This window comes from Mercenaria mercenaria, chromosome 11 (genome assembly GCF_021730395.1).
Source record: "Mercenaria mercenaria strain notata chromosome 11, MADL_Memer_1, whole genome shotgun sequence".
NCBI classification, from domain to species: domain Eukaryota; kingdom Metazoa; phylum Mollusca; class Bivalvia; order Venerida; family Veneridae; genus Mercenaria; species Mercenaria mercenaria.
This window is the reverse complement of record NC_069371.1, coordinates 82123409-82267587: the sequence shown is the minus strand read 5'-3', so window position 1 is coordinate 82267587 and position 144179 is coordinate 82123409. Positions and strand designations below refer to the sequence as shown.

General features: G+C 34.4%; 3 protein-coding genes and 1 long non-coding RNA gene across 5 annotated transcripts; 2 read left to right on the top strand and 2 right to left on the bottom strand.

Moving 5' to 3' along the window:
- The first annotated feature begins 43727 nt into the window (after positions 1 to 43727).
- Positions 43728 to 76697, top strand: LOC128546844 (speckle targeted PIP5K1A-regulated poly(A) polymerase-like). Its single transcript, XM_053518242.1, has 13 exons — positions 43728 to 44022; positions 58083 to 58273; positions 60414 to 60527; positions 60888 to 61011; positions 62503 to 62690; positions 64610 to 64724; positions 65370 to 65482; positions 67579 to 67820; positions 70462 to 70555; positions 71857 to 71992; positions 73049 to 73141; positions 75550 to 75695; positions 76473 to 76697. The coding sequence occupies exons 1-13, from the start codon at positions 43968 to 43970 to the stop codon at positions 76695 to 76697; spliced, it is 1836 nt and encodes a 611-aa protein (XP_053374217.1). The 5' UTR covers positions 43728 to 43967.
- A 2468-nt stretch (positions 76698 to 79165) lies between these two features.
- On the bottom strand, positions 79166 to 107745 carry LOC123532687 (speckle targeted PIP5K1A-regulated poly(A) polymerase-like). 2 transcript variants are annotated; one of them, XM_053517931.1, is made up of 13 exons: positions 107636 to 107745; positions 106044 to 106285; positions 103478 to 103571; positions 102043 to 102178; positions 99378 to 99470; positions 95262 to 95407; positions 94317 to 94478; positions 91181 to 91312; positions 88188 to 88307; positions 86378 to 86490; positions 83958 to 84161; positions 81421 to 81649; positions 79166 to 80104 (listed from the first exon to the last, which is right to left on the bottom strand). In XM_053517931.1, exons 1-13 carry the CDS (start codon positions 107687 to 107689, stop codon positions 79835 to 79837), a joined length of 1995 nt encoding a protein of 664 aa, XP_053373906.1. In that variant the 5' UTR covers positions 107690 to 107745; the 3' UTR covers positions 79166 to 79834. The 2 variants fall into 2 exon arrangements, with proteins under 2 accessions (XP_053373906.1, XP_053373907.1); XM_053517932.1 differs by lacking the exons at positions 103478 to 103571; positions 107636 to 107745 and having other exon boundaries at positions 106044 to 106182.
- An 11924-nt stretch (positions 107746 to 119669) lies between these two features.
- LOC123531123 (uncharacterized) lies at positions 119670 to 124256 on the top strand. Its single transcript, XM_053517930.1, has one exon. It carries the CDS (start codon positions 122245 to 122247, stop codon positions 124240 to 124242), a length of 1998 nt encoding a protein of 665 aa, XP_053373905.1. The 5' UTR covers positions 119670 to 122244; the 3' UTR covers positions 124243 to 124256.
- Positions 124257 to 138528: 14272 nt separating this feature from the next.
- Positions 138529 to 140215, bottom strand: LOC123532536 (uncharacterized). The gene is made up of 3 exons (XR_008366161.1): positions 139923 to 140215; positions 139149 to 139260; positions 138529 to 138739 (listed from the first exon to the last, which is right to left on the bottom strand). It is a non-coding gene; the product is annotated as an uncharacterized LOC123532536 (long non-coding RNA).
- Between the last annotated feature and the right edge of the window lie 3964 nt (positions 140216 to 144179).

Genomic DNA, 144179 nt, shown 5'->3' with positions numbered 1-144179 from the left:
ATGCCATTTTTCATTGTGCTGAATGTAAGCGTATTCAGTGAATACAGATTCTCGTATGGAATTTATGTAATTGCTAATTGGCTGGGATATTTAAACTCGACAATTAATCCATTTTTATACCTTCTTCTCGAAGGGAGATCCTGTATTGGGAGACATTAGGTAGTAGTTAAAATACATGAAGTTTCAGCCTTCTTTGTTAAATAAAAATATAAATCATGTCGTCATGGGAGTACTTTTTTACCTTTAGTGTATATATAGAGGATATTAAATGAGTGTCTTTTCATATTTATTTTATTAAAGGAGTTGAATAAAATAATAAAATGCGAGGCTCTGTCGAGCATTTTATCAATTTTTCTCAACGAGTTTGATAAATTCAATGTGGAAAGTCACACATACGTGATATTCTTTTGATCACATGTTAGTCCCTGTCGAAACATCAAACACTCTACTTTCTTTTACTATATAAACAAGCCAATTTGACCAACGTCTCCTATTACTATAAACGACATCGACGTCAAAGTTTTATTACACTTGTGTATTATCATGGCTTTATTACACTTCCGCGACGTCAAACATGTGATAATCATATTTATTTCATTTAATAAAACGCAGGCAGCCAGCCGTCTAAAGAACTTCCGTACAATCATTTTGGTTATGGTGTAATCAACAGCAGTAAGATTTATAAAGATGACTGTTTTAGTTTTTTTCTAATTATCTATAAAGTAGGGACTTTTCGTGAAACATTAGACATAATTTTTGTCAGCTCATTGTTTAGTCTGACAATATACACACATTCTTCATATTGTTATTAGACAGCAGTTTTATGACAAAACCACATGAAAATAGTATTCTCTACCCTGGGAATCACTGACAGTTTCAATCATAAACAAATCAAAAAGTCAATATACATTAGATGGAAACGTGACACCTAACAAGTGACTGTAATGGCAAAATATGTCTCTGCATTATAAAATAACTACTCTAGTGTTACATTAAACGCTGGACCTTGGTATTAAATGGCAAGTGCAAAAACCATAAGTCTTTGTTAGTATAAATTTAGCTATCGTACGTTTTGTTGTCTAAATTACAATGTTAAATGTGATAATCTTGCATTTGATTAAATGCAATATTGTACGTCGATAGTGCCAAAAGCATACTATAACATTCGTTATATCGCTGAATTGCTTTAAATCTACTTCAAATGATTTATATGATATTGTTGGCAGTTCTTCAAATGATTAATATAAATTCCCAGTATATATTAGTATATGTTAATTTGCTTTCTGTTTCCATTATATCAAATATTATATTAAAGATCGAGAACCATTTATTATCAAGGTGAAGTTATTTAATTCAACAAATTTGAAATTAATTCAGACAGTTGTGGATTTTCAGACTGACACATTTGTCCACTTTATGTCTCCGGGACACGGTAATAAAATATATACAGTCATGTCTAGTTCCGCCATATGGCTTGACGAAAGCTCGAAGGAATGCTCTTCCTATATCTATAATTATATATCTCCTTTTAGATACGCTACACTGAGTCTTAAAGCACTTTTGCAAATATGAAAAAATGTAAAGGAGATAAGTATGGCATCGTTTAGTTTAGAGATAAGGTTTTGTCATTGCCATATTTAAGCAATTAAACGTAACTTGCTGGTTCAATGCGGCTGAAATCCAATATTGCTTCTCGGCAGAATTTGTTGATGATTTTTGTCGTACATGTACTTGATTTCAATGCTTGATGCACATTCAACGTGTATACTTGTTTATCGTATGTGTTCTTCCAATGAGACAATCATTTTTCTTTGTGTTCACTTAAACATGTATTATGTCCAAATTTTATAATATTTTGTTAATTGGTGCGTCTGATAAAAGACTGATAGTATAGTAATTATACCGTTCAGCTGGTATCCATTTAAACAGGTATGATATTTTATTTATTTATTTTCTATCAACTAGAATACATATAGTAATGATAAATAGAATCAGTTCGCCATGACTGATTGTGATCAAAGTAGTTAGATACATGGGGTTTTTGGCATTTTAACCCCACTTAACCTTTTGACCACTTCTAAAAAACCGACCAATGCCGGACAATTTAAAATCCACAGGTTTTAAACCCAGTAAAAACCTCTGATTTAACTAAAGATGATTTAATTAAAGATGATTTAAAATGAAGAAAACATATATCTTTATTTAAAAATAGTTTCCACTTAAAAACTTTAAACACACCCGAAGAAAAATGTAAAAAGTTTGGCCTAATTAACATACAGGAAAAAAATATAATGTGGTTAATTTAGCCACTTTTTTCTGTTTAATTTTCCCTTTTATTTCCCTTTTTTGTAATCCTTCAATAATAAACAACTTTTTAAAGAATTAGAAAAACACAAAATGAAAAAATTACCAATAAATACATTAAATAATTATCCTAAAAACAAAAAAATTCAAACTAAAATAACCAGAGGGGAAACCAAATGCAAAATATAACAACTAAAAATAATTAGACCGGGAAAAAACCCAATGCAAAATTAAAACAAATAAAAAAGTCAGGTTTTTTTAAAAATTTTTATCCCTCTTTTTATTAAAAACAAGTAATACCCCCCCAAATTTAAATTTCCTACAAATTTTTTTAATTAATATGGAAGAAAAAAATTACTTTAGGAGTTGTTATTTTTAAAAACAAAAAAAATTGAAAAAATTTTAAACCATAAAAATAAATTATATAATTTAAAAAACCATAACACTATTATAATAAAAATAACCTAATAAAACCCGGTTTAAAAATTTTATATCTTTGAGTCTGTTGTGTTAGTTTATTTCCGGAAGTCGACCCCGACTTTTCCCTTGTTTTTTTTAAAAGGCCCTTTGCAGTATGGTTTGTGTACGGATCCCCCTTGTCTTTTTAACGGTTACAGCCGCGTTAGACTTGACGGTTTGACATAAAAAATTTCTTCCGCAAGTTTAATAACCAAATTTTCCTTACTTCTTTTCTTGTCTCTGTTCGGGGTTTTTCCGGGAGGAAAACGACAATGGGGTTGAAGGTGATTTGGCTGAAAAACCGGTCGGTTTTATGTTTGGAAAAACCCTTAGGGGACCTACAAAGGTCCTAGGAAAACTAATGGTTCACCCCCCGGCGGGGTGTCACAAATAAATTCTCCTGGCTGGGGGTTAAAAAAATGTCCAACACGGCTTTTGCATTTTTTAAAAAGTAAAAAAAGTATTACAAGTTTTTTAATACAAAAAACGAAATCATAAACCCTTTTGAGTATGCCATAGCATATCATGTTGAACATACGCTTTTGAGAGTATTGGAAAATTCCCATTTATTAATTATTCTATTTAAAAAAAAACACGAAATTAATTAAACTTAACCCAAAAAGTCGTTTTATCATGGGGATCGGGTTCATCGATATTAAATCTGATTTAACTCCCCATCAAAAGCTAAATGTTAATTCTTAGATGCTAAATCTTTATAAGGAGAATATCAAACTTGCCCCTTGTTTTGATAAATTTTAATTTTTTCTTATACATAATTTAAATTTTCTGTAAAAGCCCCTCAGCTGCCTCACTGTTTATTTATTTTATAAAAAAATTCAAAAAAAAAACCCACATCCTGACCCTTAATCCGCCACCTAAATATAAAATGTGAATTTTGGGCTTTTAGTCGTTTAACGTTCCTTATAGAGCTCACACCCTTTAATAAAAATTTAATATCTATTAATAATTCCGGTTTTTTCTATAAAACACCCACTAAAAAGTATCTAGTCATTTTTTTATTTTTTTGGTCTATGAGTAAAAAATCTTCATAATCTACGAAAATTCCAGTCTTATTTAAATTTTTTTAAATATTAAAACCCACCAATTTTTTATGTTGAATGTACCAGGCCCCACGACGGTCAAAATATTTTTTAAAAGTTATGTAATCAAAATCATGATTTAATAGTATTCAAAAGAAAAACACTCATGTTCACTTCCTCTCCCTTTTTCTTTTTTCCCTGCTTTTTTTTAAATTTTAAGAATTATTTCAGCAAATCATCAAGTCGTTTTGTTGTGGAAAACTTCAAAGCATAAATTGTAAACAACGCCTTTTTTTCAGTAATTGTGTTTCTTTTTTTAAGAAAACTTTTTACTTTTGTAATTTCTTCAGCATTAGTGTAATTCTTCGACATTAGCGGTTATTGTTTTAGTATTAGCAAAATTACTGGGTTTTAGCAGGGATTGATTCCCCTTGTTTACTGATTTTCAACACAGAGTCCAAATCATTTATTTTTTTTTTTTAATTTGATCATTAATTATCTTAATGCTTCAGTATTAGCAGAAATTAACTTCCTTTTAAACGATTTTTAAACTACAAAGCCAGTTCATTTTTATGTCTTAACTTTACTTAAATTCTTAATATCTTCTTGAAATTTTTTTTTGAAATTTTACTTAATTCGCATATTTAAATTGTCACGGTTGCCCAACAATCTAACCAATTTTCGAATTTTTTTTTTAAAAGTCATCTATTTTAAATTGAGCCTTTTTAAAATCCCAAATGTTTTATCTGTCATCACCTCTTTTAAACTGCCTTTTCCAAATTCAGATTTTATTCGCAATTTTTTTGAAAATGTACCGAGTAAAATCTTGTTCCCCTTTTTATCATTTCATTATTTATTTTATTTATTCTGTTTTGTTTTTAACTGATCCCTATTTTGAAATTTTTTCTCAGCTCAAAATCTTTCTTTAGTTCTTCATTTTTAATCAATATTTTTTAATTTTGAACTTGAGTGTATAACTTTTCAAAATTGCTTCAAAATACTTTTTTTTTACACTGTCAAATCAGATTTCTCTTCAAGTTTTTTTAAAAAATCAGTCATAGCTTTCTTTCTTCTTCAATTTTCCCTTGTAACTGTTTAAATTAAATAAAAATTTTTTTTTAAAAATATTTTTTAAATTCTTCAATATTCTTTACTTCTGCTTCTGGTTTTTGTTTTATACTTTTACATTTTCAGTTTAAAAGTCATTTATTACATTTTAATTTTTTTTTTACACAAACCGCTTGGAACGCATTTTGGGTTTTTGGTTTTCCTGGGTTATTATTTCATTACCCCCCATCCCTAATCTCTTCTTTGTGTTATCAATTTCCCTTTATTTTTAAAAGATACGATTCCGTTTCCTTTTTTAAGCTTTTTGAATGCTTTTTAGTAGCAAAATCCTTAAATAAATAAAATTTAAACTTTACTTATACTTCGGGTTCACTTTTTTTGTTTTAACATTAAAAACCCCCCATTTATACCCCCTAAATTTTTTCTTAAAAATTCTTGGTTTGAAATTTTAAAAAAATCATATTTTTGATTTGTTGCATGCAAATGATCACGATCTATATTTTGTTCTTACAATCCTATCATTTTCCATTTTACCGGATTTCAAATAAAAAAAATTTGTGAACTTAAATTCAAATATCTTTGGTTTTTTATAGTAAACTGTTAAATAAATAACACAACATTTTTTTGTGACGTCCTTGAAAAAAGATTTTTTATTTCATTTTGAATTTTTTTATTTTCACTAAAAAATATCAAAAAATTACTACTTTTTTTTTTTTGTTTCAAGATTCTCAAAAGGGTTTTGTTGGGGATCGCGAATTTTCAAGTATTTCTTTGGATCTACTTTAATTTTTTTTTGCAATTTGGCTTAATTTTTAAATTAATCCTGATATTTACATTGTTCTATTTTTTTAGCATACAAGTATAATTTATCAAAATATAAAGAGGTTTTCAAAGTATAGCAAAAATGTATTTTTTTTTTCCAGATCTGACGATCCACTTTTAACATTCAAAACTGTTGGAAAAAAAAGGAAAAATTTTGTTTAAAGTTATTGGTTTTATCATTTTTTTTCCCAAATTTTGGGAAATTTTTCCATTTATAAAATAACATTATTTTACTTTATTTTACTTATTTTACTTATTTTACATTATTTTAATTATCTTCATTATATATAACCAACAAACTTAATGAAATAAGAATAAGAAAAAAATTATCGGGCAAAAAATAGAGATCTTAAGAAGAAATAATGAGAAAAAATTTTAAAAAAGTACAAATCGGATATGCACTGAAATTTATAAACCAATTACTGAAAAAATAAAAAGTAAAAAAGAACAATTATCAAGTCAGTTAAAACATTACCTGGAAAAAAACAACAATTACGTTACAGGTGATAAAATGAAAAATAAAAACATCCCCGGGTTTTCCCGCAGCTATTTCAAGAACAATCGATTTTTCCAAAAGATCAATGGGGTTTGATGATAAAATGAGTTTGAAGCACTAAAGAATTTTCCCGAAAAATTAGCAAAAAAATAGTGAAACAACGATGAATCAGAAAAGAATTTGAGGGGAAATTTAGATATAAAAATTTGTAAAGATGTATTGTCTTGGGACTTACCCTTTTTATAGAGTTTGTAATAAACAAAAAAAAGATGATTTGGGTAAAAACAAAAAAGAGGGTTTCCGAAAAAATAAAGAAGTGTACTCGTAATATAAATAAAAAATAGAAAAAAAATCCCAAAAAAAACTTTTAATTTCAGATGCAGAACCTATGGGAGGGTGATTTTTCGGGTTAAAATCAGACAAAAAAAATCTTTAAAAATATGGTGAACGCCCATCAAAAATGATTAATGACCAAGGTTTTTGGGAAAAGGAAAAAGATATCATAAACCCCTAAATTTTACCAAATGGACAATAGGTAATTTTAAATTTTTAACTTAAAAAACTTTATGGTCAAAACAAATTACTTTCAAGGATAGAAAACTGGAAAAGAATCATTAACATAAAGTAGATGAGATTTAATTGATTTAATTAATAAAAGAATAAAAAATAATAAAAACATTTAAATTTATTCGAAAAATATTCAAAGAAAAAACAGAAAAATCAGGGTTTCCTATCAAAAAAGATCATGAAAATTTAAAAAAAATTAGGGGGCAAGGTTTGACGTTTGTCCGTGAATCCAAAAAAATTGTTAATGACTTGGAGTTTAATTTGTGGTTTAATTTATGCGGAAATAAAATGAAGAACAAAAAAAGAAGGGATTGAAAATTTAAGAACTATTAAAAAAAATTTTATATTTCCAAACAACATAAAAATTATATAAAAATTATTTTTTTTGAATATATAAAAGGAACAAAAAAAAGTTTAAGTTCTGAAACAATTAAAAAAAATAAAAATACTCCGAGTGTTATACAATCAATTTTTGTCGTTCTTTAATTTTAGATAAAATAAAACTTATGTTGTTGGCTTGGATAGTATTAACACTATGACCTATTTTGGATAAATAGTGATAATATGACAATAAAAAAAAAATTTGTTATAATAATGGAAAAAATGGAAAGAATTATATTTACAAAAGGTTCTTCAGTTCCAGTATTTAAAAAATATTAGGGAAACATTAATAAAATGAGATTTTTATTTATAAATCAGACATTGCTCCAATAATTTGGGTTTGATTTAAGTATTTTTTTGATTTTGATTTTAATTACATAAATTTTGAGCTGGATTGGGAATATAAATTTTCACACCCTTACTTGGGTTTGAGAAAAAAAAGAAAAAAAACTGAATGGGGAAAACAACAAAAAATTTTAATAACTCGGGATACAATTTACATTCTTGTGGTCTTTTTGTAATACGTTTATGGAATTTTTGTGATATTATCTATGCTTTAAGTACTGCAGATTTAACAGACTTATATTTTCAAAAAACCCCAAAGGTTGATTTTGAAAATTAATAAAAAATATTAAAATTCAATTTGAATATAATTACAGTGTATTTGGGAAAAATAATTTTAATTAGGTTGAAACAAGTTTTAAAACAATTTTAAAAGAATTAATTAAATTTAGTTTTATAAAGTACAAAAAGTTTATGACAAAAAAAAAGGGAAAATTTATTTATGTTGATGCCAACGGGGAAAAAAAATCATACCGGGACGGTATCTTTTACACTTTAAAGAAAAGCTTTCACGGGTTGCATCTTCAAATTTGCACACTGGGAAAAAAACTCTGGGAAAAACGAAAAAACCACTTTAAAGGGAACAAAAAAGGTTGGGAACAAATTTTAAATTTGCTTCGCGAAACTTTTGAAAAATTTTAAAAAAAAACCTGCTCCCGGGGTTGGTAATTTAAATTTCAAGGGAATTCGAAAAGAATAACAGTAAAATAATAAATAAGGAGGAGGATATTAAAATAAAATTTAAAAAATTTTTGGGCAGGATCGGAAAAACCCGCTCGACAAAAAAAGTATTAACAGATTAATTATAAAAACTAAAGTTTTAATTTTAAAAAAAACTAAAATAAAAAATAAAATAATATATAATAAAACATGTTTAAACAAAACAATATTTCGAAAGATATGAATTAATCCTTTCAAATTAAAACCCGCTTTAATTCTGTCCTGGGAAAAAAGTTAAACAACAAAAAAACGGATTCCTTTACAATTAAGATGAAGTTCATATTTTGATTGGTTTTAAAGGTTATTTTTAAGTAAGTTTAAGTAAATAAAAATTGCGATGGGGGCTGGGTAGATTACCAAAAGCTTAAAATTTAAAAATTTCAGCTCATTAATTGACAAAATTTGTGGTTAAAACAAAAAGGAAAAATTGTTTTTGATTTTAATAATTTATACAAATAAAAAATGTAAAAAATTTAGTTTAAACTATCTGAAGATTATGTAAAAACAACTGGGAAAAAAGAATTTACATTTTGAATACTTTTTGCTAAAGCTCTATGCTGCTCTGCTGATAATTTTGGTTTCAAATTTTGAAAAGAATTACTCCCAAAGGGGGTAAAGAAGTAAAGCTAAATTCCCTTAAATAAATTTTTCTTTTTTCAGGGGTTTTGAAAATAATATTTTACCCAAGCAATTCAAATAACACTACAGCTGAAAAGATGATGAAAAATTTTTTGACTAATGCTCTCGCTGGAGGTAATTGTAACTAAAAAAATTTTTTGGTTCCACTTTAATTTTCATGAATTTGGGGTTTTTTTAATTACTACTGAAAAATTTAAAAAGCAAAATGGCTAAAACCTTCGGGAATGATAACACAAAACTGATACCACAGAAACGAACATAACTTTTTAGAATAACAGCTGGTTAAACAAAACCCCAACAGTTTTGTTTTTTTTACAACACTACCCCAAAAGTTAATCCAAAACAAATCCACATTTTATTAATACAATTTTAAAGTTAATGCACAGATGATGATTGTACTTTTTGGAAAAACTTGTCCCTCTTGGGGAAATTTGGGTTAATGGTGTTTTTTTAAAACCAGAACCAGAATACAAAGTATATCAAGAATAAATGACATTTAATTAATTTTTAAAAACAAAAAAACAAACTACTGGAAGTCTCTTAATAGATTTAATTTTTCAAAGTTTGTTTGGATTTTTTCATTTTAACTTGGAATATAAAAAAGGAAGTAAATACAAAGATCCTAAAACATTACTTAACAGCTAAATTAAAGTTTGGGGGGCCCGGGACACAGTCCCCTGTTTTTGCAATTTATTATATAGGAAAAAAGAGAAATAAATACTACGGAAATGAACTTGTTATTGTTTTTAAAAAAATAAATAATTTTATATAAGACATCAAAAATATTAATATAAAATTTCCTACAAAGGCAAAAGAAAAATTTTTCACAAGCTTATAATAATAAAAATTCCCCATATTTTTGATTAAAAAAATAACAATTCGTGGAAACTCCCTTTACTTTTAACAAAAACACAAATTAAACAAAATTAAAAAAAAAACTGTTGCAAAAATAAGGGATTAAAACAAATTTTAAAGAAAAAAATTCCAGTCAAAGGGCAAAATGGTGGATTTTTAGGAGCTTTTTGGTTTTTAGGAAAAAAAATTTTCCAATGCAGCAAAAATAGCCCAAAAATTTTAGCCCTTTAGGGATTGGTGCTTTTCTGGGCTAGCCAGTACTGGTGTTATAAAATCTTGAAAGGAAAGATTTCTAGCTAAAGAAAGAAAAAATGTTCACCATATCTTACACCAATCAAAGAAAAACTAAAAGGGTCTGGAGTGATTAAATTTAAAACCCAAAAAAAAAACAAACGTGGGGGTTTTTGGGGATGTTGGGGTAGTCAGGGATCCCTTTTATTCTCTTTTTTAAGTGGAAAAGGACTACAGATGATTCACAACGGAGACTTACAGACAAAACCATAGTAAAAAAAAAAAATAAAATTTATAAAAAAACCAATATCTAACTTTTAAAATTTAACAATGGGTAAAAAAAAAAAATTAAAAACTTTTGGGGTGTGTTTAGTAGAAATAATTTATTAAAATTAAAAGTAAAGGACGAGTGTGGAATTATAAATTTGGACGACTCTGTTGGTCCTGGAACACATTGGGTTTGTTACTTTAATACTTTGTATTTCGATCCATTTGGACTTCCTCCACCGAAAGAAGTAATTAAGTATATACCAAATGTAAAATACAACAATGTTCAATATCAAGACAAAACAAGTATGCTTTGTGGATATTATTGTTTATTTTTCATTAAAATGTTACAAGATAAAGTACCGTTGTATGATTTATTGTATAAAATACTAAAAATTAATAATCAAAGAGTAAATGAACAAACTATTATAAATTATTTTAATAAAAAAGGACATGTAAATTAACTGGAATAATTAATATAATTGGAATATTCAATAATATAAATGAAAAAGTAAATAAAATAGAAAAACAAATAGAAAGGCAATTAATAAGAAAACCTCCATTGTTTTTAACATGTTATTACCCAAGATACTGATGGTGGATTATTTCAATGGAAAACTGTAAATGCTAGTCCTGGTTTAGTTCAAAAAGGTAATAATGTAAGAATTAATTTAATTGCATTTTAATTATTCTTGTTGATGCAATTAAATTAGATAAGGGAGAAGCTAAATTACAAATAAAAAATAAAGAAAATGTAATTCTGTCAAAGTTATCATGTAAAATAATAACAGAAAAAATGAATCTATTTCTATTAATTATGCAAATTAATTTAAAATAAATGATGTTATTTATATTAATTCTTTAAACGTTATGAATATTCAGTTAACAATTTATGGTTCTATATTTAAGTTTTATTTAAGAATAGCTAATGTATCAATACCATTATCAAGAATATATCTTTTATCATCATAACATGATAAAGATGTTTTATTTATAACATAATGGAAGTTTGTGTTTTTTAGAACGATTAACTTTAAAGGTGTGATTGCTTTGGTTGAATTTAAACAAAGTATCTTTGTAATTTTTATGAATATTGTTTTCTTTACAACAAAGTTTTTTAATCCTTTACATTTTTTAACTGTAACTTCATTTCAGAATAAAGATGAATACATTTTACTTTTATCCAATTATAATCAACAATGGGAATGCCAGCAGCTTCATCTTTATATTTTCCCAATTACTTTGTTTATTATTATCGAAATAAAATTTTGTATTACTAGCGTTATCCACTATATCATCAAATCTTTGTCCCTTATTCATATCCTATATGCATCTTTGGATTTTTATTTCTAAACATATGACTCAGTGTCAGTGAATATATAATTTACAATTACCTCGTACTTTTCCTTACATATTATTATAATGATAATCATACATTAAATTTTTTGATAAATCTAGAATGCACATTCCAACATAAACAAGGTCTGTTTATAACTAATTTCTTTTAATATCTAGGAATACCAAAAAGGTTAGAGTTTTAAACATCGTTGGAACTAACAAAATGAAGGTTTGGCTATGTATTTTTTAAAATAAAATATTTTCTTCATGTGTTAATTTATTTGATCACTCTTACGTAAATTCTCATTTCGTTACGGTGGGAATTTTACAATGGGAAAAAAATTGTTCATTACTTAAAAAAGTCCTTTTCAAATGAATTTTTTGCTTTAGTTCTTTTCGAGTATTTTAATCAATATACTTTTTTAACCAAGGACTTTCGTCAAAAGTTAATATTTTGATGTTTTTGTTATTAACTTTTAACCCTATTTGTGTATTTGTTCAAGATTTTTATATGTACCTAAATAATTTTGTTTTTTTCTCTTTAAAGTTGGAACTAAATTTTTTTACGTTAACTTTTTCCTATTTTCAAATTCGTTTTAATATTGTTACTATAATTCAGAAAGCCATTTGATCTGGTATATAATTTTTTCAGGAGCTAATGGATAATCATTGGGGTTTTATGTAATTCTTTTGGATATTCAAGATCACATTCAACTATAAGTTAGTTTTCCCTTTTTGCAATTAATTTCTTAAATTGTTTTTCGGTTTATAAATTCAAAGTTTCCAGAGATTAAAGGTTGCACATACCCCAAACGTAAAGGTTATTGGCGTCAAGGTACATAATGTATTTGCTTTCTTCTTTTGAATTATAATCTTTCAATATTTATTGTTTGCTTTACTGTATCTGTTTGAATATAACTTATTCCCCCTCTCAGTCCCTTTTCAATAAAAAGATACATATCAATTTTCAGTTATTAAATCTAACTAATTCCAGTCATTTTTAACATTGCACCCCAAGCTAAACCGGGACTACAAAAATTAATGACAAGGTCTAATTTGTAGTACTCTAAACATAGTTTTCTAAATTTTCGAATTACATCAGCTAAAAGTAATACGTCAGTTTTTAAATTAGATCATGATATTTCCATTGTTTTAATTTTAAATTTTTTCCCAAACATTTTTAGCATGTTCGTATTCATTATCAGATATGTGTGTTTCATTTAAATTGAATAAAACTTTTTCTTTAGAAGGTTATTTTGTTTCTTTGATTTTTTTAAATGATCCATGTAATCATATGGATAACACCTTTTGTTTTTAATAAATTAATGCTTTCACGATCAAATTCTTGAGATAAATATTTAAATTCTGGAATATTTTTTACTTGGTTTTCCAATGATTGAGACATAAATTGGAATGAATCAATAAAGACCAAGTCAGAAATCATAAATGCCATATATCTTTCCATATTGTATGGAATACATTAATTTCTTTTTGGAATTTCCCTATTTGTTGCATATATAATGACCGTAGAACCTCTTAAATTATGAAAAATAACAGGTATTTTATGTGTTAGTTTAAAAGTAATATTTACATTCTGAGTGAGCACTTTCTCCTAAATTTTCCTGTTATATGGGACAGTCTGGTCTGGACAGGATTGTCATTTTCCTTATATTTTTTTCACAATATGACATAACTTTTGTTTTTTAAATTCACTTTCATCTTTTTTAGACATTCTCATTCTTTGTTAAATGTTATTTAAATATTTCTTTTAAAATATTCTATTCCTCAAGCATTTTTTCAATAAACTTATAAACGCTTTGGGCACTTATAAATCTGGGTTGGGTTAGTATATTTATCGTCTTAACAACAAACAACTTTTTATAGCGTATCCACAATCTATATGATTTTTGATTTGGGTTCAGTAAATGAAGATTCAGTTGATGGTTAAGCAGTTAATAAAACTTTTTTTAGTATTGATTCAAATCAGATAAATTACAATGGTACTGTAAATCCTTTATGATAATTTTTAAATTGTACTTTACTTCCTCTTTTGGGCATTTTTACACCTTGAACACCGTTTTTATTTAATCAGTATTCCAATATGTTCTTTTATTATTCTTTATTTGGTAAATGTTGTAAACAACTTTTTCAGATATTATTTTTTTTTCTTTATGTTTTGGTTTGTTAAACATTAATCTATTAAAGTCTTTTATCCAAACTTAATGTTGGACTACAGTTCTTGTGGGATTACAGTCATTTCAGTTTTTTTATCATGATTTTATCATTAGTAATTAGCAACATGTCTAACGTGTTCTTGTATTGATATTTGTATGTACAATGGATTAAATACTATTTTCTTAATATCCAAAGTATATTTAAATGGGAAATATCATTTAAAACTACAATTTTAGGTAATTTGATTTAATGTAACAGGAAAATTTATTTCCAGTATAATTAAGATCGGTTTTATGTTTTTTATATTTGAAATTTTTGAGGATTTTTTTCAAACAGGAAATTTGTAAGCTAATACTGACACATCTTAAATTCATTATCATCATTCTTTATATTTTTTATCCTTTCATTGGATGTTGTAATGGTTTTGGTAATTCTAAATAACTTGAAGCAGCCAATGGATTATACTTATATCTATTTATATAATGAGCATCAACTGACTCTATTCTCCAGCCACTTCCTTCAGAAATCCAATTACCAATTCTATTTATTATTTCATCAAAAGCTTGATGTAAAGTTTTTTTTATTTCATTTGTGTTAATAATTTCTAAAGCCTTTGATTGAAAATAAGCTGATTTATATATTGTATCAGTTTAGTTTTATCCATTTTTGCAAAAGTTAATTTTAAAACAACGTTTATTTTTATACCTTTTAAAGTTTTAAGTTCAGATTTAAGTATTTCATAAGAGTCGTTTATAGTTAAATATAATTGATTCTTTGGATCTTGTCTATATGTAATTTTAATTTCAAATTTCTTATAATATTGTTTTGAAGATCTCTCGATTTCCATCTATATATTATATTTAGAAAAAAAATCTTCAAGCAAAAAAGGATTAAAAAAATAATTAAAAAAATAATTAAAAAAATAATAAAATAAATAAAGTTTTAAATTATCTTTAAGAAGAATTAAAATATTTAAACTTATATCTTTTTCCATTAACTTTTGATATTCCACATTTTACTCGGTTTGTCCCTTCACAACACATTTTTATTAACCCAGCATTAATACCAAATTCTTTAGATGCTTTGTAAGTGCTTTTATATGTTTTTTCTTCATTAGTATCACAGTCGGTTACAATAACTTTTTTAGGATTGTTTCGATAATTATTTGGTCTGGGACAATCACATAATCTTTCAGCATTTTCTTCTTCAGTTAATAGACAACCACAGTCCCATTCAAATAAAGTTCTTTTACGAAGATAAGGATCTATAACATTTTGTAATTTATCAATGACATGATTTTTATATTCATCGCTAACTATTTGATCAAGTTTTGATTTAATAACATTTCTTCTTTTAAGAACTTTCTTATATGAAATTTTGTCTGGATTCATTATTTCTCCTAAAGTGCTAGATAATTTTGACATAATCATTCTATCTACCTTTCTATTAACCATCTATATATAATATACTTATAGAAAAAAATCTTTAAAAACGCACCTAATGAAATTATATTGATTTGAGAAATTTGTTTATATTATCTATATCTTTTGAATAAGATTTTAAAGTCATTTTTTCTAAATTGTTATCAACTGTTAAAATTTTAATACCTTCTTGAAACATTCTGTTTAAACATTCTTCGTGTAATTTGTGTAGTTTTTCTAAATAATCTAAACCAACTTTGTTTTCTTCCGTTCTGTTTCTTTTTTGAAGTCTTTTAAAACATATTTCTGGATCGGTTTTAACATAAACAAATCCATCAATAGGGTTTTTTCCGTATGGTTTTATAATATGATCAGTTAAGAAAAGATTGTATACTTCCCACTCGGGGTCATTTATAACACCGTTGTCGTGATGTTGTTTTGTAAAAACGTTACTGTTAGTTAAATAACAACGTTCAAGGACAGAAACACCATCAAACTGTTTAGCAGAAGATAACATTTTTATATGACTGTTTAAAGTTGTTAACTGAAAAGGAAATAAATATTTGGAAGGTTCTTGAGCAGCAAGTTCAAAAAGGTTATATGAATTATAATCAGAGTTCATAACATTTTGCCATTCGTGAATTGGTTCTGGAATTATATTAAAATTAGGATTATATTCATTAATAATATCTAAAAACGTACTTTTTTCCTGATGCAATATTACCTTCAACTGATATAATTTTTCTCATTTATATAAAATACTTATAGAAAAAATCTTTAATTAAAGTTAATATAACTCTTCTTCTTTTTTACTTTTATATCCGTTAAGTTTTAAATTCCTTCATATGCATTTCAAGAGGTGTTGAATAATTTTTTTCTTTCTGCATTTCTAATAGTAATTGTAAAAATATACCTGAATAACTTTATTTGGATCTTCTTTTATTTACTTTTCCAATCCGTGCTTTTGTTATAAGTTGTTTTATTTTGTGATGATGTGCTTTTAAAATAAATTTCTTGTCGTCAAGTTTTAGTCTGTTAGTAAATATGGTAATTACTGATGGAACAGCACCAGCAACTGCTACAAATATAGGAATAGCTGGAACAAGTGCTAATGCAGCTGAACACCAAAAACACCTGCTGTAATATATAACCCAGTACTTACTTCTCCCACAAAATTTATAACTTTTCCTGTAAGCAGCAGCTAGTTTAGTTAAGTGAATAATTAATTGATCTATTGTTTCTATTCCATTATTATTAGAAATTAGATTTTTATTGCTCATTTATATAATTAAACTTTTATTTTCTAAATTAAATTTGTTCAAGATCGCTAAACGGAACCCAACTATTAAATTTTCGCTATAACCCTTCCATTTTACTAAAGCTTGTTTTTTTCTTATAGTCTCGTCTAATAACTTTTTCTATTCTAAAAACTTCTTGTGTAGTAGGTAAAAGTTCTTGTTCATAAAATGAACCCTGAATTATTTCATCATTTAAATCTTTAATAGTGTATGTTCTGGGATTTGTATTATTAATTTTATAAATTATAAATATTTCCTCTGTCCAGTTTGGTGTATATCCTTTTTCAAAATGCCTTTTAAGTTTGCTTAAGCGAACTCGATCACCAATTTTAAATTTTGCTTTACTCTTTGGTATTTTTAAATCACCATATAAATTAAAGTAAACAGTACCTTTATTTAAGTTTTTACTAGCTTCGGTTGGTGTCATTTTTATACTAGAATATTTTGTTTTGTTATATTTATCAACCATATCCTGCAAATTATTTAAATAAGTATAAGTATTATTTGCTGTAAAATATTTCCACATTATTCTTTTTAAACTTCTATTAAATCTTTCTATTACTACAGCCTTTCCTTCATTAAATGTATGATACATATTAATCTTATTTTTTATTCAAAAATGATTCAAACTTTTTATTATAAAATTCTTTTCCTTCATCTACCCATAAATTTTGTGGAATCCTTGCAGTCTTCGGGGACTTTTGTCCCTGAATTCTACCTTCTAAAAGTATTTTTTCAAATGCTTCAGTAACAGATTCTCCGGTTTTATTCTTTAATGGAATAACCCAAGCATATTTACTAAATATATCAATAACGGTTAACAAGTACTTTACTCCTTTATTATATTTTGAAAAAGCTTGCATGTCAACTAAATCAGCTGACCAAGTATCATCAATATCATTAACTATCACTCTTCGTTTCCTAAATTTTCTTTTAATTGGTTTGTGTAATTCTTCTGCTAATTCATCGCTCCAGCGGTAGCTTGGTGCAGTGATTCCGGGGGTAGTAAAAGTTTGCTCTACCCCCTTTTCCCGTTTTTTGATTTTTGTTTTTGTCTGGGCGTTAAGCCCATAGGGAACTGTTGTTCCTGTCCCAACCCAAGTGTGTATTTCGTTTTAATTATAGGTTTCACAACTAAATGTTTTGCAATCTTTTCTCCAAATGTTTTTGATTTAGTTTTATTTAAATTGGAAAGCATTTGCTTATCACATGTACCCTTTTTTACACCACTATCATAGCAAAAATCATGGTCCATACATACTGCATCTAGTTCGTTAACAGGAGGTCCATTATCTAGGGGATTTCCTGGCCCACAATAATTATATCCTGGGAGTGTTAAACCTTTCTTAGGTAATAAAGGTAACATTGCTTTGTGAATATCTAAATTACCCCCTGTACTTTTAACAAACTTTGATTTCATTTTTCCACAAGATGAACAAGTAGCCCTTATCATTTTTCTCCCGTTTTTTGTTGTAACATAATGAGGATTTATATTATCAGTAAATCTTCTTTCTTTCAAACAATATATTTTATTCTGTAAACTCATCTATATCATATGTATTTAAAACTTTTTACTGGGTTTAAAACCTGTGGATTTTAAATTGTCCGGCATTGGTCGGTTTTTTAGAAGTGGTCAAAAGGTTAAGTGGGGTCAAAATGCCAAAAACCCCATGTATCTAACTACTGATCAACCAAATAGTTAATGATATTGTAGCATTTCATGGCATTTTATTTTATCATAGATCAAACACGGGAATCATGTACCACATTTGTGCAGTGTTTTGGTGTAATACCATATATTTGAATAATATTAGACAGTTGCATATCTCCACATTGTTACATATGTCTACAGGATATGTCCTCGAGCACGAGTCTCGCAATATGGCTTCACGAAAGCCCGTTGGTGTACTTTTTTCACAGAGAAAATACTTCATTTACATTTCATTTTAGCTACATCGATTCTTTTGCAAGTGTAAATGTGATATTTCAATGTTGTACAATAATAATATACAAACACATTATACATTGTACAGCTGAAGTGTAAAAGTGCATACAATTATTTATTGGACTTTACAGATCATCGCATCGTTTGGTTCAGCCATTGGTTACTAAGTTAGTGTGCACCACGTGGTTCAGCCATTGGTTACTTGCACCACGTGGTTCAGCCATTGGTTACTAAGGTAGTGCGATTTCATTGTCATATGAAACTAAGTAAACATTAGTCATTCTGTATCATTACGCCGAAATCCAATTTACATCTTATCAGCATTTGTAAATATTGTATCATAACCGATTATTTATAATATGGATTCCTGTATTGTCTGTCCTTCCTTACTACATTTATCATGCACGGGAAATATTTGCAATTATGAACAAACGTACCACAGCCATATAAGGATCTTACATGCCTGGTAGTGTCAGACAGGGGTTACCCAACCAGAAGGACAGCGGAGAATGAGATACCGAGCGCAATCGAGGTTTTATATCGCCGGCGCTGTCCCAAAGGTCTGGAAAACACTACCTGACATTTTTTTCTTGACTATCATTGCATAATTGTTAAGGAAATTATGAATCATCAAATTGCGCATATAGTTTTGACGTCATAACTATGACGTATTTTGACGTCATAACTGACGTCATGATGCGCACTGGCTTGTCTGTCGTTTCCTTGAGAAAAGATAAGGTGATCTACTATTGGGATATACAGTTCTATCAACGGGAGTATATAAATTCAAGATTGTTACTTTAATGTCAAATATTGCATTATTCTTGGGAATATATTTGTGGAAAAAAAACAAATAGTATATAGTAAATGTTTATATAATAGTAGAACAATAACTACCCAATGCCTACCACTTTGTGGTTATTAAAGAGCTGAGAATATCTCTGGATGTATGCAGCCTTTGAATATTCACTGACTCTTTTTACCTAACTTTTTAAACCTTTTCTACCAGTTTCAGTCCCATGTTCACTTAGTGCTTTAGATAAATTTCCAAATACTTTAACATTACATTCATCACTTTAAGAGGTAGATCTACAGATCTTTATTCTAAAAAAAGTAACAATAGATCTACGCATTTATCATTTAGTAGTAACCTATTGAATTCCGGTGTTAAAATACCAATTTTGATTGCGAAATGCGAAACAACAAATGCAAAATGTGTAATATTATTTAGTACATATTCACATAAATAGCTGAATATTCCATTTAATTAGCCATTCGTATTTGCATTACGTATTTTGCATTAAGCATTGATCAATTGACATTAGGTATCAAATATTTGATATTCACATCGTAACTATATTTTCATCTAGCATTTTGCAATTACCATGGCGCACCGGTCTTCATAAGTACGTGTCAACAGTAAATTTGCAGGCCTTTTTGTCTATATTAAACAACGGCATTCATAATTTATAAAAAATATGCATTGTTTACCAAAGTAACGATTATAAAAATTCCCAAAATATCGCCATGCTTTTCTTTTTGTTTTGCTGATGAACAGCAGTTTCGTTACTGTTTCCAACTTTAGTGACAGTCGGGGAAATAAATTCAGCTAAGAAATTTTAATATATAGAGGATATTTGTTTGTTTTGAGTGAATATGGAATATATCTCACTGAGAAGTGAGAAAATTTCAAATACTTTCACGAGCGCGTAGCGTGAGTGAAAATGTGAACATTTTCTCACTTCGAGGTGAGATATATTCAATATTCACGAAAAACAAATAAATTTTCTTTTTAGTTTATGCTCAATTACGTTGAGATGTGCATTTTGCAATAATTTTTAATCTCAGCGCGGGAAACAGACGCGCGTAAACAGACATGACGTCAGACGTGCTGTGACGTTAGAAAGACGCACACAACATAAAGTTCCATTTTATTTTATTTTTTGCTGCATAACGTTATGAAATTCTCATTAAGTAAAATAATTTGAATCGAGAAATATACTATAAAGAACAAAGTGCGACTACAATTTTCATCCTGTTTTAAGCAAATAATTTAAAATTCATACACAATGTATGAGGGGTTGGAGCTATATCTCTCACAGTGTGAAAATATATATTTCATATTTTCACAGTGTGAGTGATGAGATATGAAAATATTTAACTGAGAGAATACAGTATTTCATTAGTTAGCATAAAATAAAATGTTATATTTTTCCAAAGAAGTATAAAATACATCAAAGAAGTATAAAATACACAGAATGGCAACTGGCTGTAATCTCGCGTGAGCTCGTGTCAGAGCGTGATTCGGCGTTATCTTACTAAAATCAAACATCGGCGAGCATGGAGTTACAATTTGTACCTTTAAAACTACATTTAAAATACATGTTAGCTTCTAAAAGAAAATTAGTTTAATGTGAAATGGTCTTAAGACACGAAGTACACGTTTTTTGCCATCGAAAGAAGCGTGGTCATACGGTGATAATTATTTTACCGATGAATAATTGCTTTCGCATACAAAATGGCGCTATTTTTATAGCTCTTTGTTTTTTTTATTTATTTTTATAGCTCTTTGATTTTTCAAAGGTCCTGGTCAGTTCATAAATTAACCCTGGCTAATATCAGTTCTGCTTGCTGTAATTGGGGTTAGAATGTGACGATCTGAATGTGAAAGAACGTCCGTTATTTATGGTTGCCAGAGATATGGTCGGTCAAAAGTTCATGGAGTATTCTTACTTTTTTGCCAAAACCCAGAATCACGTGTTAATTTTGGTTTAATCATATTTTATTGCTAATACAGAAACTTTGATTTAAATGCGTGCATTGATTTTCTTGTACACTCAAGCTTTAGAACGAATGTTAATGATTTCATTATAGATATTAAGATTTAATTTGTCTCAATTTAGACAATTTACAATGCATTTTCCCAATTATCAAGAAAAAGACCTTTATAACCCTCCTATACATATAGAATTGGCAGATTCTTGCTTATTGAATTATGTAACAGGAGTATAAAGACATGTAAACTTGATATCTTAAGTATAGTTTCACTACGGGGTCCTAAATGAACCAATCCATTTATAGTTCATAATCCTGTGTTTGATTCACACCCATCCTTGTAAAAATCGAGAACTCCTGTCACAACGTATTGCGAATTCAACAAAACATGCAGGCGAATTAAAACATACATAAGAAACTGTACTATATCTAAATCAACTGTTGAGATGTATGGGTTTTGTTGGCATTGATTTTCATCGTAAACTTTAAGATTTAAGTGCCTATTAGTTTCATAGTTCTTTTATTAACTAACCTATATTTCAAACCTATTCTAAAATCTATATAATTATGTTGTTTTATTTTCCACTCATGCAGTTAAATATTATGAAATATGAATGTTACGGGAGTCATTTAAAACTTTGTTCTAAGTTTATACATAATTGAAACTATTTTTATCATTAAAATCATCAGGAGCTAAAATCTGTATGTGACCTTATGGTAATCAACTGAAATCTAAAACTTGGCCCCAAGTTCACAAAACATTTTTTGGTCTAACCCGTGTTTGAAATTTTAACTAGAACTTCAAAATTAAATCTCAGTTAAGACTGACCAGTAATACTAAACGGTCAGTTGAAAACAGTTACAAATTTCACGTTTAAATTGATACTTAATTAGGAAACAAATGACGAAAAACGTATCATTATTAAACTCTGCTTGGAGTGAAATGTTTTGTGAACACGAGGTCTGGCCCCTACGTTTGTGGCAGTTTAACGTGAGCGTGTACTGTGTCTGTTGTATTTCCCAAGATAGTTCTTCACTTGTCTAGTCATTAGCAGAATATATACTTAATGTACGATCTATATCATCTTCGCGAGCTTCTTGGATAAATCATACTAAAAGAACATTTTGAATGTTTAAGATTTAGGAATATATCATCAAAACACAGAAATATTTGATAAAAAACAACATCTTTACCAACAATCTACCTGACCATTATATAATATTCTGAAAAAGTTGTCCCCCCCCCCCCCACGCCCCACCTTTAAGAATGAATGCCATTTGTAAAGAAATAAAAAAACAACAAACGCTGAAAACTACGTTCCACCTACTTTTGTGAAATTTCACCACTGGGACATTATTGCAAATGCATCAAAACGAAGATACGAAGATTTGTAACAGTTCTTTGACAATGGTGAGATTTTAAAAGTGTTGCACTGTCCGAAAGTGTGGCCCCTTTATTCAGTCCTTTTCCTGAATTCAATGTACATATCAGTATACTGACAATTGTTTTGTAGAGGGAAATTCATGTTATATATGCTGTTCAAACACTTTCTTATAAAACAATCCTTTCTTTCTATGATTTGGTGTTGTTTGATTTTTTTTTCTCAAAATGTATGGCTGCGTTAATGCAACTGATATAGAGTTGTTAAGTAAGTTAGGGTTTTTTATTAAAACACTGATAATTTAACTCAGTCCTAACTAGAATTAATCATTTGTTTTCGGCAGTATATTTATCTTAATAACGTCATGCATACACGATGCTGTGCACAACAATGTACTAAATTACCTTACGTAATGTAATCAAGAAGTTTACCAAATTAACAGTGGAAACATTGGCACACATGTCACAGAATTCCATGTAATCAACCAATGTCGTTAAACGCATTTCTTACAGTTTGCATTATTATATAAACGATAGACAGCATTGATGATATATTCAAAGTGAATAAAACATTCTATCATATTGACTAAATAACGTTCTTTCTTTGTATTAAGGATGGTTAAAACATTGAAACGTGTTACTGGTGTCTATATAATCTAATTCCTTCGTGTAATAGATCTATAATATTGATGTCATTTCTAATGGAGACACGCATTCCTCACATAGTGTCATCAGCATAGTATATAATGAGTAATTTGTTCTCCACATAGAATGTGTTCTACCCTGGGAAATCTCTTAACATTTTTCATTCACAAACAATTCTGTATGAAAACAAATACTTCAAACGTCAATGCATGTTTGATGGAAACTACCATTCAAAATATAATGACTGGCAAAGTTCGCATAAGAGAAATGCAACGAAACAGCAGCTGGAACTAAATTTTCAAATATTCTTTAATGTATTATTTTGTATGTACTAAAGAATAACACAGCGTTCTTTACAACACTAAATGACAACTTGTCTATGTATATATGGCATATTTCTTGTACAAATAAGAGTAGTCAAGAAAGAGTATTTTCACTCGATGCCATAACTTGTTGCCTAATTAACTCAGTTGCATTACATAATTTATATTTATATGTACTGCTATCGATTTTTATTTAGGAAATAATATATCTCAAATGAATAAAATCATTGTTTGGAGTTTAGATGCGAAGGAATTAGATCTATATTACGAGGGCGCAGCCCGAGAGATATAATAATACGCATCTAAAAGACAAACGATGATTTTATTCACGCGCAAATCACTGTTTGAGATATATTATTCAATTCTAACACGTTATCAAGGATTATTATGTACGTCCTTGACGATATCCGTCAAGTATTTGCCTGATTTCTGTTGATTTCTTTTCCAGCGCGCCGCTATGCCGTCTAACGCTATGACGTAAAAATTGTGACGTCAGAAAAATGCATTGTTGAATAATAACATACATTTTTCAGCCTTCTTTGTTTAATAGGAAAACAAATCGGTTCGTGTTAGAATTCTATTTAGATGATACAATTAAAAATGTTTAGGTAAACTTAAGAGCTATATCAACATATTGCTACATAATATGTCTGTTTTATCTCACGTCTTAATTTCGAAGGAAGCAGATGAAACATTTGACCTAAGAGAACCGTTTAAATCAGAAATGTTAAAAAATTTCAAACAGGACATATCTCCTGATGTAATCAAATATTTCTCTTCCTTACTAGTGTAGAATCTATCTGATTTTGCGGTAATTTAATACCTTTATGTACATTGTACGATCAAACAGCTTGCCAGTTACAAATGAAGTATCCATAAGCTAGGAGGATTTTGTTCACAAACATGTATACTTAAGGACAATGAAAACGCACGCCCGCATTATATGTATTTTATTACATGAAAACAAAACACTAACGACTCCATCAGATATATATCATAACTTTATTACAAAACGCAAACTTAACAACTGAAAATAATTCAAAATGTTTAAAATCAAATGTACACCAGTCCATCGAAGTACCTAAGGTGAAAATCCCAAAATCACACTTTTTCATCACAGTAATGCATACTTAACAAAGGCAAAAAAAAAATCCAAAACAAAGTCACTCATAAATGTCTATTCGTAATGTCACCGTCGGGATCTTTAAAAACGACAATGTCCTCCATCAGCGTCTCTTACAGATGTAGATCGTCGCCTCATGGACCTTACTAGGGTGCGGATAGTCGCCTGTGGAATCTGACGCCATTCGGCCTGTAGTGCAACCCGAAGTCCTTGTACGTCATGAATGTTTTGTCTCTTCCGAATCCGCTGCTTTAAGTGGTCCCAAAGGTGTTCAATTGGGTTTAAGTCTGCAGACATGGATGGCCAGTTAGCAAGAAGCTGTACCCCGTTTTGTTGCAGAAAATTCAAGGATACTCTCGTCACGTGCAGTCTTGCGTTGTCCTGCATAAATAACGTCCCAGGATGCTGCTGAACGAATGGAACCAGGACAGGCTGTAGGACGGTATTAATGTACCGTTGAGCATTCAATCCTAAGCGGCGTCTTCTTCCTCCACGTCCCACACCTTGATCCAAGAAAACAAGATATGTCCTGTCGTTTGCAGTTACATCTGCCCATATCAGAGTCGACGCTCGTCCGCTGCGCTCCTCCTCCTCGACACAGCTATCCCTGAACCTTTCACTACGGCGTCGATACACACGCTGTCTTCGGTCACTTGAGTCGACCATTACTTTGGTCTCGTCAGAAAAAATAACGCTGTCCCATCTGTTTAAGCGGCAATGGGCATGGGCGGCTGCCCAGCGTCTTCTTGCAAGTCTATGGCGTAGTAATAAGCGTGGGCCACGGTATGGCCTGTGACATCGAAGACCAGCATTCCTCAAACGTCGGCGAATGGTTCGAGCAGAGACCGTCGGATTTCGGCGTCCTGGAATAGTTCTAGCAGTTTCTGCTGGTGTCCTAAACCGATTGGCAATGTGTACCAGGCGAATGTTGATATCTTGGCGTGCTGTCGTCACCATCCGCTGGCCTGGTCTCGGTCGGTCGTTGACGGTACCAGTAGTACGAAAACGCTGGTGAAGCCGAGAAATTGTAGACCGATGGACACCAAAACGGTTGGCGATTTGTTGGTAAGATACACCAGCCTGAATCTGTCCTAAAGCTACCCAGCGGTTATTTCTTTGTAGAACCATTGCGTACAATTTGCTATCAAGTCTGAGTAGTTTTTTTCAAATTTAGTACCTTTTATAGAGGAAAATTGTGTGTGCACGCAATTTCCATGGGAGCTTTTGACAAAACATTACGATTTCTAAAACAGACCGTTGGCATAGTTTAATATTCATTTTCATAAAGATTTTAATTGCTCATTTGTGTCTAACATTTCTAGAAAGGTGTGAAAAACAAGTTAATAATTAACAGTTTAAAAAATTAAATAATTTCATTTCATAAAGTAACAATGAATTGGTTCATTCTGTTTTCTGTTGTGATCTTATCACAATTAGCCAAAAGTGTTACTTTTGATTTTTGGGGTACTGTCTTTATTACGCAATAACTTCTTTACTATGCAATCAAATTTCATAATTTTGGTATCTAAATGACCGCAATGCATTCGGTTTTATGAAACTGTGAAAAAATATTTATAAAAAAAATATTTTCCTTGTTAAAATGCAATTATCCTTAAGTATATATACAGTGGTTTGATAGCGCCTTCTATACGTGTCCTAACTAGATATTTTATCATGTATATGAATATGCAAATGTCACAGGCTTGTATCTTTGTTATATTATAGAGGTGGTATCATTTTTTGTCATCATCAGTTGCTCTATAGACCTAGGCTTTTGTCTTGAACACGCCTTTAGTAACTTTAAACATAGCAAATAGTTGCATAATATTTGGATAAAATTTCTATTGACAATCACAAATGGAAATTACTTTATCTGTGTTATCTCTAATACACTTTGCAAAATCACAGAACATGATATCACATCATAGATCCATTAACTGTTACTAGACTGCGTTCCAGTTGTTGATAAATTGATTATCCGGAGAAAGATTCTGACAACATGTCGGTTCTATACAAAAATTAAGGTAAATTCTCGAGGCAACGGTTATATCCACATACCGTAAACAAACCACAAGACACATTTAAAAATGCGTTAATTAAATGAAATCAAGGGAGACGGGAAGTGAAATAAAGACACATGTATAAAACAGATAAAAAGAATGTTAAAAGAACAACGACTTACAACTTTCAGTAACCTTGACAAAATTAGGAATTTCGTTTGGGTGTGTCTTTTACTTCCAAAGAGATTTTTAGGTTTGCGGCCAGCCTGTCTTGAACTTTTCTCAGATCATCTTACTGAACGCGACAGTGTGATTGCATTTAGTCCCTGCCGGCCTAAGCCAATACACATGACTATAAAACACGTATTGTGTGTGCTATCTATATAGAAACAGATAGCAAAGAGCATAACTTCTGAGCGCAACACAGGGCAAGATAAAACTTGATACCTTTCCCGTGTATCAAATTAAGGATTAAAGAATAAAAGAAAAAAGTGGAAAACCACAGTTCGCCCAACACGACATAAACGAAAACGTTGCGGGCTCGGTTTGATTGAGCCTGTTCATGGACGGTAGTGGAAATGCAAGCTACATTCCACGCCCTCTAGCCCCGGGTTGAGCAGACCTCAACATTTATACATGTTAAAAGTTCTAGAATATAATTTACAGACATCCGCAGATGTATTCATAAGGCGGTGCACACGGAACCTTCAATGATACACAGAGTGTAATTCCACGAAAAGCGGTCCACAAATAAAATAATGGCTTTGCCTAAAACGAGATAGCATCTTTGCCTCATAAATTGCTTATTAATTTAACCAAAAGATAATAAATGTAGAGGGGTCAGTCACCTATATAAAATTTATATCACTTACTTTTGAAGACTTTCACACGTAGCTTAATAAATTCTGTCTATCCAATTAACTCGGACACTGCAAGATCAAGAACAAGTTAAAAAGCTTCTATGCATTTCTTTAACAGTTTGAATGAATTTTTATAAAAGTCTGTAACGCTTTCCATATCCTCTCATAATCTGAGTTATTGCATACCGGACGGGGATTTCCGGTATTTTTAACGGTGCTAGAAAAATTCAGGTGTAAAATGACTCGCGTGCTGTAAATGACGAATTACGAACTACATGTGTAGAAGATTTATGTAGTAATTTATATTATATTTAAAAAAAAAAACGGAATAAAAATCCAATACCTTGACAGTTCCTCTTTCTTCCTGTTAGTATATTTCTCGATTAAAAAAACGTTATTTTATCAAAAATCCATAACGTTACGTTGCAACTGATAAAACAACTTTGAAACGTCATGACGTTTTTCCTGTTTACGGACGTTGGTTCCTCGCGCTTTGTGTAAATATACTGCTATAAGAAATAGTTCTAAAGAGAAAGCCGTTCGATTGATTTTATTATTATTATTATTTCTTGAATATGGTATGCAAGAAAAAGATTCCATCACTGGTTGTAGCTGCAGATGGGAATATCGTTACTGTCTAAACAGTTACCGTCGAGGCTGGAAATTCCCATCTGCACCTACAACCAGTGAAAGAATCTTATATGCTATTACTTGGTTCAAGTTCTGGTTGAGCGAAGTATTTGTGAAATGAAGACGTCGCAGTATGTTGATCAGGAAAGTCTTTCAAAGTTCCTCAGTATTATAATCCTTACTTCTGACAATTGTATTTTATGCTGGCACACATCTGCTACAGAACATAGAGTATAAACATTGTATTTTAGGCTGGCACACATCTGCTACAGAACATAGAGTATAAACATTGTATTTTAGGCTGACACACATCTGCTACAGAACATAGAGTATAAACATTGTATTTTAGGCTGACACACACCTGCTACAGAACATAGAGTATAAACATTGTATTTTAGGCTGACACACATCTGCTACAGAACATAGAGTATAAACATTGTATTTTAGGCTGACACACACCTGCTACAGAACATAGAGTATAAACATTGTATTTTAGGCTGGCACACATCTGCTACAGAACATAGAGTATAAACATTGTATTTTAGGCTGGCACACATCTGCTACAGAACATAGAGTATAAACATTGTATTTTAGGCTGACACACATCTGCTACAGAACATAGAGTATAAACATTGTATTTTAGGCTGACACACACCTGCTACAGAACATAAGAGTATAAACAATGTATTCTAGGCTGACACACATCTGCTACAGAACATAGAGTATAAACATTGTATTTTAGGCTGACACACACCTGCTACAGAACATAAGAGTATAAACATTGTATTCTAGGCTGACACACATCTGCTACAGAACATAGAGTATAAACATTGTATTTTAGGCTGACACACACCTGCTACAGAACATAGAGTATAAACATTGTGAGAAACTGGAAGTGGTGTATTGACTGAGAAATCCAGAATCTGAGATCTGAATACATGCGTAATGAAACTGATCAAATGGATCTGCATCTTGCACCATTTCAACTACATGTATTTATATAAAACATTGATAGTGAAACGTTTCTGTTTAAATGAATGTCTTCTATTCTAAAAAATTTCATGTATATTGATTTTGCATTTGATATGTCAGTCAAACTGTGCTCCTGCTTTGTTGTTGTTTTTTGTTTTTTTGTTGTTTTTTTTGTCATTCGATAACCCAAACATACTTATTTGTGCGAAAATTGGTACATTCAATCAAAACAATATTTACGAAACCTGATGTTTTGTTATTGCTGAAGATTTGTATGTACTTCCTTTTTTAATGCACAAGATATGTGTAATAGGACTGTGCAATGGTTTGTTGGTTTCTATGTTTTACCAAACCTTGATACACTATAAGAATCTATATTTGTATTAAGTTTCATGAAGATTCTTTTTTTTTTCTCTCTTTGTTTCATAAAGATACATCAATGGGTTACTTTGTTTTGTGGGAATTAATAAATTTTAAAATAATTAAACGCCAATAACCCTTCAGTTACTGAAGAGATCCTGGTGAAAGTTGTGCATGCACCACTACCATATATTGATCTATATTTGTATTAAATGTCATGAAGATACAGCAACGGATAACTGTGTTATGTGGGAATTTATAGATTGTCAAAAAACAAAGGACAAAAACTATGGTTATTGAAGTGATCCTGACAAACTTTGCATGTGCGCCACCGCAACGGACATTTGCTAATTCATGATAATGTGAGGTTACGTGGTTCTAGCTAACTACTTTTTGAATTCAAACATTTCCAGGGATTTTATCAAACCAATGGAAAAACTCAGCTTTTGCTGTATCAGGGGGTATCATACTAAATGTGACATACACCTTAAAGGTCAAAGTCACACTTGGAGGTAAAATGTCAACAAGGGTTTTTATTAACAGTCCATCAAAAGATATCAATATTACTATGCTCAACTTTTGCAATAATACGACAATGTGTCATGCGCGATTCCCAGACCCCAAGGTAAAGTTACAAATTGAGGTCTAAGGGGACTGAGAAAATACAAAATTTATATAAACATGTGCCCTTACTGGTTTAATGGTTCCCTTGTTTTGAATTTGATTTTTTGATCTTGGTTTCTCCTGTTTTGCAGAGATATATGGGTCAGTATACCAATACAGTGGAGGGGTCTCCGTGGCCGAGTGGTTAAGGTCGCTGACTTCAAAACACTTGCCCCGATGTTGGTTCGAGCCTCGCTCATGGCGTTCCATTCTTTATGTAAGAATGCTATCCAGCTGGACTACGGTCTGTGGTTCTACCCAGGACCTATGATCTATAACTGTGTCGATGTGATGTTAAACCCAACAAAAGCAAACAAAAAAGAATACAGCGGCTTCTTAACACTGTTAACTCAAAATATGAATATGACTGGGTTATGATATCTTTTATTGTTACGTCGAGCTACTTGTTGTGCACGCTTTTCCATTACTACGTGGTTGAACTTTCCTTGTATTGAGTGCTTATAATCATGAATTGTCTACATCAGAATAAAAATGATGAAAAGTTCCGTCAGTTTTAAACATGCCGGAATTCACACATACACTTAACAAAATTCCTAATTGGTCAGTTTATATTGTATTACTATTTTGTTAATAATGCATGTATTTATAAGAAATTTCACATACCGACATTTGAATAGGTACTGCAGCTAATTATTGATTTATTTTTGGCCGACTCGCGGCCAGCGTAACCGCATTAGGCGTTTTGACCAATATTGCATATTTTGCACGTGCAGGGCATGCGCACCAATATGCACTTGTTAATGAACATTTTTGGTATTACTGACGAAAGTCCTACTAGAAAAATACATATCATTGTGAAATTGACACAAGAGCAACGCGCCCGGGCTGTCGGAATTAAACAACAAAACTCAAAATCGGTCACTTCAATGAATTGTCCTTGGGTTAAATTTTGCCAAAAGAGCGCGGATGGTAGATAACCAACGATTGAAGGTTCTTGTAAACGGAAATAAGGTTAAAAATGGAAATAACCATCAAAGTAACAGCTACAAACAAATTATATTAAAATTCCTTTGAAATTGCAAAAATAATTTTACTCGTGTCGTAAATGTGTCCCGGCTAGCAACATTCCGACAGCTCGATCGCGTTGCTTTTGTGTCAATTTCACTATGATATGTGTTTTTCTAGTAGGACTTTCGTCAGTAATGTCAAAAGTGTAAACGAACATGTGCATGTTGGTGCACATGCCCTGCACGTGCAAAGTACGTAATGTTAGTCAAAACGCCTAATGCAGTTACTTTGGCTGTGAGTCGCCAAAAATAAATCAATAATTAGCTGCAATACCTATTCAAATGTCGGTATTTGAAATTTCGTGTGAATACATGCATTATTAACAAAATAGTAATACAATATTAACTGACCAATTAGGAATTTTGTTGAGTGTATATAAAGTAGAATATTTCCATTTGCATTTACAAAATAATATGACCTTAAAATGGTCAATCTCGCATAGATTTCGGGATATTTAAACAGCTTTGACCAAATAGCAAATAAATTAAAAACTGCGTGCATCTTTGAAATTTATTTTCTTCCAATCTATTTGGATTGCGCAACAGGGCGGTAATAAAATTAAATACAATTGTTCTTATATTCATATCATTTCTTAGGCACATTCATTGAATCACGCTTATCCTTCAGCTGATAAAACTCTTTCGCAGTCAGTTAGAAAAAAAAAAATCAAATTTAAAAATTCATAAGAGCTCAGTGAGCATAGATAGTTTTAAACGATCAGACATTCAAGACTACAGGATCAAAATCAAATTGATCACTTGTTACATTCTTTTCAGCATCAGTTTAATTTAACTTATACAGGTAAGGATATGTGTGTCCCAATCTTCTTGCTTTTTTATATTATAATTATAGAGGTGGCATCACATTCGTCTGTATCAGTAGCTCTATAGACCTTGGCTTTTGTCTTGAACACATCGTTAGTGATTTTAAACGGAGCAAGTAGTTGCATACTATCATGGGTAAAATAGGACCCCGCTGCAAATATGCTGTAAATATACTGCGGACGTAAATACTTGAATCCGTAAGCAATCCCCTATAGCTCCTTCTATTATCTGGGTTTCGAATTGTAAATATATGTACACCATACACATGATTATTAATTGGTAAATACTTGAATCCGTAAGCAATCCCCTATAGCTCTTTCTATTATCCGGGTTTCGGATTGTAAATATATGTACACCATACACATAATTATCAATTGGTTAATACTTGAATCCGTAAGCAATCCCCTATAGCTCCTTCTATTATCCGGGGTTTTCGGATTGTACATCATACACATAATTTTTAATTGGTTATGTCAACACAGTGTGTATCATTGCACTTTGAATACTAGTATATCTAGATTTATTCCTTCCTTCGGTGCTGCTTGTGATTTCGCACAGCCCTGTTGTCAAATGTGTTTCACATGTATCATTATATCCTACTTAAAATGTAGACTTTGTTATTATAATGCATTCACTACCTTGCTCATTGCGTTATATTATTTGTTGTCCTATCTGTGGCACAACTAAGTAATCATTGAGATGATAAATGGATTTGCCAAGATAGATGTGAAGGGTATTGCGACAAACCAACAATGGAGAAACTATCATAATAATAGGTAATTCAATATCACGTGTAAAACAATAGTAAAGTTTGTGTCAATAATTTTCACTTATCGTTTGAGACAGTATGACATTCAGACCAATTACCAACATATTACAACCTGTCACCAGATACCCACATGTGTCTTACTGCGCTACCCTTGGACGATATGCAGAGTCTCTTAATAAGACACCCGTGGGTATCAAATGATGACTACAAGCCAGCTTGTTACAACAATACAATGGGCTACGCATTTCTGTTATCAATCGATTCTTTATGTCAACATTACGTTCAAAATTGCCATAATAAGTTTGGAAACATGGCATCAAATCATTTAAGTTAATGTATTCTTTTGTAATGCTAGAAGTATAAATAAAACGATAGAAAAAAACATGGCCATCCATTAACATATTGTTAATGTATTTGATTTGACCAACATGTAATTTTTCATCTCCTTTACGATGCACTGGTTATGTAAATACCAAATTATTTACACTAACAGCACTTTATTTCATGCTATACAGAGCAAGGATCATGGATGATCAAAGGATGAGAAAATAAAAGCTTTATTAGAACAGACTTATTGGGGGAAAAGTATTTTAGACACACAGTGACAAACGAGCTCGGAAAATATTCTTTATGGGTCAAAATAACGGAATCAGCTTTCTTCTAGTTTTTTTGTTACTTTATAGGATCTTTACCAATATATTTGACTTCGTATTCCGCTGTGGTTGAACAAGTGTCAATTCCTGAAAACAGTACATCGTTAACTGTTGAGGTGTGCACAGGAATCAATGTCGCATGGATGACAATAGTTGATAAAGATCTGACTTGGTTCTAAAGTATAGCACTCTGTAAGGATATGGGATTTAGTTCAGTTGACATTGCATTGCCGTCCTGCGCAAGACGAAATCAGGTGAACAAGTACCTAGAGGATTTTGATTATAAAGGACTTAACTATACGTTTTGGACGGGACTATTTCGGTCGGTTAACCAGGACACGGAATGGTACTATGGGCTTGATAAATGCAGGGAAATGCCTGATTCCGTTGATGTGAACTATATGAGAGATGGATTATGCGCTGCTACCGGGAGAAATGAGTCTTCGTCATACAATGAAAGCATTTTTGTTGATGACTGTAATATCCGACGTCCCTTTGTCTGTTCAACAACTCATGGTGAAGCAACTTTCCTTGCTTACAATGGTTTTGATATTCCCGGTATAAGCGTTACAACAGATGTATATAAGACCATCAACACCAGGGTTGTTAATAATTACTTGCAAAAGTAATGCATTAAATTACCATTACTTAGAAAAAATCTACATTAAATTAGCATTAGCATTACTCATTTTTGTCAAAATAATGCATTAAATTAGCATTACATAGGGTGCATTAGCATTAGCATTAGCATTACTTTTGTGAATCATTGCGTGTTATAATCGAATCACTATTTGTTTGTTGTTTGTTTTTCATTTAATTATTTTAGTTGTTTATTTCATAGCAGCAACACATGACAATCATTTGTAATGAATCAAATCTACCAACTAGGGATTATATATACTTTGTATGAAATACTTGAAATGATCGAACAGCACCATAAGAAACACAACATTTAAATTCTTCAGTATTTTTGTATCTGTCTATGTCTCCAGTGCTTGATATTGTTAATGTATTATAGTTTATCACTGTCGCATTTTATGAACATGAGCTGCTCAAAGATTTGAGCGTTTAGTCTGCTTTACAGTATTTACCTAGGCAATCTATAGTTAAATACATTCATGACTTTCTTATATTATATCTGAATTTTTCTTTTACCATTACCATTACTTTATAAAAAACACTTATGTTGAAAGTCAAGTACCTGTTTAATGACTCCCTAACAGCCTATTTGACATGACATGTAAAAGCTAGCTGCCTTAAGGTCTTAAACATCACTATCAGTGGCATAATGTTAATTGATAAAAAGGTGTCAAAAGATAACAATAGATTCTGTTTGATATTTTGGTTGACAAAACTAATTATGTCACACTTTAATTGTTATTATGAATTTGCGCTTTGGAGCTGTCCTGATTTTAAATGTATAGTTCAATGCATTAATTTGCATTAGATACACTGTGAATGTTATTGAAAATTTAACTGGTTACAAACAAATAGTTCTAGTGTTTTAAGTAAAATTGTATGTTCAAAAATGTTTCATAACTAGATAGCCCATATATATATGATTTAAATTTTATCAGTATTTTGGCAGAATACTGTGCATACCTGAACATTTGGATTGTGTTTTATGTCCTTCAGATTGAGGTTTGTGGTATATCTCTGGATCTGATCTGGTTCACACCAAGTTAACTTGAACCTGGGATTTCCAGTGATACAGAAAATAATGCCTAAGTAATGCTAAGCATTAGCATTAGCATTAGCATTAGCATTACTAACTTTGGCATTAAATTAGCATTATTTTTAATGCTAAAATTGTGGCATTAATCATTACTTGGCATTATTTGAAAAAAATAATGCATTATTAATGCATTAGCATTACTACAACCCTGATCAACACTGACAAACGTCACTAGTGAGTTCTGTAAATGAGAGTGCTATAATAGAGGTGGATGCACAGCTTTTACTTAATATCATGACACGAACAATTGTACATTATTTCAAATGGAATTTGCAACTGACGGTAAAAATTACTTGTACTATACAATTAAAGAATCTATGCAGAACGTAGCACACTTCGCAAAAACAGGGTGTCAGTTAAATTTTACTACCGCTAATATGACAGCACCATCAAATATTGATACAACAATTCCTGACTGTAAAAACGATGGAATTGAAGTATATTGCCCATGTTATGGGTCGGATACATCGTTAACCAATGACGAAATAGAAATAATTGTCAATGAGCATGTGGCAAACTTGACTGTAGATCCAAAGGCGACTTCAGCAAGTCGTCGAAAGATAACTAATGCTGAAGACAGTCGTCCAGCATGAAAAGTTGTTGGAACTTTTGGATTTTTTTATGGCGGTAATGTTTTCCTTGCCAGTTATCTCCGACTGTTTCCTGCCTAGTATCAAAATAAAAAAGAAAATTAAATAATTGAAGTGCATGTTGTACAAAACAATGAAATCAAACATTTTATATATGTACAAAATAGCAATATCTTTATATTCAATAACGTGTTTACTATTGAAGGGTTGACAATTTGAGACAATTGGACTCTCGACTACCGATTAATTTCTCTGTTAAAATTACCACAGCGAAAGCTAATACTTTTATTGTAAGGCCGATAATGCCGCGCATAGACAATCAATGCTAATGTTAACAGGTGGGGCAAAGTAGAGAATATCTGAGTTTGCATTTTCCATTTTTCAAGTCATTTAGATATTACTGTTTGCTATTCTTACCCTAAAATTTCCAAATATATAGCAGAAAGCAATGTAGATATGCATCTGCTTACGACAAAGTGATTACCGGACGACTAGTAAACTCATAGAGGACAGGCTAGGCATCCGATAATTGAGGGCTTAACACTTCAATAATAGTTTTTTTATGGATAAAAATGACTCTAAACGTTGTGGAGAGACATTGTAGATGCCACCACATTCACATGGTTCATATATAAAATAAAGAACAGAAACAAACAAAATAACAGAAAAATTCAAAGCAGAAAAAAAAAAAAAATATCAAACAGGGAATGCCATGTTCCAAAAACGCAGCCTCCCCTAAAGGAAACCCAAAGCACGCAGACGTGCACACTACAAACAAACACACACACACACACGCACACACACGCACGTACGCACGCACGCACGCACACATACAAAGCAAACGCACGAGGACAAAACGAAAAAATAAAGGAACACAGTGGGGCACCGCCTTGGAACGGTCAGTGGCAAAAAAAACACTTGGGAGCTTAAACCGGTTTATGGTGCGCACCCAACCTCACTCTTACCCCAACCATGTTCCGAAGACACGGGACAGTGTAAATAAAAGTAATCCCCGCCAGGTGAATCTCTAACACACGTAATGGAAACAAAAAGGCATGGCATGTAAAACACAAAAATGCTCCTGTATAAATATATAAAAAGCAAACCTTAAGAACCAAAAACGTATATATTCAATGCCTTTGCAGAAGACAGAGCAACAAGAGAAACACCCTTAAGAGCCCGACGAAACAAGGCAACCTCTCTACTGTTATCGGACATGAAACTCTTCATGAAACAGTCTTAATCAGATTTAAAGTTGTTTTAACAGCGTTTTTTTGTGTGTGTGTGTGTTTTTTTTTTTTTTTGTCGTCATTGCTGTTCTTGTATTAATCTATGTTATCACTATGTATGGGCCAATGTACGCATTATTGATTCGTTGTCTACGCACCAAACCATAAATGCTGTATTTTCAAGATTCTTGTTCGGACACTGGCACGGGCAGAGCGGTCTCTGCCTACAACCAAGACATGCAATATAGAATCGTCTACACAAAACAGTATACCAAAACTCATTTCTGGATGAAAAAACGTATTTCTTCAAGAAAAAGGATTTTTCATTCTTATGCGCTGATGCAATGTATCTTTTGAAAATGTCTTCGAAAATGTACCTAAATGCATTATAGTTACATAAATATCATGGTTTTCCCAACGGATTGACCAGAAGTATTTTAGGGGTTTAGATCTAGTCGATGATTATTACAGAATGTTGTCACAGTCGCCGTTTTCTCTGCAACTTTTTTCAGCCAGAAAAATAGTAGCGATCTACTTTTGTGTGACCGATTGTGACTCGCCATTGCTTGCCGAAAAATTCTGCGGCAATGTGTGTATCTGTTAAGAATCTTTAGTCACCTGTGACTCCTGCAGAAGACTGATAGCAATTCTAATGTGAAGATTGTGCAAGAAACAAAAGTTTCCCAGTTATTTAGCATGCCGCATGTAAAGCACCTATACACGGGTCTCTTATCCTAATGTTAGTGACTTGTGTGAGAGGAGCGTTCCCCTACCGCGTGTGGGGGTATTGGGATTGGGAGAGGGTGGGGGGAGGGGGCTCTACCGGGAGGTTTTGAGATTTCAAACTCCAGATCCTGCTTTCTGGTGAGTTTTTACATTTAAGCTTTTAAATCTCTGTTACTTTTACTATACTCAAGCTTTTTTATGAGTGAATGTTTGTTTCGTTTTATTTTATGTGCGATTAAGAATTATTTGAAACTCTAAATTTTGTATTATACAGAGTATTAGCCTATAAATAAGACTATATGCTGTTTGCTTTTTTAACTATTATATATTTTGAGACACATTTGCCGTGGAGTTCTCGAGTGTTACATAATGTTCCAAAGGAAGAGGGGCGGGGCAAGAGGCATGTGGTTCTCTCCAGAACATATTGATCTTCTGAAACTCCAAATCTGTCGTTCTAAAGGATTGTAAGAATGAAATTGTGATTAATATTTATTCCAGGTTTATAGTGCGTAAAGTAGACGATTTTCTCTTAGGTGAAAAAAAATACTTAAATGTGAAAACTTTTAAGCGAAATCATTTGGGTGTTGGAGCCGTGTAAGTAGTGATACAGTGTGCCGTGGATAATTCTAGGTGCTGAATAATCTAGATAAGATTTTCTTTACGAACTCTTTAATTTAGACTTTAGCTCCCCATAGGTGGTTTTGCCACTGACCGTTCCAAGGCGGTGCCCCACTGTGTGCCTTTATTTGTTCGTTTTGTCCTCGTGTGTTTGCTTGGTGTGAGTTTGTGTGTTGGTCGTGTGCGCGTCCGCGTGCTGGGTTTACGTTTGGGGAGGCTGCATTTTTAGAACGTGGCTTTCCCTGTTGGATATTCAGCCTTGTTTTCATATGGCAAGCCCTTTCCGATCAATTTAAGCTATTCGGTCCGATCAGCGCATTAACGCACTGACTTCAAGAGTTGGGAGGCCAATACATGTACTCCGAAAGTTAGGGGTTTTGTCCACTTGCCAGTCCCAACCTACACTCCCACCAACCACTATTCCTATAATCGGGTCATTACCAAATCAAGTGTAAGCCTCTCAAGTAATTCAAGTATAAAGCGTCTGAATACTTATTCCTTTCCTCGTGCCCTTTCTTTTACTCTACTGTGTTTTAGCACGTATGTTTAGCACTATGCTCCTATATCGCATGTTAATATGTTATATCTTGGCCATCAAACCTATCCTTCTCGCTTGTACATTAAATTTTGTCCGTTTCGATTATAGATTAAATCTATTTTTATATTGAAGCTTGTAAATCAAGTCTCGTGTGCAATCAGTTTTTCTTAAATTTCATTGGATCGTATACGTGCAACGTCCAGTTACATCATTTTCTTTGTTACAACATTACTCTAGGGTCATTTCATACATCTGTGCTTCTTCCACGATAATTAAGCGGGACAAGTACCTACATATAGTCGATTTCTTATTTTCTCGGGAGGAGCTTGGGCGCTGCATTAGGAGGTGTTTCAATCTTCAAAATAGTGTAGAACAGGAATGGAGGAACAGGAATGGAGGAACGATATTAGTGAGAAGTCATAACTAAAGTACATAAACCCTCTCGCCTTGGAAGTTGGAAAGACCCATCCAGTACATGCAACCGTCAGACCTAACATCCACGATATCCAGAAAGCAGAGTTGAAAGTTAAATTTCTAACAGGTACATACACTCTATAGGCTAATAGAGCAAAATTCAATCAGTCCAAGTAGATCGGACATGTGGAGTATGTAGAAAGCACCAAGAAACTCGCGAACACATGATCGCAAGTTGTGAAAAGTATACAGCAATTCGAAATCAATTCATCTCAAGAACTGCTGGCATTCTAAATCATCCAATACACATCGTACAAACTTTGACTCCAAGTTAATTCACACAAATGGTATTAGATTGTTCTCAACCAGAGTTTCAACAAGTAATATCAATTAAAGACTCTGCCATAGAGAAATTAGAACTGTATTTAAGAAAATTCTTATTTGACTTACACATTCTTAAATCAAAACTGCTTGAGGGATTTGTGTAACCAAAACTGATCCATGTATCTGACAGTTGAAGTACCCATGTAAATATTTCCCCTTTAGCGTACATACATATTTTAACAGAGAATAATTTTGGGAGGCACATGTGTATTTACTCATCGTATATTGTAAAACATTAATAGCATTGTGATATATTTAAGAATTCCACGAATACTAGTGAATCTTAATATTAAATAAAAAGGGATAAGTTTGAAAAAGTTTGATTTGATGAAAATATTTAGATCTAAGGAAATAAGGCTAAAAGCAGAGATTAGGTGTTCCGGAATAAAAGTGTTTATTTATTCTTGGATTGGATTTACAATTCTATGGTGGTCTTCGATTCATCGATTCTGCGGTGGTCTTCAGTTCATTGGAAACGATTGGTAGCTGCCTTCGATTATCACCAAGAGATTATCTTGGGTGCTCCGATAAATCAACGGAGGAAACTTCAAGACAACAACAACTGTAATGTTCTGATTATATATATGAACATTTCGGACCCTTAAAGGGATTTGTATTTTAAATGACTGACCCAAGGCGGGATTGTTTAACACTACGTTTATTCACTACAGCTAATACAAGATAACTGATTTACAGTATAATACAAGCATGTATTAACAAATTCCAAATCTTTATGTATAAAAACATTAAACTTTGCAACAGGAATCAGTGATTGCCACAACATGATTAGCACTGTAATAAATAATACAATTCCAACTTTTGAAAAACAAAAAATTTCATATAGAAGTTTTAAAAACTTTAATATAGATACTTTTCAAAATGATCTTTCACAAATAAATCTTTCTGGAGATACTCCTCAAGAATTATCAGATGTGCATCATATATATAATAAATTTGAAGAGATGTAACAAAAATCATAAATGAACATGTTCCTGTTAAACAGTCATATAGGAAGAGAGAACAATTGCCATATATGAACAAAACATTAAGGAAAGCAATTTACCATAAGAAAATGGCATATCACAAGTATTTGAAAAATAAAAATTAAAAAAATTGGGAAAAATACAGACAGAACAGAAACATGGTAAATAAGATTAAAAAGCAATCAATTAAAAATTATTTCTTAGAAAGATGTGTAGGCGGTAGCAAATCCTCAGATTTCTGGCAAACAATTAAACCCTATCTATCCAAAAAGTCAGGAAAAAATGGTTCAAAAATTACATTAAATGAAAATGGAATTACAGTATCTGATAAAAAGGAGGTGTCCGAAATATTTAATGAATTTTTTGTTCATGTGGCTAAAGACATAGGCAAGGATGAAATTTTTAACTCCGAAGATCATGAAAGTATACATAAAATAAATGAAAATGTTTTATTCCAGGCAGTTTTTCTTTTCAACCAACAGATCATAAAACAGTTACAAAAATTATAAACAAATTTAATATAAAAAAGGCTACAGGTGTTGATAAAATATCGGCTAAAATTTTGAAACTAGGAAAAGAATTTCTGGTACCCTTTTATACTGATTTGGTAAATATTTCAATTTCTACAAATGTTTTTCCAGATAGGTTAAAGGAGGCCCAGGTAACGCCAATTTTTAAAAAGAATGATCCTTTCAGTAAAACAAACTACAGGCCAGTCAGTATCCTGCCAAACCCTTCTAAAATTTATGAAAAGGTATTATCAGATCAACTTACCTCTTATTTTGAAAATATTTTTGATGATTTTTTATGTGCGTTTAGAAAGGGTCATGGCTGCCAAACAACTTTATTAAGGTTATTAGAGGACTGGAAATGTGCACTGGACTCAAATCACTATGTCGCAGCTATTTTAATGGACCTGAGTAAAGCCTTTGATTGTTTACCACATCCAATTTTATTAGAAAAACTTCAGACTTATGGTCTTTCAGAAAATTCGGTCAAACTTTTGTCAAGTTATCTGTCCTCACGTAAACAACAAATTAAAATAAATGATATTGTCAGCTCATGGGCAAATATAGAGAAAGGAGTTCCCCAGGGTTCCATATTAGGGCCTCTCCTCTTTAACATTTTTATTAATGATATTTTCTACTTTATCAAAAAAAAGCACCCTCTATAACTATGCTGACGATAATACACTCTCCTTCTGTTCACTAAATTTTGATCTCTTAATGACAACATTACAATCAGAAAGTGAAATACTTATACATTGGTTTAAAATAAATTGTATGCAGGCAAATCCAGACAAATTTCAGGCAATAGCAGTTGGCAAAAAAACTAAAGATAAATCACCAAAATTCAACATAGGTAGTACTGTAATAAATTGTGAGGATGAGGTAAAATTATTAGGAGTTGACATAGATTTTAATTTAAAGTTTGATAACCATATAAAAAAATATTTGTGCTAAGGCAGCAAAACAACTTAATGTACTAAAAAGGATTGGAAAAAACTTAGGTAAATTAAACAGACTCACAATTTTTCATACTTTCATATTATCAAATTTTAATTTTTGTCCTTTGTCTTGGCATTTTTGTTCTGTAAAGAATACCAGAAAAATAGAAAAGATCCAGGAAAGAGCTCTCAGATATGTTTATAATGACTACAGTAGTTCCTATGATGAATTGTTAAACTTTGCCAAATTACCATCATTACATGTAAGACGTTTAAGAACAATGGCAGTTGAAACATATAAGATATTAAATAATTTGGCACCTCCAGTATTGTCCAACCTTGTTAATAAAAAAAGATTCTAACTATAACTTTAGGTATTCAAATATTCTTCAGGTACCACAAGTCATAACTTCAAATTTTGGTAAGAACTCCTTCAGGTATGCTGCACCGGTTCTGTGGAATTCCCTTCCTGAAAGCTACAGAAATGCTGTAAACTTCAGTCAGTTTAAAAATCAGATTTCTTTTTGGAATGGAAATGATTGTAAATGTTCTTTGTGCAAAACTTGAATCTCTCGAATAGTTGCATCTTTTTTATATACCCATAGAACGGGTTAGCAGCATACTTGATTGATGTATATGTTTTCCTGCGTGACATTATGTATTTAATTTTTGCCCAGTATTTTTGGTTTTGCTTGCATGTAGTTGTATATTATTTATTTTTTCCTGTAGTTGTGCTTTCTTGATTTCCATCATGCAGTAGTATTATTTTCTTATTTTGCCTTGTCTTTCAGTTATGTCTTGCATGCAGTTGTATTTGCTTGGCTTTTCCTGCAGTTATGCTTTCTTTAATTTTCTTGCTATCATGTAGTAGTTGCTGTTCAGTTCACCTCATGTCTGATCCTGAGATGATAACTTCCTTTAGCTTTCTTTTAAATTATGCATTTTTGTGCTTGTTTTGATGGTTTCACTTTTTTACATTTATTCTCTTATGGCAGTTTTTAGGTCACTGACCTAGAACAGCAGCTGTTACATGGTTTTTTTTAACTCAATTACATGGTCTTAAATGTACTGCTTTACATGGCTGTTAAATATAAAATCTATCAGTATCACATTCAAAATGCTGCCATGTCATTTTTATGTTTCTTTCCATGTGCTAATATGTATGGCTTGTTTTATATACCAGATCTCCTTGATTGTGCAATGCTATTATAATGTTCTGTCTTTGTGCTAGATGTAATTTTTAGGTTAATTTGCAACAATAATTATTTTAATGTTCATATGTTTTTTTTAACCATGTCCTTCTTTTACAGCTTGTTTTACTTTTGTTCCTTATTAATTTGTTAACATATAGTCGGTTCAAAAGCACCTAGAGTGCTTATGTTGTATTGTTACTTGTCTTGCCGACTCAAAATAAAAATTTATCTATCTTATCTTATCTTATCTATGTATACGTTCTTAGAACCGGCACGCTATACGCTAGTGCGGTGCAGGAGGGAGGAGCTACATTTCATGAATGAGTGACCATTACAACAACAATAGCTCGATTTAATGGTTGGTTGCATTCTTTGCTTCCAAATTAAGGATCTTTTACAGATTTTATTAATGGTGTTCAACCTACATACTAGTCCCAATCCGTGCATCTAGTTACCTCCCTTGATACATTCAAGATGATGACAACAAAGTTGAACGGTGTTCGGCATTGGATTAGAAGCTTCAAAAAATGGCGTGTTGAAAAGAAAGTTGTCGGAGGAGAAAGGAAACTCAGTTTGCCCCAGTTTACGAATTAGTTCTGGTGCAAGAACAAAACAGATTAATCCACTTTATTGTCAAAATTTTGTAGTAGATTTATTCGATTTTACTCGGATAGTTCTAAAGTTTACTTGTACACCCGGCACCGGCCCACGTGACCCCTTTCGAGGTTAGAAATTATGAACCAGCAAGGCGTACTACACTGCGAAGTTTGCAATGCACAGTTGCCAAATTGTAAGTAAGGGTACTAGGGTGTAGTAGTATTTGCCTGTTTTGAATATCTTTTAGGCCACCCTTAAAATTATGTTTGTTTGCCGCTTCTGACCCAGTATACTTTAAGGACTGCGTTGGTAGGTCGGTAATTCATAAGGAAGTGTCTAGCCGTCCGGTAACCGGATGCCTAGCCTGCGTTCTAGTCTGGTTACCGGACGACTAGCAGATCCTCAGGGGATTTTCTTGTCGCCCTGTAATTGATTTCTTAATGAATAAGTAATGATTTTATATAGTTTTAAGGAGATGTCACGGCTGAGATAGTTTAGCATTATTACAATACACAGTCGATATTGAAATTGTGTTTCCAATACATGTGCTTATTAGATAAATCCTCAATATCTATGTGAAAATAAGGGGTGTGTTTTGTATGATTGCAACACTGTGAGTTGCTCTAATTACTGACAAATGACTGAAACAATAGGAATTCGTACGAGAGATGGATAGACAAAACGACAGTGAGGTAACAATATATTCTTTTATTATTTTAATGTATGAGTTGTAAGCTACAATAAAGAATACCCATTTTATGAAAATCAAACTGGAAGTTAGAAATAACAGGAAAAAATTAATTAGGTCATGAGTCATCATATACCTGTCAAAATTTGTCATTAGTTTTCACGAGCTGTCAAAATTACTTTTATCTCTCTATTCTGCAAATGCATTGTTTTTGAAAGTATCTTGGACGGATATTGTAGTGTGTAACTTACTTTACATTCCACATTAATATTTGTGCCTGAAATTGCTTTGTTGAGCTCACCGACGTCACATATGAATGTCTATTGTTTTAGTTTACTGTCTGTTATAAAGGTATCAAATCTCAATATTAAGATATAAGAATTGTTCCTTTCTGGTAGACAATGGAAACTATTTGGTTGAATCATAATATAACAGTTTTTGGAAAGAACTGAATATTCTTTGGTTTTTTGTTATTCACCGGAAATTCAGAAAGTGACATCACCTTAAATGTCCTTTCAGGTTTGTTATATCTGTATATAGTTTATTACATGTATGTTTGATGTTCTGTACATAGTTATACATTGTATACAGTGGACCATATTGTTAATCGGTTTTGAAAAATGTATCCAATGCCGTATATGTTATCCACTTTAAATAAAGTCGTTACTTACTTACTTACTTACTTACTATTTACTTAAAATATCAATACTTATCTGATTTTTCAGTCGATTAAACGTAAGAGATCGTGTTTGTTTACATAGCCGTTGATATTCTGTTTTTAGAAATGATAAAACATTGATTGCCGAATGTCTATAATGCTATTTTTGTAAAAAGTGATGTTTTTCTATCGGCCTAAACTTTAATTATTAAAACACAAATCTATAATTATATATTTTTTAACTTCTGTTTTTCTTAAAGTTTTGAACATCACACTGGCACTTTTGAAATTAGATGTCATTTAAAACAGTTATTCATTAAAAAATATTTGAATACTAAAATATGAAAATTGAAAGTATTTCAAAACTGTTTTAATTTTGAAAATCCAGTGAAAAAGTTGTTAAAATTTAAAAATTCCGATCCCATAAAAGCCTCCAGATGAACAGATTTTGATAAGTGACGACACGTCGATCTCGCCATCAGGGTTTTCCCTGACGCACAAATCCTGCGTCATAGACGCACTTTTCTGACAAATGACCCGTAAAAATAAATTCTGTGCGTCACAGTGGACGCAATTTCTTGAAAATCTAAATCAGGCCAATTTTGTTTACAAAGAGCGATTTTCTGAAAATGTACTTTCAGTTTCGTAATTATATGCAGACTGTGTCACAAATTTTCTGTATTTGCGTCGATTCACATTTCACAGATTTAATACCCAGTCTGATACTTTGACTGATTAACACTTTGTAACAGTTGTTATTGCTGCTCGCTACTACTACCAGTAGTACCAGTCTGCTGTTTACTAAAAAATAGCTCAAAAGCAAAGCAAGCTGACGATGCTTTTGACATCGTCGGCAGCAAGTACATTAGGACCAAGTGGCTCAGATCACCTGTTTCTACTATAACACTGCCTGGTAAAAAGTACTAAAACCTATTTTAGCACATATATAAATAAAATTCAAACATCAGCTGGTTTTACCATTTTATCCAGTGACAAATATGAGGAAAGACTTAAGTTCAATCTGTATAATCACTAGTATAAGTAAAACAAAGTTTTATTCAAAATAATAATTTTAGTATATCTATATGACCCCCAAAATTTGGAAATGACCCCCAGATGTGAAACCACGGGGGTCACAATGACCCTTACTTTCAAAAGACAAGGGAAAACACTGCGCCATTATAATGAGTTCGGCAAACTTCCATTTTATCGGCTGAATAATGCAGTGATTTATTGTAAATCTGTATAATTAATATGTATTCACATAAAATTTTGTTTGCAGATAAGTATCGATATCTTAAGTAAATAACATTAAAACTTTATAAAATCGTGTCTTATTCATTAGGAAATCAATTACTGGACGACTAGAAAATCCCCTGAGGATTTGCTAGGCGTCCGGTTACCGGACGACTAGAACGCAGGCTAGGCGTCCGGTTACCGGATGGCTAGACACTTCCAATTCATAATATTCATGGGGTCGGGTTAATCACCCCGGGATACGTTTATTTTACATAGAAAGTTTTGAATTTTTTTAATCCCCCGCCACAAGTGGTGGGGGTTATAGGAATGGTCTCCGTCCGTCCGTCTGTCCGTAACACTTTCATGTCCGCTCCATATCTCCTAAACCCCTTGAAGGATTTTCATCAAACCTGGGTCAAATGATCACCTCATCAAGACGATGTGCAGAACTCATGACAGGGTGGCCACCGACTCTGGAAAACAGGGAAAAAGGCTAAAAAAAATTCCCTGCATGGAAAATTCAGGGAATTTGAAAATTTTGAAAAAATCAGGGAATTATCAGGGATTTTTTCAAAAATTGAAAGAAAAAATTTAAAAGACTGTATAATTATGTCTTGGCTACTGGTGGTTTCTCTTCTTCATAATAGTTACATTTATATATCTATACTTAGCAAATGCACTCACTGTTTGATGATTCTAAAACTGTTATTCATCAACTATAAGAGATAAGTTTTTGTTTCTAAAATGGAGAGAAGCTAAAATGGAATTGAGTAACCATTGCCCCAGAGCTCAAATACTAATACATTGTACTTTGAAAGCAAGCAGAAGTTGTTACACAACTAAAAACTAAAATGAATTGAGTGTCAGTACATTACTGACATTAACAAAATGTATACCAACATTTGAATCATGCATTAGAAGTACCTGTGTATTGGTAGTAGTTTGCTAGTTATTAACAAACATTTACATTAGTCTTGAATAGCATAATAATGAAATGTATTTTTAAAACCATAAAATTAGCAGCTCCATGAGAAAACTCTTTGACTTTGAAACCAGTAATGGAATCAAGACTAGCCTGTACATTCTGTGTAGTCTGATCAGGATCCATGTTGTTTGTTTGTGCACATTAACTGTAACAGCCATGTCTATAAAGTTAAAATGAACAGGGTGGTTCCTGATCAGAGTACAGGCTTTTAAGCTCGACTATTTGAAGAATAGGGGAGCTATCCTACTCGCCCCGGCATCGACTTGAGCGTGAGCGTCACACGAATGTTAAAAGTTTGCGTACCACCCCAAATATTTTCAAAGTCCATTGAGATATTGCTTTCATATTTTGCATACTTGTTTACCATCATAACCCCAGTCTGTAAAAAGGAGGAGGCAACTCTGTCAAGCATTTTGACTGAATTATGGCCCCTTTTTGACTTAGAATAAATGTTAAAGTTTGCGTACCACCCCAAATATTTTCAAAGTCCATTGATGATTGAGATATTGCTTTCATATTTTGCATACTTATTAACCATCATGACCCCAGTCTGTAAAAAGGAGGAGGCAACTCTATCAAGCATTTTGACTGAATTATGGGCCCTTTTTGACTTAGAATAAATGTTAAAGTTTGCATACCACCCCAAATATTTTCAAAGTCCATTGAGATATTGCTTTCATATTTGCATACTTGTTTACCATCATGACCCCAGTCTGTAAAAAGGAGGAGGTAACCCTATCAAGCATTTTGACTGAATTATGGCCCATTTTCGACTTAGAATAAATGTTAAAGTTTGCATACCACCCCAAATATTTTCAAAGTCCATTGAGATATTGCTTTCATATTTTGCATACTTGTTTACCATCATGACCCCAGTCTGTAAAAAGGAGGAAGCAACTCTATCAAGCATTTTGACTGAATTATGGCCCCTTTTCGACTTAGAATAAATGTTAAAGTTTGCATACAACCCCAAATATTTTCAAAGTCCATTGAGATATTGCTTTCATATTTTGCATACTTGCTTACCATCATGACCCCAGTCTGTAAAAAGGAGGAGGCAACTCTGTCAAGCATTTTGACTAATTATGGCCCCTTTTCGACTTAGAATATGCTTATTGTGATGTTAAAGTTTTTACTCATTGCTTATATTATACTATCAAGCACTGAGAATAGTCGAGCGCGCTGTCCACTGACAGCTCTTGTTTAATCCATACTGGCCACAAAGTCATTATGCTGGTGTCCCATGTCATGACTTGAGTTTTAAACTCAGTTTACCAGAAAGATGAAATTATTGTTATGAATGCAAGGAGGTGTTGACAGTTGTATGCTAATTTAATGGACTAATTCATTTTCGAAGAAACTTTTATGTCAAATCTTGAAGACCGTTTGTCTAGATTTAATATTTTTCTTTTTAAGTTAAAACTGCAGGAAAAGTTATTTCCCACTGCCTCATATTAGAAACTAAAGTGCTGGATTGTTTATGTGTATACGTAACATCCTGTTTTGATTTACATAATTGTACTAACATTAATAGTGTTTTAAAATCAAAGTGAAAACTGCAGTTACTGGTAGTTTTGTGAGTATAGCTTGTTAGAAACCTGAATGGCTTGAATGTTTGTGATGTAGAACATTGATTATGTTTAGAAAGTTATATATTTGTAATGCTTAAAGGCTTAATTTTATTTGTAACCTTCTGCTTTAATATGCAGTATGATTATGAAGATTGTAGTGTCTTTGTGGCATTGTAAAGGAGAATGTTGAAAATCGGGCTCAGTTCATTTACATTAAAACATGATAACTGATTAAAGCTGTAATCACATTGTTAATTTGAATAATCAATGTTATAGGCAATAAAAGACACTGGAATTAGTATCACAACAAGTTACAAAATAAATAATGGTATGTACATGTATGTGAAATGTAAGTCATTGCTGCTGAAGTATTGAAGTTTTCTTTTTTGAGCTGTTTTGAGTTGTTACTTACCATGCTTACTACTCTTACTGAAGTTGCTCAGTGAGATCTTAAATTACCTATATAATTGGTTATTCAAACAGGATTCTGAAAATAAAATAAATAATGAATATATTTTCAAAATATAATAAATAAATATAATTTCATATGTATATAAAATAGATGTAAAATAAACAAGTTTATTGGTGGAGAAGGTATGGCTAGAAGGGGAGGATGGAGACCATAATATTACTACATTTATATTCACAATTGTTGCTACGCCGAGCAAAGTATCAGGGAAACTGACTATCCTGTCAGGGAAAATTCAGGGAATTATCAGGGAAATTTACTTCAAATTTTTGGTGGCCACCCTGCATGAGTCAGCCATGCCGGCTCAAGGTCAAGGTCACAGCTGAGGGTCAAAGGTTTGAGCCTTCCATTTTGTGTCCGCTTTATATCTCCTTAACCCCTTGAAGGATTTTCATCAAACTTGGGTCAAATGATCACCTCATCAAGGCGATGTGCAGAACTCATGACTCAGCCATGCCGGGTCAAGGTCAAGGTCACAACTCAAGGTCAAAGGTTTTAGCCTTCCATTTCGTGTCCGCTCTATTTCTCCTAAACCCCTTCAAGGAATTTTATAAAACTTGGGTCAAATGATCACTTTATCAAAACGATGTGCAGAACTTATGAGTCAGCCATGCTGGCTCAAGGTCAAGGTCACAGTTTAGGGTCAAAGGTTTGAGCCTTCCATTTTGTGTCCACACTGTATCTCCTAAACCCCTTGAAGGATTTTCATCAAACTTGGGTCAAATGATCACCTCATCAAGAGCTCATGTGTCAGCCATGTCAACTCAAGGTCAAGGTCACAACTCAAGGTCAAAGGTTTGAGCTCTGTATCTCCTAAACCCCTTGAAGGATTTTCATGAAACTTGGGTCAAATGATCACCTCATCAAGACGTTGTGCAGAATTCATGAGTCAGCCATATCAGTTCAAGGTCAAAGGTTTACCCTTTCACTATCCATAACAATGGCGGAGGATTTAGCTGTCTTTCAGACTGCCTTGTTAACTTTTTTGTTGCATGTTTTCCATGCTTAGAGATAATTTGAGCATTTATATAGGTGTATCCTAAGTAGCAGACTCATAACACGAACACCAGGTGCCTGATTCATTCGAGAATCACATACTGCGTAACAGTGACGAAACAGGCATCCCGGGGTATGCATTATGAGCAGTATAGCCTACTTAGAATATTCTTAAATTTATGCTTTATTTATTTAAGAAATAAGTACATCTTCATAACAGAATAAGTATTTGCAAGCTTTCTTAAGGTGTCCCAGTGTATGCAGTTTATCCCTGTAATCGCAAAGAAAAATCAGGTGTCCCGGGGTTTGTGTTATGAGTTTTCTACTTATGATACAGCTATATACATACTCTATTGCTTAATATGATAAAGCTGCAATAAAAACAATTAAATTCAAAGCTTTCTATAAGATAAAGGTATCCCTGGGGGTCCCGGGGTGTTTACACCGACTGATTTTCATGTCCAAAACATAGCAGAATGATACTAATTTCACTTGGGTACATTTTACTCAGACTTTATCATAGACTCTTTGTCTAAAATTTCAAACTTTAAACTAAAATCAACAATGATCAAAGTATTAAATCCACATAATTTTTCAATGAAAGTTTTGTACTTTGTAGCATGGTCTCGGGCATATTCGTCAAAAATCTAATTTGACTTCTGAAAAAGATGATGTTTATTGTACCCCCCCCCACCCCCCGAACAACAAAGTTGTAAGGAGGGGTATACTGGTTTCAGGTTGTCTGTCTGTCTGTAGACACAATCTTGTGTGCACCATCTCTCCTGATCCCCTTGACACAATTTAATGAAACTTCACACAAGTGATCAGTAACAACAGTAGTTGTGCATGGGGCATGTTAGGTTCTTTCAGAAAAAAAAATTGCAGAGTTACGGGACTTTGTTTTTTGTTACTATACTATATACATAGACACAATCTTGTGCGCACCATCTCTCCTCATCCCCTTGACACAATTTAATGAAACTTCACACAAGTGATCAGTAACAACAGTAGTTGTGCATGGGATATGTTAGGGTCTTTAAAAAAAAAATTACAGAGTTATGGCACTTTGTTTTTTGTTAACATACTATGTACATACAGTCTGCATATGCAATCTTGTGCGCGCCTAATCTTCCGAACCCTTGCACACAGTTTAATGAAACTTCACACAAGTGATCAGTACCAACCCTAGTTGTGCATTGTGCATGTTACATTCTTTTAGATAAATATTCTGCAGAGTTATGGAACTTTGTTTCTTGTAAACATACTATGTACATACAGTCTGCATATGCAATCTTGTGCGCCCCTAATCTTCCGAACCCTTGCACACAATTTAATGAAACTTCACACAAGTGATCAGTACCAACCCTAGTTGTGCATGGTGCATGTTACGTTCTTTTAGATAAATATTCTGCATAGTTATGGGACTTTGTTTTTTGTTACTATACTGTATACATACAGTCTATATACATACAGTCCACATAATGATGCAATCTTGTGTGCGTCAAATTGCAATGTACTGTGTCAGTGCATGCGGGGGGTACATTCATCACCTTTAGTGATAGCTCTAGTTTCTGAAGTCACTATATGTTCCTTTTGTAAAAAATACTTTTTTACCCAAGTGGAAACTGGCAGATGCTTGAAAATGTAGCTGTCTGATTGGTCAGTTAGAATGCTTGATGTCATGATAAAGTTATGAATTTTATTTTATTTTTTCAAAATAAGTGAAAGAATCGACATTATCAGCCTGTTGCTGTTTAAACATTAACATCCTTTCTTTTTTGGAAGCTGAACACATCAATGAAATATTAAGAACTCGGATGAAAAATATAAACTCAACCATTTCAGAGACATCCACTGGCCTACAGAAACGAAATAAATTCAAGCTTTCATTTGGTTGTAGAATGTTTTGTTAACAATTCCATGAAAATTTCAACATAGCTGCTGACACGAAAATATAACGCAAATACTAAATTTTCTGTAAGCACGCAGTCAATATGGAAGACGAAGGCACGTGCAGTTTTGATGCACCATTTTTTTAATGGTTTACTATGGGCGGCGGATACCGCCAAAATTAGTAAATATACAATCCATTCATAAACAAGTCAATCAGTGCAGTGCATTTCAACGCCATCTAGTCTAAAACTCAATCCCGTCCAATAAATTTGCATTCAACGCATTGTATTAACACAAAACTTCATTCCATCCATCTAAACATGGAACGATGCATTGTACTATGAAATCATCCAACAAAACATGATACCATCCAGCTCAATGTGAAGCCGTCTAACACAATGTGAAGAAGTTTTAACGCAACATGAGTTCGCGCAGTGTAAAATGAAACGATTCATTAAAGCTTGGCGCCATCTAATGCATACTGAAACCGTGTTGTGTGATTTGGAGCGGCGTATCAAAATTTGATGCCATGCAGCCAAATGTGAAGCCGTTTAACGAAACACGAGTACGTGCATTGTAAAAGGTTAATAAGACTATTATTTCATAAGTTTGCCCTTTTATATAGATTCTGGATCAGTTTTACATAAAAATATCTTAAAATTTGTCCTAAAACCGACCTTGTGGTAAAATTCTAACATTTAATTTGACACTGTTCCTGCGATTTATCTGACTTATTTTCGTGAAACATCTTTCTTCTTAGTTTAAGCTTTGTGAGAAGTATGCTTCTCACAACAGACTCAGTAATAGAAATAATAATGACAAAATTAACAAACACTAAAATCTCCCGAGTTAATTATTAATCATATATTATCAATGTAAGCATGTTTATGTTTTTAGACAGTATGTCTAAATTACATGTACTTCACTATACAGCTCATGTTTGTTTGTTTGTTTGTTGGTTTTTCGGGGGTGGTGTGGGTTGTAGGGGGGGGGGGGGGGGCGGAAGATCTTATGCTATTTTAAACAATATTTCATTTAAGGTGGACAGTCTATGGATCTATATTTATAACAGGGCAAACTTATGAACTGATTGTCTTATTAACCTTTTACAATGCACGTACTCGTGTTTCATTAAACAGCTTCATATTTGGCTGCATGGCATCAAATTTTGATACGCCGCTCCAAATCACACAACACGGTTTCAGTATGCATTAGACGGCGCCAAGCTTTAATGAATCGTTTCATTTTACACTGCGCGAACTCATGTTGCGTTAAACGTCTTCACATTGGACTGCATGGCATCAAGTTATTATACACCGCTCTTAATTACACAAAGCGGTTTCAACATGCATTAGATGGCGTCAAATTGTAATAAATCATTTCATTTTATACTGCACGTACTCATGTTGTGTTAGACGGCTTCACACTGAGCTGGATGGTATCATGTTTTGTTGGATGATTTCATAGTACGGTGCATCGCAACAAGTTTTTCAATGCATCGTTCCATGTTTGGATGGATGGAATGAAGTTTTGTGTTAAATGGTTTCAAAATACAATGCGTTGAATGCAAATTTATTGGACGGGATGGAGTTTTAGACTAGACGGCGTTGAAATGCACTGCACTGATTGACATGTTTATGAATGGATTGTATATTTACTAATTTTGGCGGTAACCGCCGCCCATAGTTTACTGTATAAAGAGACGTCGATATTGAGCCAATAATTAAACCTAGAACGCAGTCTACCTTTACTACTTCATACATACGCGCGAATCGGTACTTACTTACAATATTGGGTACGAAAATTCGCTTCGCCAAAATTTCGGCCAGTAGTTGAGTTACGCCACCAATGACGCGTTCAGAATTATTTTGAGGGTCATTTTGAAAATCAGTGTGCTAAAACGCACAAAAATGTGCGTCAAGGAAAACCCTGACCATTACAAGTATATGAAATTATTGTCTGAAAATGTCTATATAAATTTGTTAACCAATGGCACGCTGGCATAGTGGTAAGCTGTCCAGCTTTTACGCACGTCACCATGGGTTCGAATTCAGCTCAGACCATCCATTTTTATTCTATGTAATGTAATTGTATCCATATTACCTGTATTTCTTTCGTGTACAGGTGACAGTTTCTTGAATTGTCCATTTAATGAACAAAACACTTGTCCAACTCCTGAAGATTTTAGTGGACATTTCGTAGAACGGTTTTGCGGAACTATTATGCATGAAGAAAAATATTTATGTTGAATAGTAGAGTAGTTTTTCATGAAAATGAACGAAAATCATGATATTAAAGCGTGACAATTTTCCCGTCTGTTAAGTTAACATATGAAATATGAAATGATACGGTAACACAGAGGACTCGATCCTACAACAACGAGATGGATCTGCACATGCGATATTAATTAATAAATGTAATTTATTGCTTTTTCAATGATTATCGTTATTTAGGTTCGGACACCGAAAATTAATTACGGAAACATACGGAATATTCATGAGTTCTAGGTCAATGTATTATAAACGTCACATGCCAGTTGAATACACGTCATCAATCGGTCTCCACAGATTTTATCGACATCTACACAAGTGCAAGATACAGTAAATAATCGGTGGCACGATTCCATTACGTCAGGACATCTTGATTGACATAATTCTTTCGGCGATCAGCAACGCTCTCAATGAAATTTAAAGCATGATCCAAACTGCAAATTCAACAAGAAGATACTGACAAAAAGAATATTTAATGGACAGAAATATAAAAAAAAATGATCATACTTTTTTGGTCAAAATTTTTTTTGACCGGCGCTATTCTAGTGGGTCGGGCGGAAGCGGCAAACAAATAAATTTTTAATTTATGTCTTATGGGTCTTGACTGCAAATTATGTAGGGAAGTTTGTAATTTGGCCGAGGCTGTCCGCAAGACCATATTGCCGATAAATTTCTTTATCTGCACAACGGTCGCGCTGACTATTTTTAGCTCAACTTTTCGAAGAAAAAGTAGAGCTATTGTACTCGCCCCAGCGTCGGCGTCTGCCTCTGCGTCGCCGTTGGTCCAGTTTTTGATAAAGTCAAATATCTCTGTTACTATCAAAGCTATTGACTTGAAACTTAAGATATTTATTTACTATCAAAGTCTACACTAGGAGAAACAATCCCCATAACTCTGATTTGAATTTTGACAGAGTTATGCCCCTTTTTAACTTAGAATTTTTTGTTAAAGTTTTTGATAAAGTAAAATATCTCTGTTACTATCAAAGCTATTGACTTGAAACTTAAAATACTTATAAACCATCAAAGTCTACACCAGGAGAAACAATCCCTATAACTCTGGTTTGAATTTTGATAGAATTATGCCCCTTTTTAACTTAGAATTTTTTGTTAAATTTTTGATAAAGTCAAATATCTCTGTTACTATTAAAACTTTTGACTTGAAACTCAAAATAGTTATTTACTCTCAAAATCTACACCAGGAGAAACAATCCCCATAACTCTGGTTTGAATTTTGACAGAACTATGCCCCTTTTTAACTTAGAATTTTTTGTTAAATTTTTTGATAAAGTCAAATATCTCTGTTACTATTAAAGCTTTTGACTTGAAACTCAAAATAGTTATTTACTCTCAAAGTCTACACCAGGAGAAACAATCCCCATAACTCTGATTTTAATTTGACAGAATTATGCCCCTTTTTAACTTAGAATTTTTTTGTTAAAATTTTTGATAAAGTCAAATATCTCTGTTAGGCGTAAAAAAAAAATTGTTTGTTTCCGGTATCCCGACCTACCCTAAATTTTTGGCCCGACCCTAAATGTTTTTATGGCCTTGGAGAATATATTTTTCAACTTTATAACAAAAAGTTGCAAAACTGCACTTTTTATGCTTTAAACATGGCCAGTGATGTTAGAAATCAACTTACTGATGCTCTAAAGGCATAGCCCCCTTATTTGGAATCATTTTTTAACACAAAAATAATTTCCGGAAAGTCTCCCTTAATAAAAAAATTTTCCGACCTACCTACCCTAATTTTTTTGAGCATGTTACCGGAAACAAAGAATTTTTTTTTTTAGGCCTTACTATTAATTTAAAACAATATGACCAGAAAACCTTTTTTCATAATCGTAGCAACCCTAGCTAAATTTTCATAATCCAAATATTGATAATATGAAATAAGGCAAAACATCTATCATTCACTATTTCAATCTCTTATAAAATCGTTTTGCGTGAACGTATTGTATTTTCCTTTGGTATGTTGATTATTTATGATATATATGATTGAATTATATCAAAAAACCTTCAAAAATACCTTTAATTAAAAAAATACAGGTGTATTCCGGTTATAGAAAGTGTATTCCGTAAAAGTGTATTCCGTAAAACTTTTAGATGGATTCCGGTTTAATGTGTGACCCTGTATTTAGTTACAAAATGAGACTAACCACAAGTCTCTAACCCATCCAGTTTATGAAATATCACTCAGGAAATGAGTGCCTTCCAGCTCAGGGCCCTCACTCAACTTTGGGGGAAGGGGTCCGCAGCCCTCAGGCGGGGGGAATTTCGCTTTGATTTTGCCAAACGGGGGAATTATCAGACAACCTATATCTTAAGAAATTTTCATTGATATTTATATTAAGCTTATGGTAAAAACAATTTTAAAGCAATATTTGGTGATATACATACAGATAATTATCTATAAATTGGCTATTTCTTGTCCGATTTTGATCAAATTTTTTTCAACATGGCCAGGACATTCAGGGGGGAATTTTAACCCTGTAAGGGGGAAAAAATAATACTATTTTAGTGGGGGAAGCAGCCGAAATTCGGTGGTAAAAACAGTCGATTGAGGGCCCTGCAGCTGTAAGTCTCGGGTAGATAAAAATATGGCATTAGTTAATTTAATATAAAACATTTAGCGACCAGTTGTAATTTGTATAATTATGCTGTCTTTGATAATAGTATCGTAACCCTGTGATTCCAAAAGTGGCTAGTCAACACGTCGCAGATCTACACAATTTAATGTTTAAAAAATCCTCGAGTCACCGGAAGTCTATTTATTGGGATAATACATGTTTTTTAAAAAGCATATTTTAAGTTGTAACTTGGTGAAAACATACTTCTAAATATAAAAGTATCATATTATATATCAAATATTGATCAGTTTGTACTGAAACAAAGATCGTATTGATCATTCCAACCGATACACAGCTCTAGTATACGAAGATCACATGGTGGGGGCATCCATGTCTAATGGACACCTTTCTAGTTTTCAGTTTGTTGAGATAGGCCAAAGAAGTATGAAATACACAGAATGGCAACAGGAGATAGTCTCGCGTAAACTCATATCACCCCGTTATCTTATTGAAGCGTTTGCTGACTTGATCACTTGATAAACAGAATCGGGTCCAATTTTCAAACGACAACTGTTGATTTCTCAGACTTGCAATCATCAATTCATTCCTTCCCCGTGTAGAAAATACTAATAACATTAAAAAACACCATTATCATTATAAACAAACGATCTGATAGAAATTTTTTCATGACACAAATTTTTATCCTTCTGCTGTCTGTTTTCATTCCGGTAAAACGAGATCTCATTCAGTTCCCACGTGATGTTGGCGAGATTTGCTTTATATGCCTTTCAGGTTGCCGATCTATTTATTTTATAGCTCTTTGGATAGACTTATCATTTCTGCGTTTTAACTGCATCTTTTATGAAGTTGTATTGACTTGTGAAATTAGAATCTTTCAACTTATTTTTCAGTCAATTCTATGAAATGGCATATACAAGGAAAAAAGCATCAAAATGCTCTCCAGTTCTGGGACAAAAAGAAGGAGACAGCCAGGCTCAGTGTCTTTGTACGCAACTTCCCCATGGGCACTACAGAGCAAGAATTATGGCAATATTTTGCCCAGTTTGGACGTGTAACAAAAGTCACCATTGTTCCTCCAAAGGTACATTTTTACTGTTACTATGTTCACAACGATAGGGAATCTTATTTCGATAACAAGAGCTTCCCTTACATTCAAAATATAAATGCATTAGACTAAGTGTTTCTTATGTAAAATTTATGAGTTTTTAGCTCACCTGTCACAAAGTGACAAGGTGAGCTTTTGTGATCACGCGGCGTCCGTCGCCTGTGCGTGCGTCCATAAACTTTTGCTTGTGACCACTCTGGAGGTCACATTTTTCATGGGATCTTTATGAAAGTTGGTCAGAATGTTCACCTTGATGATATCTAGGTCAGGTTCGAAACTGGGTCACGTGCCGTCAAAAATTAGGTCAGTAGGTCTAAAAATAGAAAAACCTTGTGACCTCTCTAGAGACCATATTTTTCATAGGATCTGTATGAAAGTTGGTCTGAATGTTCATCTTGATGATATCTAGATCAAGTTCGAAACTGGGTCAACTGCAGTCAAAAACTAGGTCAGTAGGTCTAAAAATAGAAAAACCTTGTGACCTCTCTAGAGGCTATACTTTTCAATGAATGTTCATGAAAATTGGTCAGAATGTTCACCTTAATGATATCTAGGTCAAATTCAAAACTGGGTCACGTGCCGTCAAAAACTAGGTCAGTAGGTCAAATAATAGAAAAACCTTGTGACCTCTCTAGAGGCCATATTTTTCATGGGATCTGTATGAAAGTTGGTTTGAATGTTCATCTTGATGATATCTAGGTCTAGTTCGAAACTGGGTCAACTGCGGTCAAAAACTAGGTCAGTAGGTCTAAAAATAGAAAAACCTTCTGACCTCTCTAGAGGCCGTACTTTTCAATGGATCTTCATAAAAATTGGTCAGAATGTTCACCTTGATGATATCTAGGTCAGTTTCGAAACTGGGTCACGTGCCTTTAAAAACTAGGTCAGTAGGTCAAATAATAGAAAAACCTTGTGACCTCTCTAGAGGCCATATTTTTCATGGGATCTGTATGAAAGTTGGTCTGAATGTTCATCTTGATGATATCTAGGTCAAGTTCGAAACTGGGTCAACTGCAGTCAAAAACTAGGTCAGTAGGTCTAAAACTAGAAAAACCTTGCGACCTCTCTAGAGGCCATATTTTTCAATGGATCTTCATGAAAATTGGTCAGAATGTTCACCTTGATTATCTAGGTCAAGTTTGAAACTGGGTCACGTGTAATCAAAAACTAGGTCAGTAGGTCAAATAATACAAAAACCTTGTGACCTCTCTAGAGGCCATATTTTTCATGGGATCTGTATGAAAGTTGGTCTGAATATTCGTCTTGGTGATATCTAGGTCAAGTTCAAAACTAGGTCAACTGCGGTCAAAAACTAGGTCAGTAGGTCTAAAAATAGAAAAACCTTTTGACCACTTTGGAGGCCATATTTTTCAATGGATCTTCATGAAAATTTGTTTGAATGTTCACCTTCATGATATCTAGATAAAATTTGAAACTGGGTCATGTGTGGTCAAAACTAGGTCAGTAGGTATAAAAATAGAAAAACCTTGTGACCTCTCTAGAGGCCATACTCTTCATGAGATCTTCATGAAAATTGGTGAGAATGTTCACCTTGATAATATCTAGGTCAAGTTCAAAACTGGGTCATGTGCCTTCAAAAACTAGGTCATTAAGTCAGATAATAGAAAAACCTTGTGACCTCTCTAGAAGCCATATTTTTCAATGAATCTTCATGAAAATTGGGTCATGTGGAGAAGGTGAGCGATTCAGGACCATCATGGTCCTCTTGTTTTATTTTTCAGTACCACATAAAATTTATAAATATGAGTTTGATGGCAATCACATAGTAATTGCAAAAGGAGATGGATACTTTTTAAAAGAACATTTAATTTTAAACATTTGAAAGTGATATAACTCAAGAGAGATTTTACATCTGTATTGACAGTATTCACTGACACATGCTGATTGAGAATGATTTTTTGGTGGATTTATGTATGCTAAATTCTGAGAATAAACCTTATTTGACCAGAAAAATGTTTAAGTTTTATATTGGCCATTTTTCAGGGAACTTCTAATGAAAATATTTTTACCATACAAAAAACAGTCCCAGTTCCAGTTTGAAGTACAAATGTAATTGAATGACAACAATAACCATCTGTCAACATGATTATTTCAGAATTTATATGCTATCATCGAGTTCAATAGTGCAGACACGGCTGATTATGTCCTGCAACAAAATAATCACAAGCTGAACAGCCAGAACTTAATTGTGAAATCTAGAGAAGTTGAGGTAAAAATAGATTTCTTTTATTTTTGCCCGCTCAGAATTTTTCTAGCCAAGGCTTACACATTTGCCGTTATCCGTTCTGTCTGTACACAGTGTATCTCCAATAAATCTTATGGTTGGACGTCTCTAATAATTATTTAATAGAGATGGTTTGAACTTCCAGATGTGTAACCACAGTAGTGGCTTAGTGATAGGGCTTGATTAGTTTCAATGAAAATTACTGTTTAAGCTTTACCATGTTTACTACACTTTTAAAAAGGTGTGTTAGTATTCAGACTTTGAATGTTATTAGTTTGCTCCAAATAAATAAGAAACTAAGTTGCCAGTTAATTTGTTGACTTACATTTTGTTTCATTTTTGAAGGTTCCTGGCCAACCAGCCACAAATAGGTATCAGCACGGGTACCAGCAGTTTAGAGGCGGTGGAAGCCTTGGGATGGGACCAATGATGAGAGGGAGAGGAGGCCCAGGCCCCGGGCCAGGTCCTGGTATGTATACATAATTATGTACATGTCATATTGAGACCTCAATGGGCATTTGGCCTGTTTGTTTAGGTCACATTCTGACAAAAGTTCATGCCTTGCAAAACTTGGTAAAGATTTTGTTTGAATTAAAAAAAACTTCTTTTTTTTAAAAGTCTGGCCATATAGTCAGTGTGGCTGTATATCTTCGGGCAATCTGATCTGTTCCACTAATCAGAGCCAACAATAAACATATCAAGAATCTCATTACATGAAAGATACAGACACACTTAACTAAAATTTAGTTGATTGTGTATGTATCTTTGACCTTAAGTAATAATTAATTAATGTTATTGTTTAAAATAAACAATGAACAGATCATGCTAACATAAATGTGTATTGTTTCATCTAATACACAATTCTAGTTAAAAATACAAGAACAGAAATTCTGTCATCAAAACATTAAGAACCATAAAAATTAATCTTGATAAATAATGTGTACATGTGGCTAAAGAAAGATGGTGCGACGTTTAACCCAACAAAAAAAAAATGAAAGATGAAGATTTTGTGGGAGCATTTTGATACTGACAATCAGGAATGCTTGAAGACTGTTATAATGATGCTGTGGGAGCATTTTGATACTGACAATCAGGAATGCCTGAAGACTGTTATAATGATGCTGTGGGAGCATTTTGATACTGACAATCAGGAATGCCTGAAGACTGTTATAATGATGCTGTGGGAGCATTTTGATACTGACAATCAGGAATGCCTGAAGACTGTTATAATGATGCTGTGGGAGCATTTTGATACTGACAATCAGGAATGCTTGAAGACTGTTATAATGATGCTGTGGGAGCATTTTGATACTGACAATCAGGAATGCCTGAAGACTGTTATAATGATGCTGTGGGAGCATTTTGATACTGACAATCAGGAATGCTTGAAGACTGTTATAATGATGCTGTATGATTAGCAGTATTCTTCTATTTTCAACTTACAAAACTTAAAACTTTGTTGAAAATAAGATTATCATTTTTTTTTAATTTAAATATTTTGAAGAAATTTGAGTAATACAATTCAAATAATTTTTCACACATTTCGATATTTTCTACTAGAAAACACAACACTTTTTCCTTAACATAACTTATATTCTGTTTACATGTACTTGCCATATGTTAAGCCAATATATTGGATAGTAGCACATTATGGTGCACATAAAAATTTGCTTAAATGTTATATAGCTTCTTGAATGGGAATTAATTATGTTAATACTTCACAAAGATTTCGTTTCATTGATCTCAGTGGTAAGTTATTATATTCATACTCAATTTTCAGATTTAACTGGTTGATATCTGAGTACTTGGATATTCATAGCAGCTAGAGCTATTATGGTCAGATTAGGGAAAGAAACTTCCATGTGTTTCCTTTTCTGTCTTTATTTTTAAGATAGTTTGTAAATGTAAGAGGAGTACTATATGTACAACAAGAACTTTGATAAAATTGTTGTTTATTCAGGTCGTGGTGGCTATGGTATGGGCCGGGGAGGATACCAGGGTAACTATGGTCCAGGTCCAATGTATGACCAGGGCTATTATGATGATCAGGAGCCGGGTTCCAGCAAGAAGAAAAAAGCAAATGTTGAAGATCAGATAGAACAGTACTACCACGAGGAGCTGATTGAGAAACTTATGAAAGTGAAAGGGGTGAGAAACTGGTCTCATTTAGAAGTTTAAGAGTGTAATTAATGCATGTGTTTAGGAAAAGAAAGTTTACAGCATTATTTTAATTTTAATTTCGGTTCTATCAGTTAGTCTGAGTGGCTCTGACTCTACAATATTTTTTCTTCATGATTCTTACTTGTGGAGTTTTTGTAGACTCAATAACATTAAGATTCTTGACCCCTTAACTTAACAAAGACCTGATTTTTGAGTCCCAAACTTAACTGGAACCCAGTCACCACAGTTTATGCCAATTTATACTGATTTACTCCAGTCTGTGTGTCTGTCATAAAGCTTGTCCGCACTCAAGTCGAACATTTCTCATCCGATCTTCATCAGACTTGAACAAAATGTGTTTGACCATAAGTATAGGCCAAGTTCGATAACTAGCCAAAACCGCTCAGACACTTTAGACTTATGGCCCTTGAATTACTGATTGGATCCACTCGTCCAAGCCATCTAATTTGGTCCACTTGACTAAACCATCTAGAGAAAGTAGACATTTTTCATAGGGGGCAGTTGTGGGAGGCATGCGCTTTTCTCAAAAGCATCTCTAGTTTTAGCTTGATTGTAATGAAAAATTCAGGCTTATTTGATTGAATCACTCCTGAGTCTGCTTCCTGGATTACTGTTATCATTGGAAGGATTGGAGGTGAACCCAATTGGTCTCAAGATGACTTGGATTGAGTGGCATTCACCTTAACCATAAGGCTACTGGTTCCCTTTTCAGCCTGATTTATGGAGACAGTGATTAGACTGTAATGATGCACCCTTAAACTTCAAACATACTCAAAAACTGACAAACTTTAATTTACTATAAAATCAGTTTCTTTTGTTGGCAATAAATCTTGCAGTTAAGCCAAAAATGGCAGTTTTGTGGAGTTAAGAGTATGTTAATTCAGACCTCTTAGATAAGGTAAAAAGAACTTATTGTTGTTATTTTATGCAAGCTGACTTGAATTTTAACAATGAAACTAGCAAAATTTGTTAACTGGAATGGTGTCTCTTGACATTGAAATGATAAATTTCTGTAATTTTTAGCTCGACTATTCAAAGAGTAGTCTAGCTATTCTACTCACCCTGGCGTCGCCATCGGCGTCACACCTTGGTTAAGTTTTTGCATGCAGGTACATACAGCTATCATTTAAAGGCATATAGCTTTGAAACTTCTTTTTTCTTTTTCCAAGTCAATTAACAACCTCACTGGGTCAAGTTCCATAACTCTGACTTGTATTTTGAGCAAATTATGCCCCTTTTTGGACTTAGAAAATCCTGGTTAAAGTTTTACATGCAAGTTACTATCTCCAAAACTAATGCAGATATTGAATTGAAACTTAATATCTGTCTTTGGGGCTATAAAACTAGTTGATAGCATCAAGTCCCATAAATCGGACCTGCATTTTAGCCAAATTATGCCCCCTTTTAGACTTAGAAAATCCTGGTTAAAGTTATGCGTGCAAGTACATACAGCTATTAACAAAAGGCATATAGATTTGAAACTTAATTTTTCTTTTTCTAGATCAATTACCAACCTCACTGGGTCAAGTCCCATAACTCTGACATGTATTTAGGGCATATTATGCCCCCTTTTGGACTTAGAAAATCCTGGTTAAAGTTTTACATGCAAGTTACTATCTCCAAAACTAATGCAGATATTGAATTGAAACTTCACATGAGCAGCCTTTTGGGTCATAAAACTAGTTTATAGCATCAAGTTCCATAACTCTGATATGCATTTTGGTCAAATTTTGTCCCCTTTTAACTTAAAACTCTCTTGATATTTAACATTTTGGGTAATATTTTCCTGCTTCTGGGACAATATTTCGAATAGTCGAGCTTGGCTGTCTTACGGACAGCTCTTGTTGGTATAAATAGAATAATGCTAATGGTTATTTCCTTTACAGGTTCAGAACCAGCTGGAATGGCTATGCCAGAACCTGCAGGTGACGGCTGAAGAGGCTCAGACCAAGTTCCAGTTATGCGAGAAGTTGCAGACCTGTCTTGGAAAGTTTTTCCCAGGTATGTATAAGCGATTTAGAATTTCTAAAGTACATACCATGAGCTTTGTCTCAATACTTTCCCTTTCAGTATATTCAGCTGAACATAATGAGTATTGGGGAAAGGTAGGAATGACCATGGCTTTGACCATCACTAGACTTCTTTTATCTCCAAGATAGTGAAGTTCATGACAATTGCCTGGTTTAAAGAGTACAAGTTCTAAGAAAACTGACAAGCTAACTTATCTACATAGTAAATGACAAACTGGTGGTTTTGACAAGCTAACTTATCTACATAGTAAATGACAAACTGGTTGTTTTGATCGTTGATGTGATATATTCAACTGGTGTTTTATGATGGTTTATTTATTGTTTTGGATTTAGCGCTTTTTTTTCAACAGTATTTCAGATATGTAATGTCAGGCAGTAGGGTCTTTAGAATTGGTTTTCCTGTTCCCTACAAGTAACTGACTTTTTTTTCCATATGAATCAAACATAGGGGAAAAAATGATTCCAGACATAATGTCTTCGATAAAATATTCTTGGAGAACATACACCTTGCCGGGGATCAACCTCATGACCCCACAATCTGTAGATCAGTGCTGGCCCATTTTAGAGCTAAGTGGTAGTGATAATATGTTGCAGTTAGCACATTTGATTACTGCAGGATGCACTGTGAACCAGTTTGGCTCGTCTGTCAATGGATTTGGATTGAGTGGCTGCGACATGGACATTTTCCTGGATCTGAGTACAATGCATGGTAGGACCTGGGAACTCGAGGTAAACACTGTTACCATGGTTACAAAAATTAATTGCAAAGCATACAAATACAGTGCAGCTTTTGAAGAAAGAATAACACTGCAGTGAAGTCTGACTGTGATTTAGAGCTATTTCTGTGGGGCAGTGAAGTCTGACTTTGATTTAGAGCTATTTCTGTGCAGGGAGTTTTAGTGCAAGAAAGAAATTGTTCCTTTAAAGAATGTTGTACCTCTTATGAACAGACTCAGTCAAACCCAGACTGCTACTATTCTTCTTGGTTGTATTCTTTGCTTCCAAAGGATCTTTTTACAGATTTTCTTGTTAACTGGACATGGTATTTTGGTGTTGACAAAGAGCGAACTGACACATTTTAATTTTATGAGTTTTATTCTGTGATTATTCTTCATTCTTGACATTTCAGTAGAGACATTTTGAGTTGAAAAATGAGTACATGACAAAACAAGAGCAGGATGTTTCCTTTGTAGCTTAAATATTTGAAGAATAGTCTAGCAATTCTACTTACACTGGCTTCGGCATTGGCATCACACCTTGGTTAAAGTTTTGCATGCAAGTACATATAGGTATCATTTGAAGGCATATAGCTTTGGACTTATTTTTTCTTTTTCTAAGTCAATAATCAACCTCACTGTGTAAAGTCCCGCAACTCTGACATGTATTTTTGCCTAATTATGCCCCTTTTTGCACTTGGAAAATCCTGGTTAAAGTTTTGCACACCAGTTACTATCTCCAATACTAATGTAGATATTGAATGGAAACTTCATGTGTTTGGTGTTATAACAGTCCCATAACTCAGACATGCAGTTTGGTCAAATTATTCCTCCTTTTGGACTTGGAAAATCCTGGTTAAAGTTTTGCATGTAAGATACTCCAAAACTAATGCAGATACTGGATTGAAACTCTATAGATATTTTAACATTTAAGGTAATATTCCTGCTTCTGGGACAACAATTCGAATAGGCAAGCATTGGCTGTCTTACTGACAGCTCTTGTTATATTATAACAGGGTTGGCACAGGCCTTGAAAAGTCCTTGAATTCGATGGTAGTCCTTGAAAACTCCTTGAAAATGACAAAAAACCTAAAAAACCTGGAAAAGTACTTGAATTTTGAAAAAAACTCCTTGAATTTGACCTTTCACTCCTTGAAAATATTCTTTCCGTAACTTTGCTTTGCAAAAAGAATTTAAGGCTTAAAATAAATAGGAGAAAATGAAAATAAATTCGTGAAATTGCAGGATCGGGTCACTCGTATGCTATTATAGTGGTCTACGGCCACACTTTATCGATATTTACAGAGTGCTATTTCTACTGTATCACCGTTTGCTTGTTTCCGTTTCCGTTTAAAAAAATACGGGGAATAATAACTCGCAATTTTTAGCTATTTGCGCGTGTTTCCAGTGAATTAAAATGTGTAAGAAAAATAAACATGTTTACTCAAGTAAGCGGGAGACAAAAGACGAATATAAACAGTGGCTGAAGCCCTATAGAGCAGACAGAACGAAGTGTATTTGTACGTCGTGTGACAAAATTTTGAGGTATCATTAGTAGGAGTGCGCTAAAAAATCACAAGAAAAGCGTTAAACCTCAGCAAAATAGTGAATCACATCAATCTAATAATCGAATTACGTCATTTTCAAAGGTGTGACAAGTGATGGTTGTTTTATTTTTGCATTAAGTAATAAAAGTTGTTCAGATTAGGTCGTGGTTTTGAAAAAAAATAGTGCTTGAAAAATTGTAAAAAGTCCTTGAAAAGTCCTTGAAAAGTACTTGAATTTTGTCTCTGATATTCTGTATGAACCATGTATAAGTAACAAATAGCCACATATTTACCACATATTAAATGTTTGAAAGTAACAATAACCGTGTGAAAACTTATTAAAGTTGAAATGAAGACACTTAAAATTTCTTGAATCATTGTGTATACAGTTTCTTAACGCTGAAATATATTGTAGTTGATAGTAACCTGCTTGAGTTATCCAGGATTTCAGATGATCCAAACAGAAAATACAAGGTAAACAGCCATAGGCCTTGTTAATTGCTGAAGTCAGCCAGGGTGCTTGTACGAGGGTTGTTTCATGTTAAAATGAACTCCTTTTCAGCCAATCAAGCTACCATTTGTGCGAGACTTCAGGTTTCTGAAGGAGAAAGAATGGGGTCCACTGATCCCTTCTGATCTAGACAAGATGGGAATGACAGACCAGTGTAAGCTGATATCACGTATACTGATAGACAACTTAGAGGGTATTCTAGATGTACAGGTTATCCCCAGTAACAGGTGTCCACTGGTCAGGTTCAGATACACCAACTGTGACGTGAAGTGTGATCTGTCTGTCAATAACAAGTAAGTGATATCAGAACGTTCTGATACAATTAAACCTGCCCCAGGGGTTACCTGCATTAAGCCACCACTTGCCTTTAGCAGTCAGTCAGCTTATTTTCCATATTGATTTTTTTATCCCCCGCCGATGAAATCGGGAGGGGGGTATTGAAATGGCATTGTCAGTCCGTCCGCAGCCATTTCTCAGTAACTACTTGGTAGAATTTCATGAAACTTGAAATAAACATGAACCAACATACTGCGATGATGCCCGTCAAGTTTTTTTTTTTTTTGATTGGTCAGTTTTCCTCAAGAGTTATTGCCCTTGATTTAATAAAAATGTCCGTCTGCAGCCATTTCTCAGTAACTAACAGGTAGAATTTCATCAAGTTTGAAATAGACATGAACCAAGATACTGCGCTGATGCCCGTCAAGTTTTTTTTTTGATAGGTCAATTTCCCTCAGAGTTATTGCCCTTGGTTTAATGAAAAATGTCCGTCTGCAGCCATTTCTCAGTTACTAGCAGGTAGAATTTCATCAAACTTGAAATAGACATGAACCAAGATATTGCGATGATGCCCTTCAAGTTTTTTTTTTGATTGATCAATTTTCCATATAGTTACTGCCCTTTAATTGTTTAAAAATCCACAGATCTGTACATAACAAACCAACCAATTGGAAGAATTTCATTAAACTTCTTTCATTCTTTTCCATGAACATTTATTATAAACATGTGATTTTGTGTACCTACATCTGGTCGCTACCTTACGTTGGTCACCCCAGCCGCCCCCCCCCCCCGCACCCCCTTCCAATTTTTTTTTTTTTTTTTTTTTTTCATTTTTTTTTTTTTCTATCAATATTTATAATCAACATGTAAACTGTTGTATCCTCACCACTCCCCAATACCCCCCACCCAAACAAACCATTCATTTTCTTTTAATTTGATTTTGACTAATGAAATTATTTGCTTCTTGGTAACATTCTTAACTTTTTGCAGGATATATTTTTTGCCTTTCCTCACCTCTGACCCTTTCGGCGGGGGATTCCAATTCATCGAATTTGCTTGTTTGTTCTAATTTCAACCTGACTTAAACAGCCATCTGCCTTTAGTGGCCACATTGTATGGCTCCTTTGGCTGGCTGCTAAATACATGTTTGACTGTAAATTGATAGAATATCTTTGCCAGGCAGTTTTGTGACATATACTCGAATGTGCAAAGTAAGCCTGCCTACTTTTTTGAACAAAGATTTATTGAAGGTTGAATGGGGAAAAAAAACATATAAGCACAGTAAAGCCCACTGTTGGTTTAAAATTTACATGTATTTTCTTGTGGGAATGAAATTATATGGATTGATTTAACATACATTCTTGAATTTTAGAATTTTAAATTTCTTATTTTCAGTACAGTGTAACAATTTAGTCAATTTACAATAACAGTTGCATGCATTCTTATTCATATTGGGTTTTATTATAAAATTATCAAAAGGGCCTACATTTTGTCTTGAAAGAAATGAAACAATATTTAATGTGTTTATATGACTATGTGACTTATCCTAGATGCAAGGATAATGCACTGGTCAACTTCTTATTGTACACTGATGCACCACATGCCCCGCCCATATCATTTAACATCTTGTTCTTTGTCAGCATGTATTTTATTTTATTTCATGATAATATACTAATGTATTACGAAATCATTCTAACTTCTTAGCAAAGTTTTGTGGGTTTTTTTGGCCAAATGGCCTCTTGATGTGCACATGAATTTAAGAATTGATGTGAAAGAAGCTTATATTAAAGATTTAATTTTATGGGTTAATCACTACCAAGAAAGCCAACAATATTACTGATTTTCACAGCATATTGAATTAGTCAGTAGAAAAAATAGTACAGAGAAGTGTAGTTTCTCCGACAAATGTAAGGATGAAATTTGATGGCTTATATGGAAAATGTCTGTTCACTTTGAATATATTATATAAGTCAGAAAATTTCATATATTACACACTTGATACCTGAGTACTTTGTTGAAAATCTTGGCCTTTTTAAAAATAGGGAAAAATAGCACCCTTCAGTGACTGAAATTTCTAATCTGGATGTTTACTAGTTAAAGAATTTTAAACTGACCAGCTATGTCAGGACCAAAGTAAAAGGATATTTACCATCAATTAGAAAGTTTGTAAGATATAGTGATCTACCACTCCTTGTTTATTGGCCTGTTTTGATGACGAACATATCAAGAAAGAATTATAGTCACAGATCATGTTATAACAATTAAAATAGGACAATCTTCACTTATAATTAATTGCATCCATGGAAGAGTACTCAGCTGTATTGCAAGTGTTATATATGTGGTGCAGAGGTGTGGGACCTCGAAATGTGAGGCCCCTTTCATACAGATAGATATGGCATACTTACACTATACATTACTAAATGTCTACATTAAAGAATCTAAATTGAAAACTATGGGTGGACTGTCCAGTTTTATATCTGTACACCAAATTTCAAAACTTTTTTCGGTAATTTGAAATTTTGCTTCATAAATGAAGAACAAAAACTGGGAAAGAAAACCTATACAGGAAGTAATGTAGACATCCCAAGGGTATGCCTGTTCTGTTCTGTATTGTATATATTTCATTTTACATGTATGATGTGTTCTCTATTCACACAGATTGGCCCTTCAGAATACAAAGTTACTATACCTGTATAGTGTACTCAACAGTAGAGTTAGACTACTGGTTTATGCTATAAGATATTGGGGAAAGGTAAGAATAAATAATGGCTTTGTCCATCACCATACTTTTCTCCCGCCTGTTACAAAACTTAGTTGCCCTCGCATTTAAGACTTTGTCCAGTCTGGTGGGTCTGAAATTTTAAATTCCAACTTTTAACTCCAACACCATGGGAAAAAATCAGACTCACTGAACATGTTCCTTCTTAATGATACTTTATTCAGTTTATATTATAATTATTCAGTTTAGCCTGTAGTTGTATCATATGTTCTGTTATGTTGGGAGAAATTCATTGAAATATTAAGCTTGTTTACTTGACGTATACTTCAGGCCTGGGATTTTTCAGGACTTGTGAGTGGTCCGGATTTCAGGTTTTGAGTGCAAAAATTGGCAATATAACCATTGAAAAAGGATATTTCAGGCTTTGAAAGTAAATTTTCAGGCTTTTGATTTTTGGCTGAACCCCAGGTCTGATGCATACACATCCATTAAAAGTCCCACTGGGTATTATTGAAATAGATTCATATTGATGGCAAAATTTATCATTACTATCCTAGGAACATTTCTTTTAAAGAACCATTCTAGGAACATTTCTTTTTAAGAATGAATATGTTTAGTAAATTCAAATTGTAAAGTAACAAATATGTTAACAAATTGGCAAAATATCTAATAATCTTTTAAGCTCTCACACCAGACAGATATCAGATCATTATGTTATACTGCAGTTGAGATGGTTAAGTCATGTTCCAGTAGGGGACTCATCCACTTGTTCTGTAAAGAGTTTGTGAATTGCTAATCATTTGCTATTATGTTGAAATTAATGTACAAAACAAGTAAAATTTGGTCAGAACTAAAAAAGAAATGAAGTAAAAATGATAATTCACAGGTACATGTTCATGCAGGATAAAAGAATATCTTTCACTTTAGATGATATATTTTCACTCATGCCTCACCATTTGTGAAAAATTAAATAGCCTACGTACACTTGGGTGAAAGATATTTCAGCCTTACACTGAAAAAAAAAACAACAACAAATTTCAGCTGTACAAGATGCTTTTATTTTAACAAGTCAGTTATTGACAGTTAATTATAATCAGAAAATGTTGTATACTTACTACCAGTACAGTCTTTCTCCTTGACTCCATGCAGGGAAGTTGACCCTAGGCTGGTAAGAAGTTGTGCCTAACAAAATAAATTTAAGACAAGTGTGGGACACATTACAGTTAACTAACAAGCATTGTGTTAATAAAATACAGCAGCCTGTTATAGCAGCAAAACCTAGTTAACATAATATGAGAAGGGTAGAATTCTAGAAACATTTATTGTATTATTAGGCAAAGGGAGTTTCTGGTAACCAGAAGGCCAGCACAAAGCTGTCAAACTATGCTCTTACATTGATGGTACTAAACTACCTGCAGAACTTGGATCCTCCTGTTCTACCAACTATCGAGAAACTGTCACAGCTACATGGTATGTAATGTAATGTAAATGTCTAGTTCTCTATTTGAAATGTCACTTGTAAGGAAGTGGACTCAGTTTTGTTATTTTGATGGGTCAAACAGGGATACTTAGGATTTACAACTACATTAATATATACCTAGAAAGTCATTGGTTTTTCAGTGATTTAGATATTACCCATACTGATGATATAGTTATGCCCATGTTGAAGAAGAAGGGATATATATTGTTCTGCTAATTGTTGGCCAGTCTATCTGTTTGTGGGTCTGTCTGTTGGTGAACTGTTTGATTTCCAGTCATCAACTAGAGAATAAATGGTCTTGCAATGTTCAAACTTCAGGATGATTGCTCATAGTTAGAAGATGATGTCTGTTGTTTTTTTGGTCAGTAGGTCAAAGGTAAAGGTCACACTGACCTTTAGATTATAAACAGTTTCTCCGCAGTGACTTAGGATGCTTTGGCATACAGTCATTCAGACTTTATTATGTGATTGCCTGTGGTCAATACATGACATCTGTTGTTTTAGGATTTGGTTTAAACAATATTTATTAATCAAATAGCATATAATTACAATACATATTTACAAAAACTAGGGATCGAGTAGGATTTAGTAAGTCAAATGTCAGGGTCACAGTGACCTTTGAAATGAAAACTTTCTGCACAATAACTAAAGGCTTTGGCCTTCAGTTGTCAGACTTCCTTGGATGATTGCCTGTGGTCAGTAGTGACCTCGACTGAAAACAGTTCCCTGTCAGTGATTAAAAAATGCTTTGGATGTCAATATTTATGGGATGGTTATCTCTTCTCTCTAGACGACCTCTGTTGCATTTGATGTCAATTGGTGAAAGCACACAGCATGCAGAATTAATATCCACTTGCCTCTGACAGATTTGTGTTTTACAGATAGCTGTTAGTTAATTAGAAACAAAAAGCAGGGTCAGCTTTATCTCTCTATTTCAAAGCTGACATCTTCAGAGTTTAGTAAAGTAGACAAAAAATTCTTTGCAGACATGAAGCTTCTAGAAAGAATGACAAAAGTTTTCTTAAGATTTTTCGAAATTATTACAGGGACTGCAGCACGTACAAAGATTGAAGGATGGGACTGTACATTTGCTATGGATTGGCAGATTATTCCACAGTCCAACAATACTCAAACTGCAGGTAAATTTTTCAGATGTTAAATCCTGTATTGAAGAATTGTTGAGTTTTACCAGGATTAAATTAACCTTTAGGTGGGCTGTTCTTCTCTGGTATTTTAAGAATGCACAAAGATTCACTGTGGTTCTTTCCTCGTGGCCAATAAAGACTTGACAGGTTGGCTTAGTAAAGCTTATGGTTCAGTTTAATCCTTTGATTAGGCAAAAAGTGTCTGGAACAGTTTGTATACACTTGATCTTAATGTCGTTCATCCTCCACATTTATATAGGAGTTACCTATTACCTACAGAAACAAAATCATTACTGGAATGAAGATTAGGATAAATGGCTGCTCTTTTGTAAAAAAATACTATTGAAAAAAAATTATATCCCCACAAATCAAAGTTTAGAGGGGGGGTTATATAAGAGTGTGATTGTAGGTCGGTCCGTTGGTTTTCATGGTTTCTGGACAATAACTCTTGAATGGCTTAACAGATTTAAATAATTTTTGGTACACAGGTGTAACGTCATAAAATACAGGCCAAATCTGACTTTGAGATCAGTAGGTCGAAGGTCAAGGTCATCATGACCCAGAACAGTTAAACAGTTTCCAGATAATAACTTGAGAATGTTTGGGCCTAGGATCATAAATTTTGGTACATAGATGTAACATCATAAAATACAGGTCAAGTTCGACTTAGAGGTCTGTAGGTCAAGGGTCAAGGTCACAGTGACCTGGAACAGTTAACGGTTTCCGGAGGATAACTTGAGAACCCTTGGGCCTAGGATCATGAAAGTTGATAGGGAGGTTTGTCATGACCAGCAGAAGACCCCTATTGATTTTGAGGTAATTAGCAGATGACCCCTATTGATTTCGAGTCAGTAGGTCAAAGGTCAAGGTCACAGTGACCCAGAACAGTTAAACCATTTCCAGACAATAACTTGAGAACACTTAAGCCTAGCATCATGAAAATTGATAGGAACAGCAGATGACACCTATTGATTTTGAGGTCAGTAGGACAAAGGTCATGGTCACAGTGACCTGGAAAAGTTAAACCGTTTTCGGATGATACCTCGAGAACGCTTGGGCCTAGTATTACGGAACTTAATAGGGAGGTTGATCATGACCAGCAGATGACCCCTATTGATTTTGAGTTCGACTTCGACTTTGGCTTACTTTTATGACAAGGCTGTATTGTGGGGATATAATTTGTCATTCTTCAGAATCCTGTAACAGCTCTAGTTACAGACAGGAAAATGTGGTTTGGTCTCGAGAGTTTACTTGATGATTTGATAGAGTTTACTTGATGATTGATAATTACCTGTGTGAAAAAAACTGTCCCACATGTTTGTCAGGTTTGGTAAAAAGGGTGCTTTGGTTTTCAAATCCTGTGAAGTTTTAAATCCACAAATTTCTTGCATACCAGATGGGAATTTACGGTATTTTTACCGGTGCTGGTAAAATCCATCTTACACCCTAGGGTATAAGATGACTCATGCTGTAAATGACGTATTACGAACTACATATATGTAGAAGATTTATGTAGTAATTTATATATTTTATTTCATAAAATGTAATAAAATCCAATACCTTGACAGTTCCTCTTTGTTCCTGATAGTATATTTCTCGATTCAAAAAACATTATTTTATCAAAATATCATAACGTTACGCTGCAACTGATAAAATAAAACCGGAACTAAGCTTTGTCATTTGTCTTTGAAATGTCATGACGTCTTTCCTGTTTATGGACGTTAACTTTAGTTTCCCGTCCTTTGTTTAAATACGCTACTATAGGAAATAGTTCTAAAATGAAAGTCGTTCAGTTGATTTTATTTTTACAATAATTTCTTGAATATGGTATGCAAGAAAAAGATTTGATCACTAGCTGTAGGTGCAGATAGGAATATCTGGCTCTCAGGAAACTGTTTATGTGGAAAAGCCTCGTTACCGCATAAACAGTTACCCTCGAGCCAGATATTCCCATCTACACTTACAAGTAGTGAAAGAGTCTTATAATATGTCCCCACAAAGTGGCCATTTTTACTGAAACCTTGAAATTTTATGACCTCAAAATTGAATAATTTTACAGTATTTTTGGTCTGAAAGTCTGAATCAAAATAGGAAAACACTATATAAAAGTGAAAGAAGGACAACACGAAAACACTGGGTAAATAAGACAAATTTTTATTCAGCGTATGGGTCGTGTGATGACGTTCATCAGGATTGATTTAAATACAGATTAGTATAGGAGTAGAATAATGAACACTTGATATGTATCTAGTATCCATGACATGGAAGGCATATAGTGTTTAAGCTGTCCTGTCAGTTTGTCCATCACACTTTGTTTACTCAACTCCTACAGTTTCCATCTGATCGAAATAAAACAGCAGCATCATTAAGTGTTTACATTCTTGTATACTTTATATTTTTAGCTGAGCTTCTGTCTGGATTTTTCTCCTATTGGAGTGCCTTCAATTTCATGGACAATGTTCTAGTCACAAAATCAGCCACAGAAATGCCGTTCACACAGTTCTTTGAGAAGGACAACATGCAGGACGGCAGGTTGAGGAGCTTCAAGGTATGTTTTTTAGCCTGTTTGATTTACTTTAAAATGGTAGATTTTTTATTATCATAGTTGAGTTGAGTTATTTAAGTGCCATTCTAATAAATCACCAAAGTAAGATGTTGAAATCTTAGAAATGTTGAAAATTTGGAAATTAAAAAATTTCTTAGTGACACAATGTGTGGTAAATGCAATACAATAATAACAATTCTTTTACATACTCCATTTCATTTCAAAGTAAAAGGGTTTTCACTTCTGTTTTAATTTTAGCATGTACTGGGAGGTTTTGGTCGGAGGTAACATAGAAAATTAATTTTGGGGGCCTATGTGGCCGAGTGGTTAAGGTAGCTGACTTCAAATAACTTGCCTCATCGATGTGGGTTCGAGCCTCACTTGGGGCGTTGAATTCTTCATGCGAGGAAGCCATCCAGCTGGCTTATGGAAGGCCAATGGTTCCACCCAGGTGCCCACTTGTGCTGAAATAATGCACGGAGGGGCACCTGGGGTTTTCCTCCACCATCAAAGCTTGAAAGTTGCCATATGACCTATAACTTTGATGGTGCGATGTTAGTCTTTTTGAAATTGTGATCTTTCTGCTGTCGTGATCTGCATTTTTTTTTTGTCATTACTGCATTTGTTTTGATGAAGATTTGTATAAACTGTGAACTCTGTTCAGAAAGTTAGATTAGTAAAAGAAATAAATCGCAGTTCTTATTAAGGTTAGTAATTAAGGGTCTATTATTAGAAGTCACATAAAATTATGTTTAGTATTGTAAGTTCTTATTCTTACAGGCATCAGCTATGAACATGCAAGACCCATTTGTGTTGAATCACAATATAACACAGAATGTGAATGAAAAGACACGAGATAAGATTGTACGCGAGTTGAGAATAGCAGCTATAAAAACATCAGTGTGGGGAAATGAAGGCTTCTCTATGACCGCACCATCTGGGGTGAGCAGGATATATTCTAGTTTTCTCAAAAGAAGTTTCTCAAACACTGGTGTATTCAGATAAATTGCATTTATTTAACAATTGCCTAACATATATTTTTTACTTTTTGTACCCCCCGACAACAAAGTTGTAAGTGGGGGTATACTGGTTTCAGGTTGTCTGTCTGTCTGTCTGGCCGTCTGTCCGTAGACGCAATCTTGTGCGCACCATCTCTCCTTATCCCCTTGACAGAATTTAATGAAACTTCACACAAGTGATCAGTACCAACAGTAGTTATGCATGGGGCATGTTAGGTTCTTTCAGAAAAAAAATTTGCAGAGTTATGGGACTTTGTTTTTTTGTTACTATACTATATACATAGACACAATCTTGTGCGCACCATCTCTCCTCATCCCCTTGACACAATTTAATGACACTTCACACAAGTGATCAGTAACAACAGTAGTTGTGCATGGGGCATGTTAGGTTCTTTCTGCGACAAAAATTGCAGAGTTATGGGACTTTGTTTCTTGTTAACATACTATGTACATACAGTCTGCATATGCAATCTTGTGCATGCCTAATCTACCAAACCCTTACACACAATTTAATGAAACTTCACACAAGTGATCAGTACCAACCCTAGTTGTGCATGGTGCATGTTACATTCTTTTAGATAAATATTCTGCATAGTTATGGGACTTTGTTTTTTGTTACTATACTGTATACATACAGTCTATATACATACAGTCCACATAATTATGCAATCTTGTGTGCGTCAAATTGCAATGTACTGTGTCAGTGCATGCGGGGGGTACATTCATCACCTGTGTCAGTGCATGCGGGGGGTACATTCATCACCTTTAGTGATAGCTCTAGTTTCACAAGTGTTAAAAGACTTCGATCTCCTTTGAACTAAACTGAACAACTATGCTAAAAGTTTTTATTACACTTTGATTTAACATGCACCGCATGTGAGCTATTTCAGAAATAAAGGAGGCTATCTTTGAAAATATTTCTATCCAGGAGTTGAAACATATCTGTATACACCTAAGGACTTTAAAATGCTCTATCTATATTGAAACTTACAGGCTTTCCAGCGTTCTTACTTTTTTGAAAGTGCTCACATTTTTTCTGACTTCTGTAAATCTATTACTCTTACTTTTTCATATAAGAAGTAATAAAAATGCATTTTTTGAACCCCGGAATCATAATTTTATTCGCGCAGGAGGCGACCCCGCACATACCCCAAATAAATGTAAATTAACACCTTGGAGTGTTTTTTGTCAATGTTCAAAAAAGTATATACTGTGGTTTATGAAAGAAGTTTGGATTCAGTAAGTGCATCTTTAGTGCGTTCAATTGTGAACAGTGAAATGTCATTGATTCCAGTGCAAAAGTCCTTTTTTGTCCCAAAAGTTTTTTTTGTCAAAGTTTGTGGCTTATATAAACTACTTTTTTCGTCAAATTTCTTAATTTTTTCCTACTTTTTTGCCACATTTGTTCCTATTTTTCTCCTACTAGCCAGCCTGGACTTAATTGAATATAATTCTTCTTGTTTACCATCCCTTCTATGATGTTTATATACTGTAACAGAAACATTTCTTCTTCCTGCTTTATAATGTATCTGTGACTATAGCTAGGCTCTTATTTGTCAAGTCCCACTTCCTGCTTCATAATGTATCTGTGACTGTAGCTAGGCTCTTATTTGCCAAGTCCCACTTCCTGCTTCATAATGTGTCTGTGACTGTAGCTAGGCTCTTATTTGCCAAGTCCCACTTCCTGCTTCACAATGTGTCTGTGACTATAGCTAGGCTCTTATTTGCCAAGTCCCACTTCCTGCTTCATAATGTGTCTGTGACTGTAGCTAGGCTCTTATTTGCCAAGTCCCACTTCCTGCTTCACAATGTGTCTGTGACTGTAGCTAGGCTCTTATTTGTAAAGTCCCACTTCCTGCTTCACAATGTATCTGTGACTGTAGCTAGGCTCTTATTTGAGAAGTCCCACTTCCTGCTTCACAGTGTGTCTGACTGTAGCTAGGCTCTTATTTGCTAAGTCCCACTTCCTGCTTCACAATGTGTCTGTGACTGTCGCTAGGCTCTTATTTGTCAAGTCCCACTTCCTGCTTCGTAATGTATCTGTGACTGTAGCTAGGCTCTTATTTGTCAAGTCCCACTTCCTGCTTCATAATGTATCTGTGACTGTAGCTAGGCTCTTATTTGCCAAGTCCCACTTCCTGTGGTAATGTTACTGGGTTAGCACACACCTTGAAAAGTCCTTTAATTGGATATTAGTGCTTGGAAACTGCTTGAAATTGAGCCAAAAAAAAAAAACAACAAAAAAAACTAAGAAATACTTCTTTACAAAACATTGCTGTTGTCTGTAAAATACACAGACAAGTTCTACTGCTTAACTCAGGCAATATATATATATATATATATATATCCCTACAATTCCATTGTACTTTGTAACACACCCACGAAATTATACCACTTAAAATACAGTGATACTTATTTTCTATATTTGACTTGATATTTGTTGAGGAACATTTAGAGGCATACCGCTTTATCATGAATGATCAAAAGCTGGAGAATCTTACTTTAAGCACAATTGATCAAGAGTTCAAGAAAGCCATTTCAAACTGACTGACCAAAAGCTAAACAATGTTGTTATAAACATGATTGATCAAAAGCCTGCGGAAGCTGCCTTAAACTAGAGAAAGTTGCTTCAAACAGGACTAATGAAAAGTTGGCAAAAGCCGCTTTAAACAGGACTGGTCAAATGTTTGAGAAAGGTTCCAACATGATTGTATAAGCATGGTCTTTTTGATTAAAAATGAGGGATCTACAGGGTGTTTTTTAATACACACTTTGGTTGCCTAATCACTAAAACCGTACTATATAAGCCAGAAAAAACTGTCTCTGCCAGTATTAAGTAACTTCCAAGAAAATGACAGTTACAAAATTATTTACAATAAATCAAAAATTTTAATAACTACATAATTATGTTCTAGAAACAATTGAACAAAAACTCAAAGAATAACAACATAAATTCACCTCCCAGAATCTGATGTTTCCAAAACAGACCAAATTTGCAATTAATGAAAAAGTGAAAACTATAACTGTCGTAAGAAGCATATACAGTTCACAGATTCTTTTAACATGCTTATTCTTGTTTTCAAGAACTTGCATCAATCTCCAAGTTACTGTAAATAGTCCATCTCATTTGAAGTATTTCTCAATCATCCTGTACAAGTACATCTTGGAGAACTGGAAGAACGTGTTGAAGTCCCTCGAGCCTTCCTTACAATCCATCTCTACCCTCACTTTGGTGTCATTGCCCTCCATTACAGACTCCATGTAGCAGTAGAAACCTACAACAGGGTGGGCTAACGGAGCACGATCATTCTGCCAAATGGCACTCGAGATTAGCTTTTCCATTGGTATGTTCTCCTCAGTCCTGCCTTCCTCGTTTACAAGATAGTTCTTGGCCTACAACAACAACAAATATTTTCTTATAAAAAGATACTTAAGATCGTTCTTTGCATACAAAAAATGTATCCCATTGTGAAAAGACAGCTCTTGGCTTTTAAAAAACAAGTATTTGTAACAAGATTTATCAACGTCCCAAGTCCCCCATCTAGGGACATTTTTCACAAAACATATTGCATGCCAGTACAACATATTCTAAGTAATAAGGCAACATACTAACAATGTACATAAGTCATAACTATATATCATTTTCATTCCCACTGGGACCAATTTTTTCTTCTCCTGAATTTCCATTTTTTTTTTTTAAGTTTTCACTTTTTTAAAGACTTATTATTGATTTATTGTACAAAGTGGAAATTTTTCATTTGATAAGCGATTTCTTGCTGTTCAAAGTGAATTTACCTCTGAAACAGAAGTGGGCAGAGTTAGACATCTTTAAAAATACTGAGTTACATGTGGGTAAAGTTCTGTATTTTGCCTTTACTCTTTAGATTACATATTGTGGAAAATATATAGGTAGGTTTTACTTCTGTCCAACGTTATTTTTGAATGAAGTGAGCAAAATTTAGAACACTCCCACAGGACTCGACCTTAATTTTTCAATGTTGGAGTTAGAATTCTGACCCATTAAATCCATTTACTTGAGGCACCCTAGAAAAAATGATACTGACAGTTTATTTTGTGTTTTATTATTGTTTACCATCAGTTTGATGTTTCTTTTATCAAAATTAATGATATAATGAATTCTCTGCAAACATTTTGGACAGCGGCCATCACTTTGAAATATGCCAAGTAATTTCAAAATCCCTTCATGGATAGCAGGGTTATGAACTGGGGCACAAAGTGTGACGGATGGACGGAAGGACACAGCCTATTTCTATGTCTCCCTACTTTTCTTTGGAAAAGGCGGGGGACAATAAAATTATTGTCATGAAAAAAAAACAATGTTTGCATTAAAAATGTATATAACACTTAAAATATATCTTAAGAGAACTCATATCATACATCTTTTCTTACACTTCCTATGTTCTCTGTTTCTATAAATTTGAATGTTCTATTTGAATAGTGCACAATACTTTCAGTATACCGTCTCAAGTTCAGTGTACAGGTTGAAAGGCACAGCATGTTGTAACCAAAAATAGCTTCAGCTATGAACCATTCTACATAATGTTATCAAATACCATGGTGAATTTTAAGATATTTCTTTACCCAAAAATTTATTTCCCTTGACCATGTACAGAATTCAAATGGCCTCCTAAGACTTTCGCTACATCATGATGCAGAAAAAGTCCTAAATAACTAATCTACTCTTTTACCTTCTTCCTTCTAGCCCATGTCATACACCAAGCCCTCATGTAATGCTGCAAGTTGACCTCGGCCTCACACTCTCTCTTGTACCGTAGCTCTGGCTCATCTGGTTTGTACTCGATAATTTCTTCACCATCATCCGAATCTTCAATCATATCATCAAGGTTCAACTCGTACTTCCTCATGCCTTTAAACTTCTTTGGCTGCTCAACCTTAATGTCAAAGATGCTCACTGGTCTGTAAAAATAGAACAGTGGAAAGACTTTACAATTTATCAATCTAAAATTTATTATGTTCATACAACAATGTCCCTGTAAATACAAGACTGTTTGAATGCTGATGCAGATGTGTTCTTTGAAAACATATCTTTCTAACAGTTTTTCAGTTAAGTAACAGTAGTCATGACTACCAAACTTTCCTGAATTCAAGGTACCTGTTCCAAACAAGGAACTCAGGGTGCCAAATTATTCCTCTACTAGTACAGACACAGATCGACTTGATCAGAGGTACACAGAGAGAGAAACTGTCCAGAAACATGAGAGAGAAATTCTTTAGATACTGGCCTGTCTGGCTAATGTAGCCTAACTATTTACGAATAGACTGTCAAGTTCTTTAACATGCAACCATACACACGAAACCAGCTTTCCACGGAAAATCAAGTACTGGCCTCTTAGTTAGGTGGGAGACACTCAAGTGCATCTCAGAAATTTCCAGTGCCTGGATCGGGATTCAAGCCCATGACCTCTGAACTGAGATTTAAGTAAAGTCACTTCTCTATGTATTTCGAGGTTGGTGTTGGATCCCATACTCTCTTCTATACAAGAGGGCCATAATGGCCCTATATCGCTCACCTGTTATCATTGCACTTAAGGACAAGAAATTGAAGAAATTTAACCAAAAAGAAAAATAAAATCAAATGACCCCAGGTGTCATGATTTAAACCAATTTGTAGAGGTCCACTAGGCAATGCTACATGTGAAATATCTAAGCTCTAGGTCTTCTGGTTTATTTTTAGAAATTTTTCGAAGATTTTTTCTATGTAAAATCAAGTGACCCATGGGGCGGGGTCATGATTTGAACAAATTTTGTAGAGGTCCACTAGGCAATGCTACATATGAAATATCTAAGCTCTAGGCCTTCTGATTTATTTTTAGAAAAATTTTCTATGTACAATCAAGTAACCCGATGGGGCGGGGTCAAACTGACCCCGGAGGTCATGATTTGAACAAATTTTGTAGAAGTCTACTAGGCAATGCTACATGTCAAATATCTAAGATCTAGGCCTTCTGGTTTATTTTTAGAAAATTTTTGAAGATTTTCCTACGTAAAATCAAGTGACCCCTGGGGCATGGTCATGTTAACCCCAGGGGTCATGATTTGAAATTTTTTTGTAGAGGTCCACTAGGCAATGCTACATGTGAAATATCTAAGTTCTAGGCCTTCTGGTTTATTTTTAGAAAAATTTTGAAGATTTTCCAATGTAAAATAAAGTGACCCATGGGGCGGGGTCAATTTTGACCCCGGGGGTCATTATTGGAACAAATTTCATAGAGGTCCACTAGGCAATGCTACATGAGAAATATCTAAGCTCTAAGCCTTTGTGTTATTTTTAGAAAACTTTTGAAGATTTTCTTATGTAAAATCAAGTGACCCCTGGGACGGGGTCATGATTTGAACTTTAGTAGAGGTCCACTAGGCAATGCTACATGTCAAATATCTAAGCTCTAGGGCTTCTGGTTTTTGAGAAGAAGATTTTTTAAGATTTTCCTATGTAAAATCAATTTTGACCCCGGGGTCATGATCTGAACAAACTTGGTAGAGGTCCACTAGGCAATGCTTCACACCAAATATCTAAGCTCTAGGGCTTCTGGTTTTTGAGAAGAAGTTTTTTAAAGTTTTTCCATGGCAACCAGAGTTCTGTATGGAATTCAATTCTTTGAACAATTTTGAAAGGGGGCCACCCAAGGATCATCCCTGTGAAGTTTGGTGTAATTCTGTCCAGTGGTTTTCAAGAAGATTTTTTTAGAAATTGTCGAGGGACGACTGACTACGCACGACGGACGACAGACATCAAGCGGTCACCACAGCTCACCTTGTCACTTTGCGACAGGTGAGCTAAAAACACACAAGGGGCCTTTGTCTTGCCCAGGGATCTGACCTGTGACTTTTTGAATCATGGCCTTGACCTCTACCTACAGAGCTGACTGGGCAGGTCATGCTTTTATATAAACTTATGAAGTCTTATACTGTTCCTGTGTTGCAAAATCAGCTTTGATATGCACTAAATAAAACACTTTTCTAAAAACCACATCAATGTGAAAACATTCACTACACAATTTAAGTCATATGGTGGCTTTTCAAGCTTTTGATGACAGAAGACCTTACATGCCCCTCCAGGCATTATCTCGGGCAGGAGTGGGCTTCCTCACATGAAGAAATCCACACCTGGTTACAAAAATAACAAGTGGATCCTCCAAATCTGGAAAAAGCAGAATACACTGAACTGCTTTACTACCTGTATTATAACCTCTAACTTCATACTAACCTTGGCCTTTTCTCTCCAGCTTTCTCTGCCTCTTTACCAGAAGTCCCAGCCTCACCTTCATCCTTGGCTCCACCCTCTTCCATTGGCTCACCACTTGCTGCCCCTTCACTTTCAGTCATTTTCTGATTCAGCTCTTCCTCTTCTTTCTTTATTTTTTCTTCCAGTTCTTTCCTTTTCTCTATCCGGCGGAGTCGTCGACGTTCCCTGTAAAATTATTTAAGCAATTTCCTTATGGCAATACATGTACGTCTTTCAAAGCCTCCATATCAGAAAGCCATGGTTTGATTTTGTTTGTTTGCTGGGTTTCAAGTAAGACAAAAGTCCAGGTCCTATGCTAACTTTCCGGCTTCAACAGTGATGAAGACCCTAGTTGCCCTCTGAATACTATTTCAGGAGGAAACATTATATCAGGCAACCTGGTAGAACAAGAACCTTCTGTAAACCAGGTAGATAACTTCCTCACATAACACACTAGGTGAGGGATATTCAATCTGGAATAGGCAGCCTTAAACTTTCAGCAACAGGGGTCCCTAAGAATAAATTTAGAGCAAATACATGTATGGTCTATCACATTATTTAAGATATAAAGATATTTGTAAGTTTCAGTGAAATATAGAAAGATCTTGTACCAGCTGAACACCAGGGAGGGGTATAAAAAATTTCCCCACCACTCGCACTTAGTGAACCTTCACAGGCCCTAATAAAATTTCAACTTCTTAATGACTTTTTTTTAATATTGTCACTTTTATGGAAGAAGTATTATATACAACAAACAAATTGAAAATATAAACACACAGTAGACAAATAATACTCTTTACATTTCCTTTATGTTCAATCATATTTGTTTTAACTTAATTTTCTTTTCTCAGTAGGACATTTTTCTTTTTCTACCAGTTTTCTGTCATCTCCACCACCGGGTCCAAATAAACTGTGTTGGTTTGTTTGCACGTTGAAGTCATGTTTTGACAAAGTACAAAAAAATAAACAGTGACAATAATAAAATTAAATTGGATATAACAGCTTTTATCTTGACTGGCTTATGGTACATGTTTTTATTTAATAATGCATTGCATTGATAATAATAATCACAGTCTAGTGGGCACCTGCTAATCAATTTCGTTAGGTCATTGAATGTTAAAGCGTCTGCTGACGCAAAGGTTTTCATCTTTTTCGTGAAGTAATTCAGAACATATTTTGTTGAATTTTGGTAAAGTTACGACGAAAACAAGCACTCGCCCAATTGGCCAAGTATACAGCGAGTCCCACTTGTCCTATCCTGACTTTAATTCACTAATGCGAGCAGGCGAGTGGAATTTTACACCCCTGCAAAATGCAATATTAAGGCGATTTTTCTCTTCTAAAACAGGGGCTACTTACAGGCCCCTTTCCCTCATAAAAATTTCTTTCTTTCAAATCACGTAGCTTTCCCTAAAAAGAGACTAGGTAATACATCTTTTTATTCCCTTTTTCCCAAATATAGAGCTATTTTTTCCCCAAATCAAACCTGAATATTTTCAGGAGTGGCTCAGCTACAAAAGAAAATGTAAATCTGGTGATCAGTAGAGACAGATGTTTCATCTTACATGTAAAAGATAGAACTTTACTTTTTACACTGTGGGGAATCACATGATCAAAATAATCTCTAAACAAAAGTTATATTTTGAAGAACATGAATAAATTTCCTATCAGGATAATATATCAAATTTAAACATAGCCTAACATTTGACTAATGAAAGATATTAAATTATTATGTAGTTGCCAATAATAATAGATATCCTGTAATTATAAACACTAAGGAAAATAAGAAGTCTCAGTTTCTTGAAGTGTTCTAGATAATAAAGAAGTGATTGTGATTGAAATCTATGAAGTTTTAGGACACATCTATGTTGCCATATAATAGGCTATATTTTAGATTTACAGCAAAAGTTGCTTCAATTTTATCCCGTATTATTTATAAATTTATTTTGGTTTAGAGATTATTTTGATCATGTGATTCTCCACAGTGTTTTAAACTCCATGTTTTTGAACCAAATTTTGCATATCTGATATATTTTACCATGCAAAACATGTATCTGATATTTTCACCCCAAAAAATGGTCAAATATACAGTTGAGGTTAGTTATCTCAAACTTGCTAAGCTCAAAATTCCTGCTATCTCAAAGACTTTTCGAGTTCTGTCCCAAAAACATGTGCCAAAAATTTCATTTGAAGTCAAATTTCTGATATCTCAAAGTAAAACGGTTGATTCCTTGGAATTCGGGATATTGAGTTCCAACTGTATTTTCTGATTTCTAATATAATCTGTTTTTATAACTTATATTTGACAAATTCTGGAGGAAGTATGTGCCTACATTTATTAGTGTAGTAAGGGACCAGAGAACAGAATCAAGATTACTGGAGTAAGAACAAAATAGTCTTACTTGATTTCATTATTTCTCTTATCAGCTGCAGCTTTCTTTGCCATTTCTTCCTTCATCTTCTGCCTAATTTCTTCTGTTGCCTCTGGCAACTCTTCCACAGTTAACATTAACACCTGAAAACAGTGTGAAATTGTCAATTACAACCAGGATATCACTTTCAATGCCTAAAGAAAATTTAAGTATTAACAAAATTATTATGTATTTTTTTCCCCTCCTTACAGCTTCTGCATACATGTGATAAGTTCAGAATCCCAAAACTGGAGGTTTGCCATTTTTCAGCTGGAGTTGGGGTCTCAAAACTGGAGGTTTTTTATCGACATAAATTAAGCGCGCGGACACATAACCTAGAGACAAAATCCAGTATTTTTGGCCACACAATAATGTATACACCAGAAGAAACAATCCTCATAACTCTTGATTTGAATTTTGACAGTGTTATGCCACTTTTTAAATTACATTTTTTGTTAAAGTTTTTTAATGTCTAATATCTCTGTTACAGTCAAATCTATTGACTATTATGCCTCTTTTACTGGCAAAGCTTTAATTGCCCCTTTTACTGGCAAAGCTTTAATTCAGTGTCCATCACTGAGAAAAGTCGAGCATGCTGTCTTACAGAAGCTCCCTCTTGTTCTAACTTTAGACTTTCTTAACAGATTAAATTTGCAGAAACAAAGTCTCAATTTAGGTCTGAAATGGTGGTGAACATGCATTAACATTATTCTACTCGAGGACTGAAAAAAAAATGAAGCTTTAAATTGGTCTGAACACAACTCATAAATTATGTAAATTCGATCTTACCCCACCCACTTTCGTATAAAAATATGATTTTGGCATGAAAAATAGAGAACAGAAATGCATCAAGTGTATTTACCTTTACCAAAATAATGTAGATTGATGTTATCAAATAAATGAGTGTGTATTTTCATCCAATTCTCAATGAAATAAGTCTGACTTTAGTAAGAAATTAATTTGGTAAACATTGGAAGAAAATGGCGTAACTGCATAAGGGGAAATAACACTCCTGTTCTAAAAATAGTAATGGGTTAGGTTTATGAGATTTTATTACCGAACAAAACTTTTCTTTGAATAATTAAAATTCATTTCAGTTGGGAATTATTTCTTATGACTGAGAGTTTTTTGCTTCAAATTGGTAAAAAATGGAGCCTAATTGGCATTGAGAATAGGCCGATATTCGGCCCCGTGAGGCAGGTGGAAAAGGCCCTGCTTGCCTAATCTCTTATCAGAACAAACAATTAATAGGCCTAATTCACCTTTGACAAACAACTCTTTCCTCCAGCTACATGCGTGTCAAACATGTATAATACACAACAGTCGGTGATACTTTGATTTACTGTGTAAACATGTTTGGCAATCCTCGGTAATTATCAACCCATTCAAAATACTGACTTTTTTTTTTTTTTTTTTTTGAAAAGCGGGAGAAATATGGTTTCGGTCGGGAGACCGGAGGCAAGGTGAAAAAATCGGGATTTTAACCCTCCCGCGCGGGAGATCACATGTATGGCTTCTGCAGCTTCTGTTCACTTGACCAATCAGTTCTAAAACAGATCAGGGAACCACCTGAGGAGAACAACTAATATTCTGTAAGCCAGCTGGTTGACTTCCTCACACTAAGAGTAAATTTGAAATCCGCAATCTTAATTACTACTCAGCCACAGAAGACTTCTTCCAATAGACTTGAATTTTACTACATTATACAACAAACCAAACTCATTAAATTTATCCAAAATATTTCCAGTCTATAAAATATCTGCTTAGTTTGCTAGATTCTACTGTCATAACTACTTCTTACCTCCTTGAGGATTCTGATAATAAATTCACATATTTTCTTACACCACTCCACCCTGTAGTTCTCTCCCTTCTGTAGCTGCTTCAGTAACTTAGATGACATTTGAGTTGGTTTAAGCTCAATCTGAAAATTTTACCAGACACTGTATCAGGGTTCTACAAATCAACTCATAAATAAGAGTATAAATCGGCTCTGTGCAAGTGGACTTCACTGTAGTACATGTCCTGCAGGACGAGCGTGATTTTTGCCCAAAACTTTAATAAATCTATTAAATAAAGACCCCTGCAGAAGCCGGATAGATAAAATATCTAAAACAAAAACTGATCTGTTGTTTACAACTCTAAAATTTATCCAACTCAGTTACAGTACCGCATTATGACTCTTGGCAGTCCAAAACAAGATTACAGAATGTACTGTTTTTAACACACTTTAAAACAGATGCGGTCATTTGCAGGATGAGTATAAATTGTAGCTTCCTGACAGCTCCTCCAGCAGTTGCTTTCAAAGAATTTGCTGAATGATGGTAGGATAATATGAAATTTGAATGTGAACACGTCCAACCTGAAGCAATTTTGAGAATTTACGATAACATTTTTGACAAACTAAATGTGTTTATACTATTCATTCTTCTGGACAATTACCGGACCGGGTACATTAACCTCTCTGATCTGATGCTAAATGGTTTACTTAATAAGTAGAAGTGTGTGAATAGGACACTGGTGCACTCACTTCCTGTCACTGTACAGTCATGGTTTCATGACTCTTAGGTGATATAATTCCTAAGATACATGCAGCATAAACTTTTTAGAGTTTAATGTGTGTTTTTTCACTAAGTCAAGGGCCATAACTCTGGTCTTGCTGAGCTGAACTTTGGTTATATGCTTTAAATGCAATTATGGGATTTTTGATCTTACTGTTCTGTATGCAAACTATTTGGCAGACTAAAAGATTGAGGTTCCAATTAACTTGTTTGTTAATTAAATGGTATTCAATACAATAAAACTCATGGCCGACTACAATACAGTAGTTTTTCAAAATGCTTTAACCTGTATCTTAAAATTCAATATAGTCAATGCCTTCTAAGTGCACCCTTTTGTAACAATGAAATAAATTTAGTATTTTTGCATGTTTCTTTGTATTGAAATAACACGATTGGCTACACAGATACTGACTAGATAGACATGAGGGGGGAAAGTTTAATAAATACAGCCTATTAGAAAAATGTTTTCACGCAAAATTTCAGTTACAGGGTTTTAGATTGACAGAATCAATACTCTGTAAGGTTTGGTGACACATCTTTATCACTTCTAACATGGATAACAGCAAGAGTGCCAGACTGTCACAAAATACGCCCATCATCGAACTTGGCCTAATTCAAGGGCCATAATCCAAGAGTGCCTGGGGCGATTTGGGTGGTTATCGAACTTGGCTGAGATATTATGCCCACAAACATTGTCAGCAAGTTTGGTGAAGATCGGATGAAAACTGTTCAACTTACAGAGCGGATAAGGCTAAATTTGCAGCTTTTCGAGTAATTCAAGGGCCATAATCCAAGAGTACCTGGGGTGATTTGGCTGGTTATCGAACTTGGCCGGGATATTAATTATGCCAACAAACATTGTCAGCAAGTTTGGTAAAGATCGGATGAAAACTGTTCAACTTAGAGAGCGGACAAGGCTAAATTCGCAGTTTTTAGAGTAATTCAAGGGCCATAATCCAAGAGTGCCTGGGGCGGTTTGGCTGGTTATTGAACTTGGCCGAGATATTAACTATGCTTACAAATGTTGTCAGCAAGTTTGGTAAAGATCAGATAAAAACTGTTCAACTTAAGAGAGCAGACAGGGCTAAATTCACAGTTTTTCGAGTAATTCAAGGGCCATAATCCAGGAGTGCCTGGGGCGATTTGGGTGGTTATAAAATTTGGCCGAGATATTATGCCCACAAACACTGTCAGCAAGTTTGGTGAAGATCGGATGAAAACTGTGCGACTTAGAGAGCGGACAATGCTAAATTTGCAGTTTTTCGAGTAATTCAAGGGCCATAATCCAGGAGTGCCTGGGGCGATTTAGCTGGTAATCGAACTTGACCGAGATATTAATTATGCCCACAAACATTGTCAGCAAGTTTGGTGAAGATCGGATGAAAACAGTTCGAGCGGACAAGGCTAAAACTGCAGTTTTTCGAGTAATTAAAGGGCCATAATCCAAGAGTGCCTGGGGCAATTTGGCTTAGAGAGCGGACATGCTTTGGACGCCGACCGCCACAGGTGTTCACATAATAAGCACCGCTCTTTCAGAAACGGGGGCGTATAAATAGAGAATGATGTCGGAGGACAGCAACGCTCATTATTCAACAGCCTTGTTAATTGAATGAATATGTAAGTCAGAAAAGGGGCATAGTTTTTGTAAAAAAGTTAAGCAGGGTTATGGAACCTATACAATGCATATCAGCCCATGACAGTGGACAGGTGTGTGAAGTTTCAATCCATTCCCATTGGCGGGTACTGAGATACCAGCTTATGAGATACCAACTTACATACAAAAACTTAACCATAAACTGCTAAGTGGAAAAAGGGTCATTATTTTTAAAAAATGTTAAGTAGAGTTATGGAACCTGTGCACTGCATGTCAGATCGAAAGTGAACAAATGTGTGAAGTTATAATCCATTCCCATAAGTGGGTACTGAGATACCAGCTTACATACAAAAACTTAACCAAAACATTTTAAGTCGAAAAAGGAGCATAATTTTGTAAAAAAGCAAAACAGAGTTATGGAACCTGTGCAATGTAAGTCAGTTTATCACAGTGAATAAGTGTGTGAAGTTTCAATCCATTCCCACGAGTGGTTACTGAGATACCAGATTACATATAAAAACTTAACCAAATCGAGACGCCGACGCCGACACAGACGCATGGGTGAGTCCAGTAGCTCTACCTATTCTTTGTAAAGTCGAGCTAACAAAACAACCTTGGATGCTAGCAATGTGAACAACTAACCTCAAACTCGTACTCTCCAGCTTCCCTTGCTGGCATGCGACCTTTTTCCATGATCTGTTCCTGTTTCTCTTGGTCCTCTTGTAGAATGATATCTGGTACCTCATTGTTCAACAAATGGATCAAATCTCCTCCCTGCAAACATATGGAAATATACATCTGATATAGTTTTATTATATAAGATTTAGTGATATACATTTATCATACTGTAAAGCACATATTTTCACTGTGTCAAAATTTCGCAAATTTGATATTATGAGTAAGTAGCAACGTTTAATATTCGCGAAATTGTAAAAATGGTATCCTACTTGAATCTGACTTATACTAATGGTGAATATTTACGAGATGATTGGGCCTCGCGAATATAGCGAAAACTAAACCCTCGCGAACATTTCTGCTTTTACAGTATAAGATTTTGGAAATTCACAAAAACCCTAAATAAGATGGTCTGTCAAACTAACTAAGAAGAGTTTAAACCTCACATCTGTTATGACTCTACCTCACTACATGATGTAAATACAGATTTTATCAATGTTTCACACAACACCAGAGATAAAATTCAGGTACTTTCCAAGGAAATTTTAAGTACATTTTTACTTTTTGCAAGGACTATTAGTTTGGAAAAACAGATTATAATAGATATTGCATTTTCAACAAAACCAGATGTTGAAAGGACATTTACAAGGAGCTTTGGGTAAAATTCAAACAGTATTTATCAAAATTAAAGTACTGGGTAAGGTTTTCTAGGGTTTTATTCAATTTCAAGCAGTTTCCAAGCACTAATATCCAATTAAAGGACTTTTCAAGGTGTGTGCTAACCCAGTAACATTACCACAGCAGGAAGTGGGACTTGGCAAATAAGAGCCTAGGTACAGTCACAGACACATTGTGAAGCAGGAAGTGGGACTTGGCAAATAAGAGCCTAGCTACAGTCACAGATACATTATGAAGCAGGAAGAAGCAATGTTTCTGTTACAGTATATAAACATCATAGAAGGGATGGTAAACAAGAAAAATTATATTCAATTAAGTCCAGGCTGGCTAGTAGAAGAAAAATAGGAACAAAAGTGGCAAAAAAGTAGGAAAAAATTAGGAAATTTGATGAAACAAGAGTCCCATGATGGTCCTGAATCGCTCACCTGTCCCCACATGACCCAGTTTTAAACCGAGTATGATGTCGTTTTTTTCTATTATTTGATATTGTGACCTAGTTTTTGAGCTCATGTGACACAGTGTTGAATCTGATCTAGATATCATCAAGATAAAAATTCTAACAATTTTCATGAAGATCCACTGAAAAATATGGCCTCTAGAGAGGTCACAAGATTTTTTATTATTTGACCTACTGACTTAGTTATTGAAGGCACGTGACCCAGTTTCGAACAAGACCTAGATATCATCAAGGTGAACATTCTGACCAATTTTCATGAAGATCCATTCAAAAGTATGGCCTCTAGAGAGGTCACAAGGTTTTTCTATTTTTAGACCTACTGACCTAGTTTTTGACCGCAGTTGACCCAGTTTCAAACCTGACCTAGATATCATCAAGATGAACATTCAGACCAATTTTCATATAGTTCCCATGAAAAATATGCCTCTAGAGAGGTCACAAGGCTTTTTAGTTATTTGACCTACTGACCTAGTTATTAAAAACACGTGACCAAGTTTCGAACAAGACCTAGATATCATCAAGGTGAACATTCTGACTTATTTTCATGAAGATCCGTTGAAAAGTATGGCCTCTAGAGAGGTCACAAGGTTTTTCTATTTTTAGACCTACTGACCTAGTTTTTGACCGCAGTTGAACAAGTTTCGAACTTGACCTAGATATCATCAAGATAAAAATTCTGACCAATTTTCATACAGATCCCATGAAAAATATGGCCTCTAGAAAGGTCACAAGGTTTTTTTGTTATTTGACCTACTGACCTAGTTATTGAAGGCACGTGACCCAGTTTCGAAACTGACCTAGATATCATCAAGGTGAACATTCTGACCAATTTTCATGAAGATCCATTCACAAGTATGGCCTCTAGAGAGGTCACAAGGTTTTTCTATTTTTAGACCTACTGACCTAGTTTTTGACCGCAGTTGACCCAGTTTCGAACTTGACCTAGATATCATCAAGATAAACATTCTGACCAACTTTCATACAGATCCCATGAAAAATATGGCCTCTAGAGAGGTCACAAGGTTTTTTTATTATTTGACCTACTGACCTAGTTTTTGATCGCAGTTGACCCAGTTTCGAACTTGACCTAGATATCATCAAGATAAACATTCTGACCAATTTTCATAAAGATCCCATGAAAAATGTGACCTCTAGAGTGGTCACAAGCAAAAGTTTACGCACGCACGGACGCACGCACGGACGCACGCACGCACGGACGACGGACGACGGACGCTGCGTGATCACAAAAGCTCACATTGTCACTTTGTGACATGTGAGCTAAAAAGTAGGAGTTTATATAAGCTACAAACTTTGACAAAAAAAGCTTTTGCGACAAAAAAGGACTTTTGCACTGGAATCAATGACATTTCACTGTTCACAATTGAACGCACTAAAGATGCACTTACTGAATCCAAACTTCTTTCATAAACCACAGTATATACTTTTTTGAACATTGACAAAAACACTCCGTGTTAATTTACATTTATTTGGGGTATGTGCGGGGTCCCCTCCTGCATGGAGAAAATTATGATTCTGGGGTTCAAAAAATGCATTTTTACTACTTCTTATATGAAAAAGTTGGAGTAATAGATTTATAGAAGTCAGAAAAAATAGGAGCACTTTCAAAAAAGTAGGAACGCTGGAAAGCCTGTAAGTCTCAATATAGATAGGGCATTTTAAAGTCCTTAGGTGTATACAGATATGTTTCAACTCCTGGATAGAAATATTTTCAAAGATAGCCTCCTTTATTTCTGAAATAGCTCACATGCGGTGCATGTTAAATCAAAGTGTAATAAAAACTTTTAGCATAGTTGTTCAGTTTAGTTCAAAGGAGATGGAAGTCTTTTAACTCTTGTGAAAAAAAGTAAAAAATATATGTTAGGCAATTGTTAAATAAATGCAATTTATCCGAATACACCAGTGCTTGAGAATCTTTTTGTGAAAACTAGAATATTATATCCTGCTCACCCCAGATGGTGTGGTCATAGAGAAGCCCTCATTTCCCCACACTGACGTCTTTATAGCTGCTATTCTCAACTCACGTACAATCTTATCTCGTGTCTTTTCATTCACATTCTGTGTTATATTGTGATTCAACACAAATGGGTCTTGCATGTTCATAGCTGATGCCTGTAAGAATAAGAACTTATAATACTAAACATAATTTTATGTGACTTCTAATAAAAGACCCTTAATTACTAACCTTAATAAGAACTGCGATTTATTTCATTTACTAATTTAACTTTCTGAACAGAGTTCACAGTTTATACAAATCTTCATCAAAACAAATGCAGTAATGACAAAAAAAAAAATGCAGATCCCGACAGCAGAAAGATCACAATTTCAAAAAGGACTAACATCGCACCATCAAAATTATAGGTCATATGGCAACTTTCAAGCTTTGATGGTGGAGGAAAACCCCAGGTGCCCCTCCGTGCATTATTTCAGCACAAGCGGGCACCTGGGTAGAAGCATCAGCCTTCCGTATGCCAGATGGATGGCTTCCTCGCATGAAGAATTCAACGCCCCAAGTGAGGCTCGAATCCACATCGATGAGGCAAGTTATTTGAAGTCAGCTACCTTAACCACTCGTCCACATAGGCCCCCAAAATTAATTTTCTATGCATGTTACCTCCGACCAAAACCTCCCAGTACATGCTAAGATTAAAACAGAAGTGAAAACCCTTTTACTTTGAAATGAAATGGAGTATGTAAAAGAATTGTTATTATTGTATTGCATTTACCACACATTGCGTCACTAAGAAATTTTTTAATTTCCAAATTTTCAACATTTCTAAGATTTCAACATCTTACTTTGGTGATTTATTAGAATGGCACTGAAATAACTCAACTCAACTATGATAATAAAAAATCTACCATTTTAAAGTAAATCAAACATTATAAAAAACATACCTTGAAGCTCCTCAACCTGCCGTCCTGCATGTTGTCCTTCTCAAAAAACTGTGTGAACGGCATTTCTGTGGCTGATTTTGTGACTAGAACATTGTCCATGAAATTGAAGGCACTCCAATAGGAGAAAAATCCAGACAGAAGCTCAGCTAAAAATATAAAGTATACAAGAATTTAAACACTTAATGAAGATGCTGTTTTATTTCGATCGGATGGAAACTGTAGGAGTTGAGTAAACAAAGTGTGATGGACAAACTGACAGGACAGCTAAACACTATATGCCTTCCATGTCATGGATACTAGATACATATCAAATGTTCATTATTCTACTCCTATTCTAATCTGTATTTAAATCAATCCTGATGAACGTCATCACACCACCCATACCCGTTGATTAAAAATTTGTCTTATTTACCCGGTGTTTTCGTGTTGTCCTTCTTTCACTTTTATATAGTGTTTTCCTACTTAACTTTGATTCAGACTTTCAGACCAAAAATACTGTAAAATTATTTAATTTTGTGGTCATAAAATTTCAAGGTTTCAGTAAAAATGGCCAATTTGTGGGGACATATTATAAGACTCTTTCACTACTTGTAAGTGTAGATGGGAATATCTGGCTCGAGGGTAACTGTTTATGCGGTAACAAGGCCTTTCCACATAAACAGTTTCCTGAGCGCCAGATATTCCTATCTGCACCTACAGCTAGTGATCAAATCTTTTTCTTGCATACCATATTCAAGAAATTAGTGAATGAAGTATTGCCATGCAATACAAAGTCCCCTACTGGAAGGCGCCTAATTTTCTCTACTGCAGTATAACATAATGAACTGATATCTGTCAATGATGTATAAACAATATTGTACTATATATACAATATAATATAACAAAGCACTTGGATTAAAATTTGCATATATAAAAACGTACAGTTGTTTTCATTTTGGAATTTTTTTTGGCCAATATACAAAAAGTTATCATAAAAGTTATTTATAGTAACAACAAAGTGAAATTAATCCTAAAAAAAAAAAAAAAAAAAAAAAAAAATTATAGAATGTAAGTCCACAAGAAAATCTACAAGGTAAAAATAGATCAAAATACACCTAAATACTGGCTGTAACATGCATGTTGTACCACAGAAAAGTGGTCTCGATTTTTCCCTACGGCCAGTAATAAAAAAGTTACAATGTAATCTATTTATAGTAACAACAAAGGGAAGTAATTCTAAAAAAGTGTGCCTCATGGTGGTGAACATTTGTGCCAAGTTACATCAAAATCTCTCCATGCATGAAGAAGAAATGCTCCGGACAAAGTCATTCTTGAATTTGACCTTTGACCTCTAAGTATGACCTTGACCTAGCGACCTGGTTCTGGCGCAAGACAATTTGTCTCGTGGTGGTGAACATTTCTGCCAAGTTACATTAAAATCCTTCCATGCATAAAGAAGAAATAATCCAGACAAAGTCATTCTTGAATTAGACCTTTGACCTCTAAGTATGACCTTGACCTTTGAGCAAGGGCTCCGGGATTTGTGTATGACACGTTGTCTAATCATGGAGAACATCTGCGCCAAGTAATATTAAAATCCCTTTATGAATGACAGAGTTATGGACCGGACACGAAACAGACCCTGTTCATGCCATGTTAACATCTGACTACTAAGTGTGACCTTGACCTTTGAGCTAGGGGTCTGAAAGTTGTGCATAACACATCGTCATATTATGACGTAAAATTTTACCAATTGATATTAAAATCCCTTCATGGATGAGAGAGTTATGGACCGGACAGGAAAAAAGCCCTGTTGACCTTTGACCTCCAATTGTGACCTTGACCTTTGAGTTAGGGGTGCGGGTTTTGCGCATGACACGTCGTCACATCATGGGGAACATTTGTGTCAAGTAATATTAAAATCCCTTCATGGATGAAAGAGTTATGGACCGGACACGAAACAGACCCTGTTCATGCCATGTTAACATTTGACTACTAAGTGTGACCTTGACCTTTGAGCCAGGGGTCTGAAAGTTGTGCATGACACATCGTCTTATTATGAAGTACAATTGTGCCAAGTGATATTAAAATCCCTTCATGGATGGGAGAGTTATGGACCGGACAGGAAAAAAGCCCAGTTGACCTTTGACCTCCAATTGTGACCTTGACCTTTAAGGTAGGGGTCCGGGTTTTGTACACGACATGTCGTCTCATCATGGGGAACATTTGCTCCAAGTAATAATAAAATCCCTTCATGGATAAAAGAGTTATGGACTGGACACGAAATTGCGGACGGACGGAATGACAGAATGACGGAATGGCGGAAAAGCGCATTCCTATAGTCCCCGAAACTGGTTTTCAACCAGTAGGGGACTAATAAAATCAATTGAACGACTTTCATTTTAGAACTACTTCCTATAGTAGCGTACTTAAACAAAGGACGGGAAACTAAAGTTTAGGTCCATAAACATGAAAGACGTCATGATATTTCAAAGACAAATGTCAAAGCTTAGTTCCGGTTTTATTTTATCAGTTGCAGCTTAACGTTATGATATTTTGATAAAATAATGTTTTTTGAATCGAGAAATATACTATCAGGAACAAAGAGGAACTGTCAAGGTATTGGATCTGATTCCATTTTATGAAATAAATTACTAAATACATCTTCTACATATATGTAGTTCGTAATATGTCATTTACAGCATGAGAGTCATCTTATACCCCAGGGTGTAAGACGGATTTTACCAGCACCGGTAAAAATACCGTAAATCCCCGTATGGTATGCAAAAAATGTGTGGGTTTAAAACTTCACAGGATTTGAAAACCAAAGCTCCCTTTTTACCAAATCTGACAAACAGTTTTTTTCACACAGGTAATTATCAATCATCAAGTAAACTCTCGAGACCAAACCACATTTTCCTATCTGTAACTAGAGCTGTCACAGGATTCTGAAGAATGACGAATTATACCCCCACAATACAGCCTTGTCACAAAAGTAAGCCAAAGTCAAAGTCGAACTCAAAATCAATAGGGGTCATCTGCTGGTCATGATCAACCTCCCTATTAAGTTCTGTAATACTAGGCCCAAGCGTTATCATCCGAAAACGGTTTATCTTTTCCGGGTCAATGTGACAATGACCTTTGTCCTACTGACCTCAAGATCAATAGGTGTCATCTGCTGGTCATGATCAACCTTCCTATCAATTTTCATGATGCTAGGCTTAAGCGTTCTCAAGTTATCATCCGGAAATGGTTTAACTGTTCTGGGTCACTGTGACCTTGACCTTTGACCTACTGACTCAGAATCAATAGGGGTCATCCGCTAATTACCTCAAAATCAATAGGGGTCTTCTGCTGGTCATGACCAACCTCCCTATCAACTTTCATGATCCTAGGCCCAAGGGTTCTCAAGTTATCCTCTGGAAACCGTTTTAACTGTTCCGGGTCATTGTAACCTTGACCCTTGACCTACAGACCTCTTTTATGATGTACCAAAATTTATTATCCTAGGCCCAAGCATTCTCAAGTTATTATCTGGAAACTGTTTAACTGTTCTGGGTCATTATGACCTTGACCTTTGACCTACTGACCTCAGTCAGAACTGACCTGTATTTTATGACATTACACCTGTGTACCAAAAATTATTTAAATCTGTCAAGCCATTCAAGAGTTATTGTCCAGAAACCATGAAAACCAACGGACAGGCCTAAAAGCACACTCTTATATACACCCCCCCCCCCCTTCTCTCTAAACTTTAGTTTTGTGGGGATATAATAATTTTTTTTTTTCAATAGTATTGTTTTACAAAAGAGCAGCCATTTATCCTAATCTTCATTCCAGTAATGATTTGGTTTCTGTAGGTAATAGGTAACTCCTATATAAATGTGGAGGATGAATGACATTAAGATCAAGTGTACACAAACTGTTCCAGACACTTTTTGCCTAATCAAAGGATTAAACTGAACCATAAGCTTTACTCAGCCAACCTGTCGTTTTTGTTGGCCATGAAGAAAGAACCACAGTAAATCTTTGTGCATTCTTAAAATACCAGAGAAGAACAGCCCACCTAAAGGTTAATTTAATTCTGGTAAAACTCAACAATTCTTCAATACAGGATTTAACATCTGAAAAATTTACCTGCAGTTTGAGTATTGTTGGACTGTGGAATAATCTGCCAATCCATAGCAAATGTACAGTCCCATCCTTCAATCTTTGTACGTGCTGCAGTCCCTGTAATAATTTCGAAAAATCTTAAGTAAACTTTTGTCATTCTTTCTAGAAGTTTCATGTCTGCAAAGAATTTTTTGTCTACTTTACTAAACTCTAAAGATGTCAGCTTTGAAATAGAGAGATAAAGCTGGCCCTGCTTTTTGTTTCTAATTAACTAACAGCTATCTGTAAAACACAAATCTGTCGGAGGCAAGTGGATATGTAATTTTGCATGCCGTGTCCTTTCACCAATTGACATCAAATGCAACAGAGGTTGTCTACAGAGAAGAGATAACCATCCCATAAATATTGACATCCAAAGCATTCTTTAATCATTGACAGGGAACTGTTTTCAGTCGAAGTCACTACTGACCACAGGTAATCATCCAAGGAAGTCTGACAACTGAAGGCCAAAGCCTTTAGTTATTGAGCACAAAGTTTTCATTTCAAAGGTCACTGTGACCCCTAAATCCTAAAACAAGAGCACCGCCATGCGGGTGCTGATGCTCATCTGATTTTTTTGTATAATAGAAATATTGTCCTACCCATGATTTTCTAAGTCTAAAACGGGCCATCATTCTTGCAAAAAGCAGGATAGAGTTATGTTTCTTGATGTACAGTGTCCACTTATGATGGTGAAAAACTGTTGCAAGTTTTAAAGCAATAGCTTTGATAGTTTATGAGAAAAGTATACTTAAACATAATACTCAACCAAGAAAATGATTTCCTAAGTCCAAAAGGGGCAATAATTATTGCAAAAAGCAGGATGGAGTTATGTTGCTTGCTGTACAGGGTCAGCTTATGATGGTGAACAAGTGTTGCAAGTTTCAAAGCAATAGCTTTGATAGTTTAAGAGAAAAAGTTCACCTAAACATAAAACTTAACCAAGAAATCTGATATTTTCTAAGTCCAAAAGGGGCCATAAATCTTGCAAAAAGCAGGATGGAGTTATGTTTCTTGTTGTACAGGGTCAGCTTATGATGGTGAACAAGTGTTGCAAGTTTTAAAGCAATAGCTTTGATAGTTTAGGATAAAAGCTGGCCTAAACATAAACATTAACCAAGACAACTGATTTTCTAAGTCCAAAAGGGGCAATAATTCTTGCAAAAAGCAAGATGGAGTTATGTTTCTTGATGTACAGGGTCTGCTTATGATGGAAAACAAGTATTCCAAGTTTCAAAGCAATAGCTTTGATAGTTTAGGAGAAAAGTTGACCTAAACATAAAACTTAACCAAGAAATCTGATATTTTCTAAGTACAAAAGGAGCCATAAATCTTGCAAAAAGCAAGATGGAGTTATGTTTCTTGCTATACAGGGTCAGCTTATGATGGTGAACAAGTATTCCAAGTTTCAAAGCAATAGCTTTGATAGTTTAGGAGAAAAGCTGACCTAAACATAAAACTTAACCAGGCAACGCCGACGCCGACAACTGCTCAAGTGATGACAATAACTCATCATTTTTTTTCAAAAAATCAGATGAGCTAACAATAGATGTCATGTACTGACCACAGGCAATCACATAATGAAGTCTGAATGACTGTATGCCAAAGCATCCTAACTCACTGCGGAGAAACTGTTTATAATCTAAAGGTCAGTGTGACCTTTACCTTTGACCTACTGACCAAAAAAACAACAGACATCCTCTTCTAACTATGAGCAATCATCCTGAAGTTTGAACATTGCAAGACCAATTATTCTCTAGTTAATGATTGGAAATCAAACAGTCCACCAACAGACAGACCCATAAAAACAGATAGACTGGCCAACAATTAGCAAAACAATATATACAGGGTTCCCACACTTTTACCTCTCTGAAATTTAAGGACTTTTCCAGGACCTTGTTGCGATTTTCAAGGACCTCTGTACGACATACAGGGTTGTACGTTCCTGTCAATTTTTCTAGATTCAGTGTAAAAATATAAGAACAAGAGGGCCATGATGGCCTGATATTGCTTAAAAATTTCTACTTAATAAATACAGGCTCTGCAAATTTTCTTTTTTTTTCATTTTGTTTTCTAACTGTCCTCAAGCTTTTGTTTCTTCATTTACTTGTCTAGCATGTTGTGAAGACTTAATCAACTTATCATAATAACTACACCTCTGGTGCCACCTACATTATTTATATAACCTTTGATACACTTCTAGCAATTAAATTATTTTCAGTCAAGTTGATGTTTGATCACTGGATTCAAGCGTGCCACTAATCACGATTTCCACAATTATTCTCGAAAAAAATCGGAATTTCACAGGGCGTCTTTAAAATCGACACAAAAATGACCGAAAGCCTAGAATTACTGTTAAAAAATTCAAGCATAGCTACCTTTTGATATAGGCTCATCAACCACAAAAACATCGGTATTTTCGAAAAAGGAAATTAAAATATATCCCCTCTTCTTCAACATGGGCATAACTATATCATCAGTATGGACAATATCTAAATCACTGAAAAACCAATGACTTTCTAGGTATATATTAATGTAGTTGTAAATCCTAAGTATCCCTGTTTGACCCATCAAAATAACAAAACTCAGTCCACTTCCTTACAAATGACATTTCAAATAGAGAACTTGATATTTACATTACATTACATACCATGTAGCTGTGACAGTTTCTCGATGGTTGGTAGAACAGGAGGATCCAAGTTCTGCAGGTAGTTTAGTACCATCAATGTAAGAGCATAGTTTGACAGCTTTGTGCTGGCCTTCTGGTTACCAGAAACTCCCTTTGCCTAATAATACAATAAATGTTTCTAGAATTCTACCCTTCTCATATTATGTTAACTAGGTTTTGCTGCTATAATAGGCTACTGTATTTTATTAACACAATGCTTGTTAGTTAACTGTAATGTGTCCCACACTTGTCTTAAATTTATTTTGTTAGGCACAACTTCTTACCAGCCTAGGGTCAACTTCCCTGCATGGAGTCAAGGAGGAAGACTGTACTGGTAGTAAGTATACAACATTTTCTGATTGGAATTAACTGTCAATAACTGACTTCTTAAAATAAAAGCATCTTGTACAGCTGAAATTTGTTGTTTTTTTTTTCAGTGTAAGGCTGAAATATCTTTCACCCAAGTGTACGTAGCCTATTTAATTTTTCACAAATGGTGAGGCATGAGTGAAAATATATCATCTAAAGTGAAAGATATTCTTTTATCCTGCATGAAAATGTGCCTGTGAATTATCATTTTTACATTATTTCTTTTTTAGTTCTGACCAAATTTTACTTGTTTTGTACATTAATTTCAACATAATAGCAAATGATTAGCAATTCACAAACTCTTTACAGAACAAGTGGATGAGTCCCCTACTGGAACATGACTTAACCATCTCAACTGCAGTATAACATAATGATCTGATATCTGTCAGGTGTGACAGCTTAAACGATTATTAGATATTTTGCCAATTTGTTAACATATTTGTTACTTTACAATTTGAATTTACTTAACATATTCATTCTTAAAAAGAAATGTTCCTAGAATGGTTCTTTAAAAGAAATGTTCCTAGGATAGTAATGATAAATTTTGCCATCAATATGAATTTATTCCAATAATACCCAGTGGGACTTTTAATGGATGTGTATGCATCAGACCTAGGGTTCAGCCAAAAATCAAAAGCCTGAAAATTTACTTTCAAAGCCTGAAATATCCTTTTTCAATGGTTATATTGCCAATTTTTGCACTCAAAACCTGAAATCCGGACCACTCACAAGTCCTGAAAAATCCCAGGCCTGAAGTATACGTCAAGAAAACAAGCTTAATATTTCAATGAATTTCTCCCAACATAACAGAACATATGATACAACTACAGGCTAAACTGAACAATTATAATATAAACTGAATAAAGTATCATTAAGAAGGAACAAGTTCAGTGAGTCTGATTTTTTCCCCATGGTGTTGGAGTTAAAAGTTGGAATTTAAAATTTCAGACCCACCAGACTGGACAAAGTCTTAAATGCGAGGGCAACTAAGTTTTGTAACAGGCGGGAGAAAAGTATGGTGATGGACAAAGCCATTATTTATTCTTACCTTTCCCCAATATCGTATAGCATAAACCAGTAGTCTAACTCTACTGTTGAGTACACTATACAGGTATAGTAACTTTGTATTCTGAAGGGCCAATCTGTGTGAATAGAGAACACATCATACATGTAAAATGAAATATATACAATACAGAACAGAACAGGCATACCCTTGGGATGTCTACATTACTTCCTGTATAGGTTTTCTTTCCCATTTTTGTTCTTCATTTATGAAGCAAAATTTCAAATTACTGAAAAAAGTTTTGAAATTTGTGTACAGATATAATACTGGAAAGTCCACCCATAGTTTTCAATTTAGATTCTTTAATGTAGACATTTAGTAATGTATAGTGTAAGTATGCCATATCTATCTGTATGAAAGGGGCCTCACATTTCGAGGTCCCACACCTCTGCACCACATATATAACACTTGCAATACAGCTGAGTACTCTTCCATGGATGCAATTAATTATAAGTGAAGATTGTCCTATTTTAATTGTTATAACATGATCTGTGACTATAATTCTTTCTTGATATGTTCGCCATCAAAACAGGCCAATAAACAAGGAGTGGTAGATCACTATATCTTACAAACTTTCTAATTGATGGTAAATATCCTTTTACTTTGGTCCTGACATAGCTGGTCCGTTTAAAATTCTTTAGCTAGTAAACATCCAGATTAGAAATTTCAGTCACTGAAGGGTGCTATTTTTCCCTATTTTAAAAAAGGCCAAGATTTTCGACAAAGTACTCAGGTATCAAGTGTGTAATATATGAAATTTTCTGACTTATATAATATATTCAAAGTGAACAGACATTTTCCATATAAGCCATCAAATTTCATTCTTACATTTGTCGGAGATACTACACTTCTCTGTACTATTTTTTCTACTGACTACTTCAATATGCTGTGAAAATCACTAATATTGTTGGCTTTCTTGGTAGTGATTAACCCATAAAATTAAATCTTTAATATAAGCTTCTTTCACGTCAATTCTTAAATTCATGTGCACATCAAGAGGCCATTTGGCCAAAAAAACCCACAAAACTTTGCTAAGAAGTTAGAATGATTTTGTAATACATTAGTATGTGATCATGAAATAAAATAAAATACATGCTGACAAAGAACAAGATGTTAAATGATATGGGCAGGGCATGTGGTGCATCAGTGTACAATAAGAAGTTGACCAGTGCATTATCCTTGCATCTAGGATAAGTCACATAGTCATATAAACACATTAAATATTGTTTCATTTCTTTCAAGACAAAATGTAGGCCCTTTTGATAATTTTATAATAAAACCCAATATGAATAAGAATGCATGCAACTGTTATTTTAAATTGACTAAATTGTTACACTGTACTGAAAATAAGAAATTTAAAATTCTAAAATTCAAGAATGTATGTTAAATCAATTCATATAATTTCATTCCCACAAGAAAATACATGTAAATTTTAAACCAACAGTGGGCTTACTGTGCTTATATGTTGTTTTTTTCCCCATTCAGCCTTCAATAAATCTTTGTTCAAAAAAGTAGGCAGGCTTACTTTGCACATTCAAGTATATGTCACAAAACTGCCTGGCAAAGATATTCTATCAATTTACAGTCAAACATGTATTTAGCAGCCAGCCAAAGGAGTCATACAATGTGGCCACTAAAGGCAGATGGCTGTTTAAGTCAGGTTGAAATTAGAACAAACAAGAGCTGTCTCCATAGGATGACACATGCCCCCGATGGCACTTTGAATGAATAGTTATGGCCAATGTTAGAGTTTAGGACCTTTGACCTACGGACCTGGGTCTTGCGCGTGACACGTCGTCTTACTGTGGTACACATCCATGCCCAATATTTTTAAAATCCAAGCATGAATGACAAAGATATGGACCGGACACGCCCATCAATGCACTATGTTGAAATATGACCTTTAACGTCTAAGTGTGACCTTGACCTTTGAGCTACGGACCTGGGTCTTGCGCACGACACGTCGTCTTACTGTGGTACACATTTATGCCAAGTTATTTGAAAATCCATCCATGGATGACAAAGATATGGACCGGACACGAATGCACTATCATGAAAAATGACCTTTAACGTCTAAGTGTGACCTTGACCTTTGAGCTACGGACCTGGGTCTTGCACGCGACACGTCGTCTTACTGTGGTACACATTCATGCCAAGTTATTTGAAAATCCATCCATGGATGACAAAGATATGGACCGGACACGCCCAACTATCATGAAAAATGACCTTTAACGTCTAAGTGTGACCTTGACCTTTGAGCTACGGACCTGGGTCTTTCGCGCGACACGTCGTCTTACTGTGGTACACATTCATGCCAAGTTATTTGAAAATCCATCCATCGATGACAAAGATATGGACCGGACACGAAAATTGCGGACAGACTGACAGACCGACAGACTGACAGACGGTTCAAAAACTATATGCCTCCCTTCGGGGGCATAAAAATCAATATGGAAAATAAGCTGACTGACTGCTTAAGGCAAGTGGCTGCTTAATACAGGTAACCCCTGGGGCAGGTTTAATTGTATCAGAACGTTCTGATATCACTTACTTGTTATTGACAGACAGATCACACTTCACGTCACAGTTGGTGTATCTGAACCTGACCAGTGGACACCTGTTACTGGGGATAACCTGTACATCTAGAATACCCTCTAAGTTGTCTATCAGTATACGTGATATCAGTTTACACTGGTCTGTCATTCCCATCTTGTCTAGATCAGAAGGGATCAGTGGACCCCATTCTTTCTCCTTCAGAAATCTGAAGTCTCGCACAAATGGTAGCTTGATTGGCTGAAAAGGAGTTCATTTTAACATGAAACAACTCTCGTACAAGCATCCTGGCTCACTTCAGCAATTAACAAGGCCCATGGCTGGTTACCTTGTATTTTTTCTGTTTGGATCATCTGAAATCCCGGATAACTCAAGCAGGTTACAATCAACTACAATATATTTCAGCTTTAGAATCTGTATACACAATGATTCAAGAAATTTTAAGTGTCTTCATTTCAACTTTAATAAGTTTTCACATAGTTACTGTTGCTTTCAAACATTGAATATGTGGTAAGTATGTGGCTATTTGTTACTTATAATGTAACAAGAGCTGTCTGTAAGACAGCCAGTGCTCGCCTATTCGAATTGTTGTCCCAGAAGCAGGAATATTACCTTAAATGTTAAAATATCTATAGAATTTCAATCCAGTATCTGCATTAGTTTTGGACTATCTTACATGCAAAACTTTAACCAGAATTTTCCAAGTCCAAAAGGAGAAATAATTTGACCAAACTGCATGTCTGAGTTATAGGACTGTTATAACACCAAACACACATGTGAAGTTTCCATTCAATATCTACATTAGTAATGGAGATAGTAACTGGCATGCAAAACTTTTACCAGGACTTTCCAAGTGCAAAAAGGGGCATAATTAGGCAAAAATACATGTCAGAGTTACGGGACTTTACACAGTGAGGTTGATTATTGACCTCGAAAAAGAGAAAATAAGCCCAAAGCTATATGCCTTCAAATGGTAGCTATATGTACTTGCATAAAAAACTTTAACCGAGGTGTGATGCCAATGCCTAAGCCAGGGTGAGTAAAATTGCTAGACTATTCTTCAAATATTTAAGCTACAAATGAAACATCCTGCTCTTGTTTTGTCATGTACTCATTTTTCAACTCAAAATGTCTCTAGTGAAATATCAAGAATGACCACAGAATAAAACTCATAAAATTAAAATGTGTCAGTTCGCTCTTTGTCAACACCAAGAAAATCTGTAAAAAGATCCTTTGGAAGCAAAGAATAAAACCAAGAAGAATAGTAGCAGACTTGGTTTGACTGAGTCTATTCATAAGAGGTACAACATTCTTTAAAGGAACAATTTCTTTCTTGCACTAGAACTCCCTGAACAGAAATAGCTCTAAATCAAAGTCAGACTTCACTGCTGCACAGAAATAGCTCTATATCGAAGTCAGACTTCACTGCCACACAGAAATAGGCTCTAAATCAAAGTCAGACTTCCCTGCCACACAGAAATAGCTCTAAATCGAAGTCAGACTTCACTGCAGTGTTATTCTGTCTTCAAAAGCTGCACTGTATTTGTATGCTTTGCAATTAATTTTTGTAACCATGGTAACAGTTTTTACCTCGAGTTCCCAGGTCCTACCATGCATTGTACTCAGATCCAGGAAAATGTCCATGTCGCAGCCACTCAATCCAAATCCATTGACAGACGAGCCAAACTGGTTCACAGTGCATCCTGCAGTAATCAAATGTGCTAACTGCAACATATTATCACTATCACTTTGCTCTAAAATGGGCCAGCACTGATCTACAGATCGTGGGGTCATGAGGTTGATCCCCGGCAAGGTGTATGTTCTCCAAGAATATTTTACAGGAAAACCAATTCTAACGATCCTACTGCCTGACATTACATATCTGAAATACTGTTGAAAAAAAGCGCTAAATCCAAAACAAGCAAATTCGTTGAATTGGTATCCCCTGCCGAAAGGGCTTGTGGTGAGGAATGGCAAAAAAATATATCTAGCAAAAAGTTAAGGATGTTACTAAGAAGAAAATAATTTCATTATTCATTATATCATAGTTAAAATCATTTTAACAGAAAATGAATGTTTTTTTTTTTTGGGGGGGGGCAGCGGGGATGACCAGGTGAGGGTACAAAATTTCACATGTTGATTATATTGATGGAAAATTAAAAATGATGAAAAAAAAAACACAAGAGGGCCATAATGGCCCTATATCGCTCACCTGTCATCATTGCACTTAAGGACAAGAAGGTTAAAAAATCCTAATCAAGATCAATCAAAAGAATCATGAGAAAATATAGTTGAAATTTTCTTGAAGGTACAGATATGTCAAAATACACCTATAAATTGGAGATACCATCCATGTTGTACCACAGGGAAGTGGTCTCGGTTTTTCCCTACGGCCAATAATACAAAAGTTACTAAATAAGCTATTTATAGTAACATAAAAGGGAAGTAATTAAAACAAGAGGACCATGATGGTCCTGAATCGCTCACCTATCTCCACATGACCCAGTGTTCAACTGAGTATGACATCGTTATTTCTATTATTTGACATAGTGACCTAGTTTTTGAGCACATGTGACCTAGATATCATCAAGAAAAAAAATTCTGACCAATTTTCATGAAGATCCATTGAAAAACATGGCCTCTAGAGAGGTCACAAGGTTTTTCTATTACTTGACCTAATGACCTAGTTTTTGAAGGCACGTGACCCACTTTTAAACTTGACCTAGATATCATCAAGGTGAACATTCTGACCAATTTTCATGAAGATCTTGTGAAATATATGGCCTCTAGAGAGGTCACAAGGTTTTTTCTATTTTCGACCTACTGACCTAGTTTTTGACCGCACATGACCCAGTTTGAACTGACCTAGATACATCAAGTGAACATTCTCACCAATTTTCATGAAGATCCTTTGAGAAATATGGCCTCTAGAGAGGTCACAAGGTTTTTCTATTTTTAGACCTACTGACCTAGTTTTTGACCGCACTGTAACCAGTTTCATGAACTGACCTAGATATCATCAAGGTGAACATTCTGACCAATTTCATAAGATCCATGAAAAATATGACCTCTAGAGAGGTCACAAGGTTTTTCTATTTTTAGATCTACTGACCTAGTTTTTAACCCCACATGACCCAGTTTCGAACTTGACCTAGATATCATCAAGATGAAAATTCTGACCAATATTCATGAAGATCTCATGAAAAATATGGCCTCTAGAGAGGTCACAAGGTTTTTCTATTTTTAGACCTACTGACCTAGTTTTTGACCCCACGTGACCCAGTTTCGAACTTGACCTAGATATCATCAAGGTGAACATTCTGACCAATTTTCATGAAGATCTTGTGAAATATATGGCCTCTAGAGAGGTCACAAGGTTTTTCTATTTTTCGACCTACTGACCTAGTTTTTGACCGCACATGACCCAGTTATGAACCTGACCTAGATAACATCAAGCTGAACATTCTCACCAATTTTCATGAAGATCCATTGAGAAATATGGCCTCTAGAGAGGTCACAAGGTTTTTTCTATTTTTAGACCTACTGACCTAGTTTTTGACCGCATGTAACCTAGTTTCGAACTTGACCTAGATATCATCAAGGTGAACATTCTGACCAACTTTCATAAAGATCCCATGAAAAATATGGCCTCTACAGAGGTCACAAGGTTTTTCTATTTTTAGATCTACTGACCTAGTTTTTAACCCTATGTGACCCAGTTTCGAACTTGACCTAGATATCTTCAAGGTAAACATTATGACCAATTTTCATGAAGATCCATTGAAAAATATCACCTCTAGAGAGGTCACAAGGTTTTCCTATTTTTAGACCTACTGACCTAGTTTTTGACCGCACATGACCCAGTTTTGAACTCGACCTAGATATCATCAAGGTGAACATTCTGACCAATATTCATGAAGATCCATTGAGAAATATGGCTACTAGAGAGGTCACAAGGTTTTTCTATTTTTAGATCTACTGACCTAGTTTTTGACCCCACATGACCCAGTTTCGAACTTGACCTAGATATCATCAAGGTGAACATTCTGACCAATATTCATGAAGATCTCATGAAAAATATGACCTCTAGAGAGGTCACAAGGTTTTTCTATTTTTAGATCTACTGACCTAGTTTTTAACCCCACATGACCCAGTTTCGAACTTGACCTAGATATCATCAAGATGAAAATTCTGACCAATATTCATGAAGATCTCATGAAAAATATGGCCTCTAGAGAGGTCACAAGGTTTTTCTATTTTTAGACCTACTGACCTAGTTTTTGACCCCACGTGACCCAGTTTCGAACTTGACCTAGATATCATCAAGGTGAACATTCTGACCAATTTTCATGAAGATCTTGTGAAATATATGGCCTCTAGAGAGGTCACAAGGTTTTTCTATTTTTAGACCTACTGACCTAGTTTTTGATGGCACGTGACCCAGTTTTCGAACTTGACCTAGATATCATCAAGATGAACATTCTGACCAACTTTCATAAAGATCCCATGAAAAATGTGACCTCTAGAGTGGTCACAAGCAAAAGTTTACGGACGCACGGACGCACTGACGCACGGACGGACGACGGACGACGGACACTGCGCGATCACAAAAGCTCACCTTGTCACTTTGTGACAGGTGAGCTAAAAAGTTATTGTAAGTGAACAAAAGGAGGATCTGCCAAATAAAAACAAGAGCACTGCAATGCAATGCAAATGCAGAGCAATATACACACAACAAGAGGGCCATGATCGCCCTATATCGCTCACCTGTTATCATTGCACTTCTTGTCCTCAGAAAAATATCTAAGTCCAAAGGACAGGAACAACAAAGGGAAGAAATTTAACCAAAAAGAAAAAAAAATTCTTAAAAGGTACAGATATGTCAAAATACACATAAAAATTGGAGGTACCATCCATGTTGTACCACAGAAAAGTGGTCTCGGTTTTTCCCTACAGCCAAATATAAAAAAGTTACTAAAAACAAGCTATTTATAGTAACGTAAAAGGGAAATAATTAAAAAAAAATTATTGTAAGTGAACAAAAGAAGGATCTGCCAAATAAATCTGTTGACATAAATGAAATTTTAGATCAGTATCTTCATTAGTTACAAAGATATACCCATTTTAATTTGAAATAAAGGGAGGTAATTTGACATAAAATCAGTCCATAGTTATCTACCCTGATTGGCTCAGTCCAACTAATGACAATAATGAAATTTCAAATAAGTCCTAAACTGATATAAATCCATTTTGATTACAATCAGGGGAGGTAATAAGATATAAAATAACTCTGGAAGCTAGGATTGGATCTGATTTGTCAAGGAATCCAAGATTTATTGTTGATGAAGATATTCTGGAAGTTTGTATCAAATAAAACCATAAATGAAGTCTCTATATGGCTGCAAAAGCCAAAATAGCCAATTTTGGACTTTTAAGGGGCCATAACTCTGGAACCCATGATGGAATCTGGCCAGTTTAAGAAAGGAACCAAGATCTTGTGGTGATACAAGTTGTGTGCCAGTTTGGTAACAAGAGGACCATGATGGTCCTGAATCGCTCACCTCTTCCCACATGACCCAGCTTTGAGTACGACGTCGTTTTTTCTATTATTTGACATAGTGACCTAGTTTTTGAGCTCATGTGACCCAGTTTTGAACTTGACCTAGATATTATCAAGATAAAAATTCTGACAAATTTTCATGAAGATCCATTGAAAAATATGGTCTCTAGAGAGGTCACAAGGTTTTTCTATTATTTGACCTATTGACTTAGTTTTCGAAGGTACGTGACCCTGTTTTGAACTTTACCTAGATATCATCAAGGTGAACATTCTCACTAATTTTCATGAAGATCTCATGAAAAATATGGCCTCTAGAGAGGTCACAAGGTTTTTCTATTTTTATACCTACTGGCCTAGTTTTTGACCGCATGTGACCCAGTTTCGAAATTGACCTAGATATCATCAAGGTTAACATTCAGATCAATTTTCATGAAGATCCATTGAAAAATATGGCCTCTAGAGAAGTCAAAAGATTTTAATAATTTTAGACCTACTGACCTAGTTTTTGACCGCAGTTGACCCAGTTTCAAACTTGACCTAGATATCATCAAGATGAACATTCAGACCAACTTTCATACAGATCCCATGAAAAGTATGGCCTCTAGAGAGGTCGCAAGGTTTTTTTTATTATTTGACCTACTGACCTAGTTTTTTAAGGCACGTGACCCAGTTTCAAATCTGACCAAGATATCATCAAGGTGAACATTCTGACCAATTTTTATGGAGATCCATTCACAAGTATGGCCTCTAGAGAGGTAACAAGGTTTTTCTATTTTTAGACCTACTGACCTAGTTTTTGACCGCACATGACCTTGTTTCGAACTTGATCTAGATATCATCAAGATGAACATTCAGACCAATTTTCATACAGATCCCATGAAAAATATGGCCTTTAGAGAGGTCACAAGGTTTTTCTATTATTTGACCTACTGACCTAGTTTTTGAAGGCATGTGACCCACTTTCGAACTTGACCTAGATATCATCAAGATAAACATTCAGACCAACTTTCATACAGATCCCATAAAAAATATGGCCTCTAGAGAGGTCACAAGGTTTTTCTATTATTTGACCTACTGACCTAGTTTTTGATAGCACGTGACCCACTTTCAAACTTGACCTAGATATCATCAAGGTGAACATTCTGACCAATTTTCATGAAGATCTCATGAACTATATGGCCTCTAGAGAGGTCACAAGGTTTTTCTATTTTTAGACCTACTGACCTAGTTTTTGACCGCACGTGACCCAGTTTCGAACCTGACCTAGATATCATCAAGGTGAACATTCTGACCAATTTACATGAAGATCTTATGAAATATATGGCCTCTAGAGAGGTCACAAGGTTTTTCTATTTTTAGACCTACTGACCTAGTTTTTGAAGGCAAGTGACCCAGTTTCGAACTTGACCTAGATATCATCAAGATGAACATTCTGACCAACTTTCATAAAGATCCCATGAAAAATGTGACCTCTAGAGTGGTCACAAGCAAAAGTTTACGGACGCACGCACGCACGGACGGACGACGGACACCGCGCGATCACAAAAGCTCACCTTGTCACTTTGTGACAGGTGAGCTAAAAATAAAATGATAAATGAAGCTGCTATTGTGCAGAAAAGGTCAAAATAGCTAATTTTGGCCCTATCAGGGGCCATAACTCTGGAACCCATTATGGGATCTGGCTGGTTCAATACAGGAAATGAGATCTTATGGCGACACAAGTTTTGTGCAAGTTTGATTAAATTCAAATCATAAATGAAGCTGCTATTGTGCAGACAAGGTCAAAATAGCTAATTCTGGCCCTTCCAGGGCCATAACTCTGGAACCCATAATGGGATCTGGCCAGTTCAACAAAGGAACTGAGATCTTATGGCGACACAAGTTTTGTGCAAGTCTGATTAAATTCAAATCATAAATGAAGCTGCTATTGTGCAGACAAGGTCAAAATAGCTAATTCTGGCCCTTCCAGGGGCCATAACTCTGAGATCCATAAAGGAATCTCGCCAGTTCAAGAAAGGTACCAAGATCCGAGAACTGTTTATTAAGAGGGGGATTGAAGAAGCTGTTGATAAAGCATGTGCCCCATCTGAAGTAATGATATTTTTAGGTGTTTTATTCAACAGCCGTACAATGACTATGCAGGTCTGTCACAAATTGACATACGGGCCTTATTTTATCTGTAGTGTAAATGCAGGTATTGCATCATCTTTTTGTAAATTTTTGAGTTATTGAGGTAAATGTCAGATTTCACGCATGAAATACCTCTCATGTTTTTCTGTATTTCATAACTTAAATTTCCATGTAAATTTCATTAAATTCTGTTCAGTAATAAGAAAGTTGATATTTTATAAACTTCAGTAATTTATGTTTTTATCCCCAAAACCACTATAATGGGCCTCAAATTGTCAATTTAAATCCGCGCCAAAGTAGTTAGATTCCCCGGCTATATCGTGAATCCCGTGGAAACACAAATAGTCGGAGCTCACGGCTTAGCCGTGAATCCCATGAAATTTAGTATTTGGCGGGACATTATCCTTTAAATAGACTGGACTAGATATGCCTTGCGCACACCACCTTACGACTTTATAGACGAATCTATGTCTGAATTATTTTCTTGCTAGAAATTTATGCTCGATCGAGGTAAGAAATTTATTTGTTAGATTTTTGTATGATTTTTGCATTACGATTTTTATTTGGTAAATTTTTGTGCATTCTACAGAATTCTGTAACATTTACTTTTCGGCACATGATTTTGGCTAGTTTCGGTATGTCAGGATGATTTATTAAATTTTTCAGACTTTTGTAAATTATTTCGAAAGAGGAATCTAAAATGTTTCATTTATATAAGATGTAAAATTTGTACTGAAATTTGTAACATGATATTTATAAAGTACTTTGTTTCAAAAACTTATGTCAAACATTTCGTTATTATGGAACGCCATTACTGCATTGTATTGTTATGTATAAAATTATATGGCAAGTCTAGTGCCATGTTTGTAATATATTATTGTATTTTGTAATTGTGTGACAGTCTATTGCACACACATACAATGTCCGTTTTAGTGTATGGCATTAGATATTATATGGATGCCAACTATCATATAACGTTTGATTTACATTGAATTTTGTTAATTTGTAGTTGTAAATAATGGCTGCAGTTTATCATGTCCGTATCTATAATGTTTCCTCATATACTTTTCATATCATTTCATACTTTAACTTTAGTCTTTTAAGTAAGTAATCTTTGTAATAATGGAAGTAATAAGTGACGTATTTTAATCATGTGACGTTTGAACTTAGTAGCACATATATTTTGTATAAGTAGCACGTATTATTTATGGGAGCCTACGGAGGTATGGTATACCCAAAGGAGCAGTTTTATGCCCTGACTTATTTGTTTTGCTATGGTGCTTACCATATGTTATATATTTTAGCTTCTTCCGCCAGACGATTTTTCCTGGTGATGTCATAACCCGGAAGTACAATGCCCGAGGTTCACTTGTCTTCACTCGCCTGGATGTGATATTCCCAGCGCAGAGCTTTCGTCCCATGGTTGTGCCGTAAACCGCAAAGACGATGATTTTTGTTATCCTCTGAAGTCAGCTCAGGGATGCAATCACCTACCACCATAGGGAGCCAACACGGAATCAACGTATTCACGGTTTAAAGGGACTGTATTTTGAATTTAGAAGCTACATTTTGTTTGTGCTACTTAAAGTTCACAATTGAATTAAAGAACTGTGTCACGTCAGATTAGAATGGAATTTAAGAACTTTTGTATCTAGAGATACTGAACTTTCTTTTTTTTTTTCTTTCTTATAATCAGTTTTTTTTTTCTTTTCATATCTATTCATTGTAAATAATCATCTTATGTAAATAAATTTGTAAATATTGTAAAGGGTGTTGATTTGTTCTGATGGTTGCTGTCGCCGGTACGGCCTTTCCTGTCACAAGGTCACAAAGGAGAGACTTGAGGAGATTAAGATGTTAGTGTCATCCTGGTTAAATAGAGATTCAGCATCTTTGAAAGATATCCAACAATTGCTCGGAAAATTAAATTTTGTCGGAGCATGCGTAAGATCAAGCAGGGTTTTTATAAACAGGATCTTAAATTGGTTAAGAGAATGTCACGCTGCTCATTGTGATATCTATACTATCCCCTCAGTAGTCAAAAAGGATCTGTCTTGGTGGAATGAATTTTTACCTCTGTACAACGGTATCTCATTAATCGATTACGGTGACTGGTCAAACACAGACAGCGTTTTCAGTTCTGATAGTTGTTTGACAGGTTGTGGAGGTATTTGTGGTAATAAATTTTTCCACAGCACTTTTCCAGAATTCATTTTAGACAAGAACTTAAGTATCACAAGTCTAGAGATGTTGACAGTTATGGTCTCTTTGAAATTATGGGGAGCTGAGTTACGCAGAAAAAAAAGGTTAACATTTTCTGTGATAATCTAGCTGTTTGTATTGTCATAAATACAGGTAAGGCAAGAAGCACTTTCCTACAACAATGTTTGAGAGAGATTTGCTTCATTGCTTCAATACATGAATTCCAGATAAGAGTGTCACATCTAACTAGTAGTGAAAATCGTGTGTCAGATTGTTTAAGCAGGTGGCATGTTGATCCTCGATATGCTGCAGAATTTTATAGTCGGGTTCCTCAAGTCTCTTCCCTTGTAGATGTCACAGTCACGGAAAGTCACTTTAGATTTCTTCATGATTGGTAATTCTTGTTTCAGGTTCAGAGTTTAAGGTATTGAAACAAGAACTTAGACACTCCACTCGGTCAGCCTTTGCAGAAGGGACAAACAAAAACCTACGTATTCAGTGGGAAAGCTTTATTTTATTCTGTTTATATTTTAAACTATGCTTTTTACCAGCGTCAACGTCAACCTTACAACTGTATGCACACTTTCTTAGTAGAACGTTCCTATCTGTTGACAGTATAAGAAATTACATCTGTGGTGTCAAAACTTTACATTTGTGTTTAGGATATAATATTGATCATATTAATTCATACTTGATTAATCTCTCACTTAAAGGAATACAAAGACTGAACCCAAGATCAGTCAAACGAGCTGAACCTATTACTTTAGAAATTTTATTACAAATACATGATAATTTAGACTTTTCATTTCCAGAAAATACGGTCTACTGGTGTTTATTTTTATTCGCATTTTTTCTCGTTGCCAGGAAATCAAACTTGGTTCCTTCTAGTACTTCTGACATAAGAAAAGGTCATTATTTAAGCACTAAAAGCGTACAATATTTCGGAAATTATATCCTGGTTCATTCAAACTGGTCAAAAACTATTCAGTTTGGAGAAAGAGAGGTAATTAGTCCTTTATTAAGACTTAAAGATTCAAGATTATGTCCAGTAGTAGCATATGAACAACTCCAGACATTAAAATTACATAGACATAACCATATCTTATTTTCTCTTCCTAATGGCTCTTATATTACATACCATAAGTTCCAGAAAAAGTTAAGGGAATGCATCGGTTCAATAGGTTTACATCCTAAGCTCTTTTCAAGTCATTCTTTTCGACGCGGTTTCACTACCCCAGCTCACAGGTCAAATATTCCACCAGAACATATTCAACTCTTGGGTGACTGGAAGTCCGATGCCTATAAATCATATTTAGAACTAAATTGGTCCGATAAGATAGCCATTTTATCACGTATGTTTGATACTATTCAAGATACAAGTTGAGGTTTTCTCATTACAGATATACGAGTTCACATAATATCTGACTCCATAGCCAAGAATGTAGATGGTATTTGGTACACGAAGGTTCATGCATTCCCTGGAAGTAATCTGGTTAGAATTACAGCCAAGATACAACGTGAACATTATTTAGTTGAAAAACCTTTTACAATTATACATATTGGGACCAACGATATCAATTCACACGATGAATTGTCAGTAGATCAGATTTTAAGTTATTTCAATAACCTAATTACTTTGATCAGATCCATTTCTTCTACACATATTGTCATCTCCAGTATTTTGCCTCGACCGATAGATTATACATTAACGAACGAAAAGGTTAAACTTGTAAACAAACGGTTGGAAGCTAAATGCAAAGAACGCAATTGTCAGTTCATTCATTCATATCGGCCTTTTTTCTATCGAGGTAAACCAGTTTCAGACTTGTACGCAGTAAGGGATGGGGGATTACATTTAAACTGTGAAGGTACGCGTCTATTAAAGAAATTTTTCATTCATACAATATCACATTTACTTAAAGGAAAATTTGCTATGTAAAATGATGTTACCAAAGACCAACAGGTGGTACAAATATAGTCATATCTTGGTAAATTTAGGTTCACAACTCACTGTGAACATATGTTGTTGACACAATATACAATAATTAAATTTACAATTGGTATTTTTACAAAACCTGTATATTTCAACCACTGAAAATTATAACTATATATATATAGTGATGGAATCACGGTTAAAGTTGACATATGAATGAATGTAGTGATGTTGGATTATTGAGTAGGATTAATACAAACATGTATTGGAGACCTTAAAGGGAGAACACATTCCTTTGGTCTTTTACACTCATATAGTGATAGTAACACTATTTCACTTATGGGCTTTTCCCCCTCTTAAAGGAGGTATATTTACTCCTTTGAGGGTTTTAGGACTTGTAGTAATGGTATCCTCACGTTACTCTTGTCCTTACTTAGGTTCTCATTCTAACATCTCTGCATTCATTCATTCACACTATTTTATACATTATACATATATTTGTAAATGTGCTTGATATGTGTTATTATGTGATATGTGCTATTATTGTAAAATTTATCCTTTGCAGTTTATTCACAGTACGACAAAAACTGTAAGTGTGGATATAGTTGATTGCTTGTTTTTTGTTACCATTGCTTGCTTTCAAATTGCTTTACATTTATGTTATAGCAGATTATTTTGCATTGTCATATTTGACTGCTTTGCCTTTTGCTTTACATTTAAGCTTACCAGTTTACATTTGCTTTACATTTAAGCTTAACAGTTTACATTTGCTTTACATTTAAGCTTACCAGTTTACATTTATAAGTTGCTTATTGCGACCTTCAAATTATATTTCTTCCTTTATTTGTTTGCTTGTTTTTTGTTTGGCTGGGAGTTGGCGTATTTTGTTGTATTCAAATATTGTTTTTGTAGTAAGAGGTCACTTGATGAGTTAATTGTAAATTGTCTATCTGATCATTTATATATTGTTTAGAATAACTTGAAGTGAATTTCTAAATAATTAATTAGTTAAGACATTAATTGATTGTAAATACATTTATATGTGTCTGAAGCTCTAATAAATCATTAAACATTCGTTCAACGTTTCTGGTTATGACATAATTTAGAGCATTTTGTTTACTATCAAAATCTTTTAATTATGGAAATATAACACCCTTTTTGATTGGTTATCTGTTATTCTCCTCTCTTAGGTCATAGGTTATTTTACACACTCAGTTAGGTCACAGGTCATATTTGTATTCTTACGCCGTAGTTAATAAAAGAATATACTTTCGCGCCTTTCAGCACAGTTTTGTCAGACACATATCGAGAAAGATGTTCTTTTGAAAATTGCCACTCCCACCCACCCATATATAATACTTTTCATTTGAATCCGCTTATTTATTATATGAAAGGTTGAATTTTGTTATACATTTGTGTTTATATACATAAAAACTGAAAATTTCAGTTTTATTGATTATTATACATATATTTAATATATATTAGTATACATGTTTCATTGTTGTGATACAGCAGATTATGCAGTTATCTTCTGAAATTTGCATGTTTGATATTGCTGTGTTATGCTTGCTATTTATTGTTAATATTCATGCAAGCGTATTTTGTTGTATTCAAATAGTGTTCCTGTAGTAAGAGGTCACTTGATGAGTTAATTGTAAATTGTCTATCTGATCATTTATATATTGTTTAGAATAACTTGAAGTGAATTTCTAAATAATTAATTAGTTAAGACATTAATTGATTGTAAATACATTTATATGTGTCTGAAGCTCTAATAAATCATTAAACATTCGTTCAACGTTTCTGGTTATGACATAATTTTTATCTATGAAATCAATTTTACCAGTATTTTGTAAATCTACGTTTTTATGTAGCACCTCCGGCAAGTTTGTCCGCTATATATGTATAGCTTAGGTAATTTTAAATGAAAGTTTATCATATACTAAAACATAGAAACCGAGAGTCATAGTCTAATGGAATCTGTATCAGGATATGATTATGTTTGCAGCTAAAACAAACACATAAAAATCTATTGTTAAATGAGCGTTCCTTGTCATCGTTACATTTTAGCTCATATTTCATATCAGCTGAATTTCAGTTAACGATTAGCAGCAACCTTTGTAATTACGTATATAATTGACAGACACAGATTAAAAAGATATAAGATTAAACAAGTAGATACCAAAACAACAGAAATGCAACTGTTGCATGCTCGGTTTGAATATGAAGATGAATACTTACCGTTCATGAACAGGCTCAACATGAACCGAACATGGAACATTTTCATTCATGTCTTATTAGGCGACCTGTGGTGCGCCACTTTTTCTGTTGGACTGAGTCTATTTTCACGGACGGAAGTGAAAATAGAAGTGAAAATGAATAGTACCGTCCAGGCCCTCTAGCCCCGGGTTGAACAGATCTCACCATCTTTACATGTAACAAATACCAAAATACAATTTAGAGAAACATACGGCGGTGTATATGGAACTTTCTTTGAAATGTTCTAGAAGGCAATGTAAAATTGTGCATGTAAATATTTAATGTATGTACACAGATGATAATATAATAAAGGCTAAATATATGTTTCAACAAATATTCTTTTAAACTCAATTATTTTCCCTGTTTATATTTATGATTTTGTATTTTGTGTCTTGATGAACCGCTTTGTTTGTATCAAGAATGATGACGTAGAATTTTTAAAAAAATGTTGCTTTTTATTGACGCTTTTTTCCTGCCTGGTAGGTCGGATGTAAAGAATGATGATGGCGCTTAACATAGATCTAGTTTGGAATGGCCTCAAGTAAATGTTGACACTAAAATCAAAATGAATGCTCCATGTATATATGACCCCTACTCTGTCGCTAATTTCAGTTAAAAGTGTGTGCTATTGTTTCCGTGATGACAATTATTCATTATTTGCACATAATGAGAATTATTATTATCTTTTTTATAAAGACCGAGTTACAATGTAGTTGTTTCTACAGTGTAAGATAATTGTTTAAATGTGTTTTTGATATACTGAAATAGATTTACTAATGCGAAAAGCTTAAACGAATTTATTTAGCAGATAAAGATAGGAACATACAATTGTACATTAATGTTCACGATGGGGAAATTTGTGGTCAAATTAAAAGGGTACAAAGAAACTGGCTGCAAAATGGCAATATACGTCTGTATTATATTACAACAGCGAGGCTGTGGCCAGCCGAAAATGAAGTGGACGCAGGATGAAAATGAAGTTGATCGGCGTAGTTGGGACTGAGCCGTTTAAGGCTTGAGGGCGTGGGGGAGGTGTATCCTCCATCTGTAAGTAGATATAGAAGATATTCCCCAGGAAGAATATGAAATCAAGACTGAATATCGTAGAATTTGACGTACATTTGGTGGCTTACTCATGTTCATAAACACATTTTTGTTTTTACATTTATATTATGAGTTGTGTCGTAAAAATTCGCGGACTGCTCAATACAATCTTATCAACCCAATGTTTATTCTTTGAGATAATATGTATTTTCTCGTTTATTTTGAAAGTGAATGAGCAAGCTGCATGTACAAAATTCTTCGGGTACTATTGTGCAGCTGTAACATGAAACAATATGATCACAGGGCATTTTGTTATTCTTTCTTTCCTTTTTAGTGGGGTGTATGTAACTGAACTTTTCAAAATCACAATTATTTTGAATGAGCGATGATGATGTTATATAAATAAAAAACAGGACCAGACATGTATGATATTTACGGATTTAAATAAAGTCTAATTTGCAGACTTTCTTGCTTGCAAATTTCGAAGGGGCTCCTGCCTGTAGCTATGCAGCATAGCTAAGACTGAAAATGCATTCTGATGTGATACACCGCAAGCAGTAACTTATCAAAATGATGTGGACGCAACCGCATACTCGCGTATAGGCAGCTTCGCGCCCGACAACCGTAGTTCACATGTTATTAATATACAAGAGTAAGAATAAATGGATTTAGCACATTCATCCTATCTATTGTTTATTGTTCGTAGATATCGATAAGCTTATCAAATTTCACGTGCATGTAAAGCAAGTAAATACATTAATATATAGTTTCATTATTCATTTTTGAAAAATGCGATGAGTAACACACTTGTTGGGTTGAAGTGTTTTCAGAAAACAATAGCTTGCGCAAAAACGCAGTAATCTAATAAGAGAGTTACAAATTTGGGTTTTATCATTATTGAAACAGTGTGATTACTTTGCTAGCTTTCTTTTTATATCAAAGCTTTGCCTAGTGATAATGTTGAAATTAATCTAACATATGAAAAAAAACGCAGTGACCTTATAGGGAGTTACTGAGTGACATGATTATACTTAGGTTAGTTTGAAATCTTTGTCTGAAGTGTTTCTAAAGATGTCGGACAAGACTGTAGATGATGTTGCTCCTACTGGAGACACAGTGTTAGGTGAAGAGGAAGGTTTTACAACGACAAACTCTAAAGGGAATTTAAACATAACTGAAAATATGGAGGCAAATGAAGCATTTAATATGGATGTTATATCAGAAGAAATAAATCAAACTGAGGCTACGAGAAGTCATGTTACCACTAAAAACACTGATCAAAACACTAATCAGGAATTATGTGAAGACACAAATGCAGCAACAGAAAACGTAACAACTGAATCACATGAAACCTGTGGTGAAGGTGAAGCGATAGGTGGCTCTGAGGAGACATTATGCAAACCATGTCAGCCTTGTCTGGAAAATGATAAAGTAATCGACTCTATGCTATACTGTATTGAATGTGAGGAATATTTATGCGAGAAATGTGTGGAAATGCATCGAGGCGTTAAACTTAGTAAAAAGCACAAACTTGTTCCAAAAGAAACACCAGACGAACATGGAAAAGAATTGAAGATAAATAAAAAAGAAGAATGTCCTATTCACTTAAATGAATTTATAGAATGGTTTTGTATATCAGATGATAAACTCTGTTGCCCAATTTGCAAAGCAACAGAACACAGTAGATGTCAAAGTTTAGTTGCCATTATAAGTGTCGCGAAAACTACGGAGATACAAACGATTACGCAGGAGATTACAGAAACACAAATTAAACTGAAACATGCAATTGACAAAAAGAGAACAGACATCACATTTCTTGAAGAGGATAGGAATGATTCATTGCGTGTGTTAGAGAAAATAAAAATAGATACTGAAAATACTTTTGAGAGATTAAGTCTTTCACTCAATAAAGAAAACCAGAAAATTGAAGCAAAGTACACGGAACAAAATGAAGACCTCAAAACTGATATTGAACATTATTCGAAAATTGCTGCAAACTTAGATACAACGCTAGCAGTCTTGCAGAAAGAAAACATCTGCGATGAGTACAAATTTATTCAAATGAAGAAAACCGAAGTACACCTGAAATCAGTTCAAAACACTATCTCAAACGACACGTGTAAACCTTTATCTACTCCAATAGGTTATGAAAGAGATAAACTGTACAACGAAAAACTAACCGCCTTTGAGAGATTTGGCTATTTTGATGACGACAAAAGTCTATACAGTTCCTCGGAACCAACGAAGATAAACGTTTTACAGCGTTTGGAGACAAGTACTTTAATATTTGGCGTATGCGTGGTAGGATGCGAAATGATTTTAATTACAGACTGGACAAATCGTGCCATCAAGCTTGTTGACACGTGCAAAGGAAGTATAAAAAGCAAACTTGACGTTCAATCAAATCCGTTTGGAATCTGCAATTTAGAAGAAGGTGAAATGTATGCTGTAACCCTTACTTCGCGTAATTTGATCTTGTTAATCGAAGTCGGGAAAGATGGACATATGATAACCAAAACGTCATTTGGGACAGGCGAACACTGCCGTGGAATTGCACATTGCAGTTCACGGCTATTTGTAGCGTGCGGTGGTCAAGACAATGAAGGACCTGGACATATTAGAATTTTTGATGTGAATGGGAAACTACAGAAAACAGTAATGTCTGACAAATCCGGATATGCAGTTGTTACATGTCCATGGAAAATTGAACATATGCCTGGAAAGAACGTCATGCTGATAACTGATACCAAAATTCTATCGTATATGGACTCTTCAGACAACGTTATCCAACTGGCAAAGGATATCCCCGTATATCCGAGATGGGCTTCTCTATGTTTTGATCCAGAAGGCCGAGTTATGATTGACGATCGTGTTTCTAAATGTATAAAACTTGTTTCAAGCGATTATCGCCTAGTGCAGACAATTGTCGCAGATTTGCCAGAATTGCCGGTTGCAATAGCTTTCGATAGCTCAAATTTTAAACTGTTCATTGCAATGGAAAATATTGATGATTTGTACTGTTTCCAGATCGAACGGAACAATTGGGATAAACCGGCAACATTTTTTTAAAAAGTCGGGACCATTATAACTGTCACAAATTGACATACGGGCCTTATTTTATCTGAAGTGTAAATGCAGGTATTGCATCATCTTTTTGTAAATTTTTGAGTTATTGAGGTAAATGTCAGATTTCACGCATGAAATACCTCTCATGTTTTTCTGTATTTCATAACTTAAATTTCCATGTAAATTTCATTAAATTCTGTTCAGTAATAAGAAAGTTGATATTTTATAAACGTCAGTAATTTATGTTTTATCCCCAAAACCACTATAATGGGCCTCAAATTGTCAATTTAAATTCGCGCCAAAGTAGTTAGATTCCCCGGCTATATCGTGAATCCCGTGAAAATGACAATAGTCATAGCTCACGGCTTAGCCGTGAATCCCATGAAATTTAGTATTTGGCGGGACATTATCCTTTAAATAGACTGGACTAGATATGCCTTGCGCACACCACCTTACGACTTTATAGACGAATCTATGTCTGAATTATTTTCTTGCTAGAAATTTATGCTCGATCGAGGTAAGAAATTTATTTGTTAGATTTTTGTATGATTTTTGCATTACGATTTTTATTTGGTAAATTTTTGTTCATTCTACAGAATTCTGTAACATTTACTTTTCGGCATATGATTTTAGCTAGTTTCGGTATGTCAGGATGATTTATTAAATTTTTCAGACTTCTGTAAATTATTTAGAAAGAGGAGTCTAAATGTTTCATTTATATAAGATGTAAAATTTGTACTGAAATTTGTATCGTGATAATTGTAAAGCACTGTTTCAAAAACTTATGTCAAACATTTTGTTAATTATGGAACGCCATTACTGCATTGTATTGTTATGTATAAATCTATATGGCAAGTCTAGTGCCATGTTTGTAATATATTATTGTAATTTGTAATTGTGTGCCAGTCTATAGCACATCTAATTAATGTCCGTTGTAGTGTATGGCATTAGATATTATATGGATGCCAACTCTCATATAACGTTTGATTTACATTGAATTTTGTTAATTTGTAGTTGTTAAAAATGGCTGCAGTTTATCATTTCCATTACTATAATGTTTCATCATATACTTTTCATATCTTTTTCATACTTTAACTTTAGTCTTTTAAGTAAGTAATCTTTGTAATAATGGAAGTAATAAGTGACGTATTTTAATCATGTGACGTATGAACTTAGTAGCACATATGTTTTGTATAAGTAGCACGTATTATTTATGGGAGCCTACGGAGGTATGGTGTACCCAAAGGAGCAGTTTTATGCCCTGACTTATTTGTTTTGCTATGGTGCTTACCATATGTTAATATATTTTAGCTTCTTCCGCCAGACGATTTTCCTGGTGATGTCATAACCCGGAAGTACAATGCCCGAGGTTCACTTGTCTTCACTCGCCTGGATGTGATATTCCCAGCGCAGAGCTTTCGTCCCATGGTTGTGCCGTAAACCGCAAAGACGATGATTTTTGTTATCCTCTGAAGTCAGCTCAGGGATGCAATCACCTACCACCATAGGGAGCCAACACGGAATCAACGTATTCACGGTTTAAAGGGACTGAATTTAGAAATATGTTTTGTTTGTGCTACTTAAAGTTCACAATTGAATTAAAGAACTGTGTCACGTCAGATTAGAATGGAATTTAAGAACTTTTGTATCTAGAGATACTGAACTTTCTTTTTTTTTTCTTTCTTCTAATCAGTTTTTTTTTCTTTTCATATCTATTCATTGTTAATAATCATCTTATGTAAATAAATTTGTAAATATTGTAAAGGGTGTTGATTTGTTCTGATGGTTACTGTCGCCGGTACGGCCTTTCCTGTCACAATAACCCAAGTGTCGACGTGTCGTCGCGTATGACTATTAATATTAACAGTGCACAGTTCAGTGTACGAGGTTTATTCTATTTATTCAATCGCACGGAATTGCCGAAAACTGCCGATTTCACTTGCTAAAGTTCTACAACAGCTTTGGAACATGTCAAGCCCGGTTCCGCCCTACAAGCCGTCTTTCGAAACACACGGGGATAGTTGGTTTAGTCATTTTCATAAAAATGCCCCCCTACATAGCAGTTGCATTTTTTCCGTCAGAATGCGCCGTTGCACTTTTCACAAAAACTACCAAACTCAGCAGCCCAAGCTTTACAGCCGAGGGTGTAGTATTCTTATGAGCGGGCACTCGTCTTTATTTCGTTAAAATTGGTTAAGTATTAAGACAGTAATAATGAAAAATGTTACCTGAATCGAGAGATTCCGCCGCCATTTTGCACCCCTGCATACCCAGGGTATCGCCACCGTGTTCTATGAAAAGCCAAAAACTCACAAGTATAGTAAGCATGCTAGTATTTCATCTTTCTTGACTGAGATGATTTTTTATAACTGCCGTTGTAGATAATTACGGTATATTTAATGACTTATTTGAATTAGATTTTATGTAAAAGGTAAACAGTTTGTTACAAATAATTGTGTACACCTACAAAGGTGACAGATTCTTCGATATGTTTTCTCTCTTGGAACATTTTAATCTTCGTTTCGTCGCCGTGTAATTACTTTTGTGAACCATTGATTAAGAATAAACCAACGGCCAAAGTTTTCAAACCAGCCACAGTTCCAAAGTGCTTTAAAATGCATATGCTGAAATACATAAGAAAGTGCTATGTACTTTTTTAAACTAGTGTAAGGACAGTCATTCCGCTTGATTTTATTTCATTAATGCATTCATTCAGATAGATTGCCGAGGGCAACAGCAGAATATACATGTACTTGTAAATGTTATTTGCGACTGTAGAAATATGCATTTCATGTCAAAAACAGTTACTATTTTTACAATTAAAGGATCTTGTACCTGAATGCATATTACGTATGTCTATATTAATAATGTTCGAGATCGATATTTATAACTAATGCGGAAATTCCTTGATAGACAAAGGTCATGATAAAAATTATATTGTACGAGTTTCTTTTCTTCTATTTCATACCTTTTTCTTAAAATGGACAGTTAGGGCACTTACGAACTGAAATAGCTTGTCAATTAATAATTACTTTCTTAGTTTTTGAAATATTTCTTTCCACTAGTTTCCAAAAAAAATAAGTCATTGATTTTCGGTCACAGTTTTTTCAAATCTGCAGTTGCTCGGTCGCACATTGAGAACAACATCTCAAATAATGCTATAGGTCAACATCAAACAGTCTCCTTTTGTTCACTAAATTTAATATTTTAAGGTAATGAACCCGTAGTTAAAATCGGCAATTTCCGCACGATTACGTATTCTCCGTAACGGACTTCGACATTCTCCGTCTGGTTGCTTGCACGAGCTACATTAGCAACCGAAGAATGCCGAATAAGCATCAAGAGACTACGTAATCTCACGTAAAATGTCGATTGTCATTACGGGTCCATTACCTTAATATTTTTGAACGTACTTTAGCTGTGTCAGCATTTCACTGACTGCAGAACATATTTCCAAACATCTGGAAACCATTTCTCGCATTAACGTATCAACAAAATGATTTAACTTCCTTTTTCGTATTTAATCTACCTTTAGAAGTTACAACATTATCTTATTGTACCTCTTGAAATTATTGGATTTCCACACTGGAGTAGAATTTGAATACGCGACACTTGGTAATTTTTTTCTTGTTTTGTTTCACGAAAACTGGCTTTAAAACTTTACATAATAGTAAAAATACTGTAGCATGTGATCTCATATACCAGATTTTGTATAGCAAGCATCGATAAAGTTATCTAGTGGTGTTGTATTTTGACAAGTAGAGTTCCGTAAGATTCCAGGCCACGTGATCTCCGGCTTGAGGTACATACTTGTTTGCCCCTGAAAAAATACAGTGCCCGTCATGCGTACAATTTATGACTGGGCTGGAGTGGTCAAGTAATAATAAAGGCCTTTTTGCAAACCTACGTATTGATCAAACATTTGAACGGAAGTACATATACATTGTGTATTTAAAGATCAAATAAAAATGCCTTGGGGAAATTGTGGCATGTTTTATGTTACAAAGATGCTGGGACAAGTCAGTCTTTAACTAACACAAGACTGTATAATTAAATGATCGCAAACTATTTGTTCACTGGACTTCTAATCATGTCGTAAAATACTTTTTTGGTTAACAGCTTTGAAATATAACCTGAATTAGTTTAAAAACTACATAACTTGATAATTAAACCATTATTAAATTATTACTGTAGCAATTAATGATAATGATAGATTAAGGGTGTTAAGTAAAAATGTAGGCACACTCACCAACTTGATGTTGTTTGCCAGTGGAATGCTCAATAAGTTCCCAGTATCTTTCCCCGGATATTTCCGTCACACCGTTGAATGCACTAACGTAGTATCCTAAACCAGGGAAGTATGTCTGAGAAAAACTGAAATATGAATAGGGCAATAATCTAAGAGTTTAATAGACGTAAATGCATCGGCGTGTTGTGATAACGAAAGAGAACATACATTACTTTCCGGTAGTGGTAAATTCTTCGTTTGTTCGTCGATTTGCTTGTCACCATTTCTTTATTTTTGAGTGTTTTTACGTAAATGTTAATCATTTATAATTTCATGAATGCACTTTTATATCGTTTTGTTACGAAGACGCACAGTGGTAAGTAGACTGGACTGTAACGCCAGCGGTTGTGTTCGATTCCTGGCAAACGTTTAGTGCTACGTGATCTACTTAAATTGGTACTGTTTCAATAAGTATCGGCCAAGACTAAGTGTTGTCACTTATCGTGGGCTCGACTGAAAACAAGTTGTCCCCTTTATTCCAGGTAGGGATTTTTGTCGACTAGCCTCGCTAAATGAGAAATGTTTAATTTTTGGAATGCGTTCCTGTGGTTGGTTCTTTTTCCTTGATTTTACTTAACTCCTGTAAAGAGCTCTTTATCACAATCATTGGATTGTAAAAGCAGTAGATAGAAATAAGTCAACAGACAGTTTTACAAATCTAAATTTTCAGATGTCTATGATATTTGCGTCACAAAATACCATAAGTCATTATACTTACTTATTAAACATATCTCTATGTTCATCGCAAGCTTTTTCCATGTATGTAATCAGCCTCGTATCATTACATCTGGTGATATTCATTTGGATGATGTGATGAAACTTTGGTTCCAGGAGTATATTCTTCACCGAATATAGCATGTAACCTCTGTCTTCTTCGTTGTATGCACAATTTGACCTGAAGAGGTACAGAGGTACACTTTTACATATAGTAGGGTTAGGGTTAGGGTTAGGGTTAAAAAATCACCATATTTCTGACAACATAACTGCATTTTGTGTCACAAGGTAATGCTAATATTCTAGTTGCTGCATTGTCTTTGAACTTGACGAAAACCAAATTTCTAATTTTCGCTGGGAAAGGAAATTACTTTTGAATAATGTATTTCTGAACAATAATCAAATGTTAGTTATGAAACGATCACAATTCAGTAAATAAGTAGCGACATTCGTATTAATTTTGTTCACCTTATACACAGAATAGAGTAGAATATTTTAAATTAGTCAGGAACCAAAATAAAACAAACACTGGCCGTTTAAAGTACTAAAATGTTTGTCGCATTAATTACGAATAATAATCACACCCTATAAACGACTATACTCCCACTTTTCCTGTTGCGACCGATCAAAACAAACAACTAGCAGACCGAAGTTAAGAAATCGTCTTCAAATTAATTTTTTTGTTTTACATGGTGTGTGTATTTAAGTTTTACGAGAAGTTGAACATAAATATGTGCATGTGGTGATATAACAGATGAAACGGACAAGTAATGTTTACAAAATGCTGACTGATCACACTCATTGCACAGAAATTTACTTGACCAAGTCACGAAACTGTGAATAACATGTCAAATCGATTTTCAATCCAATAATCAAAATAAGCATTCATACTCCATAAATATATTTAAATAAGATGGTGCATAGCGGTTTCGTTTTTGAAAGAAATTACTTTTTACCTAGACGGTAAAAGAACATTCACTGTATGCCGACTTGCCAATTCTGATATTTGATCTAAGCTCTTATTTGCGACTGACACTGTCTTCCATTTTGCGACTTAAATTTGCGATTTATGTCCTTAAAGGGCGTAAATGAAATAAAAATACATATCGAAGTGTCTCTATCGATCAGTCTTCATGTATGATAATGCCTGTGCTATGCAGTACTAACCTATTGGGGTGGGGGTAGGGGTCTGTGACTATCTAATTATATAATGCAACTGAATCTTCATGTAAATATTTCGTGTTGGTTTTACAGACATATACTCTCATAAAATACAGAATGAGAAAACCGAAAGTATACACAGCGTCCAAAGTATGTCACACAAGAAATTACCTTCCGTCGATTCCCTATGGAAGTCACGCGAAAAACATGTTTCCTGCCGACTTCAAAACGTCGATGAGGTGAGACAGGAGGGGACTATAAGTTTACCCCCGTCCGTCTGTCCATGTGTCTGAGCCCACATTTGCATACTTAAGTGGCTATGGGAACAATAGGTAACTGTACTTTCTCTTTGATATCATTCATTCCGTAAGGCTTTTATGTGGCTATTTTTCTTTTACGTGGCTAAAAGAACAATAGACAGAACAAAAGAGTAGCCACATAAATACCCATATGTAGGAACGTCCGTCTGTATGTCCATCCGCCAGATCTTCTTATTTCATATTTTGACAGCTTATTAATTGTAGTTTGCGATGACATATGGGTTTCAATGGGATAATATTTTAGAAAGTATAGTAAATGGATCTAAATTGTGACGAATTTACACAAGAACCATATGGGGAATGTTTCACTGGTATAGATATAGCCTCTACAATAACGCGCATTCTTCATTTTATGTGTAATAAACGTAAAAAAGCACGCCTATAAATCGTATTTCTATCTTCAAGTACTAGAAGCTAGAGCTGCCGCCTAACGGTCGCTACATTATACTAGTACCCCCGCTTCCGCCGTCCTGGACAAATTCATTTTTTAAAAATCAGAAGTACAAACAGAGACAATGATTGTTATGTAAAATAATTGTACATTAGGATGCGTGAACAAGTAACATAAGTTACGGTACGGACACGAAAAATCAACCCTTTATTTTTATTTTGTGGTCTTGACCGTGGAGCTAGGGGCCAATCTTATCAAACATCTTATCGGATCGTACGACCAAAATTTTGTCTGAACACTTTTGTTGGTAGCAGTAACAAAACACGTTACCCATTTCATGTGTTCAAGATTCTATGTGTAGGCCTACGGACAGGTAGCATGTTTTCTGTATAATGTGTCTATTTCCAAGAAGACAGATATCTCAGTTTTGACCTACGATCGATTTTAGTCGTACAATGTTTGATAAGACGGCCCCTGTGTCTTATGCGCTACACACCGACTCATGATGGCAAATATTTGTAACAAGTTAATTCAGAATCCCTTCATGCATAAAGACGTTATGGCCCGGACACGAAAAATGAACCGACCCTACTTTTGAAATTTGACCTTGACATTGGAGCTAGGAAACTGTGTCATGTGCACACGTAGTCTCATGATGGTGAACATTTGTGCCAAGTTATTTTAGAATCCCTTAATGCATAAAGACGTTAGGGCACGGACACGAACATTTGACCCTCTTTTTTACCTTTGATCTCTTTGTGACATTGACTTTAAAGAGAAAAGAAAAAGAAGAGGACGGGCATTAATTACATATTGCCTTTGTGTGCGTGTGCGTGTGCGTGTGTGAGAGACAGGTAGGTGTAACAGTATTCAAATAATTGCGGGACACACATACAAACAGACCGGACAGACAGACTGTATGGTGACTCCCTCTCCTTCGGGTTATAATTATGAAGAAATATTACAAGAGCAAGGGAAACGCCGATATTTAATAAATAAGTTAATTGCTACAAGACAAAACAGTCTATTTTACGAAAGTCGCAAACATTTGCACAGTACTGCAAGCAAACATGCATAAAGCCAGGACATTACACTGAATCTTCTTTCATTGACGGTTATAAATAAATTGGAGGTTTTATTTAATTTTACCAAACTAGCATTGTTTCTTTATCCACGAAACGGTTGGATTTATATGTAGATCATTCTTCAAGCAAGAAAATATGTACTTTTGACACTAACAATGTGCAATTTCTGAACAAAATCAATGAGCAATCGAGTTGTTTTGCTATAAATTTACCTGTAATCAGACTAACACATTATATAAAGAAAGAAATCATGTTCAGCTTCCAATGAAAAATAAATATACACGCCAACTAAGCACATTAATCACTTTAAAATAGTTTTCTTCCAACTTTTAGCGGTCAGATTATAGTTTTGATCGGTCGCAACAGGAAAACGGGGAGTACAGTCGTTTATAGGGTGTGATAATGAATAAACAAACTTCATGGCCTTTATGAAATCCCAATTTCAGGTAGCGTCTTAGCTTTACAGAAGAAGGCTTGTTCTTGGGCATCTTGCAACCACTTTTAAGAAAACAGTTTCATGGCCATTGTATGAGACAAAACTGTACTAAGACCGGCAGTAAAAATATATATATTATGGGTCATGTCACCTTGCAATCATTTTTTTTTTGTGTGTTCCGAAAACAATTCCATGTCCATTTTATGAATATATGGTCTTGTTCTTTAGAATTATGAATTCCTTTCAATTTTACCATACTCCAGAGATCCCCCTAGGCCAGTGTTATGGGCTCTAAAGTGTTTCACATTTCATTACCTTAATCAAGATTCAAGATTTTATTGATAACACTCAGTTTGTACACTTATATAAATACATGAGCAATATAATATATGAATAATTCATTCAAAACGAGTGTACTGTTGTGATGCTTTGTTGCGTTCTGTGCGCCCAAAGTACATTTTTGGACATTTTATCATAAACTAACGTTTTAGTATCGTTGCAGATATATAAAGAACAGGAAATGTTGTTGGACGGGGCATCTTGCCATCATTTTTGGTATTAAGAAAAACATGGTGGCCACTTTATAAGTCAAATGTTTGCTGTTTAACCGTTGAAAACTGCTAAATTCAACTACGAAGGTTTATCTTTGTCCTATTTCAATTGCAGAACATTCTCTTTAAAAATCGTTTTCCTCAATTTAACATTTCTAGTACATGTTTGCTGTTCAAGAACTATTTTATTTCTAGCATTACAAACAATGCCTTTTTTAATTTGACAAAGTATTTGAAGAGAATATCATTTGTAATTCATCTCAAACGTTTTCAATGGGATCCGATGCTTTTTATATGTTGTTTAAGCCCACGCTTAGCTCATTAGGGAGGGCACAACTCTACGGATCTCGGGGCCATAGGTTCGATCCCCGGGCGAGGCGTATGTTCTCTGTGATGATTTGATAGAAGTCCTTGTGTCTGAAATCATTCGTCTTCCAACTCTTATTCATGTGGGGAAGTTGGCAGTTACTTTCGGAGAACAGGTTTGTACTGGTACAGAATCCAAGAACACTGGTTAGGTTCACAGCCCGCCGTTACCTAACTGAATACTGTTGAAAAATGACTTTAAACTCAAACAAACAAACAAAATCAAAATTTGTTTAAGGCAATACGCATGCAGTGATGCATTAATTAGGCTATCGATCCCACTAAACTCGAGCTTAATACTAAGACTAAACTTTTGAACGACGCAAGGCAATTTTTAATGACCTTACCATTTGTCCTTTACGTTCGTCTATAAGGTAGTGGCGAATTGTTGATGGTTTATATTTTTTATACTTCATTACTAGTTTTATAGCATTTAAGGGCTTTTTAAGAGCGTGCTGCTGATAGATTGGTCAGTGTGATGGATGTGGAGTTGGCGGGTTGCCAAGACAACGATATGAAAACAAGATTCACGATAAATAGATTAACAAAACATAAACCGCCGCCTTGAAAGATGTGTTTGTAGGGTCTTCGTTTCCACGCTCAATAAAATGAATATGATGAGCTAGAACAAAACTTATTTGTACGTTTTCGTAATATTAGTGCAATAATGCGATCCCAACAAATATCGTATTTGCCAGGTTGCAGGCAGGTGGGGGACGTGGGAAGCGGGTTTGCCCCTAAAACACTTGCAACTAACAACATCCCCCAACCAGTGTCAGAGGGCATGGGCTACTGTGGAATCAGTAAATTTCTTGGGCTTGGAATTTTGTGGTTTGAGTCAAAACGGCTATTTAAAGGGAAATAAATTCAAGAACTTTATTTTTTTGGACAGTAAATTGAGTGGATCATTAGCTGCTTTGTTTGGGTCAAAATTTGTTGATTGACGCAACCATGAAATCAAACAAAATAAAAAAAAAGATTTAATAGTAACTCTTGTTTGATAGTTTGTATTTAAATACAAACATAAATGTAATCTGCAGGTACCTTTAACTTTTAATCCAAATATGCCCATTCATTTAACCCATTGATTCAGACCGATAAATTTTGTTTAGATGTTAAATAACTTACAGCACGAATGCAAAAACTCCATTAGCAAGCAAAAGAAAACAAACAATTCCATGTTTATACATTAAAAGAGACATGTTAATTCTTTAACTGTGTAGACAGATAAGGAATAGGTATTTCGCAATTTAAACCTAAACATGTGGCTTAGTCATCAGTGCATACATATATGGTATTTATCTGAGTTTTGTAAGATAACATAAAACAAAAAATGAATATGATTCTTAATTTTGAGATTTCGAGATAAAGGTCTTACTAAGGCAAAACACGCACTCGCTAATTCTTATGTGCACAAGCACGGGCATAAAATGAATATGTTCCAGTAGAACATCTTTTTTCTGGTAACAAGCCATCCGCAATAGAATAAAATCCATCTGAAGCTACATTCTATCGTAGAGGTAATCTGAAGCTGCATTTTACACTAGTAAGCGGTACTTAAGCTACATTCTAATCTACATTCTAACGGCAGAATCATCTGAAGCTACATTCTATCGACGGAACCATCTGAAGCTACATTCTATCGACGGTATAGTCTAAAGCTACATTCTATCGGCAGTACCATGTTAAGCTACATTCTATCAGCGGAACCATCTGAAGCTACAATCTATCGGCGGTACCATGTTAAGCTACATTCTATCGGCGGTACCATGTTAAGCTACATTCTATCGGTGGAACCATCTGAAGCTCTATCGGCGGAACCATACGAAGCTAGATTCTATAGGCGGTACAATCTGAAGCTACATTCTATCGATGGAACCATCTGAAGCTAAATTCTATTATCGGAACCATTTGAAGCTACATTCTATCAGCGGAACCATCTGAAGCTACATTCTGTCGTAGTTTTAAAGTAGCAAAGTATGTTGCTTTTCTTGAAATGTCATACATAAATAATACGAAAATGAAAGCAGCCATTATTACGAAAATATATTCATTTTTAGCGCGTGTAGATTTAGATGACAGAAAACTGTAAGAATGCCAGATTGACAGATGTTACTAAAATAATCGGAATTGCAAATTTTATTACCTCTCATGAACAGGGCTCAAGAAAACCAAGTCTGCTAACCCATTTTCAATCCATCTACATGGAATAAAGTATGACGAGTGTATGACGACTTTGCTACAGTATTTAAGACAAAATTGTAGTAATATTTAAATCAAAGTTATTCAAAATGATAGCATTGTGATGTGTTTGCACGTAGTATAACTGTATACAAAATTAGGGCACCCATCTGTTCTATACAACGTTTTATATAATTTCAAAGCAGCTTTTAGGGAGTTAAGAATAAAATGAACAACCTTGAAAAATAAGCTTTTTATTAACTGTTATTATTATACCAATATACACAGTAAAGACAAATAATATGATAATATTTGGTACACAATTGATATGATTAAATATAGATATTGTGTTGATGCAAATGGTAATTTGCAACAAGGCGTCGTCATGGCGATAGTTATTTTAAACGTCATCTTACAGACAACAGTAAAACTGAACATCATTCAGGGCTGTATCATCGCGATGCCAGCCTTTAGGCTTTTCCACTTTTGTTTTGAGACCACAGATTGCGGTGTCGGGTGGACATTGGGCACTCCATGCTCCCCATGAACCCCACACACCACGCCCCGGAGGCTTGGCTAGTTCTTGCGGCTTTTCGCGTCCACACTTGTCTCGACACTTGAACTTCACGTAATTAGCGGCAGTGTCGTCTCGTAATACACCCTGAGGAAAATAATGTTCACGTACAATTTGGTGCTGATTTAATCTTTGAAAAGACGAGACTATATGCCTTTAAACCTCCAAAGTGGGAGGATTATAACGTAATTATATGTCTCAATATCATATAATGAATATTAGAAAAGGCTTATAGGTAGTACATAAATGCAAACGTCATATACAATTCATATACAAGATAATTATAATGTAGTACTTTGCATCAGTTGTGTGATGCTAATAAAAGCGTTAAAGATAATACACCATGTTACAAAAATTTGTATACCTTAAGACTGGAATGGAATTACTTTTGTCACATTTTGTACACTCCAGTCAAACCGAGTCTGCAACATTTTTCAATTTTGCCGTGTAGAGCAATATATGCAGTTTCCACTTTTTACTTTATTTTATCAAATACGGTAACAATAAGCACTATTTGATTGTCTTATCAAATGAACTACATGCACATTTGTTTTCAGTTATACCTGCTGTATAGTTTGCATGGCGCATGGAGACATGCATTATGCGTTGTGTGGCAATGTTACGCCTACAGAACAAGACATATCTACTGAAGTTACAGTGCAGTGTAGTGTTTTCATTGCTTGACAACATAGGTAGCAGTTGGTAGTTTCCAGCCACAGATTCGAATTGGCCAGGGTCAAAATCTGTCATTAGAGATAAAACCTTGAAGTGAAGGCTGTTTTGATGTTTGAAATATTTGTTGATGTGAGTTTTTGATTAACAAGTTTAAGAATGGTATGTTGCAGAAATTCTGGCAGACGCAAATGTAAGCTTCATGACATTATATTCGTATAACTGCTTGAAATGCGTATATACCATTATCAGCATTCAGCTTCTCGTGAACTGCCAAATATCATATGGTCAAATGTTGTTATTATTTGCCGGCTTCGGATTCGTTGAAAATGTGTACCCGTAGCATTCACTGAGACTTCAGCTGATTGGTTAAAAATGTGTTGCTTTGAATCATAAAAATATCCTTAAAATCTGGAAATGTAATGTTTTCTGTGCATTTTGAAGTATTTTATAGCTGCCTGGCTATATATTTAACTTTGAAATTAGCAATTTAGTGAAGTAAGTACTTGTTGGAATTCACCACTAAATTCCATGCACAGTCCGGGTGGTTGTCTTTGAATGGAAATAGAAAAAAAAATTGATCGGGCATGCCCATGTAAAAATGTTATTTTTTGGTGTCTGGAAGGCTATTTGACAGGGTAAATGGCACCTCATGTGTCAACAAAAGGTTTGAGGGGGCCAAACAGAGTCATTTCTTACAATGTAAGCCTATGGAAAAAATAATAGCAGTATCTGACCATATAGGCCTCACACAGTTGAAAATAGTGAAAAAAGTAATCGGTTGACAGGTATTTTTGTCCAGCTCTGCAAGTAATACCTGAAACTGAGTACAGAATGCAAGCGGCCATTTGGTTCTATCATTTCCCCTAACATTTTAAGGTCACTTGGAAAAATGGCTAATTTGGGCTGAAATGTCATGTATTTTCGCGCGCTGAAATTATCTTTCAGGTGGCTTGTGGATTTAAAAATCTATGCTTTGTATGAAGTTTATTATGTATTTTATTTCTTCTTCAAGTAAGATGTAAACAGGTATCTTTTTATTTTCAGGTCTGCATCTCGTAAGATATCAGAAACCGTCTGACTCGGCCACATCGCCCGGAAGTCCGAAGTACTAGAAAAAACCGGCATCTGCTACCATATTGGTTTGCATTGATTCTCACACATTGAATGTACACACACATTAAATATACACTATCAAACCTATGTTAAACGTTACCCTAACCTTTTGTCAGTATATTATACACTCAATACGTGCGTACATCTTAAATAATATTGGTGTAACATATTTCATTAAAAGACGAATTTTTACAACGGCTTGCATGATTAACTCTCTCCATCTCTCCGTGACTACTTGTCTCTTATACATTTGACCGACCTATAACGTTCTACAAATTGTGCTATGCAATAAAGCTTTAGAAATATTACCTTGTCGTAGAACCAAATCGGATTATCTGCATCGTACAGGCTACATAGTAGCAGACTGAGACTATGATTCCTTCACCAAAATGGAAGAATTATGCAAACTTCACTCTATTGTATCAAACGATAACCGTCTACCTTTGGTTTCTGTACTTGAAGATCAAAGGATGTCAGGTATAGACGTTCACGCACACGGGAAGGGCATTTTATTTGTCCAACCCAGGAGCCCCAGTGTCCTTGCGTCGAAGTGATTTCGCCAGTTTCGTTCCCGTCTGGAAATTCACATATTAGCTTGATGGCATTCAGTGCTGTGTCGTCTGCACATACCGGTTTTTCTATCTTCTAAATGGGATAAAGATATTATGGCTGGTTAGTATATTGGCCCCGTATTTTTAAAATAACCAATTCCAATTCTTATACTATTCTCTATTTACAATCCATCACCGCCATATATATGAAACAATTACTTAAATTTTCAGTCGTGCATTTACTTGCTTTTGTGCTCATTTAGAGGTTAGAGATTTTCATTTAATATGCCACTAAACAGTAAATATTATGTGATAAATTTGGTATATTATTGTACAGTTTGATGATAATAAATCGGAATTCTCCACATTAAAGGTGTACCAAAAACAAATAAAAGATAGGAAGTTTTTCAACTGTCCGAAACAGGAAAACAAAATTGAACGTCGTAAATATATTTGACCTGAGAGTCATGCATAGCTATTCATTTCGTTTTATTTCCACTAACCTTCATGTTGTAACCGACGGCATATGAACCATCAGGGCAGAGCTGTACAGGGCCCCAGTCACCCCATGGACCACATTTGTTACGCTTAACGTTGAAATGACTCGAGAATTGTCTAAAATACAAACGATAAATAAAAAGCGAGAACAATTACAGCACATATTTAAATGGAACTTCCCATTTATGCTCCATTTACAAATCTAGCCCTTACAAGAAAACGAACTTGCGCAAAAACATTTCTATACTGAAGTGTGTTTCAAAAGCATTAAAAACGTTTTGAGTTTATCAACCATTAATTGTAGCACAGTAGCGTTTTCTGTCAAGTGGAGCAGTTTTGTTCCCTTAACACAATCATCAACAACAAAAGGTCACATTCTTAAACAAACTTGGAACATTCTTTGAACTTTTTTCAGCCAGAAGTTTGGTTACATATTGTGTTAGATTTCACAACAAGTCGAAGTAGAGCTGATTTAAAAACTACATTTGAAATTTTCCTTAATTCTTCGTAGGAACATTTTAATTAGATACTGACACATGCGATGCGAAAGTAAGTTTGTGATGTAAACAGACTATTGGTTCAATGAATACACGAAGCAAAAAAAATCCTAAATTTTCTGAATTTCTTTCTGAAATTTATATATTCGTGTACTATACGTCTGAAGGCGTATAGCATAACTGTATAGAAATCAACAGCAAGCAGTGTTAGATTACAAATATTTTACATAATTTAGAAAACAAGGCAAAACACAATTATCATAATGATTACAAAAAACTCACTGCCAGATTCATGCACTTCTGCTCCTTCGTTATATCCTGCATATATATCCTCTGTGGTGTCAACACTGCCGAGCCTGTCTTTAGAAACAATATCAAACTCTTCCACATCTCTACCTCTAGGTCCAGAGGATCCTCTGTCCACTCCGCATAACGTCTCACCTACAACAAAAGTAAATATAAACAGGCAAATGCCCCTGACAAAGACTTCGATCTTCTAACAGTTAGAGAATAAATGTGAAAATGAAGTTATATCCTTGACAGATAGAGTATGTATAAGTAATATCCGCTTACTGTATCCGAACAATTGTGCAACAATCAGATAATTTGAAGTTTTAATTAATGGTCACTGATAAACCCTTTATGAAGTGCTTCCGATATTTGATTTTACATTGCCTGTCCTAATTTCTTACGTATCCGTTTAAAAAATCTGATGATGGAAGTACATACTTGTATGAAATATCTAGTCATTTTACATATGCTAATATACAAACTTTTCTCGCTAAATCACATATACAGTTGTATAGAATAACGGTGTGGGAACGGATCTAATGATAAAGATATTGGAGAATTAGTACAGAGATGTGGAGAAGGCGGGGGGCATTATTTTTTCCTTAAGAACATTATCAATCTGATACTAATGTCCCCGCATTAAACAAACGGTGAAAATTCTTATGTAAACTAAAATACATTTAATAAGAATTTTATACATTTGAAGTAAATATCTACAAATCAAATATTTTAGTGACAGATGGCCATTGGATATCTTTAACAAAATTTGTGTGTTCTTTTAATATATACTACCAACTACGTTTATCGACTTTTGCTTTATCTGGCAGGTCGTCACTAATTTGACGGACATGTACTGTAGGCATTTTCAAGTGGGTCAAGAATCTTTAAGAAATGACGGCTATTGAAACATTTTATGATCACGCAGTAACTATGGCAACTGTCTCAGTAAAAGTTAAAAATGATTCTTTTCAACTCTACATCAGTATATAACGATAATCGGAGGTTATTGGCCATTATCTTACGTATATGTAGCCTTTCCTTGTTTCTCGTTAGATATTTAGTTACACAAATATTGGAACAAATAACATATCTAAAATCATGAGATATTCCAGCAAACAACACTGTGGTGGCATATTTCTGCCAACCACATATCCACTTATTTATGTAGACAGTTTTCTCTAAAAATGTCACATATCCAGTTTTTATCTGTCAAATGGCAAAATTGCGTTTTATCCAGATACTTATGTTAACAGGACAAAACTGCCTGTCAGTGCCAACTTTTTCCATCCACGTATATTCACATAAATAAGGGGTTATTGTAAAAGTTTTCTTGATATCCACTTAATATTTGTACCTAAATTGGCGATTAACGGTTAGACTTTTCGCCCCCTATTCGGAATGAATGAGCCCCATAATGTATCTTCAGTCATTCCGTAATGATAGGGGACGATTACGGGATATTGCCAATCAAAACTGACTAACTGACAAAAATCAAGAAACAAGCAACACCCCTCACGCCTCCATAGCAACACCCCTCACGCCTCCATAGCAACACTCCTCACGCCTCCATAGCAACACCCCTCACGCCTCCATAGCAACACACCTCACGCCTCCATAGCAACACCCCTCACGCCTCCATAGCAACACTCCTCACGCCTCCATAGCAACACCCCTCACGCCTCCATAGCAACCTCCCTCACGCCTCCATAGCAACACCCCTCGCGCCTCCATAGCAACACCCCTCGCGCCTCCATAGCAACACCCCTCACGCCTCCATAGCAACACCCCTCACGCCTCCATAGCAACACCCCTCACGCCTCCATAGCAACACTCCTCACGCCTCCATAGCAACACCCCTCACGCCTACATAGCAACACTCCTCACGCCTCCATAGCAACACCCCTCACGCCTCCATAGCAACACCCCTCACGCCTCCATAGCAACACCCCTCACGCCTCCATAGCAACACCCCTCACGCCTCCATAGCAACACTCCTCACGCCTCCATAGCAACACCCCTCACGCCTCCATAGCAACACCCCTCACGCCTCCATAGCAACACCCCTCACGCCTACATAGCAACACCCCTCACGCCTCCATAGCAACACTCCTCACGCCTCCATAGCAACGGCTAAAGCGGAATTCCGTTATTATAGTTAAATGTATGTTCTCCATGATAACAAAGTACCAGCTACACGGTACTTAACCCTTAGCCTGCTAAATTTCTAAAATGGACTTGTCAGCCATTCTTGCATAAAAACTACTTTTTTTTACTGGATCCGCCCATGTATTAACGGGAGAAAAATCGTGTGCAAACAAGGCAGTTCACGTGCTTTTAATACATGATTTTTATTTTTGAAATGCTTTGTCAGGGATGTATATGTATTTCTGCGCAGATTGACGTCTGGTATCTACGTCTTGATTCTTCCATAATATTCTCTACTTGTAGCATAAAAGATGCAATCTAATCTGTAGTATGTTTTACTGTATCAGTTACCAAAACCAAACGCACTACCCAAAAAAATGTACGTACTCACTCCACCCCTTGTTTACACCCCTTTTAGAAGTCGGAGTCGATTCATTTTTTAGCTCGACTATTCGAAGAATAGGGGAGCTATCCTACTCGCCCCGGGGTCGGCGTGAGCGTGAGCGTGAGTGAGTGTAGCGTTAGCGTTAGCGTCACACAAATGTTAAAGTTTGCGTACCACCCCAAATATTTTCAAAGTCCATTGAGATATTGCTTTCGTATTTTGCATACTTGTTTACCATCATGACTCCAGTCTGTAAAAAGGAGGACGCAACTCTATCAAGCATTTTGACTGAATTATGGCCCCTTTTCGACTTAGAATATGCTTATTGTAATGTTAAAGATTGCGTACCACCCCAAATATTTTCAAAGTCCATTAAGATATTGCTTTCATATTTTGCATACTTGTTAACCATCATGACCCCAGTCTGTAAAAAGGAGTAGGCAACTCTATCAAGCATTTTGACTGAATCTTGGCCCCTTTTCGACTTAGAATATGCTTATTGTAATGTTAAAGTTTGCGTACCACCCCAAATATTTTCAAGGTCCATTGAGATATTGCTTTCATATTTTGCATACTTGTTTACCATCATGACCCCAGTCTGTAAAAAGGAGGAGGCACCTCTATCAAACATTTTGACTGAATTATGGCCCCTTTTTCACTTAGAATATGCTTATTGTATTGTTAAAGTTTTACTCATAGCTTATGTTATACTATCAAGCACTGAGAATAGTCGAGCGCGCTGTCAACTGACAGCTCTTGTTTTGTTGATAACCGTGAATATATAAGAACTGTGTGTAACTTGCGCAATCGTTTGTTTTTAGGAATCATTTTAATGATTTTAGTAAGTATCAGTCGGAATGTTTTTATCTATTTCGCGAAGAATTCGGATAAAACATTTGAAAGCTTATCACTACGTTCGTACTCATCCGTACTCTAAATGTGTTCGTACTAATAATAATTCGAATGTAAAGTTATTACTTTTAAAATTGTGTTCCAGTTACCAACATTTTAAGTGATACGTAAAAATATGGGTAATTTTATGTTTGTGTAATAATGACAGATAAAAAAAATGGTTAAAAACCTTCAATACATGCTTTTGGAAGTGTTGTTGATTTCTGGGCCCGGGTTATGGATATTTAAAACATGTTTACTGTTTCCAAGAACAACATATAGGTTAGAGACCACCAATTGTTTTCCCATAGACTGACATTGTAACATTATGGCGTGTACGGCCTTACATACATCGAAACAAGTAAATCTAATTACAAGTTTTTCAAGAACTATCTTAGTTCTATCAAAATATCGGACGAAAAACATATGAATAGTCATACTTTATTTAAGTAATTTTCGTGTGAATGAGATGACCCCCTGTTTACATCATTGGCATGGCGGGAGAAATTCGTTTGATAAAACTTTTTATCAATACACATAAAATGTAGCAAATTTTGTCAAAATGTATGATAAAATACTGTAAATGCAGTGAAAAAAAAATCAATTTTGAAAAAAATAATCACTTCCTGGGTTTGTTTACAAGACTGACCAATCAGAATGCGCACACGTTACCTTATTCCCATGTATACACTTACCTCATTCTCAGTAAGTTCCCTGTACTTTTTTGAATTGGTGGTCTCTGACCTATTGGTAATTAAAAAATGTACCGGAATCGTAAAGTCATCGCATTTGAAAACAATGCATTTAGTCGTCATGTAATGTTTTTT

Excerpts from the sequence above, each read along its gene's own strand:
- LOC123532687 (XM_053517931.1), bottom strand. The coding sequence starts at position 107,689 with ATGGACATTTTCCTGGATCTGAGTACAATGCATGGTAGGACCTGGGAA. Across the intron at positions 103,572-106,043 it reads GATCTGTCTGTCAATAACAA|ATTGGCCCTTCAGAATACAA; the intron begins GTAAGTGATATC and ends CTATTCACACAG. Across the intron at positions 81,650-83,957 it reads GCTGGAGAGAAAAGGCCAAG|ACCAGTGAGCATCTTTGACA; the intron begins GTTAGTATGAAG and ends CTATTTTTACAG.
- LOC128546844 (XM_053518242.1), top strand. The coding sequence starts at position 43,968 with ATGAACCAGCAAGGCGTACTACACTGCGAAGTTTGCAATGCACAGTTG. Across the intron at positions 62,691-64,609 it reads AACTTATGAAAGTGAAAGGG|GTTCAGAACCAGCTGGAATG; the intron begins GTGAGAAACTGG and ends TTTCCTTTACAG. Across the intron at positions 70,556-71,856 it reads CTATAAGATATTGGGGAAAG|GCAAAGGGAGTTTCTGGTAA; the intron begins GTAAGAATAAAT and ends TTGTATTATTAG.
- LOC123531123 (XM_053517930.1), top strand. The coding sequence starts at position 122,245 with ATGTCGGACAAGACTGTAGATGATGTTGCTCCTACTGGAGACACAGTG.